Genomic DNA, 144,179 nt, shown 5'->3' on the forward strand with positions numbered 1-144,179 from the left:
CAGATTGTTCTCCAGAATGGTTGGATTCATTCACAATTCCACCAACAATGCATCAATGTCCAAGTGTTTCGGCATCCCCTCCAACATTCATCATTATTTTTTCCTGTCATCTTAACCAATCTTACAGGTGTGTAGTGATATCTCAGAGCTGTCTTAATTTGCATTTCTCTGATCAATAGTGATTTGGAACACTCTTTCATATGATTGGAAATAGTTTCAATTTCATCATCTGAGAATAGTCTGTTCATATCCTTTGACCATTTATCAATTGGAGAATGGCTTGATTTCTTATAAATTAGAGTCAATTCTCTATATATTTTGGAAATGAGGCCTTTATCAGAATCTTTAACTGTAAAAATGGTTTCCCAGTGTGTTGCTTCCCTTCTAATTTTGTTTGCATAAGTTTTGTTTGTACAAAGGCTTTTTAATTTGATATAATCAAAATTTTCTATTTTGTGATCAATAATGATCTCTAGTTCATCTTTGGTCACAAATTCCTTCTTCCTCCATGGATCTGAGAGATAAACTATCCTGTGTTCCTCTAATTTATTTATTATCTCTTTCTTTATGCCTAAATCATGGACCCATTTTGATTTTATCTTGGATATATGGTGTTAAGTGTGGATCCATGCCTAATTTCTGCCATACTCATTTCCAGTTTTCCTAGCAGTTTCTTTCAAATAATGCATTCTTATCCCAAAAGTTGGGATCTTTGGGTTTGTCAAACACTAGATTGCTATAGTTATTGACGATTTTGTCTTGTGAACCTAACCTATTCCACTGATCAACTAATCTATTTCTTAGCCAATACCAAATGGTTTTGGTGACTGCTGCTTTATAATATAGTTTTAGATCAGGTAAAGCTAGGCCACCATCATTTGATTTTTTTTCATTAATTTCCTTGAAATTCTTGACCTTTTGTTCTTCCATATGAATTTTGCTGTTATTTAGGTCATTAAATAGGTCATTAAAATAGTTTCTTTGGAGTCTGATTGGTATAGCACTAAATAAATAGATTAGTTTAGGGAGTATTTTCATCTTTATTATATTGGCTCAGCCTATCCAAAAGCACTTAATATTTTTCCAATTATTTAAATCTTACTTTATTTGTGTGGAAAGTGTTTTGTAATTTTGCTCATATAATTCCTGACTTTCCTTTGGTAGATAGATTCCCAAATATTTTATGCTATTGACAGTTATTTTGAATGGAATTTCTCTTTGTATCTCTTGCTGTAATCTCTTGCTGAGGATTTATGAGGATTTATTTTGTATCCTGCAACTTTGCTAAAATTATGAATTATTTCTAATAGCTTTTTAGTAGAATCTTTGGGGTTCTCTAAGTATACCATCATATCATCTGCAAAGAGTGATAGTTTGGTTTCCTCATTACCTGCTCTAATTCCTTTAATCTCTTTCTTGATTCTTATTGCTGAGGCCAGCATTTCTAATATAATATTGAACAATAATGGTGATAGTGGGCAACCTTGTTTTACTCCTGATCTTACTGAAAGGTTCCAGTTTTTCCCCATTGCATATGATGTTTACTGACGGTTTTAAATATATGCTCCTGACTATTTTAAGGAAAAGTTCATTTATTCCTATACTCTCAAGTGTTTTTATTAGGAATGGATGTTTGATTTTATCAAATGCTTTTTCTGCATCTATTGAGATGATCATATGTTTTTTGTTAATTTGGTTATTGATATAGTCAATTATACTAATAGTTTTCCTAATATTGAACCAGCCCTGAATTCTTGGTATAAATCCTACTTGGTCATAGTGTATTATGCTGGTGATGATTTTCTGTAATCTTTTTGCTAATATTTTATTTAAGATTTTAGCATCAATATTCATTAGAGAGATTGGTCTATAATTTTCTTTCTCTGTTTTCAATCTACCTGGTTTAGGTATCAATACCATGTCTGTGTCATAAAAGGAATTTGGTAGGACTCTTTCAATCCCTATTTTTTCAAATAGTTTATATAGCATTGGGGTTAATTGATCTTTAAATGTTTGGTAGAATTCACATATAAATCCATCTGGTCCTGGGGATTTTTTCTTAGGGAGTTGGTTAATAGCTTGTTCTATTTATTTTTCTAAAATGGGACTGTTTAGACTATTTATTTCTTCCTCTGTTAATCTGGGCAAGCTGTATTTTTGAAGGTATTCTTCCATTTCATTTAAATTATCCAATTTATTGGCATAATACTTGGGCAAAGTAGCTCCTAATTATTGTTCTAATTTCCTCTTCATTAGTGGCAAGTTCTCCCTTTTCATTTTTAAGACTAAATTTGATTTTTATTCTTTCCTTTTTTTAATCAGATTTACTAAGAGTTTGTCTATTTTGTTGGTTTTTTCATAGAACTAACTCTTAGTTTTATTAATTAATTCAATAGTTTTTACTTTCAGTTTATTGATCTCTCCTTTTATTTTTAGAATTTCAAGTTTAGTGTTTGACTGGGGATTTTTAATTTGTTCCTTTTCTAGCATTTTTAGTTGCAAGCCCAATTCATTGACCTTCTCTTTCTCTATTTTATGCAAGTAGGCCTCTAGAGATATGAAATTTCCCCTTATTCCCCCTTTGGCTGCATCCCACATATTTTGGTATATCAATGGGAGCAGAGGCTGCTTTCAAAAGCTCTCAACACAGGCATTGTAAAGCATTGACAACTGATCAGAATGAAATTATAGGGATCCTTTTGCGGGCACTGGTGCATAATTCTGTTTTGTTACCCATGGATGGCTATGAGTCTCAATCCCAAGATGAGAGGAAGCATTAGCATCTCAGAGATTATGGCCCCCAGGGAAGCAGGGTCCCTAGTTCAGAAAAAAGTACCAGCGGCTAGGAGAACACACACACACACACACACACACACACACACACATCCTGAAGTTTAGAACAGTGCTCCCTCCACTCTGGGAATAGAGCCTAGTTTTAATAGAAAGTTAAAAGTCAAGAAATTGCCTGGAAAAACGAACCACCACAACAAATCTTGGCCATAAAAGAAGATCAAAACACAAACTCAGAAAAAGAAAACAATGTTAAAACTCCTACATCTAAAGCCTAAAAGAAAATTGAATTGGTGAATCAATTTCAGGCTAAAAAAGAAGTCCTAGAAGAGCTCAAAAAGGATTTTAAAATTTAAATGAGATGGAGGAAAAAATTTTAAAAATTAAAGTGGGGAGGGGTTGGGGATTCAAGAAAATCATGAAAAAAAGAATTGGTGTTTTGGTAAAAGAGGCACAAAAAATTTTGATAAAATAACACCTTAAAGAAACAGAATAGGTCAAAACAGAAGAAACAGAAGGTCTTTAAAAGTACATATGGAAAAAGAGGCACAAAAATTTACTGAACAAAAGAACTATTTAAAAAACAGAATAGGACAAATGGGGGGAAAGTGGTGCAAAACCTCAATGAAGAAAATAATTCCTTAATGTGTGGGATAACTGAGTCAAGACACTCTTAAGGATGTGGCTTTGCCCTTGACTAGAAACTTTGCAATAACCAGTTAAGCTATAGCTAAAAAGCTGCAGGTGTTCAATTGTGTTGTTTGAACATTCCCTTCCAGTTTCCCACCACCTCTTAACTAGGATTTAAGTACTTCTTTTAAAAGTAATTTATTCTTTTGTTTCTAGGATAGATTTCCATGTTTAGAATATAAGCCTGGATTCTCCTAGACAATAGGAGAAAAAGTCAAGGTTGGGGAGGGGAGTGGAGCTTCTATTCTATTTAATCTTGTGTTTTGCAGTTTGTGCTTTGCACTCCTTCAACTGATAGCTGATGTTTAGGAGATGCCATTTCTCTCAAGATCATACTGAATCCTTTTTTGCTTTTTTGATTCTTAGAGTCTCTAATTGTTTGTGTGGTTCCTACTGTCCCACACACTTAAAAACTGGAATTGGGCAAGTGGTAGCTATTGACTCCATGACACAGGAAGAAGCAATAAAACAAAAATCAAAAGAATGAAATAATTTTTAAAATGTGAAATTTCTCATTGAAAAAGTTAACCTGAAAATCAAAGGGAGAATTTATGAATTATTACACTACTTGAAAGTCATGATCAGAAAATGACCCTAGATTTCATTTTCAAGAAATTATCAAAGAAAACTGCATTTATCTTCTAGAACCAAAGGGCAAAATAGAAATTGAAAAAAATACCAATCACCTCCTTAAAGAGATCCCAAAATGAAAATTCCCAGAAATACTATAGCCAAATTCCAGAAGTCCCAGGTCAAGGACAAAATATTGCAAACAGCCAGAAAGAAAAACAAAATCAAATCTCATAGAAAAGCAGTTAGGATACTGTGACACAAGATTTAGCAGTTTCTACAATAAAGAATTAAAAGGCTTGGAATTTTTATTCCAAGTATTTAAGAGGACAAAGAAATTAGGATTATAAGCAAGAATCATCCATTCAGTTAGAGTATAAATCTTTCAGGAGAGAAAAAAAAAGGATATTCAGTAAAATTGAGGACTTTCTTTTTTCCCCCCTTTTTTATTATTATAGCTTTTTATTGACAAAACATATGCATAGGTAATTTTTCAACACTGACCCTTGTAAACATTTCTGTTCCAATATTTCCCCTCCTTCCCTCCACCCCCTCCTCTATATGGCAGGCAGTCCCATACATGTTAAACATGTTAAAGCATATGTTAAATGCAATATAGGTGTACATATTTATATAGTTCTCTTGTTGCACAAGAAAAAATGGATTTAGAAAGGTAAAAAATAACCCAGGAAGAAAAACAAAAATTCAAGCAAACAACAACAGAAAGAGTACAAATGTTATGTTGTGGTCTACACTACTTTCCCAGTGTTCTTTCACTGGGTGTAGATGGTTCTGTTCATCACTGTTCAATTGGAACTGATTTGGATCCTCTTATTGACGAAGATTGCCCCTTCCATCAGAATTGATCCTCAGGTAGTATTGCTGTTGAAGTGTATAATGATCTCCTGATTATGTTCATTTCACTTAGCATCAGTCTCTCCAAACTTCTCTGTGTTCATCCTGCTGGTCATTTCTTACCAACAATAATATTCCATAACATTCATATACCATAATTTACTCAGCCATTCTCCATTTGATGGGCATTCATTCAGTTTCTTGCCACTACAAAGAGGGCGGCAACAAACAATTGAGGACTTTCAACCATTCCTGATGAAGAAACCAGAACTGAACAGAAAATTTTACTTTCAAATACAAGTCCCAAGAGAAAAATGAAAAGATAAAAAGGAAATTTAAATCATAAGAGATTCAATAAGTTTAAACTGTTTACATTCCTATAAAGAGACATATGGTCACAAAGCTATCTAAGATAGGATTTAAGCACAGATTTTCATATTCCAGTTCTCTATCTACTACATCATATCATGGAAGTAGAATCAAGGAAACCTGGAAACTGTTTGGAAAAGGTGAAGAGAAAAAAGAAATAGTTGGAGATAACTCCAAGATTACAAATATGCCTGATTTGAGTAATGGAATTGTCTTTAAAAGAAATAAAAAGTTTGGAGAGAGGGTCAAAATTTGTACAACTTAAAACCGAGGGGAGGAGATAAGTTCTGATTTTGGCATATTGAATTTGAGATACTTCTGAGACATTCAGAAGACATCTAGGAGACATCCAGAAGAAATAACCAATAAATATTCTATGATCCTTGATTAGAATTCAGGAGGGAGATTAAGGCTGAATATATTCATCTTGGAATCACCTTCCTAGAAAAGACATTTAAATACATGGTAACTAATGAAACATATGAGAGAACAAAGATTTAAAAGTTTCTTAACTTGAAATCCACAAACTTTAAAAAATTATTTGAAAACTATTCAAAATAATCTATTGCCTTTATAATCCTATCCATTTTGTTTTACATTTAAATATATTATTCTGAGAAAGTGTATATAAGTTTCACTACTGCAACAGGCCTACAATTCCAGTTGAGTATTGCTTCCTCAATAGGGCAAATCTTGGAGATATGCATATATTTGATTCAGTTTGATATTGTTGTTTTTGTTATTTTCCCCTACAAGGAGATGATGCATTTTTGCAGGTGAATCTCTTACACTCCTGTTCCTAACCTCAGTTTTTATGAGCAAGAATAAACATTTACAAAATGAACAGGACTGGGGATCCCATCTTGGGCCTAAAATTACATAAAGTTTTTTTAATAGGGACTGGGTCTACGAATTTGTTTTCCCTGGAAATGTGTTGGTAAGAGGAGTGACCTTGGATTATATATATAGCGAGAAATGATTTTAAAAAATCTTTTACATTTAGAACTCTGATTTTATCCATGCAAAGACCTTATGTAGAACTTTACCAATGCAAATCAACTATTCTTTTGAATGTTTCATCTTTGATAGATGACTGAATTGCTTTGAAAGGTTAAATGATCTTCCTAGTATCATAACACTAATAGATGTCCTCAGACATAGGACTTAAATGCAAGAATACCAGATTGGTTGCTCTATAGAGGATCCCATACTGTCTCTCAAATGATTTGGCCTACAACATGTTATTTCATCAAGACGATGGTTTCATTCATATTGGAAACTCTCAATGATATAAGGACATAGTTCCTACTATGTATCAAGCAAATAGTTGAATCCTTTTCTTATAAATATTATGCCATTTGATCTACTTTTGTCTATAAATATAGCTTGAATTCTGCTATATTATTCATAGTCATAGAGAATGTCTTAGGGCATTGAATAGTTAAATGATTTGCCCAGGATCACAAAGTCAGTTATAATTGGAAGCAGAACTTTACTACAGATCTTTCTGATCCTGTAGCCAGTTCTCTAGCCCCCATAAGATTTCCAACAACAACTAAGGCTTTAGTCATGTTTGACCCTTCATCACTTTATTTGAGATTTTCTTGACAAAGATACTGGAGTATTTGCCATTTCCTTTTCCAGCTTATGTTACAGACAAGGAAATTGAGGCAAACAGGGTTGTGTTTTTCCCAGGATCATACAACAATTAAGTGTCTTTGGTTAGATGTTAAATCATAAATATGAGCTTTCCTGACTCCAGGTCCAGCATTCTATCTACCATATCACAGACCTGCATTTTTGTTGTTCAGTCACGTCCCCTTCTTCATGAACCAATTTGGAATTTTCTTGTAAGATAGTGGAATAATTTGCCATTTCCTTCTCCAGTTCATTTTAAAGATGAGGAAACTCAGGCTGACAGGGTTGAATGACTTGCCCATGATCATTCAGATAATAAGAGTTTGATTTTAACTTTGGTCTTCCTAATCTAGACTCAGTGCTTTATCCACTGTACCATATTGAGTCTACTTTCAATCTCTCTGTATACTCAAGTAATTTAAAAGAAATGCTTTATAAAATGCTAGCACCAAAAATGCTACTGAAATATAAACATTTTGAAATTAATAATACCTATCTTAATGAAGCTCAAATAATTTTAAATGAACTTTTACATAGGTTTATTTCACAAAAGGTATTCCAGAATAGTATCTTACTATAGAGTACTATAGAGCCTGGCATTACAAAACTTAATAAGTATAGAAATATGTAAAAAGAAAAGTACTAGTATCCAAGCAAACCAAGATATTGGGATAGAGGTTAAAGTAAGATGTAAACAAAAGCAGATGGTGCCAGCTTATACTTATTCTCTAGAGAACTAATTGATTCATGTTTATTGTGTGGATTTATATCTTGGAAATAAGAAAATATTAAAAATCAATGCTTGATTTATTGATGTGTTGATTATTTTGACCTAAAAAGACAATAGACAAAATATTAACCATACAGATAAAACTTAACAGTGTTTCATACATATATATTTTTCCCAAAAGAATTTTCCCAAATTTCCCAAATTTGGGATTTCCCAAATCCCAAACATTTATTTGTACATCCCTGGAATCATTATTATTATCTTTAGGACAAAATTCATAGTTACAGTCCTAATCTCAAACAAACTTCTACTTTAAAATAATATAATTATATTATAATAAAGCCCTATATGTCATAAATATGTGTTATAACACTCCACAGATCAAATTTATAATCTCTTACTCTATAACATCATTCAGATAACAAAATTTCAGTTAAAGGGTCTTACATTGGGAAAGCTGTACAAGCATTAGAGGGAATCAATTAATAAGTACTTATAGTATCATTTTTTCTTTCTATACTCAAAGGAAATTGCTTGTAATTCTCTCAAAAGTCTAAGTTATTAAAGGGAAAATATAAGCAAGTTGCTTTGAACTCATTACAAGAAGACTAGTATCCTGAATTACAAATATCTTCCAGAACTCTAAGCTGACACTGACACTTATAAATAATATAATGTACCAAATAGACTTCTTGACCTTAAGTGGATTACAATGTAGCTGGTAAGATAAGACAAACATACATGAAAAAATGACAAATAATTCCAAATTATATGATCAAATGTTAAATTGGATGATATAGACTAAATTAGGGAAGATTCCAGAGGAGAAGAAAATCAGTGAATGCTAATACAGACTTGTTATAGGGGGTAGGATTCAAGCTGAATTTATAAAAATGAATATGATATGGATTGGGGTGTACTGGTAGAAAAGGGATTTTAGACAGAGAAATGGCAGGAGCAAAGTAGAGATAGGATGAACTTGTCTCCTATTTTTAAGGCAATGATAATATCCTCATTTGGATCCAGTCTCAATACTAACAGGGTATTAGGTTAAAGTTATAACATTCACAAAATGGTAACATTTATGAGTCCTAGTAGCAAAATTCAATTTTATTTACAAAGCAAAAACTTACACACGTGTGTGTGTTTGTGTGTGTGTGTGTGTGTGTGTGTGTGTGTGTATGATAACACAAGGTAAAAGGAAAGCCAGGATAGAAAATAACACTACATAAGTCATTTATTTTGCTTATAGCTCTTTTGAATTGTGTCTTGATCTTCCTTTTTGCCATAATAATTTTTATGGTCAGATTCCGTTGTTTGCTCATTTTTAACCCTATTTCTTGATTATGAACTTTATATTAAAGTTGGGTTCAATTCCCAACATTGAAGGGGGAGATGAATTGTCTTAAACTTTTTAAATTGCTATTTTCAGAGCTAATTCTGAGGGTTTAGCAATTTTCAGTGTTTCCAAGGTGTTATGATCTAGAGAGAGATAGAGTCATTGTTTTGCTATTCTTCATTCTTATTTTTACCTAGATAGGGTTCCTGATTCCTAGGGATTACAACTGATAATATTCCTTAGGGCACCTGTCCCCTTGGGACCAAAAACATCACTGTTCCTCAGGGGCCTTGATTTTTTAATAAAAAGAATGGTGCTGTTCCTCAGGGTCCTTGATCTCTTGTAACCAAAAGAGATACTATTCCTCAAGGTTTCCATTTCTTCTTGATCTAAAATGTTTTTTTTTTTTATATCCTTGAACTATGACCCAGAAATATATATAAGCGTCTTTATTACCAAATAGTATCTAGTCCTGCATTCAATGCTAGCACAGGTGTCCCCTGTAATTTATTTTTGACCAGTTACTAGGTTCCCTTACTATCTTGACCTTGAGCTATTTTTGTTACCCCTACCTAGTACAAACACGAGTGTTTTATCCATTTGGGCTTAGAGCCAGCCACTACTCCCAAGTCACAGATCTCTTGTTTCCTACTCCCTAACTTGTCTTGCACTTGAAGAATATCTCTCTTTGACTTTATATTGCCTCTAATACTCTGGAATTCAATTTGAGGCATTATTTTAAAGTTTAAATTTGGAAGGAAATTTCGGGAGAGTTTAGCTGAATGCTTTCTCTACTCCACCATCTTGACTTTGCCCCTACAAATCCCAAGCATTTGTTTTGATAACATTAATAACAATGAATAAATTTAATTTAAAAATACATATATATATAGAGAGAGACATAATATCAGTAAGTGCTATTCTATTAAGAGTACTATCACTTTCTTGACTTGAACAAAAAAAAAAATCCTTAACTAGTCTACTTTTCATTTGAAAAAGTTTAAATTTTATGAAGAAAAGTTTTCTCAAGAGATAAATTCTATCAAGGTATCATGAAAACAACAAAGATTTTTCCCCCAAGAGGAAAGAAAGCAGCTCTGGAAATCCAAGGATTTCTTTTCAAATAAATTAAGAGTTAATTTCTGTATTCTTTGTGGGTACTGCATGGTACCTTGATAGCTCAGTTTAAAATTGCTGATGTGAAGCACTATTACACCTTTAAAGAATTGGATTCACAGAATACAGAAGTCCTTTCTGTCTCTATCAAGCAATTGATCAGGCAATGGCAGTGTATCTCAAGACATAGATAATCTTTAAAAAGTTTGAAACTATGGGAAGGTCAGCACACTAACATATTGTTCTGGGCTTCCCAAAATCCCAGTCAAGTTTGAATAGTGTTGCATACTGCTACACTTCCCACTACACACAACATGCAAATACAAACATATATACCACTCTATCTAGAAATGATTGATCACATAAAAACAACCTTTCTTAACTTTGGTAAAACCCAAAGAGTATTAAGAGTAGGGACTGGATCTATGATTACATTATCATAGGGAACTTTCCAAGGTGCAGCAGCCTTTTCTACCATTGTAAGTTGGCATTTTTTAAAGAGGTTCTTAACCTAGGATCTGAAAATATAATTTTGTGTTATTTCACTTTTAATCACTGTAGTTCAATATAATTGTTTTCTTTTGTAATATTACTTATATGTGTATGTGTCTATATAAAGTTCCATGCCCTGAAAATAGCATTCTGAGGAGTCTATGATCCCAAAAATATGTAAAAACTCCTCTTATACCATTACTTAGTACACTAATAAATTAAAATCCTAGCCCTAGCCAATAAGAGTCAGAGGTGGGATTTGATCCTTTGTTTTCCTGCCTTCAGGGCTGGCTATCAACTTTAATACATGGTGACCCACTTGGTGAAATGTCATTCAATTCTGTTCAGTCATGTCCAAATTTTTGTGACCACATTTTTTCCCTTGGCAAAAATGCAGGCGTTATTTGTCATTTCCTTCTCTTGACCATTTTACAGATGAGGAAACTGAGGCAAGCAGGATTAAGCGACTTGTCCATGGTCACAGCTAGTACATATCTGAAGTCAGATTTGAACTCAGGAAGTTGAGTCTTCCTGCCTCTAAAGCTCATACTGTAACCACTTTATCACCTAGATAATCCTAGGAGAAACAATCGTCATTTAACTGCATAAATGGATTATATCATCCATAGAAAAATAAACACAGACAAAAAAAAAAAAAATTAGCCACATTCACACTTATGCAATGAATTGTAGCAAATGCAATTAACATGTTAAAGAGTTTGATGGAATAGTCTTAGAACCAGTTAAACAATGAACCTAAGTACTTGTAAATTACTTATTACTCTCATTTGTCACTGAAGCCTCACAAAATATCAAAACCAGATTTTTCCACATCAAAAGATCTATATGAGATTGATATTCCTAAACACATAATTTTTTAAAATTCAAAAAATCCAATATTGTCATTAGGTGAATTTTGGCACCTTTAAATCATTAGACTAGGAGAAAAACATTTATGGAATTAGAATTCAATAGAATAATTAAAGATAGAGGCACTCTGAACTCACTCAAATATTATAAGTTTCTAAATTTAAACTTGGACTTGAGAAATTCTGGCATGTCAGTTTCCATTTACCATTGATAGAAATATAATGTCTGTACTCCTGCTTATTTCCTTATTTTATTACACTGAAAATTCTGGACACTTATTTTAAAACAGTTATCTTTATTATACCAAAACATAAGTGTCAGATTAGTAAAAACAATAGTTTAAGTTTGTCAATGGAAAAAAATTGCAAGTTAGAAGCAGCATGTTATAAAAAGTGTAGTATAGTAGATAGGCTATATATGTGGAGTCAGGAAATCTGGATTCAAAGTCCACCAGTGGGTTTCTGGACAAGTCACTTAAATACCCTGTAACAGTTTCCTCAACTGTGAAATGAAGGAATTAGTCTAAATCCCTCTCAGGTTCCCTCCATGATTCAATATTAGATAGTATTGTGGCCTAAGAGTCAAAATGATCTGGGATAATATTCCACTTCTGGTATTGACTATTTTTGTGAACATGGGAAAATCATTTAAATTCATCAAACCCCATTTAATTCTCTGAAATTATAAATGATATATATTATGATCCATTTTGGTGCAGAGAGATCCTTGAACTAACCCAAAAGCTTACTAACAATCCAGAGCTTTAATAAAAATCTGGATGTTTTCCATCCCCAAATTAATACTGACCTTTCCAATGCTAAATATAAAAGAACCCTTTTAAAAATTCAACTGAGTATTCTTCACATTATCTTCTACTCAAAAGATTTACAGATGCAATATTAACATAATGTTTAGAACTATAATTGATTATAATAGTATTAATACCCAGTGAAGATGTACCAATTAAGATGGGAAAAAAAGGACATTTTAAATGTTGTCTATATATCAAATAAAGACATATTGCATAACAATCATTTTAATAATCTAAAATACACAATCTGGACATGTCCTATATTATATTTTTAGGAAAGGAATGAGTACTCTATCAGCTATATTTTAGAGTAAAGAGCATTTCCCAAACTAATTCTAACCACAAAGATGGAAAGTTGATCCACTTAACAGAATTTATAGGAAGAAAATGATTTTGTACAGCCTAGGCTGAGCCAAAAGGTAAAGAAGGCTAGGTCCCAACATGACTTGAGAGAGTCAAAGACAAGATTTACTCAACATCTTTGCAAACAAAATGGGTATTCTTAATAATTTGGCTTATTAGTAACATGAGAAAATATAAAGGTTTGGGACAAAGAATCACTCTGTGGGTGTGTATGTGTATGTGTGTGTATACATGTGTTTTTAATGTCTGCTTTGGTCAAATTCAGAGTACAGTCCCCTGAGTCTTTTCTCAGATCTTCATCAGTATTCTAGAAACAAGTGGTTCCTAGCATGTTCATAAAAAGCATGAAGAATTCCTTAGGAATGAGACTCCAATAAACAGCAAAGAAAAGGACTCAGGAAATTTTCCAGGCCTTTGCATGCAAGAACTGCTCTACAATAGCTGTGAGTTGAGAGAGTATTCTGACTATTCATATGTAAATCATATACCAAATGTCCATTCTCCCATCTCCCCTTCCCACTTTTCATCTTTCTCTTTTTAACCTTTTTCTTCAAATATAGAGATTAGAAATAATGGGTAGAGGCAGGGGTAAAGGGTTGTTTTGTTTTTAATAACTAACATATAAAGATCAGTCTACTGATCATAACAAATTTATACATAGAAAAAGGGTCCCTTAGTCTCTACAATCCTTAAAAAACAATGCCCAAAGCAGAAATGAATTGTAGATTCTAAGATATAATGGTAGAATAAAAGGCAAGACTCACTCAAATTGAATACCTGAATAAACAGTTTATATTTGCATACATTTCTCCTCTTTGAGCCATCTGTGAAAACCATGAAACCCTAAGAGCTTGGTTTCTAAAAACCTCTCTCATTGAAAGTTAAACCTCATGGAATTTCTACCCCACCTCAAACCCTCATTCCTATAACTAATCTGCAATGTGCAGAGTTGTAGACATTCCTTTGTGGGAAGCTGATGCTTCTTCTGAGGATAATGCTTCAACAATATTAGAAATCACTTTGATGATTCTAAAGAGGGTTAATGAAGATTCTAACCCATGAAGTTTGCATGTCCTTGAAAAAGCACATGATAGGAAAAAAATATAACTTTCTATACTCTCTAGGAAATGCGAGTTTTACAAAATTTCAAGTAATTTGCACTAGTATTTATGATAGACAAAATCATTTATAAATGATTTCCAAAGAACTTTCAGAAGTTGAGAGGTTAACATCAAGGATCATTTTATAAGTGAGAAAACCAAGGTCCTTAGAGGCTAAACTGATGTCACATGAGTAGCTGATCATCAATTTTTTTGATGCATCAAAGCATCAGCTGATCACAAGTTTTTCATATACATATTAATAGTTCATAATTCCATTCAATTTCATTCATTTAGTAAACATTTATTAAATGCCTATTGTATGCCTTGTGAAAAATATAAAATTGAGGTGAAAGGATGTCTCATGGAACTTGCTGTATATTTGAAGGATGAGATATGAATACAAGTAATTAATTTATAATATCATTGGAGGAATATAAAAACATATGATGCGAGGTCCAAATTATAAAAAAAAAATTATAAAAAGCACTATTAATCAGAAGAATCTGGAAAGCTTTTTGAAAGAACTGCATTTTAGCCGACATTAAAGGACAGGCAAGAACATTCCCAGCAATAGAGAATAGTATGACAAATGCTCAGAGATGAGAGAAAACAATATACTTTGGAGCAGAGAAGGGCAGAGTTGTCCAGTTTAAATGAACCACTGATGAAAAGTAAAGGAAAGATGAGGAAAAATCAGAAAAAAATAGAGTGATGTCAGACTATTAATTGCCTCAAAAACTGTGCAAAAGATAATTTGTTTACTCATGAGTAAATTTTGAGCAACTATAATATAATCTGATTTAAGCAAAATAAAGATAAATTGGACAGCAATGTGAACAATTATTTGGAGGGAAAAAAGAGAGGATATGAGAAGAGCTATCAAGTAATTATTGCAACAGAACAAAGAGGAATAATAAGGATCTAGAGCAGAGTGATGTCCTTGAGAATAGAGAAGAGAAAACCAATGTGAGAAATATGATCAACCAGACTTGTTAAAGTCAAGGTTACAATGGCAGAAGAGGTTTATGACAGTGTCACTGAAAGAAATAGCGACATTGGAACATGATGTATGTTTAGGAGAACAAGATGGCAAGCTTTGTTTTATACATACATACATATATGTATATATATATATATACACACATATATATATATATATATATGGAGAGAGAGAGAGAGAGAGAGAGAGAGAATATTAACTAACCATGGGATATATAGGCAAAATCATTTTAAAACAAGCAATATTCGCTTAAGAAGGAAGATATCAAATATATAAATAAAGATGGATATAGAAATAGATAGATTATAGGTAGTTAGATAGATGTCATCTGAATAAAGATAAGAATTGAAACTATAGGAGTAAATGAGAGTGTTAAAAATAATGTAGAAAGAAAAGGAAAGAAGACTAACAATAAATCCTTGGTAAACACTCACATTTTAAGCTTTAGAAAGAGGAACTGTGAAACAAGATGTTGAAGAAGTTGTTTGTTGATGGGTTATTCCAAGTGAAGGTCATAGCTTGGACTATGATCATTTTCCAAACACTTTATGTTATGAATGTAGATCATTAGACAAAACAATTTTCTAACTACAGTTATTTTCACAAAGAAATTGTTATAACATTCCAGGGCTGGGTAAAATAAGTTTGGTATAATTTGTAAATAGGTGCATTTGGAGAATGTTGCCAGTTTTTTTCCTTTTTCCTAAGGAAAGTTGAAGATTTATATTAAAATAAATAGAAGGACTGTGCGTAGTTAAGTTTGATTTCCCTTATAATTCAAAATTTGGAGAAAGAACTGAGAAATGTTCATGTATTCTGTAATATCAATAAAATGTAAACTACAGAAAATTTAAATGATTTCATTTCAGTATTTATGACTTAAATCCTTACAAATCCTATCTCAATGGTCCATTCTGACATGGAAGTGACTCTGAGTTCTTGAAGCCTATCACAGCAGACCATAAACTATGGCAGATTCTAGTATGCTGGAAAGGCTTCAAGTATAGTCCTGGCAACAATGATGTTGTTCAGTCTAGCTAAGTACAACCAGCCTAGCTAAGCATATAAAGACTCATCATCAGTTGGTTTGATGATTGGCAGTGAATTCTTTGGGTATGGCAAGACATGAAACAAAGAAAATTGCAAACTAAACCAGCAGTTCTATGTAGCCCCCTTCCACTACAGCACAGTGGAGGGAAATACTAAGAATAATAGATTTTAGACAGTCTATTAACATGAATTTATATATAAACATGAATACTGTTATTCTAAACATTAGCTCTTTGTCCAGAGAGTAAAGGAAAAAAAAAAACTAGTGGAGGAAATAAATTATATCAATCTTGACATTCTTACTATAATTAAAGAGATAGGGAACTGACCAACAATTTCATTAATATAGGGAACTGCTTGGTATGGAAACAGTCTTTTCCTATGCAGACCAGTGCCTCTTCTTCAAGTTGAAGTCTTAAAGAGTTGCCTAGAATATTTAAAGATTATAACATGCCCAGGGTCAATATGTATCAGGACTTAAATTCAGTTCTCTGAGACTTCAAGTCCAACTATCTGCTGTTAATATTTCTGCATCCTTGCATGCTATTTTTAAGTGCCTATAAAGATACAAGCACTAAGCCAGGTACTGGAGATGCAAATGCAAAGAATGAAATAATCTCTATTAACAATGAACTAATATTCTAATGGAGAAGCCAAGTATATATTACATTTCTTTCCATCACTTTGGATTATGTCAATAAAGTGTTTTAACAATAAAAAATACTTTTTTCTCTTCTATTTAAAAATTAGCAAAATAAAAGTTAGATGATTCTGTGCAGATTATTGTTTAAAAATTATATCAATAAATTCAATAACTCTGCTTTTCTTCATTATATTATTGTTGATTTTAGATAGTAGCTTTGTTCTCCAAATTGCATCATTTTTCTTAAAAATTTAAAGATGTATTAGTAATTAAAATTTCAATACGTACTTTATAATCACTTTCTATAGTGGACTTAACTAAAACTTAAACTCTTAATTTATTTGAACCCCTTGGAGAGCAGACTCTGTAAAAGTAAATAAATAACATATATGTATGTATATATATAAAATATGTGACTTTATATTTGCAAAGGATAGTGATGCTGATATAGGATTCAAGATTTAGGTATCATAGATTTAGAGGCAGAAACTTTCTTACAAATGAGGTAAATTTGGCCCAGAGAGGTTAAGTGACTTGCCCAATGTCATATGACTCCAAGATTGCCAAGGTGATAAGCATCAGAAAAGGGTTTTAAATTCAGATCCTCTGATTTCAGAACCATTCCCTCTCTGTACCATACTGTCTTAGTGGATGTTTGCATTTCATTTTCTTTCTTTTTAAAATTTATTTTAATTTATTGAATAAAACAAGAATTTCTATGACAGTACAATATAAAAAAAAATTACTGCATGTGAAACTACAAATTTACTATACACAATTTGCTATTCTTTTCAAATATACAGCAAAATTATCATGTAACTTTCTTTTTTTTCCTTGTTTTCTTTTCTTCTCTCCCTGTCCTAGTAATAGCCACCATTAGATATACATAGATATATATGTATTTATAAACACACACATGTAAATATGTATAAAATTATTCTTTACTTACTTCAATTTATCAGTTATTTCTATGGATGCAGATTAAATTTTTCTTCATATGTCCTTTATAGTTAATTTGGGTAATTATAATAAACAAAATAAGTTATTCAAAGTCATTCTTAAAATGATATTGTTGTTACTTTATGCATGCTTTTGTTCATTTAGCTTTTCATTATTTTGTGCAAATATTTTTGTGTTTTTCTAACATCACTGAGCACATTATTTCTTATAATAAAGTGTTACTCCAACACAGGCATGAACTATACTTATTCAGTTATTCCCCAATTGATGAGCATCCCTGCAATTCCAGTTCTTTACCATTATAAACATTTTAGAACATCTTTTTTTCTTTTTCTCTAATCATCTTTGAAACTAGACCCAGGAGTGATATTTCTAGGTCATAGGTTATAAGTAGTTTAATCATTCTTGGGGTATAATTCCACATTGTTCTCTAAAATAGTTGGATCAGTTTAAATTCCACCAATAATACATTAGCATTCTAATTTTTGCACAGATCCTCCAATTTTTTCCTTTTCCTTTTCAAGCATTTAAACCAACCTGATAGTTGTAAAATGATATCTCAAGATTGTTTTAATGTGCATTTGTCCAATCAATAATGATTTAGAATATTTTTCATATGACCATAATGGTTTTGATTTCTTCATTAGAAAACTGCCTATTCTTATTTTTGACAATTAATTGGTGAATGGCTCCTGTTCTTATAGATTTGACAAAGTTCATTTTATATTTTTGATATGAAATCTTTATATGATAAAGTGTCTATAAAACTGTTTTCCAATTCAGTGCTTCCCTTTTGTTCTTGTCTACATTTGTTTTATTTGTACAAACTTTTTTACTTTATTATCCATTTAAATTAAAGTGATCAATTTTACATCTGATTTTGCTTTCTATCTCTTGTTTATTTGTAAATTGTTCATCTGTCCATGAGTTTGATATGTTATATGTTCCATATTCCAATTTCCTTGTAATATTTCTTTTTATATCTAGGTCATATATCTATTTTGACCTTCCCCTGGTAAATGGTATAAAATATTGATTTATGCCCAGGTTTTTCCAGTATTCTCAGTATTTTTTCCCCAAATATTGAATTCTTCTTCCCAAATTCAATAAAAACTCAATAAGTTTCTACAAGTCTATAAGTTGCAAAGAGTATCAATCTACATAAGAAAGGGAGTTTTCTCATTTGGGAATTTCCTATAATAAGATTTAAACTCAACCAGGCTTGGGGTTTTGTTTTGATTTCTTTTGTTTGTCCTTTGAATTTCTAGAAGTAGGCAATGGAATCTCTACAAGATCCAGAATCAAGCAATGATCATCTTGGAGCCAGGATTCCAGGCCAGTTATATAGGCAGGCAACTTGTAGAGAAGTTGTGAGAAACTGTGTAAAATAAAACAGAGCTAAGGACAGTCCTCTGGTGTATGGTGCTTCCAAATTGATTCTGATATATTAATTTCTCTTTGGGTCTAGTTAATCAACCACTTTTAAATCCATTTGATTAATATCTTCCAATCTTGCATATACAATAGCAGAAAAAAATATTGCCAAATATTTTCTTAAAATCTCCAAACTCCACTTCCTAACCAAATACCTATCTTACATAATTTTACATTTCTTCCAAATCATATCTCTGGAATAATTCTTTTTGCAATATATTCCTAACTTTGTGATCAATCTTTGTCACAAAGTGATTGATCCCTTTTATATGCAGCTCCTTACTATCATTAAAGGTAGATCACTTTCTTCTAGCTGGGCATCCCAAAAGAGATTGTATTCAAATATTATATAAGTCGAAGGAAAGCAAAGAAACAAAATAGATCATGTTGACAATAATAAAAAAATTAAAGGAAATATTCATTTAAAAGACTCATGAGAAAATGAGACTTTCTTCAGAGAGAGAATTTAGAGCAAGATTGGAGAATTTACGTTACACACACACACACACACACACACACACACACAGAAAGAGAGACAGAGAGAGACAGAGACACACAGAGAGAGACAGAGACGGAGAGAGACAGAGAGAGAGAGAGACAGAGAGAGAGAGAGAGAGAGAAGCATATTGAAAGCAATGTTTTCTCTAACATCAAAAAGTTGAACACAAATGTTGCTACATGAACATGAAAAATACAGTTTTTTTTTTTACTTTTTATTAAAGTAACCACACAAGGAGTAAAACTTGAAATATTCCAAAGAAATCCAGGATTGCTCTTTCCCAGAAAACTGTTTTACCATTTAAAATCATCTGGATTTGGGGGGTTTTATGCACTATCCTTAGGTTTTCATTCTCAGTAACAAGGCAAGATAAAACTGTCATAGTATACAGTTTTTGTGGGACTGTATGTTACAACTAATCCAGAATAACATAACTGTTGGAGTCAGAATTTAGAAGGACAATATACTTTGTTCTTTTTTTCTCAGTCTATTTGTTTGTTTTATTAATTTAGGGTCCAAAAGAATATTTTGTACACAGATTTTTTTTTTCTTTTTTTGTTGAACGAAAGAAAGAATGAATGAATGATGAAAGGAAATACTGATGTTATGTCTAGACTATATGACAGTACTAAAATGAATGTAAAATAATCATAAGCCCTGTCTCACTACAGGTTGCCAGAATCTGGACTGAAAGATATCCTCTCTCCTACACCCTTTCTCCCTCCCCCATGCCCGAAGTTGTTTGGATGATAGAGAGTGTCTAAGTAGCAGTCTGCGTATTCTGTAGTGTCAGCTCTCCTGTCACCATTCTCAGAGTAGCACAGTACATTTTTCCTTTTTTTCTGATGTCCTGACTTTCTTCTTTTGAATTTAAGAGAGAGGAGAGGGATTTGGAAAACCTGTCTCTCTTGTCACTGGCTAGCTGAGCTGTCAATCGGCATCAGGAAGGCTAGGGAATACAAGAGCCAATTGAAACCACAGTGAAACCACGCAGATTGACTTCTGAGGAAATTGGGAATGCTGGTGTAAAGAAGCAAAATTTTTATGCCCCATGATTATTCCCCGAGTTTTCTTAATAAGAAATTGCTAAATACAGCCCTGCATGACAAGCTGATGAAGAGAGTAGGGTGTCTTACAAGCTGGGGATAGCATTGACCTCCTAGCTCCCAGAGTGGGCTATCATCACCACCCACAAGGAAGTAGAGGGCACACAGAAAGTAGGATGACCACTAGAGCTATAGAATGAGCCAAGAGCAGGTGGTAATAAATGACAGGAGATGAATAGTGGGCAAGCTTTAGCATACCAGACTGTTTGAAAGGAAATCAGGGATTGGAAAATACCTCTCCTGAGAATTTCCAAACCTTTAATAAAAAATCAAAGAGAAACCTTTCATAGCAGGCAGAGGCTGCGAGGCATACGATCATAAATCTAAAGGTATAGGGGGCATTAGAAGCCATCTAATCCAATCCCTTCCCATTACAGGTAAAGAAAATGAGTAACTTGCCTAGCATCACACTGTTAGTGTCTGAATCAAAACAGTTTTCCAGAGAGATAGAGATGGGGAAGTGCTGGATTTAGTAAAATTGTATCTGCCACTTACCACCTATGTGACCTTGATCAAATCATTTGATAACTTTTAATTTCCATTTCTTCATCAATTAAACTAGGGGGTTGGATTGGATAGCCTATGTGAGCACCCCTAATTCCCTATGACTCTGAGATTTCCAACTCCAAATCCAGTATCCTATCTACTGCATCATGCTTTCTCTCAAATATCTTCCATGACATATCTTTTTTAGGAGAAAGGAAAATATCTTTGGAACCTTTCACATGAAAAATTGGTTAAATGTTTCCCCTCCTTTGAGGGGAGGCAATAGCAAAATGGTAGAATAAAGGCAGGGATTCACCTGAACTCTCCTACAAATCTCTTTTAATAATGATTCTGAACAAATTCTAGAACAGCTGAATCCATAAAAAAGATAAAGTGAAACAATTTTCCAGCCCAAAATAATTTAGAAATTTGGCAGGAAAGGTCTGTTGCACTAGGTTGAGAGAAGAGCACAGTCCAATGGGTTATGTCTTATAGACTGGACCCCAGCAAATCAGGAGCAGAAGAATTCAGGGTGACTGAATTGGGGCAGTAGTAGCAGGTACTAGACTTCTCAATCCACAGACACTAAGAACAAGATAGAAGGGTCAGCAAGAAATGTCTGTCATACCTGGATGAAAGTGGACCATGGTCCACCCAGAGCATACCAGCACAGTCCCAGATCCAGCAGATCAGGACCAGGAGACACTGGATCAAGAGCAGCAGTTACTGCTTTCAGAGCTCTCATCCCACAGATGGTAAGTGGTCAGGAGACTATAGAGATCTCTTTGCTAGTACTGAGGCAGTATCCTTTTACTTTGCCCATTCACTGATCTGGGTCATAGTTTTGGATGACAGTCCCAGACATCAGCACATCAGATTTTGCAGCCAAAATGGAACAGGGACACTCTTCACATTTTCAAGACAGAAAAAAGTGCTTGTAGCTGCTCCCAGACCAGAGGGTAGATCAGGAGAAGAGTAAACACACCTCTCATTACATCATACCCCCTTGGAAAGAATTCAAAACTTACAGGTACCTGGAAGTATCTCTAAAAACAGCTGCATAAAACTCTTGAAGTTTTGGACAGTTCACCCTTAATCCTGGAAGTAGAGTTCTACTTTAACAAAGAATTAAAAGTCAAGTAATAATCTGGGGAAATTAGCAAATAAGAAAAAAAAATTCTGACTACAGAGTTATGTGGTGACAAGGAATATTAAAACATACACTTAAAAGAAGCAAACAAGATCAGAGTTACCACACCCACGCCTCCACGAAAAATATGAATTGATCTCAGTACATGGTAGAACTCAAAAATGATTTGCAAAATCAAGTAGAGAAGCAAAGGAAGAAAAATTGAGAAGAGAAATGAGTGATGAAAAAAAAGTCATGAAAAACAAGTTAACAGCTTAGTAAAGGAGACACAAAAGAAACTAAAGAAAATAACAGTTAAAAAACATACTAGTCAAATGTTTGGAAGTACAAAAAGCCAAAGAATAAAGGAAAGCCTTAAAATGCAAAATTGGAAAAATTGGTAAGAGAGACACAAAAATTGCTCAAAGGAAAAAAAAAACTCCTTGAAGAGTAGGATTGGCCAAATATGGGGGGAAATGGTACAAAAACATAATGAAGAAAATAATTCCTTCACAATTAGAATTGACAAATTGAAGTTAATGACTTTTTGAGAAATCAAGAAATAATAAAATAAAACCAAAAGAATGAAAAATAATATAAGACAATGTGAAATATTTCATTGGAAAAACAAGTGACCCATAAAATAGGTCCAGCAGAAAAAAAAATTTAATTATTGAACTAGCTGAATGCTATAATCAAAAAGTAAGTCTAGGCATCATCTTTCAAGGAACTGTTAAGGATATTCTAGACTATAGGACAAAGTGGAAGTTAAAGGAATCCATTGTTTGCCTCCAATAGAGATCCCACAATGAAAGCTCCCATGAATATTATAACCAAAGTCCAGAACTCCCTAGACAAGGAGAAAATATTGAAAGTATCCTGAAAGAAAAAATTCAGTTATCACAGAGTCACACTCAGTATAACACAAGATTTAGCAACTTCTATATAAAAAAAATTAGAGAATTTTCAATATGATATTCAGGAGAACAAATAAGCTAGGATTGCAACCAAGAATCACTTACCCAGCAAAACTAAGTAATCATTTAGGAGGAAAATGGATATTCAATGAAACAGAGGACCTTCAAGCATTCTTGATGAAAAGACCAGACTGAAAAGAACATGTGATTTTCAAATAGAACAATCAAAAGAAGTATAAAAAGGTAAACAGGAAAATGAAACCAAAAGGGACTTAATAAAGTTAATCTGTTTGCCTTTCTACATGGAAAGATGATACTTGTAACTCATAAGAACTTTTTCATTATTAGGAAAGTTAAAAGAAACATACAGAGAGAAAGAGCAGAGGTGTGAGTTGAATGTGAATGGGAAAAAATTATCTCAAAACAGACAAGAAAAATATCTTACAGTGGATGGGAAGAGGTGGAAGAAATGAATGAACCTTACTAACATCAAAATTGGCTCAAAGAGGAAATAGCATATACACTCAATTCAGTATAGAAATCTATTTTACCCTTTAAGAAGGAAAGTAGGAGGAAAAAGAAATACAAGAAGAAGATAAGATGAAGAGAAGAGTGGTGGAAGGAAAGGCACATTGAGGAGGGTATAATCAGAAGCAAAACACTTTTGAGGAGGGCTAAGGTAAAAGGAGAGAGAAGATAGGATAAATGGGGGAAATAGAATGGAGGGTAGTACAATTTTAAAAGTAACTAAAAAAAAATTGAGGTAAGTTTCTCTGATAAAGGCCTCATTTCTCAAACAGAGAGAAATTGAATCAAAGTTTAAAAAATAGAGCCATTCCCCAATTGATAAATGATTAAAAGATATTAACAGTTTTCAGATAAAGTAATCACAGCTATCTATAGCTATATGAAATAATGCTCTCACTATAAATTGGAGATATATAAATTAAAACAATCCTAATGTACTACCACATACCTATTAGATTAGCTAATAGAACAGAAAATGAAAGTGGCAAATGGTAAAAGGAATGTGGAAAAATGAAAATTTAATTTACTGTTTTTGGTGTTATGAACTGATTAAATCATTCTATAGAGCAATACCATGCATATTATGTAACCAAGAAATACCACTACTAAGTCTGTATCCCAAATATGATTTTTTAAAGAAAGGAAAAAAAGAAAAGGATCCATAAATACAAAAGTATTTATAACATTTTTTTTTCCTGAGGGTAAAGAATTGGAGATGTAGGAGATGCCAATTGAGGAATTTGTGGTATGTGATTATGAGGGACTACTATTGTACTATAAGAAATGATGAGCAGGAGATTCTCAGAAACACTTGTAAAGACTTTCATGAAATGATACAAAGTAAAATGTACTAGGTACAAAATAACAATAATATTTTAAGATGATAAGCTGTGAATGACTAAACTATTCCTGTCCATTCCTGTCATTCAAGGTAGAGGATACACTGGAAAATGCATTGTCTCTCAAATCAGAGCATTTGGATTACATTGTACCACAGTGTCTCCCAAATAAAAAGGTTTCAATCAAATAGCATCATTCACCAATGTGTTTTTTTTTTTTAAATTTCTACCTCTCCTAAACTTACTAATTCCACTGCTAAGCAAAATAGATATATTTTTCTTCTGAGTTAAAAGAAGCAATTTTCATGTTCACAAATATTTAAATATTTACTTAATATAATAGTTAACACATAAAGCATCATTTCCATCATCATGGAAACTGGGGTTAAAATACTTTGAAATGAGCATTCTAAATATTTTCAGTACTGTCCCTTTTAGAACAAGAATCCTCTAATAAAAATGCAGAGAGTATTCCTCAAAGACAAAGAAATCAGTCAACCAAACTACTGAGCTACTGCCACAACAATGGAAGGAACTGAAATTGAAAGACTATATATGTATCTATATCTGAATATAGCCTATAATGCTATGAAATAAAATAAAATAAAATGAATTTCTCTTCCCAGCATTAGATTATTTTAATGTCATTTTTTTTCTGTATAGAAGCTGACCACTATAGAAGCTCTTTAATAAGCATATGATAATCTGCCCAAGAAAGGACATTAAGAGCTATTCCTAAATGCAATTTATAGTCAATATTCCTTGGATTCCTTGGGTATGAGATCTTGCTCATATGGTGAGAAATAAAACAAATGCATGTTTCCTTAGGGAGGTTGCTTGTCTCAAACTAATTGCTTTGCCAAGTGTTTATGTTATTAGTATAAACAATTCTTGAATTGGCCATTTTTAGCTACCCTTAAACTTCTAGGTTTTTTTTTTTTTATCAACTGTTAAAAAGATAGTTGCCACCATCCTCGCCCCCCCCCCAAAAAAAAACTATTTATTTGAATTATATGCCAGAAACTGCATTAAATATAAATGAATGGCAATGAATGAAAAATGCATTTATTAAGTACTATACTCAAAAAAGTAGGCTAAGCAGTGGAGATACATATAAAGAATTCTTCAAGGAATTATCTGCATTTAAGGAACCCTCATTCCAACTGGAGCTAATAAAGGTATAAGAGATTTCAACAACCACAGGGAAGTATCCATTGTCCTCAAGGGTGAATGATGACAGATTCACAGGATCATAGAATTTTAGTGTGAGGGGGATCTCGTAGGTGTTCTGATTCCAACTAAATGTAAAGGAACTATCATATAAGCAGTCACTTTGAAAACCTTGAATTAGTGGTATCCCATCAAATTCCAAATTAATCCTTTCTACACCTAGATAACACTATCATAAGGAGGAGATATTCCTGAAATTAAGCCTAAATTTTGCTTTTTTTCCACCTTTGATCCATTGCTCCTGGCTTTACCCTTAGAAACAAATAGTTATTCTGTATGACTAGCTTTCAAACACTAAAAGACAGCTATCATGTTTTATACGCTGCTGTTTAGTCATTTCAGTTTAGTCATTAAAAACCTAAAAATTTCATAACTGACCCTTTGTGATCCCATTTAAGGCACAGTGGCATTTTCTCTCCAACTTATATTCTTGTAGATAATACAAGTTGAAATTAAATTAAAAGTAAATCATTCACCAAGACATTATGGTACTGTGTAATGGGCTGAGGCTTGAGTTGAGGCACTGAGGTCCCAAGCACATGAGGCTAAATAGTAATTGGACCATACTCTATTGATACATATGCTTGGAGAAAGAATGGCCCCGCCCACTCTTTGTGCAAGTCCTGATGTGTTGTATAGGAAATGACATTTTTAGTGGGTGGAGGCAGAGGAGGGGAAAAGGAAGCAGAAAGGGAGACTACTGGCTGGCATCTTGTCACAGCTGTTCGCATTGCTATCGTGACTGCCCTTCACCTCTGATCCCCCTCTGCTGTATGGCTTTCTGTCACAGCTGCCCATATTGCTATTGCAATCCTTCTTCACCTCTACTAAGAATAAAGATTGAAGATTTTTCCCTTAACCTGGATTCCTGACTCTGGCTGATTTTAAATACGCAGTCATCACATTTGGCACCCAAGCGTGGGAACCAAGGACCCTACTTTCACTGAAGAAGTCTCCAGTGACTAGGAACTTAGGTGAGTGTTGTAATAGACAAACAGGAAACTTATTTTCTTAAAGACTAAACTAGTAACCTTTTTTGGCTGAAATGGGACAGATGCTAGCTAAAAATTTTCCATCCCCCACTCCAACCCCCCCCCATCCCCACCTCCACCCAGGAGTGGAGCTATAGAAAGCATGCTTAAGCTGATAGAAGATCAAGGGCTACTTATAACTTGGGAACAGACAGCTACACTTCTTGGTACATTAAAACGCACCTCCCCTTGGTTCTTAGAGGAAGAGCAAATCTCTCCAGATAATTGGACATTAATTGGGCAACAGCTCTCCACATATTACAACGAAAACAGTCCTCATTCAATTTCCATCGAGGCATTCTAGTTATACAATATAATACAGTTGGCCTTAAGAAATCGGATAAGTTATAGAAGAAAAGGAAAAAACTCTAGGAATAGCCAAATGGGGAAGCCTGAGATAAAGAAGGAAGATAATGAACAGATTAATGACCATATCCTCACAGGGCATGGAGACTTAAGTGAGGCTCAATGGTGTGGTGAATCTAAGGCAGCTTCAGCCCCACCTAAGGAGCAGGTAATTGACTTTCCTCCATCAACTCCACCCTCCAGGATGGAGGAAGGAAGGGGGGGGGGGGGGAAGAGAGGCAGTGACAGCACCAGCACCTCCTCCCCAGCATCCAGACACTCCTATGACTAGATTCCAAAAGGGACTAATTAAGGCCAAAGCAGAAGGGAGAGATGTATTGGAATTTCAACATCACATTTTTTCCTGTAATTCAACAGTTTAATTCTTCAGGTCAAGAAAGTAGAAAATATACTCCTTTTGATATAGAAATCCTCAAAGACCTGAAAAAAGCTTGCACTCTTTATGGGGCTACATCAGCTTATGTTAAGATGTTATTACAGAATTTGGCTTTTGAAATCTTGACCCCTAATGACTGGAAATCTATAGCAAGGATATGCCTAGAACCTGGACAAAACTACTTGTGGCTTTCTGAATATAGTGAGCTCTGTAGGATACAAGCCCAACAAAATAGTCAAAGTGCAGTTCATGCTGCAATCACCTGTGACCTACTAATAGGTGTAGGTTCCTCTGCAGACATTGCAGTACAGATTAATTATTCTGTAGCAGCATATAAGCAAATTGCTGCTAATGGTATCAAAGCATGGGCTTCTCTCCACAATAAAGATGACAAGGGTGAGGCCTTCACAAAAATAACACAAGGGCCAAATGAACCCTTTGCTGACTTTGTGGAATGTTTGTAGACAGCTATCACAAGAACAAATGGGGAAAATGCAGTAAGAGACATTTTGATAAGGCAACTTGCTAAGGAAAATGCTAATGAGGTTTGCAGAAGAATTATATTAGGACTGCGTAAGGATGCTCCTTTAGAGGAGCTCATAAGATGCTATGGCATAGTGGGCACAAATGCTTATTATACCCAAACTATGTTGCATAGGAAAGACAGGGTCCTTCTTGGCAAAGGAATTCTAGAGAAACTTGTAGATGCTTTCAGTGTGGAAAAGTTGGATATTTGAGAGCTCATTGTAGCTATGGAGATAGAATGAGAAGACAGGGTGAAAGAATAAAACCCAAAACCCCATGTCCAAACTGTAACAGAGGCTTTCACTGGGCCTCTGAATGTAGATTGACCCAGAGAAATGAGAGGCAGGGCCCAGCTCCAAGGTATCAATCAAAAGATAGGTGGGGCATGATAGCAATTGAGGTTACACCCAGAGAGTCTTTAGAAATTCAGGATTCTGATGTCATCAACCAACAGAAAAGCCATCAGGATTACAGTTGGGGAGGTTAAGGCCTTTTAACACAACATGGCAGTGTCCAGTGCAAGCAGCTCCACTATCTTTAGATAATCACCAGGTGATGTGGAGAGATCCAGAAAGTGGTAAATAGAAGGGAATTGGATAAGCTAACTGCTTGGGGAAGAGGGTTTGCTTATATTTTTACAGGAGGAGAAGGAATCAGATGGGTGCCAACAAGCCGTATTTGCCTTGTCCATCACAGAGAGACAGAGTAGACCCTTGAAAGGAAGGAGAAGACCCAAAAAATATTGGGTGATTCTGTTGCTGATTGTGTGCTCACCATTGAAAGAACGTGGCAGTTATGGCATATAACTCATGGACATAGAAAATTGTTACACTTCAAAACCCTCAGGAGTCACTGGATTCTCTGAGATATGATAAAATTGTTGTAGGACTTGAAAACCCTCAGGAATCATTGGATTCTCTGAAACATAAGATTGTTGTAGGACTTGAAAACCTTCAGGAATCACTGGATTCATTGAGACATGAGACTTGAAAGCCCTCAGGAATCATTGGATTTTCTGAGAAATGATAAGACTGCTATAAGACTTCAAAATCTGCTGGAATCATTGGATTCCCTAACACATAAAAAGACTTTTGTAGGACTTCAAAAACTTGGGGGGAATCATTGGATTCCCTGATATGTGAAGCAATGAACAATAGATTGGTTTTGGACTATCTCTTGGCTGCTGAAGAAGGCGTATGTGTGACTGCTGTTTACATACTCTCCTCCTAGGACTTCTGGCAATCTTTTACAACACCATGCTGATTTATATTGTTTGTTATACCATTACTTGCGTGTACAATTCATGTTTGTTACACCACATCAAGCCTGCACTGACTGTGAGGAGAATTATCACTAGTAGGCTCTGTGTTACTGCTATGTGCTTGTGTAATACCTCCCATGCTGATGGGTTTGTGCATACCTGTTTCTAATATGACTCTTCAACCCAGAGACCTGCTAGCAACCCCCACTTCCCTTTGTTGCTTTTCATCTCCCTTCCTGAGATGTCAGGGAGGAATGATTATCTCCTTTTTAGTGCTTTCACCTCCCTTCCTGAGAAATCAGGGGGGTCATGATCATCTCCTTTTCGGTGCTTTCACCTCCTTTCCTGAGAAGTCAGGGAGAGGGTGATCACCTTCCCTTGGGGGCTCTGACCTCCCTGAGGAGTCAGGGATGGCATGACCACCTGTGTTCTAAAACAAAAGAAAGCAGGAGATGTAATGGGCTGAGATTTGAGTTGATGCACTGAGGTCCCAAGCACATGAGGCTAAATAGTAATTGGACCATACTCTATTAATATATATGCTTGGAGAAAGAATGGCCCCGCCCACTCTTTGTGCAAGTCCTGATGTGTTGTATAGGAAATGATGTTTTTGACGGGTGGAGGCAGGGGAGCAGAAAAGGAAGCAGAAAGGGAGACTGCTGGCTGTGTCTTGTCACAGCTGCTTGCATTGCTATCATGACCACCCTTCACCTCTGATCCCCCTCTGCTGTATGGCTTTCTGTCACAGCTGCCCATATTGCTATTGCAATCCTTCTTCACCTCTACTGAGAATAAAGATTGAAGAGTTTTCCCTTAATCTGGATTCCTGACTCTGGCTGATTAATATGCGGTCATCACAGTATTGAAGTCACAGGAATTGGATTAAAATTCTACCTCTGACACTTTTACAACCTGCATAACGCTGGGCAAGTTGTTTAACCTCCCTGAACTTCAGATTCCTTGTCTTTCAGATTAAGATGTTGGACAAGATAGGTTCTAATTTGGCTCTCCGTTGAGGGCTGAAGTCATGAGAAATTGAATTTTGCATTGATGGAAGGAGTACTCATAAAACAAAAGCATAGTATTTGGAAGTATTGGAAGATTTTAGAGACATTTTAAATCAGTTATAAATCTTCACTTGTAAGTCTTATGTAGCACCTTATGCTTGGCACTATACTATTTAATATTATCTTCAATGACTCATAAAAGAAAGCAAGACTTCTTTATCAAATTTACAGATTAATAAAGCTGTGAAGAACAGTTATAACATTGAATGACAGAATCATCATCAATAGAGCTCTCAAGGTATGAACATCTCCTTAAACACTCATCCTCCCCACCATTGCAATTCTAGGATATTTTTCACATAATTTGGCCCCAAAATAGAAGCCAGCTGCCTCATCGGTATTCAGCTAAAGATAAAACAAGTAAGTAGCAAGTGGTTAACCAACTTATCTCTTAGAGGCAATCCTTTTCCCAAGTTAGAGAACTGGCTGCTAAATTCACTTACCTGCCTTTTTCTGGCACTCCAGAATTTGTGCACCATGGAGATCTGGTATAACAAAAAAGCACAATCCAGAGTAAGATGTCTTATGTTTTCTTTCTAGCTCCAAGAAGAGTTTACCAGGCAAAAAAAAAAAAAAAAAAAAAAAAAGAGTTTACCAGACACTGAGATAATGGTAACTAAATTTCAACCATTTTTAAGATGGGGCTCAGACTGAACCCATTCCAGAGCAATTTTGCCCTTTAAAAACCTAAAAGATGCTGGACCCAAGATGGCAGAGAATAAACAGGTCTTTGTCTGAACTCTTGTTGCCATCCCTCAGATCAATACCAGATCGAGCCTTTGAATAAGTTTTGGAGTGACAGAACTCCCAAATATTTGGATTGTAACAAATTTCCAGCAGAAGATTATTTTTTGGAAGAACTTCAGAAAAAGTCTGTTTCAATCAGGCAGGAGATGCAAGGAGGAAGTGGGGGAGGGAGGGAGTGGTGACTAAGCCCAGGCACAGCACAGGGATGCAGGACAGTGTGACATCTTTGCACTGTCATCTGCAGAAAATGTTTGGGACAATCTCCCCATTGCTCTAAGAAGAGAACTCAAACTCTAAAAATTGAGCAAAAAAGCAAAAACAACTCTAGTGATAAATAGCTTTTATGGAAAAAGAACAGACCATAAACCCTGAAGACATTAAAGGTAAATCATCTCCAGATGAAGCTCCAAAGGGTTGATGAGTTTGTCGCCATATTGCAAGGCTCTCTTGGAAGAATTCAAAAGGGATTTTAAAAGAGAGTTAGAAGAAAAATGGAGAAAGGAAATGAGAACTTTGCTAGACAGTATGCAAAAGGAAACAAAGAAATTAGATGAAGAAAATTCATTAAAAATAGATTTAGTAAAATGGGAAAAGCAAATAAATCCTTACAAAATAGATTTGAAAAAGAAAACAATTGAAAAATTGTGAAATGGAAAAAAAATCAAATGAACAAAAGAACTCATTTAAAAGTTCAAATAGCCAAATGCAAAAGGAGATTTAAAAAAAAGCTAGCTGAAGAAAATAATTCACTAAAAATTAGAATTGAACAAATGGAAGTGAATGACTCAGGGAGACATCAAGAATCAGTCAAACAAAACCCAAAATAAAAAATGAAAAAAATAGAAGAAAATTTAAAATACCTCACTGGAAAAAACAACTGAACTGAAAAAATACATCCAGCAGATAATATCTGAGAATTATTGGACTACCTGAAAACCATGATGAACAAAAGATCCTAGACATCTTTCATAAAATCATCAAGGAAAACTGCCTCAATGTCCTAGAACCAGAGAGTAAAATAACAATTGGAAGAATTCACTGATCAAATCCTAAAAGAAACCACAAAATGAAAACTCCAAGGAATACTGTAGCTACATTTCAGAATTATCAGACCAAGGAGAAAAAATTGCAAGCAGTCAGAAAAAATAATTCAAATATTAAGGGCCACAATCAGGTTTATCTAGGACTTAACAGCTTCTACTTTAAAGGATAGAAAGGCCTGAAATCTGATATTCCAAAAGGCAACAGAATCTGGATTGAAGACAAGAATCAACTATCCAGCAAAATTAAGTATTATCTCTCAGGGGGAAAATTGTCATTCAATGAAATAGGTGAATTTCATTTTTTTCTGAAGAAAACACCAACACTGAAGAGAAAAATTTGATCTTTACAAAACATAAGAGGAGCATAAAAAAGTAAAAAGGAAAAAATGTTTCTTTCAAAAGTTGAAAAGCTTACATCTTTATATGAGAAGATGATATGTTTAACTGCTGAGAACTATATCTCTGTTATGAATATACTTTAAGGGTGAATGTATAATTTGATTTATTAGATGATATAAAAAAGAAACTAGAGGAGGAAAGGGTATTGTACTGAAAGAAGAGGAAAATTGAGGTAAAATGAAGTAAATTATATATATATATATATATATATATCAAAAAAGACCTATTACAATTGAGGGAATCCTGCATACCAAAAGAATCATATGAAGGATGCTTCCCATGATTCTACAAAAGATGACCCTATTTTCTAATACTTTTATTAAATTATAAAAAGTAGACATTTTACCCTCTCAGTAGTCCTTAGCACATTAAATATAAATAAATAATGAGATAGTGGGTTTTTTTTCCAAAATCATTGCCAAGAGAATATTTTCAAAAAGATGAGAATAGGATAACAATAATAGCTGATGCTTACATTCCACTTGAAAGTTTGCAAAGTATTTTACATGTATTATCTCAATAAATCCCATTAATGTAGCACTTCATAATTTACAAGAACTCTTGCCTACATTATTTCTTTTATCTTTGCAATGTGGTCACAAGGAAAGTAGTACAAGTATGATTATTCCAACTTTGTAGATGAACAAGTTAAGTCTAAGAAGATTTCTTTGACAATTTATAAGTGACAGAGCAGATACATCTTCAAATCCTCTAACTCAAAAATTCCATGCTCTTTTCACAATGCCATTGTATGAACAATAATGTTTTTTTATAGCGATTTGGAAGTATTTCCTTGGTGTGGTAGGAGGAAATGGACAAAACCATTGGAGCCCATGACACAAAAGTCTTGATGCAGTTTTAAGTTTTAAATGCTTAAGTAGCTCAAAACTGTACCAAGAATCTTGAACATCCTATATTTTCAGTGATCTCTTTTTACTGTAAGCATAATCCTCTACTTTTTTTCAGATAATTCCTTTTCATTCCTTGTATTTGTATCCCCTGATATAAGTTAAGTGCTGAATAAATGCTTATAATTAACTGATAAATATGATCAATGGTTAAATTCTTGGATTAATTTTACTGAATAATCCTTGCCTAGTATTGACAAATATTCCTATTTTGTACCTGTAAGTATTTGCTAAAATACAAGAAAAAGACAGGTCTCTAGTTACTTTATATAAGTAAAGTATAAGTAAAGTTATATAAATATAACTTTGTTGTGTTATTGTGTTCTTCCAAGGTGTTTCATTTCATTCCATGGCTAAATCCTCCCATATTTTTGTGCTTTGCTGATTCATTTAGTGAGCAATTAACAGGGAAATGAAATTATTAATTGATGTCTAATTTATTTTATTTATGAGTTTCAGTTAGTCAGTCATTCAGCTCTTCACTTCTATGTTTCCAGTAAGTTGCAAAGATGCTTTGATTTTCATACCATTAAAAAATATAGATGTTACTCAGTGATTCCAGATTTGCTTTGCAAGAGCTCAGAAAACATTGGTAAGAAATGATTATTCAAGTCTGCATGTGGTTGCACTAGATATATTTGTAAACTCCATTTCAAGATGCAAAACACAAAAGCAAAAAAAAAAAAGGAGAGTGGAAAAAAAAAACAGTCATTAATGGACTAGCACTATTTCAAGTGAATATATTTAAGATTATGAAGCAAACAAAGACATCTATTTGATGACCTGGAATAAGAGTAAAGAGCTCAGCTGAAGAAGTGTCTGTTTGATGGGGAAATGAATTGTTTGTAAATGGACTTTAAAAGCATTGGAATTATTTATGTATGAATTCCCTTTCTAGGGATTTTGTGAGTTATCACACTTCTTAGCAATAATCAGATAGTCCATAATTATCATGCTATCACCTCTTGATATGAAAAGAGCATTTTAGTTCTATCAGGGATGGTTAGTGTTTTGTTTTATAGACTAAACTTTTGTAAATTTGATTTTATAAAAGAAAACATTTTTAATTTAAATTTGAAAAAACAAACAACTTTCTGATATTAACAATTCACAATAATTTTAATATTTAAAATTCTGGAAGGTTTTGGTTTTAGTAGAGTTTCAAGAGTTAGTGATTTTGGGTGGAGTGGGGGACCATGTATAAATCTATTAAAGAAAAAAAAAAAAAACACAGCAAAGCTGATACTTTCCTTTGTGGTTCAAGTCATGAATATGAGATTACTGAAGCTATTATCAAATGCAAAAATCTAGATACTTTAAAACTTCCCCAGCATCTTTCCAAAAACAAAATTTACATATGGAGAAGAATGTATGGTCAAAGAACCTGAATTTGAATTCAGATTAGCTACTTTCTCTTGGTGTGACTTCAGAAAAGTCATTGAAGCTTTGATCCTCAGTTACTTCTGAACCTCAGTTTCTTCACAAGTAAAATGGGAGAAAGGGAATAAAAAACTCCATGATTTAGTTCAGCTCTTGATCATAGGGTGATTAAAAAGCCTTTTTAAACTGGAAAGTATTCCAAAAATCACATAATCCAATTCCATTATGCCATAGGTGATGAAACTAATAGAATAAGGCCTTTCCAAAGGGACATCAAAAATTGTAACCCTACTAATGGCTACAAAGTTGCATGGGATAGGAACTATGCTTTTTGTTTGTTGTTTTTTAATAGGGTGCAACTCTTTATGCCCTAATTTAAGGTTTGCTTGGCAAAGATGCCTGAGTGGTTTACTATTTCATTCTCCAGCTCATTTTACAGATGAAGAAACTGAGGCAAACAGGTTTAAGTGACTTGTTAAGGATCACACAGGTAGTATATGTCTAAAGCTGAATTTGAACTCAAAAATGAATCTTCCTGACTCTAAGCCTCACACATTAATCACTGTACCACCTAGCTGCCTTAGAACTTGTGACTGTATTGATATAATTAACTTCTGAAAAGGAAACTACCCCTACCCATATGGACCAACACCTTCTCTGAAACTTCACTTCTTACAGTTGCCTGGATCAATTAAAGATTCGATGTCTCACCTGGGACTCACCTGTGTGTCATAGGTAATCTTGAATTCAAGTCTTCCCAATTTCAAAGTCAGCTTGATATCCACTATTCCTTGGATTCTTCCTAAAGAACTGAATTGAATGATTAGTCACTTCTTTCTACATTCCCCACACCTTAGATATAATAGCTGATAAAGAAAACTTGCTAGCCTTAATTTTTTTATACCAGTGCCTAAAACAACAACACATATAACCAAATGAGACATGATTTATGTAACACTTTACAAACCTCAAATTATTATGTAAATGTTAGCTATTATCATAGAAATTTTCAATTATTTTCATAAAAGCTATTGTTATCAGATTGCACTAAAGCTTTGGGGAGCTCCTGCATAATACATGAAAACTATAATATCCCATGGCCTGGCATTGGAGAAAATTCTGTCATTAGGGGAGAACCAAAAAGAAAGAATTAAATTTAAAGAATACCAAAACTGATAATCTATGGACAAAAATAGAATCAATGTGGTATGTATGTATGAAGTCTGTTCCTGTCTTTGCTAGACCATAGTCTACCAGGCTGCATTAGTTTAAGGAATTTTGTTAGTTCTTTGAGGTCATTATGGTTCTTTTGGACACACAGTCATTGCCATTTACACTGTCATCTTTGGGTACTCAAAGAATTAATTTAGTCTTAACAAACCAGCTAACTTTCTTCCAAAGAGTAGCCTGCCCCTAGACAAAATCCATTTAATGTATGACATTTATTCTGTTGACTATTGTTTGATCTGATGATGATGATCATATAAGTAATAATGATATGATTAAGGACTACTTGCTTTAGGTTTTCTAAGGCATGCCCTCTCCTCCCATTCCTGCCCTTTTCAAAACACCCAACTTCGGGGGGACTGAATCAGGAGCAAGGGCAACCTGATAGAATTCAGATAAGCACTATTAAACTGGCTATCATAGCATCAATACTCCCACAAACACCAATAGGAGGATACAAGGGAAAGAGACAAAGATTAACATCTGTGGTACCAAATATAATTCCTTTCTGTCTGCTTTCCCTACATTTAATCTCCTTCTAACTGGGAAAAAAAAAATGTTTTCTCCACTGCTAACACCCTCTATTAACATTTTACCACATTCATTGGTGGGTCTCATTGTTAACAAAACTTCATACACCAGTTCTCTTCTACCTTATTAGATCCCTAGATAGCTCTCAGGATATACTTCAATAATGCACTATTGAATTTACTATGGTCTACTGCAGCTGCATAAAGAATTATGGAAGGAAATTTCCTGGGTACCTGTCCATGTCTTCACCCCCTAGTCCCAGAGTTCCTCTATCTCTGGATATGAATAAATTTCTGGTGAGTTTTCCAGCAGCATACGTGTAGATGACTGATAGCAATATCAATAGATAAGTAGTGATGTTTAGATAGAAAAGTATAAAATGTTTATATATTATAAATTTTTATTGTTTGTTATTGTTATTCAGGCTTTTCAGTTAAATCCAACCCTTCATAATTCCATTTGAGATTTTCTTGGCAAAGATACTAGAGTGGGTTGCATTTCCTTCTCCAGCTGATTTTACAGATGAGAAAACTGAAGTAAAAGGATTAAGTGATTTGTCCAGACTCATACTGCTAGTAAGTATCTGAAGCCAGATTGAACTGAGGAAGATGAGTTTTCCTGACACCTAATTATCCTATATAATGTTTATATACAGGCTCACATACACATTTATATATGCATTATGCATATATGTATATGTATGTACATGTGTTTATATGTTTACCTATATTATTAGGTAACATTGATATAATACTTATTATGTACCAGGCACTATGATAAATACTTTACAATTATTATCTCCTTTGATCCTCACAACAACTCTAGTAGGTTAATATTATTATTATTGCCATTTTACAGATGAGGAAACTGAAGCAAATAAAATTTGTTAAATGACTTGTCCAGTGTGAAATGGCTAGTAAGTATCTGAAGCTGGATTTGAATTCATGTCAAGTGACTCAGAACTAATGTTCTGCCACTATAATAGAATATATCAAACACCACCAGAAGTATCATTCCCTCTATTCTATCCCTACTTTATACTCCCTGGCTAATTACCTTTGTGATTTGATTTTTTTTTTTGACTCCAATTTCTATTTATCACCCAGATACCTGGACAGTACCTGAACCCTGATTACTAGTATGCAATTAGTTCATAGATCTATAATCCTTGACACTTTTCCCCATTCACAACCTCTATAGAGATCCTTTGCCATTGACTCTGACTCAGTTTTCTGGTTCCTGCTCCATACAAATTCTTGATCCTGCTGCTATGTCCACAGTCACAAATGCCATTCTGTAAGAACTGTCAGGTGGCTTAGGTTATTAATGTTTTTAAATGTATACAAAATGAGGGAAATGGTACAGTAACAGGCATATTCTATCTAGCTACATTAATTTGTTCTAGGAAAACATGACATTACGTAAAACATTACAAGGGATAATTAGTTTAATAGGAACAATATTTGCACATATATAATAAGCTATATAACAACAATAAGTAAATAGTGTGTTCAGAGGAATTAAGATCTGTCTTGGCAAAAATACTAGCCAAGTAATTCTCAACTCAAATTATTGGCCAAATTACAGCATAGCAGGGTTTTTTTGAATCTATAGCAATATTTTGTGGTTTCTCACTCTTATTCACCCCTTGTTTTCAATCTGCTGCTGAATCTTATTGTTTCTAACTCCATAATGTCTCTCACATATGTCCCCTTTTCTCCACCAACACAGACACCATCCCATTTCACGTCCTTATCATCACTCACATAGACTATTACAGTAGCCTCTTTCTTGACCTCCCTAACTCATATCCCTTCCTCACTTCAATGCTTCTTCCACAATCACAAACTGATTTTTCTGAGGTATAAGCCTGACCATACCATTCCCTTTCTCAAGAAAATGCCAATGGTTCCCTATTGCCTGTAAGATTAAATCTAAATGCCTGTATTGGACATTTAACTTGCTTCACAAACTAGCTCTAATCTACCTTTTCAACTTTTATATACATTCTTCTTCTTCACACTTCTTATGCTATCAAGTTGACTTTCCTATTCATTCTCATAATAGAGTTTAATTTCTCATCTACTTCCCTTTGCACTGGTTACCTCATCCAATACATGTGCACACACACACACATTTTCTAGAATATTTTACTTTGTTCTACATCCTCTACTGTCAACTCATTATAATTTACTTGTTCTTTCTCACATACATTTTATCTCCCATCTCAGCTTTTATAGGAATAGTTCCTTATATCTGGAATGAACTCCTTCAAGCCTTCCCCACCTCTTAGAATCACTAGTTTCCTTCCAGATGCAGATCATGTGTTGCTGCATATATAGAATACTTCCTGATGCCCCTAGCTGCTAATGCCATATGCCATCAAATTCTTAGAATCTATTTTGTTTCTTTGTTGTGTATTCCTCTATATTACTGTTTTGGTTCCCTCAACAGAAAAAGCTCCTTAAAGGGCAGACACTGTTTCATTCTTGTAACCATTATCTCTGGGGTCTAGCACACTGCTAATTGTTTAGCACCTGGTAGGGGCTCAAAAAGCACTTCTTGACTGATTATTTTTTTAAAAGTAAATTTTCACCAATGTATTTTGCCTTTAATAGTCTAAGGAGACAAACAGTTAAAAATAGAGACATTCTTTGAAATGGCATAGTAATAAAAGTAGTAAGAAAACATTTCCTCTACAAACCTGGGGCATAATCTCCTATTAATACATACACCATCAGTAGGAAAAGATTAGGTATAGAAAAAAAAAATAGAGAATACATATGGCCGGCTAATGTGTGTAGCCAGGACATATCCATGTGAAAGAATAGTCTGAAATTTCAGAACTACTGGGTTTTTTTTTTTTGTTTTTGTTTTTGTTTTTTTTTTTTTTTTTTGGTGTTTTAGTGGTACTCTAGCTAATCTCTAGTAGACAAATCTTCTCTACTTGATGCTACTCTCAACATCACTCCCTATGGATCCCTAGATTTTTTTTTTTAATTTTCATTCCCAAATATTCTCTCTTCCACTCTTTCCCCCACCCACTGAAAAGGCAAGAAGTATAATATACATTTCATGAAGTCATGCAAAATAGTAGCCTCGTTATGTCATGTTATGAAAGAAAAAAAGTAAGAAAAATAGGGGGTAGAGATGGCAGAGAGGATATACGTGTCTTTCTGAGCTCTCCTTATCCTCAAATTATTTTAACAAAATTCAGCCTCTGAATTAGTGCTTGACTATCAGAACACACGAATATTGGGAGCACAACACGTTACCAACTGAAAATAATCTTGAAATTCACCAGAAAAGGTCTATTTTGCTCACATGTGGGGATGGACCAGGGCTAGGCCAGGCGCAGACTCAGGCAGATAGGCAGTGAGAGAATGGAGAACAGCTCACGCTGAGCAGACCAGAGCAGGGCAGGGTGTGATCTCTGCTGGTGGAAAATCTGGGGGAAGAACTTTACCACAATGTGGGCTACTCTGCCCTGACAGCAAGCCAGTAGATCAGCATAACAGCTATAAACACAGAGGGTAAAGTCTATACCCCAAAACACTAGAGTCTCTCAAGACTTGGCTACACCCACCCAGCACTCAGAGTGACTTAGCATGATCTCAGCCCAGCTGCAGTTGATGTTCCCAGTGTAGACACTGCCTTTCCACTGCTGCTGATTTCAGCACAACTGCTAATCCAAGAATAGCCCCTTCACTGCCACTTCCTGTTGTCTGTAACGGTAGCTTGGAAATACCCCACTGTCCCCCATAAGCAGACCAATTTTTTTGTTTGTTTGTTTTTTAAAATGAGCATAACGGAAAAGTGGGCTTTAACTATAGATAGCTTCTATACTGAAAGAGAGAAGATTTCAAACCCTAAGGAGACTAAAAACAGTATGATTCTAGATGAAAATTCAAAGGTGGATATGATCTGGTCTCCATCACATAAGGCTCTCATGGAAAAAAAATTAAAATTTAAAAAGGATCTTAAAAGACAGCTAGAATTAAAATGGGGCAAGGAAAGGAAAGCTTTGCAAGAAGGTCAGAATAAGGTATATAATTCATTAAAAGAGAGAGTGGAAAAAGAAAACAACTCCCTGAAAAACAGAATTTGTGAAATGGAAAAAGTAAACAGTTCCCCGGAAAACAGAATTTGTGAATTGGAAAAAGAAAATAATTCCTAAAAAAACAATTGGTAAAATGGAAAATATTCCATAAAGCAAAACAACTCATTTAAAAACTTAATTAGACAAATAAAAAAAATAATAAAAAAGTAAATGAAGAAATCAATTCATTAAAAATCATAATTGAACAAATGGAAATGAATGAATCTAGGAGACACCAAGAATTAGTCAAGCAAAACCAAAAAAAAAGGGAAAAAATAGAAAAAATATTAAATACCTACTTGGGAAAATGACAGACATGGAAAATAGATCTAGGAGAGATAATCTAAGGATTATTGGACTTCCTGAAAATCATGATAAAAAAAAAAGCCTAGAAACTATTTTTCAGGACATCATCAAAAAGAACTGCCCAGATGTCATAAAATCAAAAGGTAAAATAGCCATTATTCTTTTCTTCTCCCACCTCATTGAAAAGTAGGAGGGGAAAAACAAAAAGGGAAGAGGTAGGTGAAATTGAAGGGAATACAGAAATAGTAAGGGAAAAGTTCAAGAAAAGGGGAATGACTTTAAGGGGGAGGGAGGGATTCTAAAGAGGAAGAGCTGCATGAGGCAAGTGGTGCTCATAAGTTTAACACTGGGGAAGGGGGGAAGGGGGGAAGGGAGAAAGGAAAAAGAAAAGATTAATTTGGGGCTAATAAGATGGCAGAAAATACAGAATTAGAGGTTCTAACCATAAATGTGAATGGGGTAAATTCCCCCACAAAGTGGAGGCAGATAGCAGATTAGATTAAAAGCCAGAATACTACAATATGTTGTTTACAGAAAACACACTTGAAGCAGGGTGAAACATACAGAGTAAAGGTAAAACACTGGAGCAGAAACTATTATGCTTCAGGTGAAGTCAAAAAAGCAGGGGTAGCCATTCTGATCTCAGATCAAGCAAAGGTGAAAATTGATCTAATTAATATGAATGGTTGGATCTCTACTCAGAGCTCATCAACTCTATCTATTTCTGGGAGTAGATAAGTTTTCATCATAAATCTTTTGAAATTGTCATGAATCACTGTTTTGTTCTCAGAGGCTGTCTTCCACAGGTGATTACAGTTATAATATTGCTCTTAATGTGTACAATGTGCTCCAACTTCTACTCAATTCACTTTGCATCAGCTCACACAAATATTTCCATTTTTTTTTCTGAAATACAATCCAATAGCATTCCATCACAATGATATGCCAATTGTTCAGCCACACTCCATTTGATGAGCATCATCTCACTTTTCAATTCTTTGACACCACAAAAGAGCAGTATCTCTACTGCACCTGTATCCCAAAGAGATAATTAAAAAGGAGAAAGGAGCCACATGTATAAAAATGTTTGTGGCAGCCCTTTATGTAGTGGCAATGAACTGGAAAATAACTGGATGCCCATCAGTTGGAGAATGGTTGAATAAGTTATGGTATATAAATGTTAAGGAATATCATTGTTCTATAAGAAATGATCAGCAGGATGATTTCAAAAAGATTTGAAGAGATTTACATGAACTAAGCTAAGTGAAATAAAAAAAACCAGGAGAATGTTGTACAGGATAACAACAAAGATTATGAGTGGTCAATTCTGATCTGCTTCTTTTCAACAGCAGGATAATTTAAGCCAGTTCCAGTGATCTTGTTTTTTTGTTTGTTTGTTTGTTTTTGTTTGTTTTTTTTTTTATGGTATTGTCCTTTTTATTCTTTTTTTAAAATTAATTAATTTTAAAAATATCTCAGGCAAAAAGGGGCTATAAGTGGAAAAAGCCACTTGTTTCAGCTGTCTTCTTGGCTATTGGACCAAATTGTTCTTATCCCCTCCTTCTGACTGGGGAAAGACTTCATATGCTTAAAGTTGACTTCCCTCTAACTCACTAATGGGTTTAAAATGTGTCAGCAGCTTTCAATCATTCTTATCTTGTCTACCAATATGGTTTGCCGGGATGTGGCTGCTGCTTGTCCTACAGCTTCTTGGAGTCACAGATGAGAGTTGGGTCACAGGTGAATACCAAAAGTGGAAAGCAGTCCTGAAAAGGGCTCAATAAGGAGTGTATGGGTATTTAGGAAGAACCAACATCCCTAGCATTCTAAGATTCACTTGAAAGAAAGCAGACGGATTATAAGGACTTAAAAAGGTGAATTTAATATAAGGATCTCAATTACTTTCATTTCTTCTTGGATCTTCTTTTTAAGAAGGAGTAATAACTCAGGAATATGGATGCATTTTTTTCTGCTATAAGAAGGAAGAGTATACTCAGTACATTACAAACCAATATTACCTAATGACCTGTGATTTATACCACATTTTGTCCAACATGGCATTTCATATACTTACTTCTATTTCCACACATGTGGTCTGATAAGACCATCATATAATATTTCGTTGTCATAAGGCATAGTAATCAAATCAAAGTCTATCACTTTATATAATGGTTTCCTGCTCCTGTGTGGATGTGGAGACCAAGCTGAAACATTTATCAAAATTAGCTGTCACACTGAGGCAGGAAATGTGCCTAGGGCGGTATTATTTCTACTAGAATGACTCTTTAGCTGCCATAGTTCTTACTGCAGTCCTCCTCTAATTTAATGGAACTGCAGTGTCATACTTCTTTGTTTATTGCAAACTTCTTAAAAGACATTGCTTTGTCTGAGATTATGTACTTTCCCAAAGTGCTTTGTGAGCTTTGCTTAATGCCAATTCATTCCAATTTTTTCCAGTTTAAATCAGTAAATAAATATCTGCAGGCTATTTAAATGTAATTTGTTACATGATCATTTTTTTTTTTTTTGGAGTGTATAGTGGCATGGTGAAGACAAGAGAACAGGTTGAGGAAGCTATTCAACAATGCCAAAAGTAAGTATGGATGCTTAATTGATATCATCCAGGCAAATTTATCACAAACTACAAAGAACTTTAACTGTTAAAAGAATAAAAATAATTATCTCTCTGTTTAACTATGCCTGTTAAAATAAGTTATGTGTAGTTAAGTACTACATGGTCTGATTTCAAATGTAAAATTGTACTCTGGCTCCAGAAATACATATATATGTGTGTGTGTGTGTGTGTGTGTGTGTGTGTGTGTGTTTGTGTGTATATTTCAGTGTATTACACATAGTGTGTATATTTCAATCAACAAACATTTCTTAAGCATATGCTATATGCTAGAGACTATGCTAAGTTCTAGAGGAGGAAAAAAGGCCAAAGACAACCTTTATCCTTAAGGTGCTTACAGTCTAATGGGGAGGCCAACAAAGATGAATAAACAAATGTACATACATATATATGTATATACTGATGTGTATATAAGTATGATAAATAGGAATAATTAACAGATGGAACCAGTAGAATTAAGAGGGGTTCAGAAAGATTTTTTGTAAAATTTTTGTATATGTAAAAACTAGATGACTTTTATAACATTCACATAATCACATTTATATAACATATTCTACATTTCTGTCACACATGCATATGTGTTCATGTATGCATATACATATGTATGCATGAAACAAAAATACATAAACAAGATATACATACATACATACATATGCATACATTTAAAATATGAATGTATATACACATTTGTTTCAGCTGTTACTATTGCAATGCTCAGTCCACTAAAACAAAGCTATTTTCATGTGCTTGCCAAAAGCAATATTGTCATTGCTTTCCTATGTGTATGAGATATAATAGAGGAGGGGAAAAGAGAGGATTGTCCACAAAGTTTCAGCTATGAGGCAACTTCAAAACAAAGGCAAGGAACAGTGATCAGTGTAGATCCAAGGGACACCAGTATTTAAAAATGAACCAAAACAAAGAAAAATATGTATTGAAGAAATGACAAGTCAAGTAAGAGTCTTCTTCACGAGGCTTGCTCTTCAGCCTTGTTTCTCCCTTCTACATATGATTAGCAAATAATCTGGAGTTCTTAGGACTAGTATAAACCAGCTAATAAATCAGCTGTGTCAAGAAATAATCAGAAGGTTGTATGGAAAGTCCCTGATAATAACAGAGAAATGAAGGAGGAAAAAACAATAAAGAGGAAATAAGGGTTCCAAGTTCACTAAGATAAAACATAGAATCTCTGGAAGTTGTGAGCATGAGAGTGGGAGGGTCACATGACTGACTTCTGAGGTAGAGGACAAACCTAATCTATGCTCCAGGTTCTCTTAGGTTGAATGATGTACTCTCATAAACTAACTTAGCTACTTGGGTTCAGGAAGAGTAGTGTCCATACTGTAATTGTTTTGATGTGTGTTTGTTGTTTTTATTTTCCTTAATAGTTTTTCCATGATTATAACTAGTAAAGAAGTATCTAATTAAACCCATTGTCACCCTTTGGGCCACTCCTGAAATTTACTATAGGCCTCTGGTTCAGCTTCTCATTAATAAAATTTTCTTAATGTCTTCTATCTATTTGACTGTTTTCCCTTCCTTCATTCTCCCGCAAGAAAAAGTAAGACTATTTCCCTGACAAAAGTGTTAAGAGTTTTGGAGTCAGATCCATTTTGTGACTGGCTCCATATTACCATGACACTATGATTGGAACCAGACAGATGGTTATGTGAGCAAAGAAAAAGGTATGGATGAGAGAGATTGTAAAGAGAGAAACAAGATTTGGCAAATGATTGGATGGGAACAAGAAGCCTGGGAAAAAAGGGAGAATTGGAAATCTGGGTAGTGTACTTGGCTGTAACAAGTATGTTACTATTAATATCATGCAGTAGTCTGCAGGCTAGTGGCTGAAATGGAGTTCCTTTATATAGGGTGGTAGGTAGAGGTGGGATAGTGAGAGAGAACAAACTTTTCCTTTTATAGTATTTTTATGCAAGTAAATTCTGATGGAAAATGTAAATCAAAGGCAACTTTGAGCAACTGAACCTAGAATAGTCAATGCCAAGTGGGAATGACTTCTTATATCTTTTCTCAATCCTTATCCCTTGCCTCTTTAAAAAGAAATTAATGTAAAGAGGAGATTTTTGCTATATATTTATTATGGAATGCTATTTTGATAGCGTTAATAAATCTGTTAAAAGTAGCAATTTTGAACTGATGTTTTGAATAGAGCAATGAACAGAATGATGACACTAGAGTCAAGATAAATTGGATTTCAAATCTTGTTTCAATCAGCTTACTAATCATTAGATTCTGGACAAATCACTTCTTTTCTGTTGGAGTTTGCTCATCTGTATAATGGGGATGATGATAGCACCTATCTTTCATGGTAATAAATGAGATATTTGTAAAGCCCTTTGCAAACCTTAAAGCAATAATTAAATGTTAATTAGTATTTTTATTGTCATTCATTATTATTATTACAAGATTATTCCTCTTGGAAAGGGACTCACATGTGCAAAAATAATTGTGACAGCCCTTTTTGTAGTGGCAAGAAATTGGAAACTGAATGGATGTCCATTAATTGGAGAATGACTGAATGAGTTATGATATATGAATGTTATGGAATATTATTATTCTATAAGAAATGACCAGCAGGATGATTTCAAAGAGACCTGGAGAGACTTACATGAACTACTGCTAAATGAAATGAGCAGAACCAGGAGATCATTGTACATGGAAAAAGCAAGATTATACAATGATCAATTCTGATGTACATGGTTTTCATCAACAATGAGGTGATTCAGACCAGTTTCATTGGTCTTATGATGAAGAAAGCCATCTGCATCCAAAGAGAGGACAATGGGAACTGAATGTGGATCACAACATAGTATTTTCACTCTTTTTGTTGTTGTTTGCTTGCATTTTATTTTTTTCTCATTTTTCCCCCTTTTTTATCTTATTTTTATCAGCACGACATTTGTGGAAATATATAGAGAGGAATTGCACATGTTTAACATATATTGGATCACTTGCTGACTGGGGAAGGGGTGAGGGAAAAGGAGGGAAAAATTAGAACCAAAGGGTTTTGTAAAGGTGAATGTTGAAAATTATCCCTGTATATATGTTGAAAATAAAAGGCCTTAATTAAACAAAAAAGATCACTCTTCTTGTCATTGTATTTTCAAATAAGGAAAAGACCTCTTTTTTTCTGAACTGAATGACCAAATTTAAATTTGAACAAGGGATACTAAATGAAGAAATATAGATAGAAAAAATGGTGTGTTCTACACTTAATTCATGGATTTGAAGGGTCTTTCATCAAGGACCATGTACTACTGACCTTGTGCCTCAGAATTTGTTAAGTGTAAACAAAAGGACAGAGTGTCTGTGAAATGAAAAGAAAAACAAAAATTCTCTCAAAGCACATGATTGCCTATTCATTTGCAGACTTCCACTTTGCACTGAAGTCATTTGGTTGAAATTAATTTAACCTTCCATCTGTGAAATTATTGTTTTCCGTGAGTTTGGTCACATGGCGATTAAGCAGTAGTTTTAGTTTCGTCATTTTCTTTATTACAGTTTAATGCCTATGTTTTATTATCTATGTAGAAAGTGGGGCTGAGGATTGTAACCACATTCATCAGATTTCCACTATAAGGAAGCAGTTAATGAGTTTCACATAAAATGCTACCTTGAGGAAATGTCACAATTAAAGGTGCATATCTATTCTGAATATGTAAAATACCATTCAATTGGGGAAAAAAAAGTACATTATCATTTCTTGAGCATGGTATTTAGGGTTCTTTATAGAACAAAAATCCCTGAATATAGGTCCTGTATTTACTGCCAGCACAGCATCATCAGACATCCTGACATCTATCTTCCCTAGATGGAAACCTACTTGTGAGTACAGCACCTTACATCTGCACCAACAGCTGCAGCCCTATAAGACTGTTTATCCACTCTCTCTCGATGCTATTTTCCCATATTCGATAGCATCAAGTTAAGAAGTTTTAAATGATTCATGTGTTCTCCCTCCCAGGCAGTTTACTTGCTAGGAAGCAGTTGTAAGTCAACTGGGGCAATTCCCTGCAACCCCTTCCTACTCTCCAAAGGAAAAAAAAATAAATTCCAAATAGAGCAGAGCAGCCCCGATGATGGCATTTTAAACAGACATAGGGCAGTATATCAATTTGATCTCCTGAAGCAGATGATATCCCAACCATTTATGTGGTGATAAAGGCTCCATTAAATAGCAGGACTGCTGATACTCTGTTACTGCTTCAGTATTTTGCCAGGTAGCAAAGCTTTATTCGATTCTGGCACAAACCTGCAGAAATAAGTTATATTTCAAGGCATAACCAGTTGCTTTCATATAATAATTATGGGAAATTCATGTGTTATTTGCACAGCATGCTTGAATATATCAAAAGATGAATTTGGTTCTTATTGGTACAAAGCTTTTAAAGATGGCTCTGAAGCTATTTCTTTTCCTTCTCTATTATTTGCATTCCATCTCCCAAACACCTTTGCATAGCATCTCAAAATTACAGAACTTCCCATAACATTTATCTTCTTTTACACAAATATTGATTTCTCCTACCTTCTCTTATTATGCTACCTCCCATTCTAGATCAGAAAGGAATTAAACTTATCCTTTCTCTTTTTGGACATCATCTAAACACAAGATCCTCCATTTTGATCATGTAAGAGAATCAAAGAAAATGGAAAGCTGGGCTGTATCTGGGATATATATGACTAGAAATATCTGTGATTTACTTTGTATGAAACCCTCCAAAATTTACTCCTTGTAAATGCAGATCATTAATAACAACAATGATGATAATAAATAATAGCTAGTATTTATACAGTTCTGTAAAGATTGCAATGCACTTTACAATAATTATCTCATCTGATTTTAATAGTTCTGGGAGCTAAGAGTTATTATTAACCCCATTTTATAATGAAGAAACTGAAACAGAGAGAAATCAAGTGACTTCCCTGACTCTTCCAAGTTCTCTAATCTAAAACAAAAACACCAATATTTATATAACATTGTCAGGTTTGTAAAATACTTTAGTCACTATTTCTTTTGAACTGCACAAAAACTCTCTGAGGCACTATTATTATCCCCATTTTACAGACGAGGAAATACACAGAAAGGTCAGGTGGTTAGATGCTTTGCACACAGACAACACGTATCAAAATTGAAATTTAAATCCAGGTCTTCGTGACTCCAGGTCCAGCACTATATCCACTATGGTCAGGCTAAGTGCAATTACTCCAATATACTTCCTAAGCCCTTGAAATAATTTAAAGAATTCCTGGAGAATTAAGGTAGCACACTGAGGATGATGAGTTAGGGATGGTAGCATCATTGCACTGGCCTGGTAGTCATCCCAAGTGAATTTACTGAACAGAATTAGTTATATTAAAGGGATTGAGCCCATGCTCTAGAGGTAGAAATAGAAGTCCCTCTTGAGTGAAATTTCCAGGGACAGAGTTAGTACTTTGTTAAATCAGGCCTCCCCTGACCTAAACACAACAAACACTGGTGTTGCCTCTCCTGGGGTAACTTAACCTACCCCCTCTTGGTTCTGTGAAATCCTTATATATGGTGTATTGAAAGCAGGAATGTCCCCCAGTGGAATTGAGCAAATTGAACTGAGCCAGACCTGAAGAAGAAGGGAAGGGGAGAGAAGAAAAATATTAATTGGGATGAGAGGAGGAATAAAAGCAAAAGAATAAAACCTATCTGATGATAGCATAATTTGAGAACTTATGTGGTATGGTTAAAAAAAAAAGAGTGGGCATAGGAGATAAAATGGAATAGTGGAAAGATCATGAATTCTAGAATCAGAGGGTCCTATCTTTGATTTTTCTTATTGTGTCGATATGACTTTACACAAAACCACTTATTTTCTTGAGTGTCAGTGTCCTCATTTATAAAATGAAGTGTTTGGATAAATTAGTCTCTGATGTCTGCCAAGATATACATTATCCTGAGGCGGGAAATCTTTGTTTTTTTTCTGTTTAGTTGGAATTTCCCAGTACAAGTCAAAAATTTTAGACATCAGTTTCCTAATATATAGAATAAAAAGAATATAGGATTGGAGAAAAAGATCTTATACATTGATCCCAACCCTCTCATTTTACAAATACTTAGTTAAATGACTTGCACAATGTCCTTTTGATTCCTTTTTCTATCACTGAACTATTAATGGTTTAAAAAAAGGATTTGAATGCTGAAGTATTCCTTTTAAATCATGCTGCCTCTAAGATAAGATCTCCAGAGTCTTATTTATCATTAACTTGCTGTAATTCTAATAACTTTTTAGAAGGAAGATAATTCTATGGGTCTCTGAAATTTGTAGCTAGGAAGAGTTTTGTGGAGCTTTCAAAAGTATGGGGCAGCTAGATGGAGCAGTAGATAGAATCAGCCCTGAAGTCAGGAGGACTTGAGTTCAAAACTGACCTTAATCACTTAACAATAACACTTCCTAGCTGTGTGACCCTAGGCAAGTCACTTAACCCAAATGCCTGGGGGGGGGGGGAGTACATTACTCATAGTCAGAGAAGTGGGAGAATTCTATTGTAGGACAAGGAGAAGGATGGGGAAAAGGGGGAAGAGAAAGAAGACAGCGTGGGAGGGAAAGGAACATATTCATCTGACTTCGACTTTTGGCATTCAATATTAAAGAGGTTTTTTTTTTTTTTCATTTTTTTCTCCTTTTATTGTTTTTTTTTTCCTTTTTTTATTTTAGTAGTATTTAATTTTTACAAATACATGCAAATATAATTTTCATCATTCACCTTTGCAAAACCTTGTGTTCTAAATTTTTCTTCCTTATTTAAAATATATTAAATCTAATGTAGGCCCCTCATTTTAAGTGTGTGTGTATGTGTTTTTTTTTTTTTGTTTGTTTTTTTTTTTAGCATCTTCAGTATATTCCTTGTAAAAACAAAATAGAATTGAATTATAATTTCAAATACATTCTGATATCCTCTTACAATTTTATGGGTGAATTCATCTTATTACAATCAAATTGTGATTATTGCATACTTCTTTCTATTATAGTCTTTTTTTTCTCTTTTTACTCTTACTCTTTACAAAGAAGAGAGGAGAAAGAGAACATCAAGACTAGTAATGTATAACTTAACTAGACATTTTTATTCCTTTTTCTATCATTCCTTTCATATTCTGAAATACTAAGATATAGTTCTTAGATATTCTTTCTAATATATCTTTTTATATTCAACCTTCTAAAAGTGGTTTATTTTGCTTTTTATTATTTTTTTCTACTCAAGCTTACTCTCCCCACCTGTTGAGTTTAATGTGTTTCTATATCAAGCTCATTTTCTGTCTATGAATGCATGTTCAATTTTCTTTTATTCAATTCAAATTAGCAAAATCAAACATTTGCATCACCTTTATATAATTTATGTAAAATGGTAAATTCTTCTCTACTTTTCCCTCACTTCTAAGCATTACATGACTTTTTAAATTCTCCCAATTGCTCAATTGCATTTCTTTTTCTTTTTCTTTTGACTTGTGTCTGCATTTTAAAATTTCTTCTCAGCTCTAGTTATTTCATCAAGAGTTCATAGAAGTACTGTATTCTTTTTAAGTTGTATTTTTCCCCATCAGGATAATATCCAATTTTTCAAAGTTATGTATTATTTGTTATGTCTTTCTCTTCTGCTTTTGTGAATAGAATATTCAAAGGTTGTTATAGGCTTTTCTTGTTTGTCTGCTTGTTTGTTTTATCCCTTCTTCAAAGAAGTTACTGATAAGTCATGTGTGATCTTGAGGTTAGTTCTTAGGAACCTGAACTCTTACTGTCTGTTTTCAGTTTTTGTAGTTAATTTAGAAGTCATGGATTTTGGCTATGACATTGTTGAATATTTGTGGGGTTTTTTTTTTTAAGAAGAAGTAATTATATTTTCACTTTGCCTTCTTTCTAAATCTGGGCAGTTTCTTGAACTATAGCATCTAGGCTTCAGAGAGATTATTTTTCAGACCAGTTTTTGTCATTGTGTATTTATATCCTTTTAAAATTAATTTTAGTATATTTTGTATTATTAATATATTGAGTTCTTTTCTTAATTCTATCTCTCAGGTCACCCATAAAAAGGTAACTTTTTCTACCTTGTATTTTAGACTATTTATTCTCTTTTCCTTCCCCCCAATCGCATTTCATTTATAATTTCATTTTTTATTTCTTGTTTCATTTCTTCCAGTCATTGTTGTGGGTCTATGCCAAGCAGTTTTGTTTTCCTTTGGGATTCTTCTTATAGCTATTTTGAGATTACTCATTTTTTTCTGTTTTTATCTCTTAGGCTTCTTTTAACTCAGTATATTTCTTCTTTGTAAGTTTTCTTCTGTTTGCTCATATTTATGACTTATGCCCTGACCAGTTACTCTAGCACTTAACAGAATTTAATAGTCCTTCTTTGCTCCTGTACTGTCTTAAATCTGTATTCTATTTCCATTCCAATTTGTTTGGAATGACTGGTATTAGACTCTATTTTTTGTCTCATTATCTAGCTTGTTTTTCAACTTCCTAATGTTCCCTTGCAGATTCTGGCCTCTGCTGAACTCTTATCAATGTACAATACCTAATTGAGAGTTGATTCTGCCCCAGCTATGCTCTTGCCATGCCACAGTGGAGTGTTGGAGACCCCACTTGTCTCAAGTGTCCTATAACACCTCCTGCCCCCACTAATATTGAATTGGTCCTGTCTCCTGCTTTAGCATCTAGTAATCTAAGAAGGTTCCAGCTGGCCTCTCTTTGCATACTTAGGCATGTTAGCTACCTGTCCACCTTCCATCTCCTTCCCTCTCTGGTTTCAACTCCTTAGAACAAGATACCACTCTCAGAATAAGACCATCACTTCTCATCTTGCTACCTTGCTTCCTACTCAAACTTTCACAGATGCCACTTCCCTTAGTCTCCTTTCCTCTGTTTGGAGGACTGGAGGATAGAATACCACACTCCTCTCAATGCCTTCATTTATAAAGGGCACAAACAGATCATACAGTATTGTACCAGCCATCTTACCTGATTTCAATTGCATGAAACAAGATGCTCCACCCAGGGATCATCCCTCTGTTCTATGCTACCCCTGTTTTCCTGCCTGTCTTTTGTTTTGTCTCCATTTTTCAATTAAGAGTTGAGGGAAACAGCCATTTTTTATTAATTGAATCTGTAGCATTTAGCACAATGCCTGACACATTGTATACATTTATTAATGTTTATTGAATTGTATATTGGATTAGATGATGATGATGATAGTGGGTAGTAGTGGCAGATCAGAATAGGGTCATTTCCATTAGAAAATTACAAAGTGGTTATTCTTAAGGAGACTGAACTTATTGATCAATACAGATTAAGTAAAGAAAGGATAGAATTGTTCAATACATCACTATGGAATTAAGAAAAAAAATGAAATAGCTCACAACTACTGAATACCTTGGTGGCGGTGGGGGTAGAATAGGTAATTAGAACTATACATGAAAAACTTACTGGGTTTTTATGGACTAATCTCAAAATATCCTGGAAAATTCAACAAAAAAAACTGGTCTGGATATGAACCATTATGACAAATGATACAGTTGTATGCTTTCACCTGGACACAACATATTAATTGCTGCCTGTTCTTCAGGGCAATGATTTCTATCTCCTTCACAAACACTTTCTATACCAATCCAACACTTAGTAATCTACCTTTCCTTCAAAATGTTATCTCATTCTCTGACTCTCATCATTTTATAATTTATTATGTTCTATATTGTGTTATTGCTATTGTTACTCATCCTGAACTTTTGAAGAAGACTATGACATCATTGGGTTATGTCTTGACTTGCTTGTGAATTGGATTTAAGTGAAGCAGAATAGCACAAAGTCATTAGTTTCCTTCTATCTTCCAGAGTCTTCAAAGTCTAAAGGCAAGACAAATGTCAAGACAACTAGTCAATACCCATGAAACAGTGGATGATGTTGGCATCTTCTATGTTTGACCAAGTACTAAGTACTCCATATCACCTGCTTCCACTAGTCTTTGTGACCGTGGAACAAACTGCTCTCATCTACCCATTCCACCAGTGAAAGGTTTTACATGCTTGTAGTAGACATCTCCCTGACTCAAAAACAAGTTTGAGGCTTCTCAATTATCCTCAGCCTGGATTGACCTGTCTGCTAAGACAATTTATCGGGGTGTGGTTGCTATATATGCTACAGCTTTTTGAAACTACAGGTGAGATGGAGACGCCAGAGATGGATGAGCAGCCCTGAAAAAGACATAATAAACATTCTCACTAGAAGTGCTAGTCCTCCCTGAATATCCCATACACCCCATATTGTGTCACAATGCTCATATGTGTTAGTCTCTCCAAAAAAATTTTAAGTTGAGAGAGAGAGAGAGAGAGAGAGAGAGAGAGAGAGAGAGAACAGTTTTTGGGTTTATTTTTTTAATATCTGCCACATTGTGTCTAAAGTATAAAATGTATTTTAGATGTTTAACAAATACTTGTGTTTATACTCTATGTTTATTTTCTTTTGTATATTTGATACATTATCTAATATATTTCTTTTGTTTCATATATGTATGTGTATTGTGTTTCTGTATTGTGTCTCCAAGTGTAGTTTGTAAACTTCTTGAGCATCAGGACCACACTATTTTTTTATTTCTTTTGGATCCCCTACAAATCCTTACTATAGTTCTACAGCAATAATCACTTAATTAATCTATATAATACTTACATTTAGATACTTCCCCACCACAAATATCTCATATTTTTATTAAAACTTTTTATTTACAAAACAGATGCCTGAGTAATTTTTAATACTGACCCTTGCAAAACTTTGTGTTCTTAATTTTCCCCTCCTTCCCCCTACCTCCTCCCCTAGATGACAGATAATCCAATACATGTTAAATATAACATATTCCTTAAAGCAAGAAAAAGTAAATATGACTGGTTCATTGTCTTTGACAACAAATCATAGTGCCTAAGTGAGTACAAATAAATAAATAAACATACACATACATATACACATACTTATATATACTTATAACTCCCTTGAACACCATGATTGGTTATAAAAGAAGAATGCAATACAAAAAAATCAGGAATCCAATCCTGTCCAGTTCAACAATAGAAGCACAACAAAAATTCCTTTTATGGCAAGCAAACTGGGAAGCTAAAAATAGGGAACAGAGGTAGGGAAGGAATGTGTCTTCACTAATGAATTGACTATGCTTTATGCAGCAACATGGATCTACTGCAAACATTTTACAGGGTTTTGAAGCTTTAATTACAAACTTGAAAATTAATGAAGGTTCAAACAAATCCTGGTACAATAATTAAAAGGTCTTTGAATGTAGTGGCATGGCTAATTGAGTCCTATTTTGGCCAGAGTATTGAGTGATGATCTCACTATTTTATTCTTCTATGTGAAGCATCCATTTCAGATCCATTGCAAAGGGGTCTTGAGATTTGCTAAGATTTCTATATAAGAAATTAATTAAGTTCATTGCATAACCATTCTCCTTTTGCAAGGAATATGCAAAATAATTTCCTCTTATCACATATATATGATAAGATATATATGTGAAATGGCAAAAGCTCTAAGTCTGGCATTAGGAGAGATGTGGATTCAAATTCCATATATTTACTAATTTCATGACTCTATGGAAATCATTTAACATTTCTGAGCCACTGTTTCCTCATTTGTAAAATGGAAATAATAGTACCAAACAAGAGCAATACACAGCCTTACAGAATTATCTAAATTCCTAAGAGGTTCATTGAGAGGGATTAATTGAGTTGTCCAGAGTAATAAAGCCAGTAATGGTCAGAGACAGGGTGTGAACCCAGGTGTCTTGGATCTGAGGCCAAATGTCCATCTACCACAACATTCCAAATATGAAAATTCTCTCATATTTTAAATATGAAAATATTCTTATCAAGAATTCCTTAATAAACTTCCATTAAATTAAGCAAGTTTTTAGTTCAAATGCACAAGTAAATAGAAAAAAAGTTTAAATCTCTGTCTTTAGAAGAGTTGATTGTCTGATTGAATTCTCTAAATTCAGCAGAAAATTTTGTCCTCATATACACAAAGCCCAGTAGTAAACTGTAAGACACTTAGGATAAGTCCAAAGAATAAACTTGAAGATAGAAGAATGAAAAGTGACTTTGCTAATTTGTTCCTAAATCCTGTATGGAATCTTATCTGATCCTCACAACAACCATGGATATATTATTCTCCCCATATTACAAATGAAGAAACCAAGGCAAATAGAAGTTGTGATTTTTCAGGCTCACACATCTAGTAAGTGTCTAAGATAATATTTGAACTCAGATCTTACTGACTCCAGTCCTAGCACTCTAGCCAGTTCACCATCAGTTACCTCAATTCAACACCATTCATTAAACACTCACTTATGAGCAGTGTACTATGTTAAGTAAGATTGTTTAATTCCTGATACTTGTCTTCACAGCATCTAGTACATACAGTGGTAAGGCCTTAGGAGAGATTGAAAAGAATCATATGGATTTTGCTATCTAGGAGTTTACATTTCACACTAAGAGATACAACAGAGACACAGAAAAATAAATATAAATACCAGATATGTGGCAAACTGAGATATCAGTCATACAGAACCAAATTACACTCCCAGCATGCTCATAAGGCTTTCTGCCTCACCATATTCATGGGTGAGGTTTCTTTAGTAGCTTATTCCTCTTCAGGGACATGGCTTTCCTTTTCCAAACAACTTATTCCCCATCCATTCATAGCAAGGCATGACTTGCTTTCAGAAACTAAAGATTCATTATAGAATGATTCCAGTCAAGCAAAAAGTGCAAATAATGTTTATAGTTTACTCCCTTAGCAGCCTAAGGTAGATACTTTCTTACTACTTTGTTTCACAGGAATAATCCAGTCTGGAATAACATTCTTTTTCACTCTCTAATAAACTGTTCTTTTGAATTAGGATATCCACTTGAACCCCTTTCCCCAGTCCCATTATAATGTTCAATTCAAATATAGGTTTGTGAAACCTCAGTACTTTAAATCTACTTCCTTCTGTTCTCAATCTCACTAGCATTCAGATCAACAGAATTGGCATAGATATGAATGACCATCTGTATTTTAATATGGTATCATAGTCTTACTGAAAAAAAAAAAAAAGCTATTTAATGCTGTTGACAAAAATAGGCCTTTTAAAAGTGGCCTCCTCAATCTACAGCTTCCAGAAAGAAAAGGTCACTAGCTCATACAGCAGCTCAAACCAGAACTCAGACCAAAAATGGCTTATATTTGCATTGTCCCCAACAATTTGCCATCTGTTCACCTTAGTGTCGACTTTGTCTTCCTTCCTGTATGCTTTTTTTTTTTGGAATACATATATATATATATGTGTGTGTGTGTGTGTGTGTGTGTGTGTGTGTGTGTGTATGTATGTATGTATGCACATACATGAAGCACAGAGTCTGGCTTTCATTTGAGAACAGGGTCAGTTACCTCCTAGGTACTAAGATCATGTATGAAATCCTCAGAATTTAAGGAAGATTGGAAAGACTCTCATGACAACCCCACTCTGCTTCCTCTGCTGCATTCAACACCTTTTAGTGGAGCTGAAAAAGATGGTTTACAAAAAAATAAGATAATTTGGGAAATCAGAGAAGACAGTTATGAGGGGTAAAGGGAATTTTGGGAAGGTTTCAGGAATGTAGTGGCACTTGCCAAGCCTTGAAAGTAAGATTTACGAAAGGTGAAAATTAGAAGCAAGTGTACTCCAGACATAGAGGATAGATGCTGAAGGACTCTTGATTCATATTGAGCTTGCAATACACTTAAATGTATAGGTCTTTGACAAGGAATTTGCATCTAACCATTTGTTCTTCATGCTGCATTTATGAAGTTGATTTTTTGAAGAATGTAGAATTTTATATTTATATCTAATGTAATTATATTTTATATTTAATCTTATATCAACTAATTTAACATATTGAAGTCTATTGAAATATTCTTGGATATTGGCTGTTAACCAAATGTTATCTGTAATAATAATTGCTAAAATTGACATAACACTTTAAAGTTTACGAAGGACTTCACATGTTATCTCATTTAATCTTCACAACAACCTTGGGATGTGATCTCATTTGTGGGAAGAAAATTAATACCTCACCCAGGTCACAAAACTATGTATTTGTGGCAAGATTTGAGCTCAAGTCTTCTTGATTGAGTTCTTCACTGTATCCATTAATAATAATAATAATAATTTATATTTATGTATCTCTTTAAGGTTTGCAAAGTGTTTATTATATATGATATCTTATCTAGCATATATATAGATGTCCTTATAACAACCCAAAGTAGATGTTATTTTCTGTAGCTGATTTATAGGTATAGAAACTGAGCTTTTAAAAGGTTGAAACAAGTGTCTGAGGCCAGGTTTGCATTCAAGGCTTCCTGACTCCTTGGCTAAAATCCTGTATCACCCAGCTCTCCACTTCTACATCACCTTGTAGTCCATTTTCATGTCACTTACAAAATTGAAGGTGTGACATATAAATATGCATCAAAAAATCAGTATTTAAAATAATAGCACAAGATCAGTCGCAGTTATACAGTAAATGATAAAAATATTTTAATGAAGAGGTGAAAAAATGTTGATGATGGAAACATATAAACAAATATATGAAGGATGAGATCCTCATATGTCCTGGAGAGTTACTGGGATTTTTGAAATAGGCAAAGGTGGATAAGGTTAACTCATAGACTTCACATAGGAAGTAAATTAAACCAAATTCTGAAAAAAGATTAAGAAGAAAGAACAAGGATATTCCAGATCTAGGGGAAGCAGAGAAGGAAGATATAAAGCAAACTAAGTAATCAGGTTTGCTTAATCAAATTAAAAAGTTTCCACTATCATGATGAAGCATTCTAAAAACAGAAGATTGAATATCAAGGAAGAAATAGATTAATGCAAATTACTAGTTCAAAGGTTTTCTGCCTTATGTTTGTATTTTTTTCTCCAAAATGTCAAAATTCTTTGAGGACAGGGACTCTTTCTGTCTTTTCTTTCTATCTCCAATGCTTAACACTGCACAGACACAATTTACAAAATACAATCTCTATTGTAAACAAGTTAATTAAGTAGTGCCGAGTTCTGGGCATAAAGATAGAAAGATTTGCTGAGTTCAATTCCTACCTCAGACATTTTCCTAGCTAAATGACCCTAAGTAAGTCATTTAGTCACTTACTCTTGTTTGCCTCAGTTTCCCCATCTATAAAATGATTTGAAAATAGTAAATTATTCTATTATCTTTGCCCCCCAAAAATGTATGTGTGTTGGGGGGCCACAAACAGATAAGACTCAAAGAACTGAAAAACAATATTTTAACAAGTTGTCAATCTAGTTCTGGAAATGAGATATCAATGTGTATAAATTAGAAAAGCCACTTGAATTGGAATCAAACATAAGTTCAAATCTAATATATACAAGTTGACTTGCACCAAGTCATCTAAAATCCTTGGGTTGTAATTTCTTCAAGGTTAAACTAGCTGGACTGAGCTCTGAGGTCTTTTATCAGTTCTCTATCCAATGTAAAAATTAAAATAATAAAACAGCTAAGTAATAGAACTATGCCATAAATTCCTTGAAGGTAGGAACCAGGTCATCTAAACTCTGTGTACAGGGCTCAGAGAAGCCCCTTGATAAATGTTTGTTGGATTGAAGAAAATATCCGAGATGTTTTATCATAAATGCTTAATCACAAATGTTATTGTTTAATTATTTCATCATGACCACCTCTTCATACTGTCCATATGATTTTCTTGGGAAAGATTACTGGAGTGGTTTGTCGCTTCCTTCTGCCGTGAATTAGGGCAAACAGGGTTAAGTGATTTGATCAAGATCATAAAGCTAATAAGTGTCTGAGGTCAGATTTGTACTCAGACTTCCTGAGTCCACACCCAGAATTTTATTCACTGAGTCACATACCTGCCTTATCATGAATATCATGTAGAATAACACCAGGGAAATGCACTGTGTTAAGATTGTTAAATATTTGCTACATTGAAGATATTAGGTCACTTTTCAAATTGCTTCTTTATAAAATTAAACTCCATTGAGAAAATATTACAAACATAGGAATTTAAAAGAAGGAACATGCAAAATCATCTTTAGAGGTAGCTCAGAGGTCATTGTGAGATCTGACATCCTTGTATTGACTAAGCAAGGTTCAGAGGGCCAACTTGCAATTTCAGTTCTATCAGACTACCATTTAATAATCTCCCAGTTCATCAGTCCAATAAATGAGTTCTTGTATGTAGATTTTCCTCCAAGAGCAGCATCTGAAACATGGTATTTTCTTTTAATAAGTAATACTGTTTTAATTTATTAACTCTTAGCATACTAGCACCATTTTAGCAATAATAGTGAGTGTCATAGAAGCACAATCAAAAAGGATATAACCAAGCAAAAATGCTCTTACAAAAGAAAGGAGCTGTTAGCCTAACATGACTGACAAATGGTTTATTTGTCAGGGTATAGAAAGGATTTTGAATCTGTCTTTTAGCTGAGAGCATAAACTTAGTTAGTGATACACTTTTTACTTTTCTCAGACATACTTCATCTGCCAAAGAAACTCTAAGAAACAAATTGTGAAATCTGATATAGGTTACATATGTCCAATCCTTTTAAACATGTTTCCATATTTGTCATGTTATGCAAGAGAAATCAAACCAAAAGAAAAAAAAAGATAAGAAACAAACAAAAAGGTGAAAATATTATGTTTTGATCTGGTTTAATCTCCAAAGTTCTCTCTGGATGTGATTGGTATTTTCCATCCCAAGTCTATTGGAATTGTCCAGAATTATTTTTTTTGCTTCCCTAATAGCACCTTCTCATACTAGAGATTCCTCCATCCTTATGATCTCCTATGCTTGGTGATTTCCCTAAAACTTCCATAGGAGGAAATCGGAGGCCATTCTTACTTTTAATACAAACTTAACTCTATTTCTTTGGACAACTTCTTACCTTCCTCCTCATTGTTGCCCATCTTAAATAGGTTACTTCTTGCCTCCTTTTTAGCTCCCTTTTATAACTTTACTTTTCTCATTATAATTTAGCATCTTGAGAGCAGAGATTGTCTTTCTTTTGCCTATACTTATATTACCAGCACTTAGCACAGTGCCTGATACATAATAAGAATTTAAAAGAATGTTCAATTTATCTTTAAGTGGTATAAGGGACAGTCTTAGGTCTACAAGCTGATCCTGTCTAAGATCTACCTATGTTTATTTATAGGAGTATGATTCTTTAACTCAATTCATGTTTTCAAAAATAGCTTGATTTTAAAAACTTCTCTCTATATTTGAACCATTTTACATTCATGGAGTCTAAACAGAAACAGACATCACATTCTGTATGTCTTATTTACCATCTTAGCCAATATAATCTAGAATCTAAGGTATTTGCTACATTTGTCTACTGTTTCATCATGTCACTGACTGTGACAATGTAATTACTTCATACTTTACTAATTCAAGAATCTGTAATTTCTTTGATGCAGGTATTCCTTCCACTGATATAAATTGTGCTTCCTTCTATACCTTTGTAAATGGTCTCCAAAAATTACAATGGGCAAATATTTCTTCATACTCTGGACAACATTGTTATAAATCTATGCGATTATGATTATGGTATATAATTATCCAAAATATTTCATCACTATAATAATAAGAATGAATAAAATTCATTTTAGGGACTAAATTATGTCATTTGGTTGCCTAAATTAGTAAATGAATTGAATAATAGCAAAATATTCATTTTATATTATGCTATGTCAACCAAATGAAAAGTGAGATGAATTATTTGGTTTATTTAATCATTGTAGGGAATCTATCCTTTTAATTTAAGATGAAAATGCATTACCAAGTCTAACTCATCAGTTTCCTAAAAACAGTGAGATTATTGAGAGGATACTAAACTCAAATGTTTAAGCAAGGGATTATGAGTGCAGACTTGTCATTAATTATTTAATAATTAACATATTTTATCTGTCTCAATCTGTAATATTGAAGTTAGAAGATTCTAATGATAACCTTGTCACTTACCAGTTTTGTCACCTTGGTCAAATATTCTAAACTCCTTAAGCCTTAGATTCTAAACTTATAAAAATGGTATAATAACACTTCCATTTCCTAAAAGGTTATTTTGGGACTCATATGGGGAAAAATGCATATGAAAGTGATTTATAAACAACATATTTTATAAATTTAAGAAATTGTTGTTGTTATTGTGTTGTTATTAATAAAATTAAGGCAACAGACTAGATGAGGACCCCAATTAGGCATATGTAGACCACAAATGGTTTCTAGATAGATTTCTAGAAGTCCCTGAACTTGTGGGGGGTGGGGGGGAATTGCAATTTTACTTTCAATGACTGTTATGGGCCAGACCTCTGTACTTAAAACAAGAATCCTTGCAAGGTGATAATTCAGTGGAATTGATGAGACAATGGTTACCTAGTTTAGCATGGTGATTAATAGTTCTCTAAATTCTGTATCATTGATTTAAACTTACAACAAATAATGGTTTTTGTAATATTCTTCTCTAAAATGTAATGTTCTCTGGGAACAGGTTTCTTGGGGGGTTTCTGGGAGCAGCCTTCCTTTCAGTTCAGTAAATCACAAGTGTAGCCAAGGATTAAAATCCAAAACCTTTATTGTCTCCTTCAAAGTCTTGCCTCCTTCACTTGGAGCTTGGCTAGTTTTTGTGGAGGCCTTCCAGATCTTGGTTTCAGTGTTCTTCACAGGACAGCCTGCCATCACTTCTCTGTCTTCCTTAGTTCTGCCCAACTGCCTTCTCTGGCTTCTGAATCTCTTGGACTAAATCCTGATTGAGGCTCCTAGCTTATATATGCTCTCTTAAAGGTGTGAATCTTGTAGAACTCTAGTAAGTACTAAGTACATGTACTGAACTAGAGAACTGTTAAGTACCATGCTAAATTAGATAACTGATTTAGTACCTTGTAAGAATCCTAACAGATTTCCTAGTGATATAATGATTGCTTTATATTCAAAATAAAGCATATAAAGCTGTGGCAAACTCAGCCAGAGTCAGAGCCAGAGAAGATAAGCAGACTGGAGGCAGGAGCTCACGCTCTCTGAGCCAAGGAGAGACAGATTCATTCCATCGTCCACCTTTGTGGAGCACAAGCCCAGGGACTCAGAGCCAGATTCATTCATCTTCATCTCACACTACCTTCGTGGCAGGGCTGTCCTCTTTAGCTTTTCCACTGAAACCAAGACTCCAGAAGGCTGGGCCCCAGGTAAAGAAACTAGATTGTGAAGGAGATAATAAAGTATTTGGACTGTAATACCTGGCTATTCTTGTAGTGATTACTCAACTGAAATAAAGGCTGATTTCAAGACCTCCAGAAAACCACCAAGAACATTACAACTGACCTTTAAGTAAAATTTAGCATTTTCTTCCATTATGAATGTAGACAATAAAGCATTTTTCAGAAAGGGAGCTCAAAGGCTTCACTGAATTAAAAAGGAATCTACAATAAACAAAAATGCTAATAACTACTATGTTAGATGATCTCTGAGATCCCTCACAACTATGATGATTTTCCATGATAATTACTATTTAAAACTGGAAGGGAGCTGAAACTCAACCCTTTTTATATGAAGACACATTGCCTCTAGAGAGCTCAACTTCATCAAAATTATACAGCCAATAAGTGCCAGAAACAGAATGTGAAACTAAGATTCCTGTCTCCATCACTCTATGCATTACAATGGGCTGTTTCTCAGATGATCCAAGAGTCTTGCAAGATGTCAACAGGCTAGAGAGATTTACCAAACCAACGAGAAATTAAGTTGGTCTAAATATAAAGTCCGTAGCTAAGTTTAAAGAATCAGCTACACAAGTACAGGTTGTGGCAATCTTAGGGTCATGGTTACAGCAATTAAGACTAGAGTTTACCCTCTTCTCTCTTTGCTTGGCCCCAATCAGTATTTTGTAACCCATTGTTCTTCTAGCTTTTAAACTACTCCTTCTTCACTTACTCTATTGGAGCTTCTAACTCTTTTCAAGTCCTCAACATGAATATTCCTTTGCCTAATGCAGAAATCTGTTTGTGTGGCTTCATATATATAAGGAGTGTCATATCTCTTGCCTTCTCAAAGGGAAGGGGAGAAAGAAAAAAAATTGGAACTGAAAATTTAAATGAATTTTTTTGTTAGGAACTAGACATATTTTTATTTAAAAAAAATGTCCTGACCTTCCTGTATATCATAGGATTACATAGAATTTATCACTGAAAGGTATTTCAGGAACCAACTCAGCAAACCTTCTTATTCCACAGATAAGGAAATTGAGACATGTAAAAGGTAAGAGACTTGTTAGAGATCACTCAAGAAGAAAACATCCTATTCAGGAGATGAATCTTGGCTCTCCAGCTACATTCAGTATTCTGACAGCTTCAGCACTCTCTTCCTTGGCAATCTCATTAGCTCACAAAGCTTCACATTCAATTTGAAGCAAAAGCCTCCAACATCTAGTTCTCTTGCTGATGGCTCTTCAGAGTTCTAGATTTGTATTTCCAAATGCCTATAGAAAGTATTTCAACCCAGCAATTTTATTGGGAACTTAAATCCAATATGTATAAAACAGAAAGTACCCTTCCTTTTAATCCTGACCCCTCTTCTACTTCATCATTTTTCTACCATTATTCATATTTGAAATTTTGATCTTATCTTTGACATTTCCTTATCTTTCCGCTTTCTTAAATCTCTTGTAGCATATGCAGTGGACACACCTTAATAACTATCTCAACAGATGGGCTAAATCAGATTGAAAGAAATCAAGGGACTTCAAACCTTTCAGCAAACTAGGCAGGTGTCTACCCCAACCATGTGAACATTTCTGGCAGAATGGACAGACAAGAGTAATTTGTTGCAATGGCCATGAAAACAGCTAAAGGACAAGCTATGGTGTCCTTAGAGTTTGGTCAGTTATTAAAGAAGCGAAGCCATCACTAGTCATTTTGCCTTGTCATTGGACGTTGAGTGACAATTCTGTGTAATTCTGCCTCACTTAAATCCTGTTCATATGCAAGTTAAGAAATCATTCCATGATGTCATTGGTCTTCAAAAAAAGAAAAAAGAAAGAATGAATGAACAACATCCTTTTACTTTCATATCCAATAGTTAACAAGACTAGGACAGCGATCTGGAATTATGCCCAAAAAGTTATCAAACTGTGCATACCCTTTGATCCAGCAGTGTTTCTATTGGGCTTATACCCCAAAGAGATACTAAAAAAGGGAAGGGGACCTGTATGTGCCAAAATGTTTGTAGCAGCCCTGTTTGTAGTGGCTAGAAACTGGAAAAATGAATGGATGCCCATCAATTGGAGAATGGCTGGGTAAATTGTGGTATATGAATGTTATGGAATATTATTGCTCTGTAAGGAATGACCAGCAGGATGAATACAGAGAGGCTTGGAGAGACCTACATGGACTGATGCTAAGTGAGATGAGCAGAACCAGGAGATCATTATACACTTCGACAACGATATTGTATGAGGATGTATTCTGATGGAAGTGGATTTCTCTGACAAAGAGACTTAACTGAGTTTCATTGGAGAAATGATGGACAGAAACAGCTACACCAAAAGAAGGAATACTGGGAAATGAATGTGAACTATTTGCATTTTTGATTTTCTTCCCGAGTTATTTTTACCTTCTGAATCCAATTCTCCCTGTGCAACAAGAGAACTGTTCAGTTCTGCAAATATGTATTGTATCTAGGATATACTGCAACATATTTAACATATATAGGACTGCTTGCCATCCTGGGGGGGGGGGGAGGAGGAAGGGAGGGGAAAAAACGAAACATAAGTGATTGCAAGGGATAATGTCGTGTAAAAATTATCCTGGCATGGATTCTGTCAATACAAAGTTATTATTAAATAAAATAAAATTTAAAAAAAAAAAAAAAAAAAAACCAAGACTAGGACAATGTAATCCTATAATGTATTCTACTATCTATCCCTCAACCATCATCCCAGTACAAGGTTTTTTTCCTATCTCAGCTGAACTCCTTTAAAAATAATATTAATATTTCATTTTTCTCAGTTTCATGTAAAACAATTCTTAACATTCTTTTTTTTTGTTTTAATTCTAAATTCTATTTCTTTTTTTCTCCCCTTCCCACTCCTAAGATGGTAGGCAACCTGATATATTTTATGGATATGCAATCATGTCAAATCTTTCCATGTTACTCTTTTTGTGGAAGGCAAGATAGAAAGACAGGAAGGAAGGAAGGAAGGAAGGAAGGAAGGAAGGAAGGAAGGAAGGAAGGAAGGAAGGAAGAATGGAGGGAAGGAGGGAAGGAGGGAAAGAAAGAAGAAAGAGAGAGAGAGAGAGAGAAATGAAGGGAAAAAGTAAGAAAACAAGAGTAAAAATTCTTATTCATTAATCCATACTAATCATTTCTTTCTCTGAAGGCAGATAGTATTTTTTATTATGAGGCCTTTGGCCTTCCTTTGGATCATTGCGTTGCTGAGTATAACTAAGTTATTCATAATTGATCATAGTACAATATTGTTATTACTGTGAACAATGTTAATCTGGTTCTATTCATTTCATTCCATATCAGTTTATATAACTCTTTCCTGTTGTTGTTTTTTTTTTTTCCTGAAATTATCCTGCTTGTTATTTCTTACAGCACAATAAAATATAATCACATACTACAACTTGTTCAGCCATTTTTCATTTGATGGGAATCCCCTCAGTTTTTAATTCTTAGCCACTATAAAAAAGGGCTGCTATAAATATCTTCATATAAATAGGTCCTTTTCTTTATTTATGATCTCTTTGGGACAAAGGACTAGTAATTGCATTGGTGAATCAAAGGGTATATACACTTTGATAACCCTTTGAGTTACCATTTCAAATTGCTCTCCAGTATGGTTGAATCAGTTCACAATTCCACCCACAATGCATTTGTCCCCAATTTTCCCACATCCCCTTCAATGTTTATAATTTTCCTTTTCTGTCATAATACGGGTTAGACTCTTGAAATAGGTTTCTAACTGCTCTTTCTTTTTTCTCCTTTCCCTCTCAATTTATTTAAGCTATATCTCCCACAAGGTCTACTAAAGTGGTCTACACACAATAGGTACTTAAGATTGTTCACTGAATCAAATCAAATGCTCAAAATATGAATCCAAATATATGGAAAATCAGTTATTTGAGAACAAGCATATAAAAATGAGTGTCTCCCTGTAGCCTACTCAATGTTTCACATCTTCCTTTTTGCCACTGAAAATGATGCCTATGGCAGAATTAATCACTGCTCATCCAGACATTTCCAGTCCAATTAGAACCCATTAAATTGCTCTCAGGCTCCAGTGCCTTTTTCAGAAATACATGAGTTTACATCTCATTCTTCTTTGTAATTAAATTAATTTAAGCTAAAAGTAAATTCTCTTCTTTGTAAATTGAAAAACACAACTTGCTTATACCAGTTCCCATTAAACAGGTGATTCTGGGTGACTTAACATCTCATATCACTGGTTCTCTCCAGAGCAATTTAACAAAAAGCCTGACAGGATGTAATAGATAAACTCCAACAGATAAAAATATATGTTTATATGTTGATTATGTATACACATATGTATATATTGTGTATATTTATAACAATATCTCAGTCTACATATATCTATATCTATATATGTATGTTTGTATCTTTTTAAAATTAGGATAATATTTGAAACCTAAAAATTAAAAAAAAAAGGTTTTTATGCTAACAAATTTGTGAACATTTGTTTTGCCTAATAAATTCCCTTATCATAGAATTACTACTTTATAGTTTTTGTTGTTTTGTTTTCTTTTTTTAATACAGAATTTTATAATTAGAGAGGAAACCCTAAATTCTGGACAAGATCAGGGCACTGGCCTCTTTTCACAAGATGGAAGATTTAAAGTACCCCAGAGATCATATGGTATAATGCCCCTCCTTTTGTAAATGATAAAACGGAGACTCAGATAAATTAGATGGCTTAACATCTATATAAATAGTAAACATAAGAAATATGACTATCCAATTTGAGTAGTTAGTGTATGCATAGGCTATACTTGGAAATATTCTGAATTATATTTCAGGTCAAATAGTTAAATAGTTAAAATCATGAACCATGATTTTAAAACTGGGAGGGGATTAGAAGTTATCTATTAATCATCTGGATGATTCTGGTATGCCTCATTTTCCACATCTCCAAAATGAAGCTATATTGAAGAGAGAAACTGGAGTAATGGACAGTAGTCTGAAAACTAGAAATTCTACACAAAGAGTAAACCACAGAAACACAAATATTACATATTAAAACACTCCCTTCCCCACAATGGGGGAGTACTGTTATAACATTCCTAACAAAGCCATGTTCTGCAAAAATCGATAATAGAAAGATTCTAAATGACAGTATGGCACTAGATTTGGAGTTAAAAAATCAAGATTCAAATCTCACTCAGCCATTTACTACTTGCATGAAGTTATTTAAGCAAGTAATTTTCCTTCTCTGAACTTCAGTTTTCTCATCTGTAAAAATAAGAGGATTGAACAAGAAGACTCTAAGGTTCATTCAAACTCAAAGACTATAATCTATGATCCCACTGTATAGAACTTTTGATATAATTTACATGGAAATATTATTGTTACTCATTAATTGCTATATTTCTTTCTCTGATAACTTCTTCAATAATTCTTAGTCTACCACAGTAATTGGGTTCTACTCCTGTCAACTCTATCAATAATAAAGTCTAGTTCAGGCAGCACTATTCTGGCTATGTTTCTGTCTACTACTAAAAAAAAAAAAAGTGTCACTGAATTGATATTTAAGCATTATAATTTTCAGTGAGTAATATGGAGGTTTATGTCTTCTGAACATTACTCATCAGACATTCCTAGCTTAAGCAGTTCACATGAATATATTAAAAAGATATTGCAAGTGTTCAAAAAGGAAAAATAAACACAAAACAATAAAACCTTTCCAAGGTCCCTTTTCAGCCTTAGATCCAAGCTAGCACAGATATATGCTTATGTGTACACATACATACACATCCCTAATTTTAGGTTAGGTTTCACTCTTTTTTCCAAGGCAATTGGAGTTAAGTGACTTGCTCAGGGTCACATGGCAAGGATGCGTTAAGTGTCCTAGATTCTACTCTTTTCATCTTCTCAAACCCATTAATGTTAACACCCCAATCTCTTTATTGGTCTGGAGCTCGTATTCACATCCTGCTCCATATCCAGGGATTCTCTACAATCTCTATTGCATCCAAGCCCAAACCTGTCCTTAAGGCTTTACTCTTTATTTAATTCTTGGGGAAGAAACAAAGCAATAAGTTGAAGGCATGCCGCCAGTTGGAAGGAGGTGGCAAATCAAGGGCTAACATACAATGGAAGAAAACATAGCAATTTAAATGTGTCTCACCAGTTCAACTTTAGTTCCCTACATTTTTCAGTATTTTTCTTGACTTAAAGGTCTGCTCACTTCCCAATTATTTATTGTTGTCTTATCTCCATGGAGAGCTGTGATAGATTTTTGCTTTTAAGATTTTTTTCCTCTTCCCTGAATTGTGGAATTATGTAGCAATTAAAAATGAAGCTAATTGTAAAGCAATTACTATTTTCTCAAGTTTAGCTATAATAAACAAATATATAATCCACACCAATTTTCAAAAATAAAATTAATAATAGCTGATATTTATATTTTGCTTTAAATTTTATAAAGCATTTTAAATGTATCATTTCATTTTAGCCTCACAACAGCTTTGTGAGATAGGAAAAAAAACAGATATTACTATATTCTTTATAGAGATCAGAAAGCCAAAGTTCAAAGGAATTAAATATTTCACCCACACTCACAGAGTTAGTAAATGTTGGAGCAAAATTTGAACCCAGTCTCTTTCGATCCTAAAACTAGTATTCAAAAAATTACCTGTTTCTTAAAGGAAATTGTGTGTGTGTGTGTGTGTGTGTGTGTGTATACATATATAATTGTGATGATATATAGATAGATACATATATACATACATACATGCATACATACATATATTAGGTGTTTGTGACTTGATTAGTGTGGAACTCCTTTCATCAACACAGATTATAAACTGGTCATCATTTAAAAGCTTATAAACCTGGCTGAGGGTCAAATAAATAAACTGATTTTTCTATGATTATATAATTATAAAGTATCAGAAACAGAAAACAAACTGTACCCTTACTGATTCCAAAACAATCATCACTCTATCCAATATGTTATACTGATTCTGGAATCTATGCATGTATGTATGTATACACAATACCCATACATATATGTACATATATGCATGTATGTATACAAATGTGTGTCTTATATGTGTGTATTTGAAAGAATCACTTATAATAAAATAATTAATGCTGGGAGAAACTGGGCCTTTAACCTGAATATCTGAAGTTGTTAACATGATTAAATCTTAACACTTGGCTGTTATAATTATTGTGCTCATATGGTGCTCTTCCTTGTGTCCTCTGAGATACTGTTTATATTTTACCCACTCACTGCTCCGGGTCAAGGGCTTATAAGTGCTGAAAAAAGCTGACCCATCAACTAACTAATTAATCTTTATAGCACCCTTAATTTTAAAATAGTACAATATTTATATTGACCTATCTATGGATGGTCTTTGTTATTTTCTACTCCTTTCTGAACCACCCCTTTTGGGAGAAAAAAGTATAAATAACTTGCTTGGTGCTCAATATAGAAAGGTGTGTTTTTCTCACATTCTCTCTTAGAAAAGGCAGAGCAGTGTGGCATAATTATGATTTAAGAGTCTGGCTTTCTTCACTACAGAGAAATGGCACCACTCCATTTTTCTGTCTCTGATGTTCCATCAGCTCTGTCCTTGTCTTCTCTACTTCTTATAAAATCACAACTTTTTATGTCAATTTGTTTTCTCAGAGTATGTGTGCATCATACTCCCATGCATGTAAATACATACAAACTTTTTAAATTGTCAACAGCCAGAGCACAAAAAGCACAGTCTTTTTTACTTTATATGTTTCATCTGCCAAACTTCAACATTAAATAAAAGATGTGTTATCACCATTGAAGATATTCTGAATTATTTGTGGTATATACCCTCCAAAACATTCTTAACAGCTCTACAAATCCTTGTCAATCACTTTGGTATACTGGATCTTCCTGGTTATTTAAACATAATTTTCTCAGTTCCTTGTTATCCTGTTTATTCATTACCTTCAATACTTTCTACTTAACTGCACATTTTCCATCATCTTAACATCAAAGTTACTTTCCATTTGGCTTATCTTCACATCCCTTCAATTACTAAAGTCACAACTAACAGTATTTACAAAATGTTCAAAATTCAAACTCTCTTGTCATTTTCTGAATCAAAACACATAGCTGAATGCTTTAAAGGAGATTTTTATTTTCTGTTCGTTTCCTCCAAAGCAGACCATTTCATAACTGCTAACAATAAATTACCACCTGTCTGAAGAAGTCATGTTGTTTGAAGGGTTTTTTGCTAAGATCAGCTCCTTAAATTCAAAGAAGAATTTAACAAGAAGTTTATTATTTTCAAGAGACAGAGTGTGTTGTTGGGTTGTTTCAATTACATCCAACTCTTCATGACTTTTGGGGGGGTTTTCTTGGCAAAGACAGAGTATTTTGCCATTTTCTTTTCATTTTACAGATGAGGAACTAGGTAAACAGGTTAAGTGACTTACTCAGGGTCACAGCTAGTAAGCATCTGGAGCCAGATTTGAATCCACGAAGATGAAGCTTTCTGATTCCAAGCTCAGTGCTCAATCTACATGTCCAATGTAGGTTAAACTATTTGTGTGATTTCATATGAATATTCCAAATGACATTATCACAAATTGTCTCAACTCTATAGTACCACTAAAAGAAATAGAAATGGAGCTAAGAAGGAACATGAAATCTAAAGAAATGAGACAGAGCACCAGGTATGTGATAAATAGTTTCTGAGAAAAGCTACTTCCCAATACTGTAGTGATTGGAGGAACAATCAATTCCAAGAGGTTGAACTCATAAGAAATGTTCTATATTATTCTCAAGCAAAATATTACAGTATTAGCCATAAGGAGATGGGACAAAAATTAGTCTGTTTTCTGCATATTGTGATAACAGCAATTTTTACTGTAGGCCAGAGGTTTATAACATTTTTGTAAGATATGATGGACTCCTTTACCAATCTGATGAACTCATCGACTCCTTCTTGGCTTAAAATTCATAAAATACAATAAATAGAAAATAAATATAAAGAAAATCATTTATATTGAAATAGTTATCAAAAAAAAAAAAAACTCATGAGCCCCAGGTTAAGAATTCTTACTCTCGGCACTCAGATTTCTGCTTATCTATTATTGCTGTTAAGTTGTGTCTGCATCTTTGTGACTTAATTTGGAGATTTCTTAGCAAAGAGACTGGAGTGGTTTGCCATTTCCTTCTCTAGCTCATTTTACAAATGAGGAAACTGAGGCAACAGAGTTAAGAGCCTTGCCTAGGGTCATGCAGCTATTAAGTTTCTGAGGTTGGATTTGAATTCATGAAAATGAATCTTCCTGACCTTAGGCCCAAAGTTCTCCACTGCACCATCTAGTTGCCCCCTTGCTTATCTATAAACTAAAGTTTCTTAAACTGTGGGTTGCAATCCCATATGAAGTATCATAATATTGTGGGGTGCAAAATTATGGTTTATTATAAATAAATGTTTGATTTGTATGTCTATTTTTATATACCTACATACCTGGAGTGGCATAAAAATTTCTCAGCTGAAAAGAAGTCATAAGAGAAAAAAAGTTTAAGAAGCCATGTGTATAGAGAGTCAAAATTGGGAAAAATAGATGTAGACAGTACCCTCAGCCCTACTAACCTGAAACCCAATAAAGACAATAAATCACAAGTCCTTATAAAAAAATGTTGTAAGAATATAAAATATACATGATGTTAAGTCAGGGAAGAACACTAAGAGATTATCATTTAGCCCCCAAGACCTTTCCCAGGCAAATGGGTTGCTATCTTGAGTCTAAAATGTCCCTAGGGAAAAAGATAAATAATCTCCTTTGGCTGCCCATCATAGTTTCCACATTACAAAGATAACTGTTCCCTAGAATTTTCTTATAAAACAAGTTCTTCTGACCTTGACAATAATATATCACATAGAAGACTTGACTCTCTGTGTGTCTCTGTCTCTCTGTCTGTCTCTGTCTGTCTCTCTCTTTCTCTCTTTCTCCCTCACTCCCCATATTTCACTGAAATTACACACACAGATTTTTCTTTGAAAGAGAACTATATTTACCAAACATACTAAAGTCTACATATTTGAGGGGGAAAAGGAGACTTTTAGCTTAAAAACTAACATGCAAAGATAATAATTATTCTAACTAAAAATCTATTGATAAACACAGGGAGGAGAGATACACTACATACTTGAATATATATGTATAGCAAGGTCCATTCTGACCACTTCCCATGGAACTAGGCACTCACTCAGATCATTTTTGTTGACACTTGTACTCTGGTCCATTGCTAATGGACATGTATGTACTCCTATGTGGCTTCCAATTAGTCCTTTGAACTGTAATAAGTGGGGTGGAAGACAATTGGTGACTTAGCAAGGGAAAGTAATACATACATGATAGGTTACAAATGGAACTGTGGAGAAATAATTTTTGTCTCTCCAGAACACATTTCTTGGGGAATAAGGCAACCTCTCCCTTGAATTTCCTGTAAGGGGCTGGGATAAGAGGTGCCAGAGGAGGGGAAATCTCTCTTCCTTCCTCTCCAAAGTAATAGCTACACTTAGACACATTAAGAATATGTACTTGACTAAGTGAACATGAAATTAAATCTCAATCTCTGGCTATCCAGCTTTATGGGTTTTTTTTTTTCCCCCTATCCTACTGCTGTCCCACAGATAATAAGATTCCTAAAAGAAGGACATTTCTACCTCTAGCAGCTTTCTTCTTGAATTTAAGAATTCTAGCACCATCATCAGATCACATACCAATTGCTCTGTGAATGGTATCCCCTACTATTACACTTTTTTCCATAAAAAAAATTACCTTTACCATAAAGATGAGTCATGCATATTTGATTGCAGAAAAACCTTGACTAAATTTCTCAGGCAGTAGAAATAGGTGAATATAACATATCTGCTAATCAAGTTAATAAACATTTATTAAGTACCAACTTTATGTCAAGCACTGGAGATACAAAGAAAAGCAAATAGCATTATCCCTTCTATATTGTGACTGAAACCCATTACCAAGTACTGTTTTGATATATTGTGGGTCAGCATCAGAGATTAAAGAAGAATTTCTTTTTTTGGAATTTTGTAGAAGCCACAAATGATACTTGAAGGCCAGCAAACAACATAGAGCCTATGATCAAATCTTTAACCTGAATTTTATGATAAATTACTATAAACATCCCATAAAAGAAAAAGAAAAAAATAAGATTTTTTCTTTGGTATGTTGGGAGAGCCAAAATATTTTAGAGAATTTTCCAAATGGGGAGGGATGGAGGCGTCATGTCCTTAATCCCACCCAACCCCAGTTTATCCTCTCTACCCCCCTACATCTGTTCCAGTGTGGAGAGGATAACTTTAAAAATCCCTGTTCTCTAAGACTTTATAATAGAAAAAGGAAGCCAGCTTCCTGACAGAAACCAAATACATCTTTCTCTTGCTAGCAGGTCTTCTTTAAGCATAAATGTGATTTTTCTTTTGTTTCTTCCTGCATTCTGTGTTTCTATCAGCCTGGTCTTTGGCCAAGATGAATGAAGACAAGAGTATTGCTGCACCCATTTTTCAAGGAAAGTTGTTTTTTATTCAATCTACTCTAACCATGTTCCAGGATGTCCTGAGATTTTTTCCACCTGTTTGTACACTCGCATTAATATCTCATTAAGCAGTTGTAATTCCACAAAGTATTAACTGGGCTATGTCAGGAACTGAGCAAGTAGAATGCCAACAATATCCTGAGTATTGTAGGTTAGAGTTTGGGTTTATATATTTAGAAAATAGGGTTTCAGATTGTTTGAAGAGATCTAGTTTTGCAATCTTATCTCTGGGCTTTACTAGCTTCTTAAGGATAATTACTCTGGTTTTTTTGTCATTGTATCACCAGCACCCAGCATAGTGCCTAATGCAAAGTAGATATGTAATAAATCTTTTATAAGTATGCTAAGAAGAGTACCTAAAATACTTATACTCTTTGGTCCAGAAATCCAAATGTTAGACATAATACCTCTAAAGAGATTAAAGATACAAAGGTCATATTTACAACGAAATATTCAGAGCTACTCTATAAAGTAGCAAAGACCTGGGAAGTAGTGGGGCAGAGTATATAGGCTTACCAATTTGGTAATGGCATAACAAATTATGGAATATACATATAATGGAATACCGCTTAGCTATAAAAAATAAATACAAAGAATTCAGAGAAGCACAAAAAGGCATAAACTGATGTAAAGTGAAATAGAACCAGAAAACAATATTTACAATGACTGCTACAAATCATACTGCATACTTGCATATTTGACATATAAGCATACTTGACAATCCAGCTACAATGGTTTCCTTGCTGATCTTCAGATATGGCACTCTAACCCTCAAACATTTGTACTGACTGTCATTTATACCCAGAATGCCCTCCATCTCTCCTCCTCTTAGTTCTCTAAGTTCCTTCAAGACCTAGTTCAAATTCTATATTCTGTGAGAGACTTTTTTCATCTTTGCAGGCAAATGTCTTCCCTGAGATTATCTTCTATATTCTCTGTGTATATATATATATGTATATATATGTATGTATGTAAGTGTGCATGTATGTTTTATATAACTTTTTGTGATCTTCCCCATTAAGACCTATTCTCACCAAGAGCAGAGGCTTTTTTTTTTTGTCTTTATTTTGTCTTTTAAATTGTCTATTCTGCAAGAAAAATCACTGAGGCTCTAAACCAATGGCATTTAATTAAAGGGTCCATGGTCTCCAATGAAATAGACTTTGGATCTTCCTCATAATCTGGGATGCCCCCTTTCTCCATGATTTTATTTTTAGATGGTTTGATACCTGAACACTGCAGAGGAACTACACAAAATACAGAATCTCTTTAGTTGATAAGTTTGGCTTTGAGAGGCAAAAATGAAATATCAGTCAAAAAAATGATGTGAGAAATGCTGAAAAGTTGGGTTTCCACACTGTTGTAAGGTAGTGTGGGATAGTTGGTACCACTGACCAAGAGGTTTTCAGAATGTGAGAGATTAAGAAAGATTAGGATTCACAGAACACATCAATAGAAGTCTTGAGCAAACAAGAAATTGGGGGGCTAGGAAGGCACAGGTGATGTCAGCCAATCAGAAAGAGTCTTGTGGTTTTGAGAAAACCACAAATTTAAGATAATAGCCCATGTAGCCCAAACTAGTTGGGGTCAATGACACGACCTGACCTAATCACTACTGCCCCTGCTTAACAGGCTAATTGAATATTAAACAACACACTCCAGAAGAGAAGTTTTTCACCATTTTTGAATGTGAGATGTATGGATGGGGGGGGGGACATGTTTTATACATATTAATGGGAAACATGTAATGGGCATATCAGAAAGATTGTAACCTGGATAAAATGGATCAATCCCTTCTCTGATGGGAGGAGCTGCATCATGTAAGCAAAAGTTGTAAAAAGTTTACACCAAAAGATAAACAGGTCCCCTGCTTCTGTGTCTAATGCTCCTTCTTCCTGAAGAGAACTGCCCCCCCCCCCATTTCTGGCCAGAAACATTAAGACGATTCCTTAAAATTCTTCTTTAATAAATTTTCCTTGATGTCTGAATTTCAGTGTCAAGAGTGTTATTTCTAACAAAGCAGGGGGGAGTCATAAATTGGGTGAAGCAGAGGGTATCTCCACTGACTAAGTAGTTACAAAATGGTCATAAAATGGTCACTTGCTCTTGTTGAACAAGAAAGAGTGATCCAGAGGTTCAAAAATAAGATGGGAGAATTTCCATGTAATTGAGTCACCTCTGCCACACTGGACTTGGTCACCATAACAAGGAAAAAATAAATATGGAGAGCATCTCTAGTTAGCTTCCTATGATTAAGCAAGAGAACTTGCAATCTGCAGCTCACAACTCTGGGGCCTAATATACAGAACTTATGATCACTATTCCTACAGAATCATATTAAACTGATTAATACCAATTGTAATAGAGTAGGAGTCCAAATGAATCATTTCTCACAATTCTCACTGCTTAGCACAGTGCTACACATAATAAACACAATAAATGCTTGTTAACAAATTATTAATTTTGTTAAACTTCTTGTTTTTTCTCACTTTTTATCATAAAGGATGTGTGTGTGTGTGTGTGTGTGTGTGTGTGTGTGTGTGTGTAGTAGAGATAAAGTAAAGAACTTTCAGCAGCTCAACTTCCAAGGACGTTTAACTTCTTCTTCTGTATTTTTAGTTTCTCTAAGTCTCTGTGACCTGCATGGGTATGTTGAGTGGTAGCCAATGTGTACTTAGATTTTAGACATATGTATTTAACCTCGAATGATGACATTTATCGCTGTTCAAGTTATCAACATCTCGACAATTAGTTGCCTGATGTATGGTTCCTCCCGGAACTAGGGAATCTGCTGTTTGGGGCACGAATAACATCCAATGGGAGGGGAGGGGAAGGCACCTATCTCTTAATGTTCTCTAACTCACGATGTAATCCTTTGTAACTAAAAACCTATAAAAACTGTATACCTTATCCCCTTCTTTAGCCCTTCTACTGTGAGCTCTCTCTCTTTCCCTCCTTGCGGTGGAATTGCTCCTTCTCATGAGAATTTATTAAATAAACAACTTTTCTGCTTTTTACTTCAAGAGGTCTCTGAGTAGTCATTTTTGAATAGGATTTTCTATTGTTCACAGATGGGTGGGGAAGGGAAGTGATATACTGATAAATGATGGTAATGTATTAACCAACCAATTAACAAGTATTTATGAAACAATTTCTATGTGCCAAGTACAATTCTAAGCAATGGTGATACAAATACAAAGTCTAAGATATTAATTGTAATAATTTAAATCTCTCTGAGTCTCAGTTTCCTTCTCAGTAAAATGGAAATAATAATGTTCGAATAACATACTTCACAGGATTGACATAAAGTGCTTTGTAAATCTTAAAGTGTTTAGTCAATGCAAGTTATTATTGATAGTTGCTCTCAATAGTTATCGCCCTCAATCTGAAAAATGAACTAGTAACGAATAGGAAATCACATCCAGACATGAAAACGTGTTTAAACAGTAAAATTATGGGGACTTCATGATAGAAAATGTGTGTGTGTGTGTGTGTGTGTGTGTGAACAGTGCAAAGATAATATGAATTTCTATTCCTTCTCTGCTATGGAAGATTTGGGTGACCTGGATGATCATCAGTCTTATTATCCTTATTAATGAGAAGACATAAGAATTTCCACATTTAGAACTAACTCAGTCTGACAGTCTGACAGTCTGACAGTCTTCTTTGGGGGAAAGAGAAGATCTGAGGCTAACAGAAATACACTTTGTTTTGGAAATCTTAGCATTCAAAATGATCCCCAAAACCTTAACTAAGGGAGAATCTGACCCTTTGGGAAGATATCTCTAGTCATTCTTGATATATAAATCAATAGTGATTCAGTTGTGAATAAAATAGAGCCATGCAGCAACCTTGACAAGATATCTGGGAAAGCCAATAGGATTTAAAGAGAATCATTTTGCCAGGTTTTTATGTAAAGTAATGCTAAAGTGAGTAATTTAAGCATCCATTTGGGTTTCTCTATGTTGGCAGAGGGACTCAAGCTGCTACTGGTTGGTTTATTTTGCAGTTTTCTCAGTTGAGTTGCAACCTGCCTAGAAGGAAAAATGTAGCGATTACTTATATTTCACCTGTGAGAGCTAAATAAATATTTACTTAAGTGGATTGTGGAAACAGTTCATCACATATAGATTTTTCTAAGATTTTCCAGTCTGGTTTCAATTTGGCTCATTGGAGCTCTCAGATCCTTATCCTTTATGTAAAATTATTATTGAATTGCAAAAAGGTGTAGAAGTAACCAAGCACCACAGCTTAGCTACTCAGGCAGTCCCAGCCAAACCACATTGTTTTCTCCACATTATCTTTTTAATTCTTTCCATTGGCCTATATATCCATGGGCAACCTCAATGCCAAGTTGCAGTTCTGTATCTCTTCTTCCTACTAAATTTTCACTTCCATAAGCCCTTCTGCTGTTAATTCTTTCTTCTTTCTTTTTCTGTCTTCGTGTATCCCAAATTTCTATTTTGGTCTCCATCTGGTTGTCTATATTTCTGTTTTTCTGTTTCTCTGCTTCTATCTCTGTGTTCCTCTTTCTCCTTTTGTTTCTCTTTGTCTCTCTATGTCTATCTCTCCTCCCTTTATCTTCCTCCCTTTCTGCCTGTGTGCATCTCTCTGTCTCTCTGTATGTGTCTCTTTTTGTCTCTCCATCTCTGTGTGTCTGCTTTTTTCTCTCTTTCTCATCCTGAGTTCATCTTTCATGCTATTTCTTAGGTTTAATTCAAAACATTTCTAATTTTCCATCTCCTGAGATTCCACTTACTCTTCTTTCCATAATCAGCTCTTGCAGGAAATAGTTCCTACATTACAGAAACTCCTTGAAATTTTGTGAATTTGAACATTTCTGAACCAGTATTAAAGGCCAAAATAAGCACAAATACTCATAAATGAAGGATATTTTTTTAAAATAATATTAATTCCCAAAACCTGTAAAGGTGGGGTGTTATTACTAGCATTAAAAGCCTTATATATCCTACTTCTTGCCTACATATATTATAGTCAGCCACTCTAATTATATAATTTACAATGTAAAATCATAGGTTTTACACAAAGAGAATACATTGTACTTTTATAATCTGTCTAATATATATAGCAAGGTATATCTTGACTATAATACACCATTTCTTTGATTTTCTTAAGTCAAGCATGACTGCTATGACTTAGTTCACTAGTAACTTCAACCAAACAATGAACAAACATTTTAAAGAACTAATTATATGCCAAATACAGTGGTGGGTACTGAAAATATAAATATAAAGAAGAAGAATGAACCCAAAATGGCACAGTAAAGATAAAAACCCATGTGAACTCTCAATATTTTCCTCCAAATAACTAAAATAATCTCTCAAATTAAATTCTAGAACTTAATAGCCCCCTCAAAAAAAGTTCAGGGTAAGATTTCTTAATTAAAGACAACTTAGGAGGCAGAAGAATAGATTGGTAAAAAGATCTATTCTGCAAGAAAATTATGAAAAGAGACAATATCTTGATAAAAGAGACACAAAAAATCCTGAAGTAATTAACATCTTAAAAAAAACTAGAATTGACTAAATGGAAAAAAAAATACAAATATTGGTTGAAGAAAAAAATTCTTAAATAGAAAAATTGACCAAATTGGTGGGGGTAGAAGGTAGAAAAGCTTACTGAAGAAAATAATTCCCTAAAAATTAGAATTGCCCAAGTGAAAGCCAGTGACACCCTGTTATATCAAGAAATAATAAAATGAAGTTTAAAATGAAAAAAATATAAGAAAATATAAACTATCTTATTGGGGAAAAAACTGACCTGCACAATAGCTTGAGGAATAATAATTTAAGAATTGTTAGACTACTAGAAAGCCACAATTTTACAAAAGGAGCCTTCATAGTATGCATCAAAAAATATAAAGAAATACGAGTCAGCATTTTAGAATCAGAGATTGGAAAAATCCACCAATCACCTCCTAAAAGAGATCCCAAAATAAAAACTTCCAAGAATATAATAGACAAATTCTAAGGTTTCTAAAGCAAGAAGAAAGTATTGCAAGTAGTCTGAAAGAAGTCATTTAAATATCATGAAGCTACAGTCAGAATTACATAAGATTTAACATCTTCCATATTGGGACATGGGACTTAGGATAAAGTTTAATCCTTCAGGAGGAAAAAAGGGATATTTAATGAAACAGAGGACTGCCAAGTATTTCTGATGAAAATACCAGTGTCAAATTGAAAATTTGACATTTAAACACAAGACACAAGAGAATATAAAAAGGTAACCATCCCCAGACTCTGACAACATAAATAAGCTAGTGAAAATTCACAAAAAAACTCAATTTCCAAGGAGTGCAGATGGCAAGAAAAAATATTCCTGAGCCAAGTCCTTGAACCTAGACAAAGCACATGAAACTCATGTGACAAGGAAAGAAGGGCCAGGTCACTCACAGCTTACAGAGGCAGTGTACCTCAGCTCTTGTAGTCCTGCCAGCCATCAGAACAAGTGCAATGTAATGTTGCATTATATTTTCATTGCACTTCATTTTGTTCACATCTGGCTATCTTAGACCGATGGGGTTATCCATTGTACTAAATCTGGCCTGCAACAATTATATTACAAAAGAGCTGTTTAAACAGCCTCATTGTAACATCATTGTGGTATTCTCTCCTAGGGCTAAATTTTAGCCAGAAATTCTCATTGAATGAAAAAGCCTACTGGGAGACAGAATGCTGATTGAACTGTATGCTTTATAATAACTATTATAATTTTACTGTCTTCCAAGTTAAGAGACAAGAAGAGAGATTTCTCAAAGCAGTTGTTAGAAATGCTTGCCCCTGTTTTATCACTCTTCCTTGAAAGGGACTATTGTGCTTCTCAGTGGAAGGACTACAATTGTAATAATATAGCTTTGAGTTTCTTAGCAGGCATCCTAGAATCAGGATCTAGATTATGACTATGGGGAAAAAAATCAAGCTGCCACTGAAAAAATTGAGAATCCTATCCTAGAATTTTGAAGCTTTTCAAAACAAATATAACCTACTTGAGAAAAGTAGGATGGTGTGGTAAGGAGGAAAGGGAGAGAGACAAAGACAGAGACAAAGAGCCTGCTTCAGAGTCAGAAAGACATGGATTTAAGTGTTTCTTCTCCCAAATATTATATGAATGACCCTGTAAAAGTCTTTTAACACCTTTGTAACCCCAAAAGTTCCCTTAGACCATAAGTTTGCAAAGCTAGTAATGATCAGCATAAATGAAAGGTGTTTTCTCACCAGGAGTTTCCTGTACTAGGGAAATTACAGTCTTGATCCAAAATAATAAATAACTATAAAGGTTCTATATAAAAAGACCCATAAAGGTTCCTTTGTGTTGTTGTGTTATTGGAGGAAGGGTGTCTTTGGTTTATTTTTGCACAATAATTGTTTAATTACACAATTATTTACTATTTAAATTTTAATTATTTACAATTAGACAATAATTATTTAAATTATTGAATATTTAGGACTGATTACAAAACCCTAATAATTTTCTACTCCAAGCCCTAATCTAAACTGGCAGGCTTAATTGAATAGAGAAACTCAGGATTCTTCCACAATGACCAGGTCAATACTGCCATTCTTTATGGTTTTTATGGATAAAAATAGACATTAAGCCTGTGAATTCATAACTATCAGGACCTCTCTGTGGGGAAAATCCTTTTCTTCTGCAATTTATGGTTTGAGAGAGATGCTTAGAGTTATGAGAAGTTAACTAATTTGCCTATAGTTATGGTTCATGGGAAAGAAACACTCAAAAAACCCTCCATTAGTCCAATTGTTCCCTATATGTAAGTAAACACTGTACTTTGAATATCATAATGACAATTGGAAAAGATAAAGGGCTACATTCTTAGTCAAAATAGCTAAGTTTGGACTAGAAATTTGAGTAAATTTAAAAGGTTGTCTTGTGTCAGACCTAGACCTTACCAATTCAGAATGGGAGGAGTCTTTTGTTATTTAGTCACTTTTAGTTTTGTCCTTACTCTTTGCTAACTCCATGAGGAGTTTTCTTAGCAAAGACACTGGAGTGGTTTGCTGTTTCCTTCTCAAGCTCATTTTACAGAGAAGGAAACTAAAACAAAGGGATTAAGCACCCTGCCCAGTTCGCAGAGTTAGTATCTGAGGCCAGATTTGAATTCAGGAAAATGAGTCTTCCTGCCTCCTGCTCCAGTATAAAAGACAGAAAAATCTTGTTTATACTCTATTTATTTATCCCCTAATACTTAAAACTGTGGATTCATTAGTAAACGTGCATTACAGGTTACAGAAGAAGGGGCTCCCTGTGTTAGCAGTCGCTAAAAACATTCACCTGAAAATAGCTCAGAAACATTTATTTCTGCCGGCTTTCTATGGGACCTAATCCTTCTTAGCTCCAATTTATCATGTGACCCTATCGAACTGAGGGCTTCTCCCTTGATTGCTAACCATCCCTTTTTTTTTTCCCTTTATCATTTTCAGACACTCTAAACTAAGTAGCTGAATAATTGACTCTTTATAATCGACTATAATGATTGGAATCATGCTTATATTATATTGAGATTTTCTCTTATCAGACCCATTTAGGCGAACACTTTTATTATTTTTTTATTTTTATTTTTATTTTATGAACAATACAAGGTCTTGATGGAGAAATCATCCTCCTATAAGTTCTGTTTTGAAAAATGAATGTATAAACCATCCTCACAAACCTCCTTTCCTCCCCTATTTTACATACCAAAGCCTTTCTTCAATATCTCCATTCTCTTTTGCTCCAATTTCTATTGAAAATGTAGTTCTCTATTTCTAGCCATATGAAAAGATGCTCCAAGTCATTATTAATCAGAGAAATGCAAATTAAGACAACTCTGACATACCACTACACACCTGTCAGATTGGCTAAGATGACAGGAAAAAATAATGATGAATGTTGCAGGGGATGCAGGAAAACAGGGACACTGATGCATTGTTGGTGGAATTGTGAACACATCCAGCCATTCTGGAGAGCAATTTAGAACTATGCTCAAAAAGTTATCAAACTGTGCATACCCTTTGATCCTGCAGTTTTACTTCTGGGCTTATATCCCAAAGAGATACTAAAGAAGGGAAAGGGGGCTGTAAGCGCAAGAATGTTTGTGTTTCTTTGTGGTGGCCAGAAACTGGAAACTGAGTAGATGCCCATCAATTGGAGAATGGCTGAATAAATTGTGATACATGAATATTATGGAATATTATTGTTCTGTAAGAAATGACCAACAGAACGATTTCAGAAAGGCCTGGAGAGACTGACATGAACTGATGCTGAGTGAAATGAGCAGGACCAGAAGATCATTATATACTCCAACAACAATACTATATGATGATCAGTTCTGAGGGGCATAGCCCTCTTCAGCAATGAGATGAACCAAATCAGTTCCAATGGAGCAATAATGAACTGAATCAGCTACACCCAGCGAAAGAACTCTGGGAGATGACTAAGAACCATTACATAGAATTCCCAATCCCTATATTTTTGTCTGCCTGCATTTTTTATTTCCTTCACAGGTTAATTGTACACTATTTCAGAGTCCGATTTTTTTTGTACAGCAAAATAACTGTTTGGACATGTATACTTCTTTTGTATTTAATTTATACTTTAACATATTTAACATGTGTTGGTTGGGGAAGGGGTAAGGGGAAAGAGGGGAAAAATTGGAACAAAAGGTTTGGCAATTGTCAATGCTAAAAAATTAGCCATGCAGATAACTTGTAAATAAAAAGCTATTAAAAAAAAAAAAGAAAAAGAAAAGGTAGTTTTCCTTTCAAGAGTAAGCCTTCCATTTCTTCTAGAAACTTTCCCCTTAGCCCTTTCTTATTTTTTCCTCATCTAAAATCTCTGGTTTCCTATAGATTACAACCTGGACTAGTGAATGTAGTGTTGGATCTGGAATCAGAAAAAATTGTGTTCAAATCTGAATTCTGATATACACTAATTGTATGATCATAGATGTCACTTAACCTGAGTCTCAGCATAGTAAAAATTTAAGACAGATAATCATTATTCTGAGGCTTAAATGGGAAAAAAAACATAAATGATGTGTTTTGTATATGTTAAAAACTATAAGAAAGTTATTATTCACTGACAAAAACATACGTAGGTCTCCATTTTCTAAATACCTTGTTTTGATATTGCCATTCATATAATCTATCATCTTATCTCTTTTCTCTCCCATATCCAGACTTCTAAAGAAGGGCTTACCTCAATTTTCTCACCATCCTCCATCACATTTTCAGTCACCTGCCATCTGGCTTCAAACTCCATTGAAAGTGCTGTCTTCAAGATTATTAATGATCCCTTAACTGTTAAATTTGAAAACCTCCACATATATAATTGACATCAAATTGCTTATAATTCTTGGGAGGAGGGAAGAAGAAATGGATAAAAATTGGAACTTTTTTAAAACTAATGATAAATTATCTTTGTGTGTATTGGAAAAAAATAAAATATTATTTTAAATAAATCCAATAGCCTCTTCTCATTCATTCTACACAGAAAGATCTGAGTGTAAACCTCATCTCAGACACACACTGTGTGCCCACAAGTCACTTACCCTCCCACAGACTCAATTTCTTCATGTATAAAATGAGAATAATAGTAATATATACTTCCAAGGGTTGCTGGAAAGATCAAATGAACTAAAACATTAAACCACTTTATAAAACTTAAATCATTGTAAAAGTGCTACCTACCAGTTATACAATTACTGTTGCCACCACTACAAACCTTTTTCCTGAACTTTCCTATCTTGGCTTCCATCACATTTTTTTCTTAGTTCTTCTAACTAATAACCATTTCTTCTTTGTATTCTTTTCTAAATCAATATCTCCCTTCTGTTCATTGTCTGGACAATCCTTGAGATTCTGTTCTAATTTTTTCTTCTTTTCTTTCTCTATGTCCTATTCTTTAAGAATTCCAGAGGTTTAACTATCACCTCCATCCAAGTGTTCATTACCAATTCCCTTCCACCAGTATATCCTATAGGTATCTCAAACTCGACATGTTCAAAACTGATCTCATATTTCCCAAACAAACTTGATATGATCTTTTCTTATTGAAGGTATTACTGCTCTTCCAGTATTAATTTCACATCTTTAGAGTCATCTTTCATTCCCCCCTTTTTTCATACTCTACATATCTAATTATTTACTAATGGCACTTGTCATTTCTACCTTAAAAACCTCTTAAATTTGTCCCCTTCTCTCTCTTCTCATGGTTTCTACATTATTTCAGATTCCCATCACTTTTCACTTTGATAACTGTAATAGATTCCTAATTAATCTATTTGCTTTGAAACATCCTCCATGTCACTGCTGAGTGGCTATGCTTAAAACATAGTTCTGACCATGACACTGCCCCTGGATGAAAAAAATTTCCAATGCCTCCCTATAAGGACCTAGGATAAAATAAAAAATGCACTTCCTGGGACATTAAGGACTCAATAATCTGACTCCCACCTTCCTTTCCAATCTTATTTTATGTTACTTATCTCACAGTCTCCATTTCAGTTCAACTGGGCTGCTTGCTTAAAACTGTGATATTTCATCCCTCACTTCAATGTCTTTGGTTAAGTGATTCCCCATAAATGGAATGTGATTTCTCTTCACCTTCACCTCATAGAACACTCAGCTTTCTTCAAAGACAAATTCAAGTGCCACCTTCTATAAAAAAGCTTTCTGAGATCTACCTCCTCTCCTTAAATTGTTAACAATTTCTCATTGAAATTACTTTGCTTTGTTTTGCATATATTTTATCTGTGTGCATATAGGAACCTCAGGTAGGAGAATCTTGAGGTCAGGGACTGGTTCATTTTTATGACTGTATGCTTGATGCCTGGCAGAACACTTAAATCACAACACAAATTTAAGAAAAATTTGTGCCACTTATTTAAATTGCATGAGATTTTTTTTCCATTTTAAATAATAAAATACCATATAAATTCCATTTATGTTTTTTGTTGTTGTTCAGTTGTTTTCATTTATATCGAGTGCTTGTTGACCTCATTTGGGGTTTTCTTGACAAAGATATTAGAATGATTTTCTATTTCTTTCACCAGCCCATTTTACAGATGAGGAAACTGGACAAAAGACTTATCCAGGGTCACACAACTAGTAACTATTTGCAATTGGCTTTTCCAACTCTAGCTCAGAACTCTCTCCATTGTACCACCTAGCTCTCCCTAATTCATTCATACCCCTAAACTTCATAAAAATCTTCTCATAAAAATCCCTAAATTCCAGTCTCCTTATAATTATATAAATGAGGAATTAAAACTTTTATTTAAAAAATTAATTTTATAATTTTATGTACATATATTCAAAAAATGTGATTCAAAATAAAACAAAAAATATGACTATCACTGAAATAGTCATGACTAAAGAACAATGATTATTAGGCCTTTAAATGTGGGAGGCTAATCACTTAAGGACAATTATTAAAAAAATTATCTTTAAAGATTTTATTTAAAAATTAACATTATCTAGACTTTCTTACAATAATTAAAGTTCATTTGTTAATGTTAACATTAGTTATAATGTAAACTTTAAGTGTAATATGGTATATAATTAATTTCACAGATTATACCCTAGTGAAAATATGTATATATATATATATATAGAGAGAGAGAGAGAGCAATATGAAAGAGACAAGTTTTTTTGTTTTTGTTTTTTTGTGTAAGGAGAATTTCATTGTCTTATCCTAGGGCCAGTAATGGAATACTCACATTCAGAGGATAAATAGTGGTCAGACAATCTAATTAAAAGAATTACATTATAATTTGCCCAGCTAATTTAATGAGTGATCTTGGAGAAATAATTTAAACATCTCTATACCTTTACTTCTCCATTCAGAACAATGAGCACAGTTAACACCGGTTATCTCCTTTACATGAATGAGGATTAAAAAGACAAATTGTTTGAACTTCTTTGAATTCATGCGAATAAAGGAGATGTATAAGTGTAAATTATAATCATTTCCACTCTCAATTCAAAATGTTGAAAAATGTTTATCTGCCCTGTAAGGGAAATCTAAACTATGACTCATAAGTGTTATTGGAGTATATTGCATATGCACATGCATGCATATGTATCTGTGTAAAGATTCATTTTTATGAATGTTTTTCACTATCAGATAGATTTACCATGTTTAAGAATCAAGCCAACCAACCAAACTAACAAATCAAACCAACCTAAGCCAAAACAAACAAAAAAAAAAAAAAAAAAACAGAAAATTGGGAATTTTTTTTTTTAAATCAACAATAAAAGGCCTCACTTTAAATTTGGGAGAGGATTAAATAATATTAGTGAAAATTAATGTTTCAGCTGAGGCTGAGTATATGCTATATCAACCCACTGGAAAAGGCATAGTATGGTAGAAAGACATCATTGATTTGATAAATCAGTTTTCAGTTCAAATTCAGTAGTGTAATAACAAAACATTGTTCATCATAGTTTTTTAAATCAATATTTCAATCTTAAGCATTATTAACTAGAAAATAACATTTTCCCCCATACCTTCTTATGCTGAGGACACTTTAAAACATTTTACAATTTTCAAAACTTTTTTTTTTTTTACATGTAAATGTACTAAAAAGATAAGGAAAATCCATTTTAAAGTCTTTAAAGTTGTAGCTATTATCTATAATTTAACATTTTAAACATTTTTATTGCTAACAAGATAACTTTGATTATAAAATTTCGCAGTCAATATTTTTTGTTGAAATGGCACTGATTGATTACAGTTCCCAATAAAACTGTAGGTAGAGGTTTGTTCTTATAGCAGAGGTGTCAAACACATAGCCCCTTGGGCCTCATGGAACTCACAATACTTTCAAATTTGGTATGAACCAGATTAAAATATAATTCAGAAATATTTAACAAAATAAATAAAATATAATAAAACAAAGATAACATCACATTTTAAATTAAGTCAACATGCTGGCTGACCGGATCCTTATGTAGAGATTAATGACATATTTTTATTTGAGTTGGACAACAGTGTCTTACAGTATTGCTCTTTATTTTGTTTCATTGATTAAATACTGTGCTTGATATGGTATGAGGCAGGATAATATAATAAATGACATTACTTTGTAGCCAACTGAATTAATCATAGAAAGTTTATCCCAACCAATACCCCTGAAGATAATCCTGTATACTTCAGGCACCATGTCAACATAGTCCTGAAAGCCTGGTTTTTATCTTAAGATACTAATCAACATTCAAGGTCTCCACAAAGAAGGCTTTGATCCAATACCTCCCTGGCACTTTGCAGGCCTCTGTTACCTCCTCCTTTTACGCTGTCACCTTTGCCTCCATCTCAAGGAAATTGTGTTCCACCTCTGGAAAAAGAAGAAGCCCATAAAATCACTAAGGTAGGTAAGTTTTTCAAAATTAGTAGTTGGATGGTGACAGGGTCAGTTCTACAGGAGGAAGGAAAGAAAGCATTCCATTTCTCATTATAGTCCACATAAGCTAGAAAGCATCCTCATTCTCCCTTCCCAGAGCTTGGGGGCTGGGAAGCTACATCTCTCATTCAAGTTCTAGTACCTACCTTAGGGTGAGTGAAATGATTCTTTAATGCTGCAACTTAAGCCTCCAGTGTATTTCCACCCAAGATATCATTAAGAATAATAATAAGAATCAATTTAGCCCGTCAGTCTTAAATGGCTTTTAGAAAGAGGTATTTACTAAGATGGTGCAGTAAGGACAGCTGGTATAAAAAATCTTCCCTGAGAATTTGTGACATTCTTTCCCTCAAATACATATACAGGCTAAGAAAAAGTGTTTTTAAACATAGAGAGCATATGGCAAAAAGGAAACACAGTTTCTGATTTCTGGAAGTCCTTTTCTCCTATTCATGAGGTACTAAGTTCCTCTTAAACATAATGAATATGTGTCCATTTATCCAGAGAAGACATTGCCACTAGCCATCCAAGTATACCTCTAGGGAAATGAAGAGAAGATGTAAACTAGTGTTGTCTCCATTCTGTGAGCCAATGTTGCTTTAAGGGTATGATGCTAGGACAGCAGTGGGAAAATGAGATTTCTTTTTTTTTTTTTAATTTTATTTTATTTAATAATAACTTTGTATTGACAGAATCCATGCCAGGATAATTTTTATACAACATTATCCCTTGCAATCACTTATGTTTCGTTTTTTCCCCTCCCTCCCTCCTCCCCCTCCCCAAGATGGCAAGCAGTCCTATATATGTTAAATATGTTGCAGTATATCCTAGATACAATACATATTTGCAGAACCGAACAGTTCTCCCGCTGCACAGGGAGAATTGGATTCAGAAGGTAAAAATAACTCGGGAAGAAAATCAAAAATGCAAATAGTTCACATTCATTTCCCAGTATTCCTTCTTTGGGTGTAGCTGTTTCTGTCCATCATTTATCCAATGAAACTCAGTTAAGTCTCTTTGTCAGAGAAATCCACTTCCATCAGAATGCATCCTCATACAATATCATTGTCGAAGTGTATAATGATCTCCTGGTTCTGCTCATCTCACTTAGCATCAGTCCATGTAGGCCTCTCCAAGCCTCTCTGTATTCATCCTGCTGGTCATTCCTTACAGAGCAATAATATTCCATAACATTCATATACTACAATTTACCCAGCCATTCTCCAATTGATGGGCATCCATTCGGGAAAATGAGATTTCCAAAACCTTCTGGATCCTTCAAAACTGAACTCCTTCTCTAGTCAAAAGCTAGAGCAGGGAAAAACATCTGACAAGGCTTCTCCCTTTCATCCCATCCTCAGAGATTTCCTTGTCAGGAGGATTCACCTAAAATTCCAGGTTTACTCCCAATTTCTGAATTCCTCTTTCTAACTAATTGAATGCTTCCATACATGATCCAGACATCATAGTGAAATCCTTTTGCCAATTGGAATAGTTTCACTTCACCAAATGCTTTTTTAAAAGTTTTCACACTTAGTCTAAGAGACTAAGATAGATTAGATTAATTAGTTGAGACATCTTACTACCAGAAGAGCCAAAATTTAAGTATGCCTTGAAAAACCAAGTTGCATCCATTGTCAGTGCATTTTTTATCCATAAGGCAAAGTAAATAGATATGGCAGAATTAAAAATTTGTTTCATAGTAAAATTATTCTAATATATGTTTATAATTATTCAAATTTAAAATGCACTTCCAGAGATTAAAGAAATGATATTAAAATTGCCCCAAAATATTGTGTCAGTTAACCTACCTCATCCTTCTAGGTATCAGGGTTAAAATGGAGTAGAGTGGTCTCTGCCCTAACTTGATATCACATTGAGTGCAAGCACTAGTGAAGCATGGAGATATTTGTTATAATTTAATACTATCAGACTAAATGGGTAACTGGGGAGAGATGATGATGATAATGAAATAGAAGAGTTCCCTTTTAAAAGGGTACTGGATCAGAGATGCTTTTTTCATTTAACTGATAGCTCTAAGATGGTTGAGAAATGAATGAATGTGCCTGGCTTTGCTAGACAGGAAAAAGGGTCTCAAAGATCTCATCACCTCCAAAATCCCTTACTTGTGACACTTCCTACACTGAAGTCAAGAAATACAAAAAAGAATAAACATTTCATTTAAGAGAAAGCTCCAGCAACATCAAAAGCTCTATCATTGTGTGATTGTCCCCTGCTTCCTGACATGCATCTTAGTAGCTTAGGTATGTGAGTTCGAATAGTTCCTGCTCTCTTCCTTTGAGTCAACTTCCTTTGGTTACTCTCTTATCTAAGAGCTTTCTCCTTTCTGGAACTTGAGAAGGTATTTCAGACACGGCCAAGGAAGAACCAAAACATAACAAATGGAGAATCATACAATTCTCCAAAGAGAGAAAGCTCTAAGGGCTCTCAGGACCTGCTCTAATACAGTTCTCATTTGAGAGATTTATCCTCTTTCCTTCCAATTTTTAACTTGTTCTGCATATAGAAGAAGCAAAATAAGGGCCCCCAAGATAAATTTATGCATGGTGGGAACATATGTGACATCCTTAACCAAAGATGCAAACTGGATAAGTTACTTAATCCTGTTTTCCTCAGTCTCATCTGTAAAAATAAGCTGGAGAAAGAAATGGCAAATGATTACAAAACCTTTGTCAAGAAAATCTCAAAAGAGATCACCAAGACTTAAACACAATCGAAAATGAATGAACATACACCTGTTAGAGTACTCTGTTTCTGGGAAGGACCTCTGTGTCTGGGAGCCAGGTCTACATTTAACTTCTCAATCTCTTGGTAATTTTCTCCCCATGAACTAAGAGCTGGATCTTTATATTCTTCCAACTCACATGTCTACTCCTAAGAATAACTGCTTTATACTCATGAATATTGAGTTGAGTTGGTTTTCCATGTTCTTCCTCAATCTGTGATGGGGTTAGCAGTAAAATTTCTGAGGTATCATAGCTAGAAATTTTTCCCTTTCATTGCTTTTCTGGACCTATTGAACTTTCAAGATATTCTGTCTTCCTGGAGTTGTGTCTAACTTCCATTTTCAGACTAGACATCTGTCAAAGTCAGCTATTTAGCACCCATGGAGAGCAGATATAGGTTCCACTTTGGTATATGGCTCTACATTTCCCTCAAAAAGGTTTTCCTCCCACAAGAGCTCACCCTCTGTGTCTTAAGCTTGTAAGGACTTGCTTCAAGTTTTCAGCATCATATTTTGTGAGAGAGATTAGTTTCCAATCCTCCCTTTCTGAGAAATTTTCTGTGACTTCCCTAACTAGTCCCTGCCAGCTTTGTAGAAACCAGGCAGAAGTGAATTCTGGTGGGAGTGAGAAGTGGGGGTATGCCTGGGGAAGGGAATGAGCATTTTTATAGTGTGTATTACCTGCCAGGAATTGTTTTTAGAACTTCACAAATAGTGTCTCTTTATCATTCTCACAACTATGCAAGGCAGGAGTTGTTATTATTCTCTTTTACACTTGAGGAAACTGAGGCAAATAGAGATTTACAAGGCTTGCCCAGCATCATTCACTAATATATCTGAAATAGGATTTGGACTCAGATCTTCCTGAAGTACATCACTCTATCCATTGTGCCACATAGCTCAAAAAGACCCAGGGAAATAACTAGAGGTCTAATGAGGAAGGAAATAGTGAATGTCCTGTCAGCTCTGCTATTGTCAAAGGTACAGCAGCTGTCCAGGTGGGTACCAGGAGCTCTCTTCAGTGGAACTAAGGTAGGAAAAAGAGTACAGTGATCACCTTGGGGTTTGGATTTCCTAGAGGAAAATAATTCATTATGGATTTTATACCTAATTGATTCAAGGCACTGTATATATTATTGAATGCCTCTTTTACTTTAGTCTCAGAATTTAGCATTGAAAAGAATCTTTTCACAAGTAGAAATCAATCTCACTGTGTGAGCTCTTGTGGCAGGTTATAGAGAGGATTCACCAACTCCAATAATTCAATGGACATTCTCAGGTCTAGCACTTTGCAGTATATAGCTCAAGTCCTACCCTCAGTCATGAGGGCTTCTGAAACATCCCTACCTTATCATGATCTCTGTCTTCTGCATTCTGATAGCATTAACTACATGTGTCATTCCTAAAATATACACAATATGCTGCCAGGAATTATTATTTAATTATTCAAACTGTTTTGGCTTGACAAATAGAAAGGTTCCCGAGGAAGGGAGGAAATTGCTTCTATGTCTGTTACAATGCAATATATGTTCAGGAAAGACGGGTTGAACAATTTAAGCAAATATGAAAGAGAGCTATTCAAAAGTAAGAAGAAAATTATAAAATAAATGAAAAAAGGCTTCAGGAAGTTGATCACAGTTGGGGGAAGTATAGCTATGTTCTGGAAAGCCAGCATGAACCAGGTAAATTTATAATCTAATGATAAATTGTTGGAAATATATTTCAAAGTGTTCTAGAGGTCCTTTTCATTAACATATATTAGTTAATTATTTAATTAATTCAACTTTTTTATACTTTTGGCTTTTTTGCTGAATAATATTTTATTTTTCTTAAAGAGATATAAAAATAACTTTTAACATTCTTTTTTTTTAATTTTGAGATCCACATTCTTCCCTTCCTCTCTCCCTGAGACAGTAAGCAATTTTATATGTTACTTATGTTCAATCAATCAAAATATATTTCCATATTAGCCATGTTTATGAAGGAAAGCACAGACCAAAAAAGAAAAATAAATAAATAAGGTTAAAAAAAAGTATGGTTTGATCTGCATTCAGCTTCCACCAGTTCTTCTCTAAAGGGTGAATAGCATTTTTTATCAAGGGTTCCTACACACTTCCTTGTAACATTGTATGACTGAAAATAGCTAAGTCATCCTCAGTTAATATTATAAAATATATTCTTATTAACATGTACAATAATCTCTAGTTCTGCTCATTTTACTTTATATCAGTTAAGTGTTTCCTTTTTTTCTGATATCTACTTGTTCATCATTTCTTATACCACAACAATATTCAGTTACAATCATATACCACAACTTGTTCAGTCATTCCCCAAATGATAAACATCCCCTCAATTTCCAATTCTTTGCTACCACAAAAAGAACTGCTTTAAATATTTTTATACAAATTGGTTCTTTTCTGTTTTAATTTTTAAATATCTTAAGGATACAGACCTAGTAGTGGTATTGAATTCTTCATACTTTTCAAACTGCTTTGCTTATCTAGCAGGAATCTAGAAATTAACTGTGGGGACAACTTAATTTAATAATGAAAAGTTTAAATTTAACTACTGATAACTACTCATTCACTTATCCTAACAAATCACCATTAATATCCTTAATATTCATCCATTCCATTTCATTTTAATTACTATTGCCATAGGACTGGCCCTCAAGATTGCTATTTATTTCCAGGAGCTTCCTACCAAGGCTTTCTTTGTTCACCTTCTCCTCTTTCAAAAATATCATTTATACAATCACCACTATAATGGAGTGATTTTAATTCTTCTGAACCCCATCATAATTTTTGGCTGATACAACCCTTCCACATGAAGGAAATATATGGAACAAATTACTTTGAGAAAATATAAAGCATGAAGGCACATTCTGTAGCTGCTTCAGGTCAGATAGCTCCCTTGTAGATTTGATTGACCATGGAGGCATTTTTAAAAGTCTATCACCTTCAGCTACTTCTTCTTCACCTCAGTTGCATTTGACAGAACTCAGTGACTTGTTTATGCTAGGCCAGACAATATTCTCATCTATTGTCTAGCCCAAGACAACTTAGGAGATCAGAAGTTCAGACTAAAACATGAGGTTGGAGGCTAGCCCTGAGTTCACATGGGGCCAACATAAATTGTAGGATTTGGTGGTGGCAGCAACAGCAGTAGTTTCAGAAGTTCTCAAGGAAGAGAGAGTAAGGGAATCAAGTAACTAGTCAGAAAAATAAATAGGGAACCCATATACCATAAGTAGATGTAGAAGCAAGCATTGTTTGGCAATCCCATTGTTTAAAATCACTTTTAGGCTGCAGTTCCAAGGTGAAGAGTGCTTGTAGTCTCAAGGCAACAGGGATCCAGAGAAGCCTTGTGACTAGAAAAGATCATGAGCCTTTCTGGAAAGGATCAGAGGACAGAACAGTACAATAATAACCACATCTTTCCTCAGATCACATCACTTTAGAAGCACTCAAAACTTCCAAGTCCCCAGAAGTAGTTCTGAGGCCAAGTGAAAGCACTTGAAGCTTTGGCCAATGTCTGCTCCCCCATCCCACCCCAATCATATCCCCAAAATAGAGCTTAACCTTGACATAAAGTCCAAAGTCAAGAAATAGATTAGAAAATGAACAAATCTCCAAAAAAAGAACCTGACCATAAAGACAGAATCACAGAAAAGAACAAGACATAACAGCAGAAGATACCCTCATAAAAAAAAAAAAAATGAGAATTGAATACAAATCCAACATGAATTCCTTAAAGAACTCTTTTAAAATAATTCTAAAATTTTAAAAATCATTTAATATTAGTAGAGGAAAAATTGGAAAAAAATAAATGAGTGGTAGAAGAAAATCATGAAAAAATTGCTTGATACAAGAGGCACAAAAATACTGAATAGTATATCGAAAAGTAGAATTGGTCAAATAGGAAAAGGGATACAAAACTTCACTGATTAAAATAACTCCTTAAAAAGGAATGTAAATGTAAAAAAAGGTTTTAAAAAGTTCACTTAAAAAATAATTTCTTTTAAATTCGAGTTGGCCAAGTGGAAGCTAATGAGCTCAGAAGACATCAAAAAAATAATAATAATAATAAAGCAAAATCAAAAGAAACAAATAGAAGAAAAACAAATTGGGGGAAAAACAGATTTAAAAATAGGTTAAGGAGAAATCATTTAGGAATTACTGAATTACCCAAAAGTCATGATCAAAAAAGTTGAAAGAACCCACCAATCTTCACCTGAAAGAAATCCCCAAATGAAAACTCAAATTTCTCCTATCAGAATTAGATAAATCTAATCATGGAATAAATAAGAAATAAGTTAAAATGTTGAATAGAATTTTCAAAAAAGTTAGATATGATAGACCCCTGAAAAAAATTGCATTGGAAGAGGAATATACTTTTTTTTCCACCTGTATGAGGGATCGTTACAAAAATTGACCATTTATTAAGGTATAAAAACCTGACAAATTAATGCAGAAAATTAGAATTATTAAATGTACCCTTTTCAGACCATAATGCAATAAAAAATTATATCCAATAAAAAACCATGGAATCATAAATTAAAAATTAATTGGAATCTGAGTAATCTATTCTTAAAGAATAAATGGAACAAAGAATAAATCTCACAAATAATCAATAATTTCATTTAAGAGAATAACAAAAATGAGGCAACATATCAAGATTTGTGGGACACAGCCAAAGTTTGCTGAAGAGAAAATTTATATCTCTTAAGAGCAAATCAATGAATTGAGTATGTCACTAACAATAACAAAACAATAAAAAGCTTAAAAAAAGAACAAATTAAAGATCCTCAACTAAACACCAAAACAAAAACCCTAAAAATCAAAGGAGAGTTTAATAAAATTGAAAGTTTAAAAAAGATATTGAACTAACTAATCTGGTTTTTTTGGAGGAAAAACAATAAAATAGACAAACCATTTGATTAATGAGAGAGACAGAGACAGAGGGGAAAAGAGAGGAAGGGAAGTAGGGAGGAAAGGATGGAAAAAAAGGTGGGAGAAAGGGAAGGAGAAGGAGAAAAAGAGGGAGGAGAAAGAGAGGGAGAGGGAGAGATTTAATATATGTTCATAGTTAACTTTTAAGGTCACTAAGCTAGGACTTCTCCTTTCTCTTTACTCATAATGCATAAATTAGTAAACTGCTAACAGATATTTTCTCAAAATGATAGTGAAAATCATTGGGGGTATTTTTCTGGTGATAAAACTCATTAGAAAGAGTTAACAAATAAGCAAGATTTAAAGAGACAAGAAAACTGTTGAGAGGAAGTGATCCCATTTTAACAAGCAGAGTAAGGTGGGGAAAGGGGGGGGGGGGAGTGGATAGCTAGAAAGGAGATAAAATTAACAGATTCTTGTGCAGCATTAAGTTTACAAATAGGTCATTTATTTAATGTGTCAATGAATCAGACTAGGCTCCAACTGCTCATAATTAAGTGCTTTTTGCCTACAGTTGGCTGGCCACTGGTATAGTATAAGTTAACTCCTGGTATCAAAAGTTCCAAGGTTTTAACTTGCCCCCAGGAAATTTCTACCTCTCATAATCCTTCAATTCCTTCTTCAAAATGGGAAACAAAAAACAAGAATTCTCATCATCCTTTTAAGGATGTGGGCTATATAGTGAATAAATATAAATAAATGCAAAGTGGATAAATTCAAGATAGGGGTAGCACTAGCGCCTGGAAGAAATAGAAAGCAAATAGAAAATGCTTCATGAGCTGCATTTTATCAGAAAAGAAAAATATTATAAATAGATATAAAAAAGAAATTTATCTCAGACAGGGGATAGTCATTATAAAGGTTCAGAATTGGAAGATGTTATACTATATAAGGAATAGAGAGAAGATTAGCCATCCTGGAACAGAGTGTGAAAGAAGTGATATACATTGAAAGTAGGGGAAATGATTTGGATTAGACATGAAGGGCTAAAACAGAGAAGTTTTATTTGAATTTAAAGGCAATAGGGAGCCACTAAAGTTGATTGAGTAGAGGAGTGACAAGATCAATTCGGAATTTAAGGCAAATCCCTTTATCAGTTATGTGGAGGATATACAGGAATGAGGAAAGCCTTGAGTCAGGGAGACTGGTTAGAATTCTGACCACTGCAATAATTTAGGAAATGGTTGATTAGGTTTGAATGAACTAAGGTGATGGCTATGTGAACAAATATGAGAGCTGTTGTAGAGAAAAAACAGTAATATTTGGAAACTTACTAGAAGTAAGGGAAGGTAGAATATAAAGTCTAATTGTCTTACCAAGACCTATAGGATATGGCTCAAGAAAATGTGAAAAACCAGAAAGGGCTTATATGGAGAAAGGTTTAGAAAGGTAGAAATGCTCAGAAAAATCTACTCTTCTTCCAGCAGGAATGGAGGTGTTGTCTACCCACATCCCCATTTCCTGAGCTCTTTACTTTTCCCTCATTCCAACAAATTTATTGCCCCTGCAAAGCCCTGTTCTCCCTCCCTCGTTGCAGGCCTTTTATGAAACAATAATAAGTGATATTTCTTTTTTGCATACTATTGTAATTTAATGCCTGTGCATCTCACCAAATATTTGGTCGCAGTTTCCCTTGGGTGTCACTTACCTGAAATTAAAGGGTTCATAAGATATATCAAACCATATGCTACCATCTGTGCCCATTAGACTCCAGAAACTTTCAGCATTTCAATTTTCCTTGTGATTGGTTTCAAACAAAGCTAAGAGTCTTAGGACCCTTGAAAGAATCTGCTGCCTAAGCAAACCCAAACCCATTTCTGAGTCCTAAAACAACAAACACTTGGCTAACTATTGCCACTAAAGTTCAAGTCAGTCCTGAAGAGTAATCATTACTGACAGCAGAATTATCCTCCTTCATAAAAAATAAGCAAGAGATGACTGGCACAAGCCAACTTAGTGCCTCTCTGGAGGCCTAAAAGAAATGTTTTCTCAAAATGGAGAAAACTGAATCATCTTAAGTCACTTATTTCTTAGTAACTATGTCTGATTTTGCCTAGGAAAAAAAAAAGGGGGGGGGAGATTAATACAAGACTATAAAATACCTTAACATGATTTTTTAAGAAATAAGGATTTTAGAATTTGAAAAGACAAAAACCAACAAAAATATCATAAAACATCAATCAATATATTTCCTCCAAGGACTAAGCCTTAATATTTACTAGTGGAGTCATTGGAATATTTGTATTTTATATAAAGTAATACACAGATCCAGTAAACCAGGAAGCTTAATCCTTTGATACTTACTGACTTGTTGATCCCAATCCTTTTACTGGGAGTGGCCCTAGATCCCAATACTAACAAATATTTATAGATTATAACACTTTTATATTGACAAAATAAGAGCAGGGTAGAATTGAAGCTGTGGGAAACTAGAAGACAGGATGAAAAGTGGAAGCAAGCTCTTGTTGGGAATGGGAGCAGCACCTGACAATCTGAGAATTCTTCCATAAAAGGTCAAAGACCAAGGCTATCAGGACTCAAATTCTCTCTCAAACTGGAGTTAACAAGGAAGATTCCTCTCTGGACCCACCTCCTTTGCACATATTGCCTCAGGTTGTATGTCTATCTGAGCTGATGGAATAGCTATGGGCTGGGAAGAGACTTCTATCTTTGACTTGAAAAGTGGGAATGGAAGTAGGCAAACTAAGGAAGGGAGAAAACACCTCCCTCCATCCCTGCTAGAGGAAAGGTAGATTTTCCTAAGGACATTTCTACCTTTATAAACCTGAGAATCTTTTCTTTCCCCCCCTCCACTGGCTTGTTTTACAAGCATTACCCAATTTGACTCCAGTGTGGTAGAATAAAGACAGGTTTTGGAATTAGAGAATATCGGGTTTAACCCTACCTTTTCTCATTTGTTTTCTTTTTGAGGTTGGGCTAGTCAAAAAACTAAAATCTGCCACAAGACAGCTAGGTGGAATGGTAGATAGACTGCCATGCCTGGAGTCAGGAAGACCTTAGTTCAAATGTGACCGCAAACATTTACTAGATACACTTAATCTCTGTTTTCTTCGTTTCTTCAGCTATAAAATAGGAAAAATAATTGTACCTACCTCACAGGTTATTGTGAAGATCAAATGAGATAATAATTATAAAATTCTTAGCACAGTGGCTGACACATAGTAAGTGCTACATAAATGTTAGTTATTATTATTTAAATGAAGGGGTCAGGCTACATGGCCTTTAAGATGCTTTTCTTGCTACATCTATTAACTATAGTTAACCATGGGGTTATAGCCTATGACTGCACACTTCCTGTCATGAATTGTCAGCATTTGGCAAGTCGAGGAATGTAGTAGATAGAAGCCACTTTGCTGGAAATGTAAAGAATAGCTAGTCTAGTGAAAAAAGTCAAGATTTAAAATCAAGCAACCTCAATCCAATCCCAACTGACTCTCATTTTCCTTCTCTGTGACTTAAGCTAAATCTTTAACCTCTTTGAACTCAGTTTCCTCATTTGTAAAAAATAGAATTGAGTCAATTTGTGAATGTGAGGTACACAAATGTAGTGAAATATTATTACCATATAAATGGCAACTATAAAGAAGCATGGGAAGACATGAACTGAAGCAAAGTGAAGTAAGCAAATTAGGAAAGCAATATGTCCAGAATGTAATAGAGCTATCTAATATAGATAGGGTTGAGTATATGGTATGTATAGATTTATGATGGAAGATCCTGGTCAAACCTAGCTCAGGGGAAACTGACATTCCATCTTGGTAGAGAATACAGAAAGTTAGCTTTACTACAAGTCACCTAGTAAGTGAGAAACAGGCAAGATTCACAACAGTCATGACTGGGAAATCATTTCTTTAATTCTCCTTTCTCCAGGATGACACGGATCAGATGACATCTATCTGTTATGCTTCAGCTGTTCTAATCTAATATTCATCTAGTCTAGGGATAAAATGAGCTTTTTTATTCCATCTTAAAAATTATTCCAACCTCCCCATCCCCTTTCTCTGCAGAATCACCATGGCAGCCCTGACTAAGTACCCTGAAAACTGGGGCACATTACAGTGGAACCTAGATCCGTGTTCTTTCTGCACATTCCCACTTCCACTTCGGCACCTCCAAATTCTCCAAAAATTTTCTGCTGACAGGTTCCAGCATTTGAGGGTGATGATGGGTTTTGTGTGTTTGAAAGCAATGCCATCACACACTATGTGAGCAATGAAGACCTTCGAGGTTCTACTCCAGAGGCAGCAGCCCAAATGATTTTTGCCGACAATGACTGTTCCTCTGGCCAGTACCTGCGTGCTCCCCACCCTTAACATCATGCATCACAGCAAGCAAGCCCCAGAGAATGTAAAAGAAGAAGTGAGATGAGTGTTGGGGATCATCCTTTCTGGTGAGGGAGCATATGACTGGATGACATCAGTTGTGTACACTTTTATAGCTGGCTAAGCAGGTCCCAGAGACAGCTTTCTGGCAGGCCTTTCCCAATACCAACTGCTGGGTTGCTCACCTGAATTCTCCTGCCTCAGTTCAGGGCTGTTTTGGGAAAAGTGAAGCTCTGTGAGAAGATTGCATAGTTTGATGCTAAAAAGTTTAAAGTTTACTGACAGGCAGCTTAAAAAGGAGACACTCCCCGAAAAGAGAAGAGACAACAAGAAGAGAAGTTGGAGTCCCAAGAAGAGTCGAAGGAAGAGAGGGTGACCGCAATCCCGCCCTGAGGAGTTGATGGTTGAATGCTAGCAGGTACTGGCTGCAGAGTCCAAGACAAAAGAACCCTTTGCGCACCTGCCCAAGAACGCCTTCATACTGGATGAATTTTTTAAAAAGTACTGCAACGAGAACACTCTTCAGGGAGCACTTCCACCTCGAAGGCTGGTCCCTATTGTACGCCGAGTACCGCTTCCCCAGGGAACTCAGCAAGATCTTCTTGAGTTGCAACCTCATCACTGGAATGTTCCAGCGCCTGGACAAGCTGAGGAAGAACTTTGCTCGTGTCATCCTTTTTGGTACCAACAAGAGCAGTTCCATTTCTGGAGTCCGGGGCCAGGAACTTAACCTCCTGCTCAATCCAGACTGACAGGTTGACTATGATTCCACTATATGGCATAAGCTGGACCCTGGCAGTAAAGACCCATGGCAGTAAGCTGAACTATGGACAATGATCAGACAGTAGTTCTGGAAAAGGACCTTCCAGCACGTGGGCAAATCCTTCAATTAGAGCAAGATCTTCAAGTGAACCTCCTCCCCTGCTACCGCAGTGCTGCCTGCTTCCTCCCCTCCGCTGCAGGAGGTGCAAATATTAAACAAAACTAAACATAACACACACACACACACACACACACACACACACAATTATTGATGATTTTTTATATCACTGTAGTTTTCCCCAATATATCTCCTTCTTTACCAAATGTCATCCCAAATAACAAATAGTATATTTAAGAAAAAGAAAAAAATCAGCATAACTGAACAAAACATCAAAAAAACTCTGAAAATACATCCAATGAGCAACAATTGTGGATCTCCCATCAATGTAAAGAAGTGGATTGGGAATGTCTTCTCACATCTTTCTTTTGAGCCATACTTATTCTTTTTATTCCTGTAACATTTTCTTTTGATTTTTTTGTATATGTAGTCATTCTTCCTGTTTACATTATTGCAATTATTGTGTACATGATACAGTGACCTTTTCAGGATTCAAAATAAAAGTCACATTCCTTCATTTCTCTAAAGCAAAGAGTAACAGTTTACTCTTGGCCTATCTAGCACTTTCCCCCCAAAAGTTGATTATAATTGAAACAATTTCAAATATCAAGCAAGCACATTTATCTGATCAAAACAGTAAATAGAAATTGAGGAAACTATACAGATTAAAGGAGTATTGGAAACTAAAATAAACTCTTTAATTTGAGAATGAAATAAAATCTCAACCATTCTGAGGGGAGAATTATCTTACTAGGGAAATTTGCTGTTACAAATTAACAGCAAATTATGAAAGCAATATGTCCAGAATGTGAGATAGCTATCTATTATAGATAGGGATGGCCAGTATGTGGTATGTATAGATGTATGATCTAAGATCTTGATCAAACCCAGCTCAAGGGAGACTGACATTCCATCTTGGTAGAGAATACAGAGGGTTAGCTGTACTCTATGTAGAGGCTAGGAATCAAGTAGTATAAAGGACTAGAGAGAAGTGGTGCTAGATTCTTCAGATGTCTATGACTCCAAAGAGATCTCCTGTCCACCATTCAAAAGTTTATGCCCAGCTTCTTGCTTAGTCAAACTCCTTTTAGCAGCCTCTCCATATACAGGCAGTGAAGTGGGCTCAGGCACCTCTCAGCTAATTGAGAGTCATGTCTCTGTCTCTGAACATAGTACACAGGTAACAAGGCTGTTTAGGGAACTTCTTCAAGCTGCTTTGGGGCAGAGATATTAAATGTTAGTTTCAAAGAAGAGATAAAAGAATATTTCCTTCCTTTCATTGTAGAAGTAGGAGTCCATAGATGAGGAACACTGCAAATAATGACAATATTCCTGAATGTTGGTAATTTTGCTGAATTGTTTTTGTTTTCATCTTTTTATTTACTGCTATAAAGAATGGCTCCTGGGGGAAGGAGGGAAAGGAAAGAATACTGTGGCAAATGAAGGTGATATAAAAACAAAAGATATTAATAAAATTGTGTTGTTATCTTTGTTTTAAATGAGGGCATTACACTAGATGACCTTCAGGATGCCTTACACATTTAAATCTTTGATCTAATGGTCTTCTCCCCTGCCATCACCATTTTTCCTGGTAATTTGCCAGCAATATTTTCCTGAAAATATTTCTCAATTACTGTCCCTTTTTCAGGCTCACAGATTCCTATTGCAACATCACTCCCTCCCACTAATTCAAGCACCCCTCTTCTTCACCCCCAGTGTAAACGTTAGGATTCAGACAACCAATCAAAATCACTAGCTTTGGGGGGATTCCTTCTGTTTACAAGATTAAATATCGTTTTGTGATGCTTTTTGGAAATGAGCACATTTGCTGTCATCATATTGCCTTTATTTTTTGTTTTATGCTAAAATTTCACTGTAACGTAAGATATTCAGCTATCTGGGCAGTCAATCAATAGTAAAAGTAAATGCAGTAAGTTTTAATTTGGCCTAATAGAAGAATCACAAATATACCCACTCCATTGGATGGTAGAATCTGATAATATCCCCTGCAGAATATGCTGTAGTAATTCAGCTATAAATTCTATTGACCAACAACTAGAAGGAACACAAATTATACTATTTTATGGTTGGTCCCATAACAGTCCATCTTTAATTCAATGTCTTTATTTTCTAATTTAAATAATTTGAGAAGTGGTTCCTCCAATAGAATCTAGCATAACCTTTTACATTGGTACTATTATAAATCTCTGTAGACTCACATTGTTATGCTGCCAAAAGTTCCCATTAAAGGGATAAAAACAGACATCAGTGAGTTGAGCTTATTAAAGTCTGTGTCGACCTGACCACTGTATAATTGGATGTGCCTGAAAGATTCTCTTGTTCTAATTTTCTGTGGTTCATCTATGAAACTTTGTAAGCAATGGGAAACATAGAAAGGAATATTTCCTCTGGGAGAAGCTGTGATCATTTGGAATCACAGAACCTTTGAGAAATATATAATTCTGTTTCACTTCTTCTAACATTTGGAGTCAAGAAGACCTGGATTCTCTAATATGGCCTCAGATACTTGCAAACTATGTGACCCAAGGCTTAACTTCTTAACCACTTAACCTATGTCTGTCTTGAGTTAATCACTTGAAAAATAGGCATAATAATATTTATCTTTTAAAGCTGGTTTAAGGATAAAATGAGATAATATTTGTAATATCCCTTGAAAATCTTAAAATACTATATAAATGCTAGTTGTTATTATTATCAATATTAGTTTTGGAATTAGAATCTGAGTCATAGCCCTGGACTATATAGAAAAAAAAAAAAACCTCCAGTGCCTCAACACTTATTTTTCTTACACACACAAACTATGTGTGTGTGTGTGTGTGTGTGTGTGTGTGTGTATGTGTGTGTGTGTAGTTTTGGAAGTATGATTCATCAGTTTGGTTTTCAATGGGTTTATTTTTCTCATTAAAATATTCAATTAAAATAATTTATTAAGCACTTGCAATATCTTCCTTAATGCCAGTAATTCCCTCTGGATTATCTCCAGTTTATCTTGTCTATATCTTGTTTGTACACATTGGTTTTCATGTTATCTCTCCCATTAAGATATAAGCTTCAAGATAGGAAAGACTCTTTTTTTGCTCTTTCTTTTTGTATCACCAGAGCTTAGCATAGTGCCTGTCACACATAGCAGGCACTTAACTAATCTTGTTGTTGACTAACTGTCTAGAAGCAGGATACTATGTCAGACACCATGGGGAATGCCAGGAAGATTCAGACATGATCTTTGCCTTTCCGTAATTTATAACTTCAAAGCAATGTTTCATTGTAATGATGTAGATAACTGAAAAATCACTTTGAGAGTTCAGAGGACAAAATCAGTTCCTGATAAAAACAATCAAAAAAAGTTTTATTGAGGTGACAACATTTAAGCTTAGCATGAAAGGACAGGTAGGAATAAAATGATTACCAAGTTACCTAAGACTTCAAAGTTGCCAACATTCTTTTAATTGCTCTATTTTCCTTCATATTTCTTGATCCTCTCTATTTCTGATCCTCATCTACTCTTATCCAGCTCCCTGCGAATACTCTGTTTATGGATCTTTATGTCATAGAGCTCTCCTGGTTTTCCATTTCCCTTCACATTCCCTAACTTCCAGCCAAATAGGATTATTCATTGTTTTCTCCAAACATGCTTTATATTTTCCTGCCTCCATAATTTGGGTCACATTTTTCTTTTTCTTTCTGCAAAGTATGCCTATTCTTCCTAGCTGTTATCAATCAACTGAAGCAAAGAGGTATGGGATATCATTAGGCCCACTATTCAAATGAGGAAACTGAGACAGTTAAGTGACTTGTCAAGGGAAAAATAGTTAGCAAGTATCTGAGCCCCGATTTGAAGCATTTATTGAATGCTTACTGGGCACTGTGTTAAGAAATGGGGATATAAAGATTAAGAATGAAACAAGACCTTACTACAAGAAGTTTATATTCTAATGGGAAGATAATATATATAGACATATAAGTATCTACATAATAATATACAACATGAACACAAGGCAATTGTGGAAGAGAAGGGTACTGGCAATGGAAGAATAAAGAGAGATTTCATGTCTTTAAATATGATGATATAAGAAGAGGCATTTAACCTATCTTCAAGAAAACCATATTTTAATAAGCAGATGTAAGGGATAAATGAATTTCAGGCATGTGGGACAGCTAGCTTAAATATAAAGGGATAGGAGATTGAATTTGGTTTTCTTGAAAATAGGTCTATAAACGCCTTGTGAATATTCCTATTCGGCTGGAAGTTAGGGAATATAAAAGGAAACAATGCGATTCTAGTTTGGTGACTGTGATGACTAGTAAATAGGCACAGATAGATATCTATTAGTAAATTTTCTGTGATTGTATGTCTGTGTTCATGGAAGAATGAGTTTTTGGGAAGACAGAAGGGATCATGATTGACCTTTTTTGAAAACAACATATGGAATAAATTAGAATGTGGCAAAAAATAGAAAAATCATCAGAAAGAATATGGTAATAATCTAGCACTAAATGAACAATAACAAATGCCAAATTGAAGGTAGTGACAGGAAGAATGGAGAAGAGGAAATAAATGAGTTATTTTTAATAGCAGACTATAATAGAGTGTTTTAAGTCACCAAAGCAATATATTGTCACTTGTGCCTCATAATAACCTTGTGACATATAGGTGTTACTGTTTTCAGTTTATATCTGTGGAAACTGAGTTTGTTTTTTTTTTTAATTATAACTTTTTATTTACAAAACATATACATGGGTAATTTTTCAACATTAACCCTTGCCTAACCTTCTGTTCCAACTTTTCCTCTCCTTCCCCTTACCTCTTCCCCTAGATGACTCCCTCCCAATACATGTTAAATATGTCAAAGTATATGTTAAATGTAATATATGCATACATATTTATACAGTTATCTTGCTGCACAAGAAAAATAGGATCTACAAAGAAAGAAAAAACCTGAGAAGGAAAACAAAAATGCAAGCAAACAATAACAGAAAGAGTGAAAATGCTATATTGTGGTCCACACTCATTTCCCATAGTTCTCTCTCTGGGTGTAGCTGATTCTCTTCATTATTAAACAATTGGAACTAGTTTGAATCATCTCATTGTTGAAGAGAGCCACATCATCAGAGGGAAACTGAGTTTTAAAGGCATAAAGTGACTTGCCAGTGCACCTGGTTAGTATCAGATACTTTATTTGGATCTTCATTTTTCTGAATCCAAATCCATTAGTCTATTCACTATATCAAACTGCTGTCTGAGAATAAATTTTTTTTAAATAAAATTTTATTTATAGCTTTTGTTTTAGACTGTGATGACCACATATTTAAAATCAGCCAGAGTCAGGAATTCAGGTTAAGGGAAAAATCTTCAATCTTTATTCTTTTTGAAGTGAAGGGGGATTGCCATAGCAATATGGGCAGCTGCGACAGGAAGCCAGCCAGCAGAGGTGAAGGGGGATTGCAGGTGAAGGGGGGTTGCAATAGCAATGGGAGCAGCTGTGTCAAGAAACCAGCCAGCAGTCTCTCTTTCCACTTCCCTTTCCACTCCCCTGCCTCCACCCACCAAAATCATCATTTCCTATACAACACATCAGGACTTGCACAAAGAGTGGGTGGGGGCCATTCTTTCTCCAAGCAAATATATTAATAGAATATGGTCCAATTACTATTTAGCCTCACGTGCTTGGGACCTCAGTACATCAACTCAAGCCTCAGCCCATTACATCAGGCAACCTACATTTCCTACCACTTGCTGTCCAAAAAAAAAAAAAAAAAAAAAAAAAAAAAAAAAAAAAACAAACAACTCACATGTGACAAAAGATTTTAGAAAGAAGAAGGGATGGGATGTTGATATAAATTAACCAACACATTGGGGGAAAAAAGTCTGAGATTATTCTGTATATGTATTGGTGTATATCACCACAACTCCCCAATCCCCAGACTTTCCAAAGAAGCAAGGAAGATGCCTTTTCATATGTTTTCTTCGAATTAAGCTTTGTTGTGATGACAGCATAGGATAGGTTTCATTGTTATCCTTTCTATTTACATTTCTGTGGTCATTACATATATGTGTGTGTATGTGTGTGTGTGTGTGTGTGTGTATGAAAGTTATTTCAGAGGTCAAAAATAGGATGATGCAATAGATTTAGAAGGTGAAGAAAAGAGAAGAATCAAAGAAACCACTGAGAATTTGATCACTGGTGAATAGGAGAATAGAGCTGTCATTTATAGCTATAGGGAACTTAGAAGACAGAACTGGTATATAGGGAAGGAAGGGGATAAATGATGGGTTCACTTTGGGGCATGTTGACTTTGAAGTGTTCATGGGTCTTTCATATACAGTATATATACATATCCATATATACTGAGAGAAAGAGAGAGAGAGAGAGAGAGAAAGAGAGAGGAGAGAGAGAGAGAGAACAGAGAGAGAGAGAGAGAACACACAGAGAGAGAGAGAGAGAGAGAGAGAGAGAGAGAGAGAGAGAGAGAGAGAGAGAGAGAAAGAGAGAGGAGAGAGAGAGAGAGAGAGAGCGCAGGATGTCAGTCTGGAGGTCAAAAGAGGTTGAAGCTTGAGTTATAGATTTGGGAGCAATCACTGAGAAGAAACTTCTCTTTTAATTTCAAGCTTAACAAAGCATTGGACCATTACTGAAGTAATATAAACACTGTAAATTCTCCAGTCCAATACTCTTCTGCAACACTAGATTTGCAAATCAATGAACTCTAATTTTCCCCTTCTAAGCCTGGGAAGATACCAGCTATTCATCTACCCAAGTGTAAGTATGAGTTTCATTTCTCTCCCTCCCACACCTCAACATACCACAGCTTACAAAATGAGCTGGCTACTTAAAAATGAAGAATGAGGGGCCAGAACACATGTATAAAATGTACAGAACTGATGTTTCTTGTCCCAAAGGTTCATGAGGGAGCTATCACATTCACCTTACTGTACATAATGGATCTATTTATTCTTCTTGTATTTAGCCCTTGACTATGTCAACTTTGGAGACTAAATAACCAAAGCACTAAACAATGAATGAATGACTCAATGAATGATAAAGTCATTATTAAGTGTCTATTATGTGTCAGGCAATGTGATTGAACAAGCTACAGGATAACAATGACAATGAGGAAAATGAAGACTGAATCTGAGAGCATCCTTCACAGGAAACATGCCAAGGGAAATTCAACTGATAAATTTGGGATTTATTTAGCACTTCTCAAGCAAAGAATACTACAAGTGTATTTACTAAAAGGGAAATGTGAGTTTACTACAGGTTAGTTCATCAAATGTAATGTGGGTCAAAATAATTTTTTTTAAATTAGGAAAAAAATGAATCATCCCTCAAAATGTGTTCGAAAGTTGAACAGGTCAAGAAAATTAGTCACATGATCGAAATCCAACTATAAGAGTGAATGTGCTTTTTCTTGTGGAAGCTAGGCACTGGGCATAATGAACAAAATATTAAACTTGGAGAAAAGAAAACAAGTTTGAATCAGATATTTAGTACACATTTGACCTTCGGCAAATCACTTAACCTCAACTGAAATGCATGTCTCATCATCTGTAAAATGGGAATGGTAGTATCTGTTTGCAAAACTTATTAAGAAGAAAAAAAAAAAGAGATACTGTATGTAAAGTGCTTTGCAAACCTTAAAGTATTGTATAAATGTAACTTCTTATTATATAGTAAATTACTTCTTTAAGTTCCAATTTTGGTCTACTTGTTTAACCAAAGTCCAGTAAAACAAAAGAATGCGGACAATCCATTTGCACTTTTTATGAAAGGACAAACCTACATTAAAAGGTTGTGGTATTTTTGTCTCACCTGATGTTATAATATGCAAAAGCAATCCCTTATCTGTTTTTTCTTCATTTCCTATTAGTATGTAAATGTAATCTATGAAAGTAGCTGCCTTTTTGAATTTCCTCTCATCTCTGAGATGCAAAGACTTTTTTTGTCCTTGTCTTTCTCCTAAAAAACAATAAAGATTCTCTGCAGGTCTTTGCCACATCTCCAGACTGATAACAGCAGCTTCTAACTGAGCCCTAAAGCACTGAACCTACATAAGACTCAATATAGGGAAAAAATGCTTGAGATTTATTTATGCATTAACTATTTAACATGCTATGGAGATCCACTGCTTCCAAAAAGTGACATAAGACAAAATGTTCCGTCCTCCTCTGCTGAACTAGTTTTAGTTACATACTTTTATTAAGGAGACTGTTTCTACTTTTAGGTCTGAATTAGAGAAGAATAAAGAGGTCTCATTTTATCAAAATGAAGTGGCACCTCAAATCATGATCTCTCCACTGTCTGTATGAAACAAACTCACAAAGCTATAAATTGTTAGAGCTAGAATGAATCAGAGCTTTCATCTAAGTTACATGCCCCTTTTTACATATGAGGGTGAGTTTAAGAGTTTTCAGACTTTGCAGGCTATGAAAGACCAGGAATGTGACTAGACAGATGGGAGAGATAATGACCTTGCTCAATGAGCATGACTTTGATGTATCTTCCCCACCCTCCTCACCTCCTACCATTCATCAGCATGGAATTGTAGAAGGGGTTTAGAACTACTAAGACTGAGGAACCCTAGAGCTATATTATAACTATTAAGCAAATAGTCTTTACATGGATAATCACTAAGGTCTCATCTGTCTTCTCTGAAAGCTATTTCAGAGATTAAAGTAGGTAGGTCTATAGAAAATTTGCCATAAACTAGAGTAAAATTATTCACAGAGACCCTAAGGTGAGCACGCTGTAATTTTTCCATTGACAGACAAGGGAGCCTATGGTTGCTCAGTACTTAGCTAGGAGTGTCTTTGTTTTGTTTCCCAAAGCACTTAGCATCTGGACCTGAGACTGTCCCATTGGCATTGAGATCTTTTTAGCCAAAATTCTGAATGAGACAAGTCCATAATCTGTGGAGTTCTTGTTCTTCTTTATAATAATAATATAGGATGATGGTTCTCTCTGGGTGAGAGGGTAGGTTTCTTGGGGAAGGTTTTTCTGGAGGCAGTCTTAGTTGCAGTTGAAAGTAATAATCACCCAAATGCAGCCAGTTGGTAAAAATACAAACGTTTATTTCTCCTTCCAAGTCTTGTCTCTTTCCTTGGGCCCGGATAGCTAGATTCTTAGAGGCCTATCTCTCTGCTTGGTTCCAAGAGCTCCCTCCAAATATCTCCAAATCCAAAGGTTTTGTCTTTCAGCCTCTGCCTCTGCTTTCTTCAGCCTCCAGCCAGCACAAAGATGGAATGAATGTCTTGTCTCCTTCACTTGGGGCTCGGCTAGCTTTCTGGTGGGTCTTTCAGCCTTCTGCCACCAGCCAGCCAAGTGGAAAATATTCTCATGAATCACTCTTTACTGGCTTATATATGACTTTTCTGAGAGAATGGGATGATGAGTTTTCTCCCATAGTGCTCTCTGGCCCTAAGAGCTTCAAGGGAGGTGTGAATTCAGATATCTCATACTAAACCCTGATATTTCCCAAACATGTGAACTCCAATGGGTAAAGGTGCAAACACAAGCATTGTATCAATTAGTTCTACTTAGTACCTTGTTTCAGGTTCTGGCCCAAAACATCTTCTTGTAAGAGCAGATCAATAATCTATCAACTCTAATGAGTTAGCAGTTTGTAAAGATTCTAACAATAATCTACAGATTAAATAATCTACCAGAAAAAGAAAGTTCCAAAGTTACATCCTATACCATGACACCTCTTGCTTTTCTACAAGAACTATTAAAATGTACTGCAAACTAAAGCCTTGAATTAAAAGAGTATTAAAGAAATCTCACAAAGAGATATTAGTGATAAATACTTCAGCTGAAATCAGAAGCCATTAACAGAATTTTTTTTTCATAATGGGAGAATTGGATGTGAGTTTAGTTTCCAAAATTAACAAAACTTAAATTAGAGAAATGCAGGGAAATGATACTTAAATAGGAGAGGTGAAATTAAAACCTGAGAAATAAAACCTAAAGGTGAAGGGAAGCAATAAATAAGAATAAGAAACTTGCTATTAGATCAAAAGGGATATATACATCAAATAAGATGACCACCAAGGGGAGATGTAATAAGGGGTGAAGACTCATGTGGGAAAATTAGGCATTCCAGATAGGCTATAATCTCTGTAGTATCCAGCCAATGGAGAAAATAGAAGGGATTTGAATTTGGGGGATAGGAAATAAAAAAAAATGTTTTTATACTTCAAAAGTATGATACTAGTTTAGACACTCTTGTTGCAAGAATATTTATGAGTCAATGAAGTTCTTGGCAAGGTGCTTGTTTCTCTCTAAACTATAATACAATTTTTTTTTCTTTTCCTGAGGCAATTGGGGTTCATGACTTGCCCAGTGTCACACCCCTAGGGGGTGTTATGTATCTGAGACCAGATTTGAACTCAAGTCCTCCTGATTTCAGGGCTGGTGTTATATCCAAACTAGCTGCCCCAAAGTGTTTGTTTCTTATACACAAGCCAAACCCTTGTGATGCTCTGCCAGGTGGCATTGATCAGAGACTCTATTCTGACTAATACTGTATGCATTGATGAGCAAGGGATTATGTGGGGATATTTTATCAGTACTTTTCTTATTCCTACTATTTCATTAAATTTCTTTTACTTGACATCTAGATCATATATTACAGTGTCAGACCAGGAAACAGGAAGACTTAGCTTCATGAGTTCAAATCTGTCCTCAGATATTTACTAGCCATATCAACCTGGGCAAATCATTTAGCTCCTTTGCCTTAGTTTCCTCATCTGAATAATGAGTTGGAGAAAAAATGGCAAACCATTTCAGAATCTTTGCCAAGAAAATGCCAAATACAGTCATGTATTGTCACATATGATTGAAAAACAACTGAAAAACAATTGAAATTTATCCTCTTTTTGACTTGTTGTCATTGTTGCTATTGCTATTGTTCATCTTTCATTTTCAAAGAGGACCAATGGCATTACCAAATATAAATTGAATTCAAGTGAGGCAGAACTGTGCAAAGTCATCAGTCTTCTTATCTTCTCCAGAAAGGACTCGTCTGAGTCCAGTGGCAACACAAAAACTGGCTGGTGATAGCCCAGCATGTAATGTATGAAATGTAATGAAAGGTCATACATTACCTTGGCCTTTCTAAATCAAGGATTTTTAGTAAGGAAAGGGGTTTTTAGCAATTAACAAGGCGAAAGACAAGTTCCCTAGAAGTAACTAGGAGGAAGATGCCATTAAGAGAAAGATGCCATGAGGTAGGAATATATCATTGACTGGCAGGCTAAATTCATAGAGAACTTTAACAGACTAATCCCAAAAGAGGTTAGCAGGGGGAAGGGAATTACATGGCAGGTAACCCTCAAAGAAATTTAGCACCCTAAAAGGAGTTAGCCAAGATCTACAGTATGAGCAGATCTTTTATAGGGGAAAATATAACCTCAAAGGTTTGACATCATAAATTGGCTTTTTGATTGCACACAGTAAAGGTGGAGTTTCTAAAGACTAGGGTGAGACAATAATCAAAATACCACATAAATAAAAGGTCTACTTAAGAAAAAAAGTCTCACTTTAAAAAAGGCTGCTTTAAAAAAAGGCTGAGATGATCTCATCTGTACCTACCCTGCTTACCTCTGGAGTATTGTAATCTTATCAGTTCTTTAGGATCTTTCTACTAAGACCCACCTGGCTACCTAGGACTTTATCATTAAGATTTCTTTATTTGGGAAACTCACCTGAAAGTTATGTGTATACTTTAGAACTACATATAAACAGATCCATTGAGCTGAAATGAATTGTCCCAAGATATAATATAAAATTAATGGCACAAAAGTTTGCCCTCATGTCTTGGACAAGCATTCTCTCATGTTGTTCTACCTTTGTTTGCCAAGAGTACTTTGTTTCTACCCCTCCCACCTTGGGTCTCTGACATATACAGACTTGACAAGCATATAAAGCTGTCAAATGCCAGGATAAGTTATATCTGCAATGTCTAATAAACTAGCAGGCTTTAACTGAAAAAGCATTTCATGAGCCTTTCCTCCTGAAAGTCTCTAAAGCCTGGCAATTAACAATTGTGTGTGGTAATTAATTTTTCTTTACTTCTCAGATACCCATGGAAGATTGTATTACTCAGGTTCAACAGATATGTACTTTGTACTTCATCTGGAGACCACAATAAACATACTCTCATTTGTCGTCTAATTTCACTGCCATGGAGGTTAATAGCTAAAAACTCTATATTATCCCAGCAAATTCTAAGACACCAAAAACAAACATACTATAGTTAATTAACATTTTTCTCTGCTCTTTCAGGGAGGTAGGGCAACCCAGCTTAAGACACTATGGTTGTTCCCTACAGTCACTTCTTCATTCAACAAATAGGTAAGAAAATTGAAAAACTACCATGGTTAACTACTTGTATTAGATTCTATGAGAGACATGATGATGAATAAGTCTTGGTTCTAGTCCACAAATATTAACAATGGAGTTGAGGAAGTCTGACTTTACACCTGAAAAGATAACTATGCGATATTATATATCTTATTATATCATAGTATAATTTGTTGTTCAATTATTTCAGTCCAATCTGATTCTTTTTTATTCTATTTGGGTTGGAGGAAACTGAGGCAAACAGGATTAAGTAACTTTGCCAGAGTCAAACTAATAAGTATCTGAGACAGAATTTTAACTGAAGTCTTCTTGAATTTATGCTTGGTGTTCTATCCACTGTATCATTTAGTTGTCCATTATTATAATTAGATATTAAATCTATAATACAGCACTTGCCAAATATCAACTGAATATGCCAATACTATAGGAATGAGATGACATGATTTGTCCCAAAGTACACATGTAGAGTTAGTGTCCCATGTGGGATAAAACATCGGCCTTGAGTCTCAGATAAGTGTTCTTTAATATTGTTGCAGAAAGAAATTAGACCTGTGGGGTTCACAAAAGACTTCTTAGATGAAGAAGCACATGGATTTAAATATGTAAAAATTTGGATGAAAAATTGAAGACAGAAATGAGCAAAACCAAGAGAACATTGTATATAAGAGCAGTAATGCTGTCTTAAGAATGACTTTGAGAGAATAAATCATTTTGTCTATCATAAAAATAAAGAACATATAAAGAGAAAGAACTGATAAATAGAAGTATACATAGAATAATTTTATATATCTATACATTCTTGTGTTTAATGGTAGCCATCTCCAGGGTGGGAAGTGGGGAAGAAGGGGAAAAAATTATGTAATAACTTTATTATATATTTTAAAACACTAGCAAAGTATACATAATATATTTAGGTTCTATATGCAATCATCTTTTATGTTATGTTATAGAAATGCTTGTTTTATTCCACAAATTAAAATTTTAAATTTTTTTGAAAAAAAAAAAACAAAAGAAAGGCTTTGTAGTAGAGTGAAACAGTTGATTTTAAATCTGAAGACCAGATTTCAAATACTAGTCCTGCTATTTTACTAGATATGTGACTTTGGGTAAGTAATTTTATCTCTCTAGGCTTCAGTATCTTTATAAAATGATCTCTGAGGTAGCTTCCAGATCTAAATATATGACCCTATGAGGTAGTACTGGGGATGTAAGTAGGATATGAAAAAGCAGAAAAGAAGAGGGAAGATAAATTAAATGGAAGACATGTTATGGGTCAAAGTACAGAAATGAGAATACATTTGATATGTTGGGGAGATGTCAGCATTTAGATGAGCTTGGTTGAAATGAAATCTTCACATTAACAGCAACAAGAGAGAAAATTAGAAAGATAAGCTTGGGCCTGATTATGAAAAGCAGAAAGAACAACAGCCAGATATGAAGGACCAACATTTATCCTATAGAACAGAGGAAATAGTTTTAAGTTTTTGAGAAAAGAAAGGATATAAAGGGAGCAATATATGATCAGTTTGGCACCAATATGCAGAATGAATCAAATAAAATACAGCCTGAAATCAAAAAGACTGGCTAGGAGGTTGTTGCTCTGAGCTAGGCAAAGGGTGATGAGATCCTAGATTTAAGAGGTGGGAGTGGGAATAGCAATGAAAGGAAAGATCTAGGAGACATTAGGAAGAAAGACTTTGCTAGACTTGATGACTTACTGGTGACTTTTATCCCAAAATATTTCCCTAGTTCCCTAGCCAAAAAAGTAAGTTGAAATCTTAAACAAAAAGGTTTGTCTTAAATTTCAGTGGGATTGCTTGTTAACAGCTTGGTTAATCTGCTAAACTTGTCTAGTTATTGGCTAAGTGGTACAATAAATAAGAGTGCTGGTCTGAAGACCTAGGTTAAAATTTAGTTTCAGACACTGTGTGATCCTGGGCAAGACAATTAGCCTTATTTGCTTCAGTTTCCTCATCTGTAAAGTGAGCTACAAAAGGAAATGGCAAACCATTTCATTATCTCTGCCAAGAAATCCTCAAATGGGGTAGCAAAAAATCGAATATGGCTGAAATGACAAAACAACAAAAATGAATGTTCCATCTTCCATGTGGAATTTTGAAAAAAGCATTGGATTTGGATCAAAAAGAGTACAAAGTCTACCTTTGTCATTATCCATGTGACATTGGGCAAGTCTCAGTTTCATCTCCTCTGCTCTAAGAATTGATTCAATAGCCTCTAAACCACAAATTTAGCCTCAAAATTTAATCCTATATTCCAGGATATTCCAGTTCTATGTATCCAGCATCTATAGATAAGAACTATTTCATGTATGCAATAATAAACCCTTTATACTGCTCTAGCATCCATACTTAACTGATTTTATCCTCACAACACTATTGGAAGAGAAATCTTCTGCTCCTCTCCATTTGATCACATAAAAAAAATGAAGTTCACAGAAATTGTAACTTTACAGAAAGGATTTGAAGCCATATCTTTTAACTCAAACACCAGTCTTCGGATGACAATAAAAAGTTCTCTGTTTTGTAAATGTAGTGTTTTATATAAATGCTTACTTATATAAATGTTTATTTAGGTAGTAGAATAACCACAAAAACTACAGATCAAAAAGAACAAATGGAAAGAAAGACAAGAATTAGATAAGGATGGAAGGAAAGAAAGGGGAGAGAAGAAAATGGAAACAGTCAAAGGAAGGTGTTGAAGTTGAGAGCACTGAGTTTCTTGGGAAGAAAACCATAATTTCTTAAAACTTTAGCTTAACTTCGCCTATATCCTGGACACCTCTGATAGTCTGTTAAAGCCTATGTAAACATAGGCTTTTCAAAACTGTTTGTAAAATATATATGATAAAAAATACAGTATTACCAAAAAGAGTAGTCATGGTGAAATATAATTATCAGAATATATAATTTTTAAAAGTTTGTAAACTTCTAATTAGGGAAACCTTGCTTTAGAGATTATCTAAGACAGATAGCAAGAACATTGACTCAGGAGAAACCCAGAGGACCTAGATTCAAATTCCACTTCTGACACTTAATACCTATCTGACACTGGGAAAATGAGTTCACTTTCCTGGGCTTGAGTTTCCTCAATTACGTAATGGGGCAGTTTGGACTAAATTGCCTCTAAAGTCCATTTCAATTCAAAAGCCATGATTCTATGGGGAAACTGAAGTGCCATGAAGATGGAAAATATTTGCCAGAGAAGAGGAAATTCCCAAAAATTGATTCAGGAACATCTGACATAAATATCCCAGATTTCATAAGAGTGGCTGCTATTAGGCTTACCCTCCAGTGTGTCAAAAAGAGTTAAGCAACTCCCAGGGCCTCCATTACCCAGAGTAAGGATCTCATCTGACCACAAGGCACAGTCAAGGTGCTCCAACAAATCATATAGGTCAAGAGCTCTTGTTAATTTGTTGGCTCTTACTAAATAAAGCATCCAGCTACTTTTCCATACTTGCTACCTAGAACTTATCTTAAGGTGTTGGGGCTGAGAGAAAGAGACTAGAAAATGTGTTAGGAAAAATAAACAACAAAAAAAGAATGCTAAGGAAGAAGGTCATGTTCCAGTATCCTATTTTCCATGCATAATGATGCAACAGAAAGGAGAGAAATGGGAAAATTAGGTTCTAAAGAATATGTAGAAATAGAATTAGGATAAATGAAACATTTTGGCCTTCTGTGGGAGTTAATCTTCCACAGAGATAGTGGGAATGTCCATTAAGTTCATCATTATAAACACTGTAACTGAGGTTAGCTATTCCCTGTAGACATGACCTAATAACAACCTAGAATGGATCTGCTTACAATCCTCTTTAACAAATATCCCACACCTGTTGCTATACAGAAACATCTCTGCCCTGTTGCTTGGTGGCCCTGGCAGAGAAGCATTTCTAAATTATTTTGTCACACTGTAATATAATCTTCCCTGATTATTATCTCAGGTGCCTTTCCTCCACCTCTATTCCCAATCTATCTTTGACAAAGGTTTCTACTTGACAGTAAGAAGGAAAATTAATATGAGAATAGACAGTTGTTTGGCAAACTTTTCTCATAATAATCTTGTGGACAGGATGAAGAGATATAAAGTAGAAGGTTATGCAATTGATAGGTTCATAAATGACTGACTAACAGGACCCAAAAGGTGGTGAATAATGGAAAGATAGCTTAAGAGGAGGTCTCTACAATAATGTTGCAGGGATTTGTCTTTAATCCATTTTTTAAAATAATTTTATCAATGACTTGAATAAAGACATAAGGCCTGCTCGACAAATTTACAACATAATATAAAATTGTGAGGAATTAGCAACTATTATGAACAACAGAATCAGGATACAAAAAGATCTTTCTTGACCAGCTGGAAAGATTGGCCAAATCTAATTGGATGAAATGGAGAAATATGAAGTCCCATCTTCAGTTAAGAAAAGCAGATACACAATGCAACATAATTAGAAAGAAATTCATTGTATATATTTAACCTATATCAGATTGCTTGCTGTCTTAGGAAAGAGGGAGGTAAAATGGGAGGGAGAAAAATCTAGAACACAAAGTCCTACAAAAATGAATGTTGAAAATTATCTTTACATGTATTTAAAAAATAAAATATTAGCAAAAATTTTAAGAAATTAAATTCACTAAAAGTATTCTGGGTATGTAAGGGAACTGGAAGCTTAATATAAGTCAATGGTATGACATGACAACAACAAATAACAACAATAATAATACAGTTTTCAGATACATTGATGGATGTATCATATACAGAAGGAACAAAGTTTTCTCTTCTTCCACTGTTCTCTTCCCTGCTTATAACATGTCAAATATTGTGTTCACTTCTGGACTTTACATTTTAGTAAATATATTGACTAGCAGATCAGAAGGATGTATCAGCAAGAATTTAATTTCTTAATGTTTATGATATAGCTTAGTAAATAAAGGACTAGTGCTGGAATTGTAGAGTTCAGGATTCAAATTTTTACCCCACTCCAACATGACCACACACATATCGACTTGTTAATCCTAAACAAGTCACGTAATATCTGAATTTTCCCCAGTCAGCTCTGTAACACTATAATTGGACAGAATATTCTGATCTTTATTGGTAAAAGTAGCTTCCTTGTAAGAAGTCCTTTTATCAATTAAATTCCAGGTCTGAAACCTCATTCTAAACCAAGATTACCTCCAAGACTATTTAATTGTGCCTCCCTAGGACACCAGAATAGACTTCAGTAGGATCTCCCAGATCTTCTACTGCTTCAAATGACATGTGAAGAAAGTGAAGAAGAGAAATACCCTCTTCTCCCACTGTAGGGGTCTTTCCCAAAAGCAGTTCTTGGTCTGAATGTACCTGAACTCTTGAACTCTTTCCCGAGCATAGCTATCTATAGCCCCCAGGGACATGGCCCATTTCCAGCTCAAAGAATCACATTGCCCCTTCTGATTCACTCAGAAAAAGTTGTTCACACTCTGTAAAGAGATCAACACAAATTCTTTGTTAACGCATTAACACCTCATGACTTCTGTTATCCATTCTGATTTCAGTGACTACATCAACTGTAGAGAAGGGAAGCTGGGAGGGGAAGGAGACAAATCTCCTCATCCTTTATATAATATTCTCTGATTCTTTTAGGTACTATTGGAACATTTGGTATACAAAAACCACTATAATTTCTTAGTGCCTAAGAGAGACACTAACTTCAAAAATGTTTGTCATTCCTTATACGTGGCTTGTTCAATGGGAGAATAATTCAACACTAATTTATTCAACTTAAATAGTTTGTTCAACACTAACTCACCAGCGTTGTTGTCTTCTGTATTCAGGGGACCAGAATGACATCACAAGACTGGGATCAATATGCAGTGGACCTGACTGTGGCTGAGCAGACCAATATGAGCTTAGAAAGCTCTGCCATAAGTCAGGCACAAAGAGACTACATGAACATTTGGAATATATACTCTATAGCAGGGTATAATGTAAAAGGACTCAGTCAGAAGATTAAGGTTGTTATTGAATCTCTCACTTAACAGTCACTGACTTTTAAGAAATTTCCTTCCCCTCCTGGGACCCAGTTTCTCCATATATCAAATGGATTAGATAAGATGACCTTTAAAGCCTCTCTTAGATCTAATATCTATGAGTCATTATCAGTTTGCATCTTAGAAGATGGGGACAATAGAATTTTAAGTAGATCAGGTAGAGAAAGGACATTAAGAAGCATTTCCCACACCATTGAAATCAAAGATCCAAGCAATAATAATTCCATCTAAACCTCTCCTGGTTAATAGGTACATTTGCTTTAAGAAGATTGTATATCCATGTAACAAGTGGTTTGATTAGGGATATAAATTGTCCCTTCAAAGCCCAAGATTGTAACATTCTATAGTTCTATGAGTGCTAGTGGGAAGACGAGGGATATGCAGAAGAGACAGGAAGAAAGTGTAGACAGTCCCTCTATTGGGTGGATGGGGAGAGGAGCAGGAGAGTCCAGGCAGCCTTGGAATAAGATGGGCATTGTAGGTACCTGAGAATGAGCTAGGAATAAGAAAAGGAAAAGAAGCTTCTGAAAAGAGTAGTCAAGTAAGGGCTCTGTTGTGATTTTTTGTTTGTTTGTTTGTTTAATCTGTAGATCATATCCATATGGAACATTCGGAAGCATGAGAGGCAGCATGGTAGGTACAGAAAGCCAAGTGTTAGAGTCAGGATACTCAGGTTCTGGTTGTGCTTATGATGTATAATGGCTATGTGACCTTGGACAAGGCACTTAAGTCTGTAATGCTCCAGTCGATTCCCTGAGACTAGAAGAGGCAGAACAATGGTAGTCGCATCCTAGGCAATGAAAGCACAGTTCTGAATTATAAAATGTTGGAAAGGGTCCTTAAGGGATCTTAAAGGAAATCTAGTTCAAACTGTCATTTTGCAGATTGGAAAACTGAGGCTCAGAAGAATGAAGTCACAGTTATCAAAGTCACAAAGCAGAATTAGAACTACAATAGTTTCATCTGACTAAACCATGAAGACTTCCCTTTATTTGTCTACAATCTATGAATGGAGGGCTAATATAGATAGGATTGTACATACATAGCATGAACAGATAGCTAATCTGGCATCTGGCCCATCACATCTCAAAATGAGAGTGCAATTTCCACCTTTGCAGAGAATAAGAGGAAGACTATGGTGACGCAGCTAGCATTCTAATGGGTGAAGGACAAGCAGCATGCAAGATTGCCATAGTTAGGAAATCTCTCTCTTAGTCACTACTCTACTTTCTTTGAGAGGAGCATTAGGATAGAATTATATCTGCCATATTTCACATATATAATAAAGAGCTTCAAAATAAAAGTCACTTTTCACTGATGAGAACTCTCAAGAGGCAGGTTACAGCTTACTCTCCTCAGCTTGGGTCTCTTAATGCTGATTACACAAAAAGTCATCAACTACTAGCAAATACTGTATCAAAGTAAAAATTAAGCAGAAATTACAAAAGCTATACACATTAGGATAAATAACAGAATAAACCCAAGTGAGTTTCACTTGGGAGCAAGATAAAACCTCAGTCTCACCAAAGAAAGATTTTAAGAGGGAGAATGTATTATTGAGCTCTAGGGGTTCAGGTGCTGAGGATCAAGAGAAGCACTGAGGGTCAGATTCTCTGAATGCCTGTGACTCACATCCAGCATCCAAAAGGTTTTTGTTATCTCTCTTGTCCTGGCTCTTTCTACTCCCTTTGGATTGTCTATCCCCACTCACAAATATAAAGCATTATCAGCTCAGAACTTCTCTGTGCTGATAATTGGCCTGTCAGACAATTAAGAATTACATTTATTCTTCAGTTGTGTCTAACTGTTCATGATCCCGTTTGGAGTTTCCTTACCAAAGACACCAGAGTGGTTTACCATGTCCTTCTCCAGTTCATTTCACTGGGGAGCAAAAACGTTAAGTTACTTGCCCAGAGTCACACAGCTAGGAAGTATCTGAGGCCAGATTTGAAGATGTCTTCGTGACTCCAGGCCCAGCACTGTATACACTGTGCCACCTAGATGCCCTAAGACCCATGTATTCCTCCCCATAAACTGCACTCACAATCATAGGGCTATCATTTAGGAAAAGTAGCCCTGATATGGGCAGAAGAGGGATTACATTTCCATCAAAATTTTATCCTAATAACAGATATTTAACAAAAGATATATTGCATCTAAACTTTGCATTATTAATGGATAGGGGTAAAATGTAAAACATATAAATATATTATAAAACAAGTTTGCAGGAGAAATAATTGATATATTTAGTATTTTCTAATATTGTTCACTTAATTTCATGATTTTGTTAACTTACTAACTTAAAATGATCATCTAAAAAAATAGATATGGCAAGTCTGCTATTTGTTAACAATTCAATTCAATAAACATTGAACAATTTCTATTAACAAATTCAGACCCTTCCATCAAGTTTCTTAAATCAAAAATAGAATTGTATTATGATATATTGCATATAATAACATATGAAAGTGTTAAAAAGAAAAGATCCAAAGTTATCTTTAAAAAATTAAGAGGAAAAATATTAAAAGGCCCTTTGATATGAAATTTGGGCAGCAGAAGGAAGAATCTAGTTGTAAGCATCCCTTCTTTTTACCTGGAATGGGTGACCTTTTCAGAGTCCTCTCTAAGTTAGGCAAAATCTCCTGATACTTGTGAACTAATACAACTATATTTTTATTCAGACTTTTGCCAGAGAAATTCAGACACAGGAGAGGACAGAGTTAATAGTGTATTTGACAAAATTCTTTTGCTGACAATGATCAATGGGTTATTTCGTGATTGTACGTTGATTCACATGGAGAGCTCAAAAAAAGGGGGGGATCAATAATAAAGTGATGGTGAAGATGCCAAAGGAAAAAGTGATTTATGGAATATATGGTGGAGGTGCAAATCTGCCACACATTATGAATGTTCTTCATTCTGTACCCTATCAATAAATATGCATCAGATAGAAACTAACATTCTCTGGGAACGTGGTCAGATCCAAGTAGAATCTCATCAGAGACCATGCTTCAAAGAACAGCTCCTCGTGTCCAGGAAAACAAGTTTAAATTCTCTTGTGTGAAGTGTCTGTAAGCAGTTTCCCTGTTGCATTATGCATGAATCTGACATCTTGTAATATGAACAGTGTTCTATTAGTGATTTCCAATTTTGCTTTACGTGGGGTGACTTAATGATGTTATTTAGGTTAGCATTTTATTTTGGCCATATAATATTCTTGCAACATTTACTCTTTTGCTACTTAATTATAGTCACAATGCAATGCCATAGTACAATATACAAGCATAAAAAGAAATAGCAGAGTGCCCTTAGGGAATTTGCATCTTTAAAACCAATTCCTCATTCCATTCTTCTGTTGTAATAATCCAGAATGTAACTATGAGTGTTAGGCATGGTCAAGCTCTCTTCAAACTAGAGAGTCGATGAGTATTTACTAAGTGAGCTGAAAATTGATAATAATCATTCACATTTCTGTGGGATTTTAAGCTTTACAAAGTATATTCCTCAAACTCTGTAAGCTATATAATGCAAGTAGTATTGCCATCTAACATATGAAAACAAAGGTTAACAAAGGTCAGTGAATTAACTAACCCAAACTCACATAATCGTTAAATAGCATGGCTAGAATTCATACCCAAGTCTCACTTTGCTAGCATTTTTTAAAATTATAGCATATTGCTTCCTGGAAATGCAATCTAGATATCACTGCACCAAAAAATTAATAAATATGAAGAATCCAGAGAAGCAGGAAAAGATAAAGGAAGCAGGAACAGGAGAATAATATATAGAATTTCTGCAGTAGCATCAATAAAAACAACACTAAAAAAAAGCCGAACTCTACTTAATGACAAATCCAATCTTGGTTATAAGATGCAGAACTACAGATATTGAATGTGGTAAACTCTGTTAAGGTTAGATCTTTATAGGTAAGTAAGTGGCCCTCAGGATCCCATTTATTCTACAATGTTTGTTCCTTTCAGGAATCTAATACATACTTGCTCATATGAAAGAACCATGCAAATGTAAATTTATCCAGTGTGAAATCCCTCTCCTTAATGACCTTTGCAATTATATGATTCTACCTATGTAATGTCTGGACTAGCTTTCTGGAGGACCTTGGATGGGCCTTGGTCTCAGGAGGATAGTTACCTCGAAAATGGACAGAAATAGAGTCTAAAATCTTTATTGTCTCCTTCACAGTGTGTTCATTCTGACTGACTGTGTCCCCAGTTCTCTCAACCCTTAAATACCCTATTATAATTACATCATTACATCATACTGATTATGTGTGAACTAGAGGACCATTACATCACTATCCTAAGTACTAAGTATATGTAAACTAGAGAACCATTATCTTATCAGTCACACTGAGTAAACACCTTGTTGTAAGTATCCTTGTTTCAAGTAGACTTCTCCAGAGTTCCCCAATATCTGTGGTCCTCTATATACTTACACTTTAAACAAGATGGAATGAAAGAGTTTATTAAATATTAAGAGAAATTCAAGCAACAATGACTTGATTAGGAATGTATTACAATAGATGATGGAAAAATACCTTGTAGGTAGTCTCTTAATTCACTAACCCAAAAAATCTACCATATATTCAGGTCCAGAAACTTTTTTAAAGATCCAAATGGAGTTATCTATACCCAACAGAGAAAAATTAAGGCTTGGTGGTTGAATGATGAAGGCTAGGTAGCAAATGAGGCAAAAGAATCTCTTCTTCTACCTAGTCTAAAAAAACAATTTTTTTAAATAAATAAATTTGGATGGGGAAGACCCTTAGGTTTTCTGGCCAAAGTAGAAATGATTGCTATCTACATTGAATCTGAGTTAATCAGGACCCAAACAATGACCAAATGGGACTTGGCCTGGGACCTATTAGTGGTCAATCAACAAGAATCAGAGTAGTTTTGATTTAAGGCATAGTCCTTAAGAAAGAAAGCCAACAAAAGTCAACATGTCTTGGGAGTATGGCCTCAATCAAAAAGACTTGTTAAAGACTTCAGTTTAAAAAGACTAAGGGTGTCCAGAGCCCTCCAATCATCCTCATCTATTTCTAGTCACTGGACCCAGATGACTCTGGAGGGGAAAAGGAGGAAGGCGACCTTACACAACTCTCCTTCACTTCAATCCAGCTTACCTGCATAACCCAGCTTCATCTCCCTGATGTCATGGTCCTCTGTGAGATCACAGGACAAACAATAACATTTAATATAGAAGAAGCCACATGGTAGAGTGAAAAGAGCATTCATCCTAGAGTCAGAGGATACAAGTTCAAATTTGCTCTGTTGCTTCCTCCCTATGCATCCTTTTGAGTCTCAACCTCCTAACCTGAGCAATAAGAATATTCATAAGAACATAGGTCTAGAATTGGAAGGTATTTAGAAAGCACACATTCCAATCCTTCATTTTACTGCTTGTGTCTTTGTTAATACTTTCCATGCTGTTAATCAGAATTAAAACTAGTATTAAGCCAACAGGATTTTGTCTCAGAGTGGGCACATGCTTCCTCCCTTGGAGAGCATATTTCTTCCCTATGGGGTCTGAGGCCCCATGTATTCCTTCTTGAAGTATTCCTATGATCAATGCCATTTAACCACAACCATGCTTTGACATTGCTTTGGCATCCCTCCCAGGAGCCATCTTCTTCTCCCCTTCACTGCCCATCCCCACCCAATCCTCACTGGGATTAGAGATGGACTCTCTAAGGGATGGATCATTCATTTTCTCAGCACTGCCTCTGCAGTCAGGTTATTCTTTATATTATCTCTTCCTCCATCTTTTTTTATTGGTACTGTTTTTGTACCAGATGAAAATATTTCTAGTTGAATTTCTGGTACTAACCATAAATCCTGGAAAGCTGCAACATGAACTAAGTGTTCATATCACATATATAAACTAATTTCCCTTTATATATACTTGGCACATATACTTAGAGCATAATGCTAATGAGAGTTGAGCTTGAAGCTCTGATACCCTTTTTAGCCCAATGCTTAAAGATGCTTTAATTCATTAAACAATACCAATAATACTATGGAAAGAACAAGAGAAGAGAAGAAAGGAGAAGAGAGGAGAGAAGAGGAGAGGAGAAGAGAGGGTGACAATACAATACAATAATTGCATTTTTAGTCTGTTATTTTATTCATATTATGTTAAGAATAAAGTGTGTCTTTAGCAAAATGCCATTAAACATAAAGCAAACACTGAAATAAAGTGTTTAGCAGATAGAAGCAGTTTCAAAATAAAGAATTCTGCCAAAGAATTCCTTCCCTAAGTTCCTACTGTTGTATAAAAATGACTTAAAATAGGCTATAAAAGACTACTTTGTCTTAAAACTTAACTATCAAGATTTTCCCCATGATAAGTAGTCTTTATGGAATAGAAAAAAACTGCTGTCTCTGTGTGGTCAAAAAGTGTGGTAGTTTTAACCAATTCAATAATCAATCCAGATGACCGCACAATCAATGTGACTAGAGCATTTCCTACTAGATCAAGGACAATAACCCCACCAAAGCCCAATGCATAGTTTTCTTCTGCCACAGTCCTCAAGGCTTCTTGCACAGGGTGTGTGACATAGGTGTGGCTTTATTCTTTTCTTCATGAAAGTTCCCTTAGTCACTTCATGTGTTTTAATTTCCTTTAAAGGATCTCTCCTATCATTTACTTAATGACAGGGGAAATGAATGTGACACAGAAGTTTTCTAAATGACAGAATGCTCAATGCATGCTATTTCATAAAGCTAATTTTGGATGAGACTGGAGTGATTTTTATTTCAACAAAAACCCTTAAGGGATATTGTGATGCAATTGTTTGCTGCCATTCACTCCTCTGGTTGGTTCTTCTTTGAATTTCTTACTTGTAGTCTGGGAAACATCAGCTTCACAATTCTGTCTCATTCCCACAGAGACAATATTGTCCTGGCCATCTTGTCACAGGCCTGAAAATCAAGTTTTTCTGCCTCTGATTTACTGACAGATCTGACTGTGGCCTATGGGGACAGCAACTATTCTCTCATTTATTTTCTTTGAGGGTCAAGTCATAAGTATTTACAGTGTTCAAGCTGTAACTTCTTCAAGAGTTGAAAAGATGAGTTCATTGGTATACATGTTCCCTTCACTAAAACAGATTATAATCTGCTTTACATATTCATAGATCATTTTAGAAATTGCTGAGGACAAAAATATATCACTTGGTGGTCAGGCTTCATGTAATGAATCTTCCTACATTTAAATAGGCCTGTATTTGAGTTCTTTCCAATTTTGTAGGGCAAGCCATCACTTATAATGTGTTGTTTTATCCTTCAAGAGCCCAGGATGACCAGCATACCACAATGATGTAATGAAATAGTATTTAAATAGAAGCAAATTCTAGCAAATATATAGATATATGCCAGATAAATAAACACATAAATACATATATATGTATGTACATATAGATATGTAAGCATAAGTGTGTATAAATAAAAAAATGAATATATATTCTCTACCTATTTTTAAAGAGGATAGGAACAGGTAAATAGGAATATTTCTAAGAGGAGTCAGGTCTACATTATAAACATTTTATAAGGACACTTTCTGATAAACAAATCATTAAAATATAACATAAACAAGAAAAATCATCTACATGAGCCCTTAAAATATTTGAATAGTTCCTAGTTAAAAATGAAAAATATAACAAAGGAAATTTAAGAGCAGATTTCTATTTATGAAACATGGTTCTCAAAATGTCAATTGAATAGATTTTTTTGGATTCAGAAAGAACTAGGTTTAGCTTCTTTTTTACTTTGTTTCCTTCACATAAGGCACTTTGGGTTCTACCTCTATAAATCAAGAAAAGAAATACCTAAAAGCCAAAAATATCATCCGTTCTGATACTTTTTATATAGAAGAGAGAACCAGCAGCATAGTTAAAATATGCATTTATGAAATATGTTTCTCTAAAGTTATATATAAATTGATTTTAATTAAATCATATTTTCCCATTGTTTATATATTATGGTTTCAGAGATTCTTATTTCTTCTGGATTATTTCAAATGACTATGATACTAACTCCCAAATTTTTTAAAGAATTATATTAAACATTCACAGAACAACTAATACTTATATGACAAAAATTATCTTCTAAAATCAACATGGATAATATCTAAATATCTTTTCATGAAACAAATATGGTCTTCATATACAAACAAGGATCAAAATAGAAAAAGATTATTATAGATAAATCTCATAAATGAATAGTAATATAAATGTTTTAAATAAAATTCTCACAAAGTAACTATAGAACATAATTCACTATGACTAAATTGGCTTTATATGAAGGATAAATAGTTCAATACTAGAGGAAAATTTTAAAAATTATTGATACAAACAACAAAGACAACAAAAACTATGACGATTTCTAGAGGTGTGGGAGAGACCCTGAACAAAATTCATTTAAAATCTCTAAAGAGCATAGATATGGAAGAACCTTTTTTATATATTCAAAAGCATATATTTAAAACCAAGAACTAGCATTGTTTGCAATGGGAAAATATTAGAAACTTTCCTAATAAAAACAGAAATAAATTAAGAATGGCTTGATACTACCCTATTTTTGATATAGTTCTAGAAATACTACTTATAGCAATTAGGGAAAAGAATTTGTGGGAAAAGGATTGCATGGATTCACCATCAGTGTATCTGAAAAAGTGATACAATCATTCTGTAATTCAACTTAGAATTATGCAACAAAAAGGAATAAACTATCCATATATTTTGTCTCAATAATCCCACTATTGAGATATGCCCCCAAGAAAGCAAAAGAAAGAAAAAAAATACTAATGTAATGAATTATTACCTACATTGAGAAATTATGAATAAGAAGAATTGTAAAAAGGGAAAATTTGTATGAATTGAAGCAGAGCAAAATAAGGAGAACCACAAGAAAAATAGGCCCACTGACTACAATAATGTAGATGAAAAACATTCTTAAAAGGTAATGGGACTTCAAGCACAGAATAGACAAATCAATGAATAGTAAAGGGACAGCAGACCATGGGGGTTGGAGGAGTGAAGAAAGACAAAATATACCTTCTCTCACTCACAGTTAAAGGCTCTACTTGGAAAATTTATTATATATATTATTAGACAAGTTTCTCATATCAATGTTTTTGCTTAATTGTTTTTGTTACAAGAAAAGATTTTCCAAAGATCCCAACTTTTGGGATAAGAATTCATTATTTGACAAAAACTGTTGAGAAAACTGGAAATTAGTATGGCAGAAATTAGGAATGGACCCACACTTAACACCATATATCAAGATAAGATCAAAATGGGTCCATGATTTAGGCATAAAGAATGAGATCATAAATAAATTAGAGGAACATAGGATAGTTTACCTCTCAGACTTGTGGAGGAGAAAGGAATTTGTAAGCAAAGAAGAACATTATTGATCACAAAATAGAAAATTTTGATTACATCAGATTAAAGGGCCTTTGTACAAACAAAACTAATTCAAACAAAATTAGAAGGGAAGCAACAAACTGGGAAAACATTTTTACAGTCAAAGGTTCTGATAAAGTCCTTACTTCCAAAATACATAGAGAATTGACTGTAATTTATAAGAAATCAAGCCATTCTCCAATTGATAAATGGCCAAAGGATATTAACAGACAATTTTCAGATGATAAAATTGAAATTATTTCCACTCATATGAAAGTGTTCCAAATCACTATTAATCAGAGAAATGCAAATTAAGACAACTCTGAGATACTACTACATACCTGTCAGATTGGCTAAGATGACAGGAAAAAATAGTGATGAATGTTGGAGGGGATGCAGGAAAACTGGGACACTGATGCATTGTTGGTGGAGTTGTGAGTGAATCCAACCATTCTGGAGAGCAATCTGGAATTATGCCCCAAAAGTTATCAAACTGTGCATATCCTTTGATCCAGCAGTGCTACTACTGGGCTTATACCCCAAAGAGATACTAAAGAAGGGAAAGGGACCTGTATGTGCCAAAATGTTTGTGGCAGCCCTGTTTGTAGTGGCTAGAAACTGGAAATTGAATGGATGCCCATCAATTGGAGAATGGCTGGGTAAATTGTGTTGTATGAATGTTATGGAATATTATTGTTCTGTAAGAAATAATCAGCAGGATGAATACAGAGAGGCTTGGAGAGACTTATATGAACTGATGGTAAGTGAAATGAGCAGAACCAGGAAATCATTATACACTTCAACAACGAGGATGTATTCTGATGGAAATGAGTATCTTCAACAAAGATAAGACCTAATTTCAGTTCCAATTGATCAATGATGGATAGAAGCAGCTACAACCAGAGAAGGAACACTGGGAAATTAGTGTAAACTGTTTGCATTTTTGTTTTTCTCCCCAGGTTATTTTTACCTTCTGAATCCAATTCTCCCTGTGCAACAAGAGAACTGCTCGGTTCTGCACACATATATTGTATCTAGGATATACTATAACATATTTAACATGTATAAGTTTGTTTGCCATTTAGAGGAGGGGGTGGAAGGAGGGAAGGGAAAAATTGGAACAGAAGTGAGTGCAAGGAATAATGTAAAAAATTACCCATGCATATGAACTGTCAATAAAAAGTTATAATTTAAAAAGAAACAGGAGCAAAATGGAAAACAATCCTTTCAAAGAGATTACATTCTAAAATGGTGAAACAAGAAGTTCATATGCAAGGATTCACACACACATATACATACACACATATGTATGTGTATATGAACATTAAGCAAACATCTCAAAGCATTAGGAAAGTTCCATCTTTTAAAGTCCTCTCTCCGTAATGAAAAACTGTAAAGCAAAAAGTCTTTTGGTTTCATGAATACCCTCTATAATTAAACTATTAATCTTATCATAAGCTCTTATACCACTTTGAAGGTATATATATATATAATTTGCTGTTGAGTTGTTTAAGGTCTTTTTTTTTCCCAGAAAGTAGGCTTTCTTCTAAGATTATGATTTTTGCCTGCCATTGAACTACCAAATGTGGGTCTAGTAAGCTGTTTTGTTTTGTTTTGTTTTTTTTGACATGATTTTGAGATTGGTCCTTACCTGAATGGAAGAAATGTACTAAATCATGACTAAAAGTCTTTTCTTATTATCATTCTTTGGAGGGATTTCTCATTAACTCCATTACCATCCTTTGGCCAAAAATCAATCTATATTGCATGGAATATGAAGAGGAGATTATACATGACCATTGACAATTTTTCACTGACTTAGGTAGCAGGATTCAGGAGGAATCAAAAACAGGTCATCCTAATTTTCAGATTAGAAATCCTATTTATGAAAATCATTTTATTTGTTCTTCCTGTTAAAAACTTTGAGATAGGTAGTCAAATATTATTATTCAATTTTATAAATAAGCAAATAAGTTCAGAGATGTTAAATGAATTTGCCAGTTCAAATAGGTAGTAAATAGTACTTCACATTCTAGCTGAAATCTCCATTTCTTGACTTTTCACATAACTCCCTCTCATGAACTCTACAGTCCAGTAAAAAAAAAAAAAAAAACCATTTACAGCCTTCACCACCCAAATTCCAACTCATATTTCAGCATTGACTGTTCCCCATCCTTAGCATGTCTTCTCTCCTCAACTCTACCTACTGGAATGCCTATCTTTATTTAAGGTTCAATTTAAGAACCAGCTTTTCATTGAAGTATTTTTGATTCTTTCCCCTCTCTCAGCTGCTATCAACTCCTTCCACCATATTATTTTCTATTTACTTTGTATTTATTTCATCTGCATGCTATCTTCACATACATACACACAAAGTTATATAAACTTCTTGAGGGCAGAATCTGCTTTCATTTTTTTTTTTCATCTTAGATCCCTAGAGTACAACATAATGTCTGGTACAAAACAAACACTTAATAAATGCTTGTGAATTAGATTGGATTAAATTGAATTGAACTAAGTTAGTCCTGGATAAAGCATTTTACCTTTTTGGGCCCTAGGTTTTACTTCTATAAAATTAATGGGTTGAATTGTATGATTTCTAAAATTCTTCTTCTTCTAGTATTGTATATCAGTACAATCTCTTAATTATATAATATGTTATTCAATTAGAGACACTAGTTTGCATTTCCAATCTCAAAATTCTCATGGAATGATGCAAATAACTTAATAAAGGAACAATTAATATAAGAGAATGACAATTATCTAAATAATTATCCCCATAAAAGTAATGTTTTATCATAAGAAAATGGACAAAAAACAAAGTAAGCTCATTAAATTTTCTGAACAATTTTTGACTGATATTGGAGATAAGATGAAAGAGCCCTCATAAGTGGGCTCAGCAATTCTGAGAATGATATGGAAGTAAAATCCAAATACTTGGATTGAAAATGCCATCTCCTCCCATAAGAAAAATAAATAAATTTGGGAAACCTTAATAATACTTTTATAGAGCAGACTCTGAACTTATTCTCTCAATCCCCACTCACATAGGCAGTCTGAATTCCTTGAGAATGGATATGTTATCTCTCAAAACTCTTGGGTTAGTTCTGAGAGACTAGAGAATATCATTCAATTATAGGACAGGAGCCCTTGCTGATGTTCACTTCATGATTAATATCAAAAAGTCAACAAGACTCAATAAGCTTTTAAATGTGAGTCTATACTGTGGTTGTATGCTTGTTACAAAACTACTCTTTCCAAAGACTACTTCAAATGTACTACTGTCTCAACTGCATGTGCAGAATCTAAAGTGTATTCATGCTTAGAGAACATAGCAAAACTCACTCATAGCTCTTTGCAGTCTTAGAGATGGTATAACTTTCCTTCAAAACTCACTGTAGAGCTTTAAATTTGCATTTCTAATGCATCTAAAGATTAGATCTAATCTTTCTTTCAATGCCAACATTCTATCAGATTTTCTAGGATGTAATCTCTTTTAACCAAGGGGAGGGGAAGGTATAGAACAAAGTTGAAGCAGAGGCCAGGGTTTTTCTTTTCTATTCACTCTTTCTCTAATACATTTCTTCTCAGTTTAGCTGGAAGAGTCTACCATGATGCTTAGAAATTCTAATTTCTCTGTTCTGAACTGGCTCATAATTTTATATACAACCAACAGTGCATGATCAATTTTCCTTAACCTATATGAATATTTTTTCCTGAATAACATCAGTCCACTTCATCCAATGGCTTTCAAAGACATCCAGATGATAAAGGGCTTTTCCCACATTTAGCCTAAAGTCTATGATTGATTGATTTAGAAGAGAAGTATTTTCAATGGATTAAGGTATTACAATACAGTATCCTGACATTGACTTTGAGGTATCAACTCACAACTATCAGATTGGCTTATATGACAAAAGGGAAAAGTGATAAATATTGGAGAGAAAGTGGGAAAATTGGTGGAGTTATGAATTGATTCTAGAGAACAATTTGGAATTATGTCTTAGGGAAAGCAAACTCTGCATCCTTTGATCCAACAAGATCACTACAAGATCTATATCCCAAAAAGATCATTAAAAGGGGAGAATGACCTACATGTGGAAAAATATTTATAGCAGCCCTTTTCATGATGATAAAATATTAGAATTTGAGAGATGCCCATCAATTAAATAAGCTGTGGTATGTAAATGTAATGGAATACTATTTTATAATAAGAAATGATGAAAAGATAGAATTCAGAAAAACCTGGAAAGGCTTGTATGAACTGATAAAAAGTGAAATCATTAGCACCAGGAAAACATTGTACATAGCTTCAGCAACTATGAGTAAGGCAGCTCTTCTCAGTTATATGATGAACCAAGAGAACAACAAAGGACTTACAAAGGAAAATACTATTCACATAGAGAAAATGTACTAGTAGATTCTTGAATGCAGATTGAAGTTTTTTTTTCCCATTTACTTTATTCTATCTCATTTTTTTCCCTTTGAACTATTTCTTCTTTTATTACTGTGACTAATATAAAATATGTTTTACATGGTAGCATATATATAAATCAAATCAAACCTCTTACTCTCTTTGGAAGAAGGTCTGGGGGATGTGGTAGAGAAAATTTTGAAGTTCAACATCTTATAAAAATACCAAATACCATAACAAAATGAGGTCAAAATGGGTACATGATTTTGGCATAAAGAGAGATAGTATAAATAAATTAGTAAGTAAATAAGTAATTTAGAAGAGCAAGGTATAATTTACCTATCAGATCTTTGGAGAAGAAAGGAATTTATAACCAAAGAAGAACTAGAGAGCATTATTAAATGTAAAATGGATAATTTTGATTGCATTAAATGAAAAAGGGTTTGCACAGACAAAGTCAATGCAACCAAGATTATAAGGGAAGCAGAAAGCAGGGGGAAAATTTTACAGACAGTGGTTCAGATAATGGTCTCATTTCTAAAATATATAGAGAACTTTATAAAATTTATACAAATTTATAAATTTTAAAATTTTATTAAATTTATAGTTTATTTATAAATTTTATAAATTTACATATGTTTTATATAAATTTATGTCATAAATTTATATAAATACAAGTTTATAAATTACAAAAATTTATAAAAACACAAGTCATTCATCCATTGACAAATGGTCAAAGGATATGAACATACAATTCTCAGATGATGAAATTAAAACCATCTATAGTCATATGAAAAAATGCTCTAAATCACTACTGAATAGAGAAATGCAAATTAAAACTGCTCTTAGGTGACATCTCATACCTATCATATTGACTAAGATGAAAGGTAAAGATAATGATAAATATGGAAGGAGATGTGGGAAAACTGCTACATTAATACATTAATGGAATTATGAAATTATCCAACCATTCTAGAGAGCAATTTGGAACTATGCCAAAGGGCTATAAAACTGCATACTCTTTGATACAGGAGTCTCACTACTATATCTGTCTCCCAAAAAAAAATCATAAAAGAGGGAAAAGGAGTAAAAATGTTTGTAGCAGCTGTTTTTCTAGTGGCAAGGAATTGAAAAATGAGTAGATGCCTATCAGTTGGGAAATGGCTGATTAAGTTGTAGTATATGAAAGTAATGGGATATTATTGTTCTATAAGAAATGATGGACAAACATGTTTTAGAAAAGCTTGGAAAGATTTATATGAACTGATGCTGAAAGAAGAAAGCAGAATCAGGAAAACACTGTGCACAGCAATAGCAAGATGATGTTACTCTATTAGACTTGGCTCTTCTCAGCAATTTAGTGATCCAAGCAATTCCAATAAACTTTGCCATCTGCACCCAGGAAAAAAAAAGAATGCTAAAAATTTCCTTGACATGTAATTGAGGAAAAAAAATACTAATAAAACATAAAGATAAAATGTAGATTACTCAGGTTGGCATTTAAAGTCCTAGACAATTTGTTGTCAATTACTTTGCAGATGAATTTCATATTTCAGTCTTCATTCTCTCTTCCTGCCAGCCAAATTGACCTGTTTGCTATTCTTTTAATTTGGTGGTATCCCTGAGCTTTTTCAAAGGCAGAGCTGCATGCTGGAATGTTCTTCCTTCTTACATCACCCTCTGAGAATTCTTCATTTTTTTCAATGCTCAATTGTGATACCACCTGCTATAGACAGTATTTACCCTCTCTCAAGCTATCCTATATTTACTCAACATCCTGTTTTCCCACTTCCCAGTAGAATGAAAGCAGTTTTAATGCAAGAATTATTTTCCATTTTATCTTTTAAACCTAATATTTGCTCAATAAATGTTAATTGGGTGAATAAATAAACACAGCCAGATTTTTTTCTTGGAGGCACAGGTCTAACTTATGTACTCTATAAGTAGCTGCAGTCAATAAATACTTGTTGATTAAACAAAGTATTAATTAAGTCTATCTCATAAAGATCACCTGTAATAGAGAGAAAAGTTATTTCTGAGAGGCATCAGATTGTAATAGAAAGAACATTGTTCTTACAATAGAAGGTGTCTAGGCATCTGGCTATTACTGTGGATAGAGCATTAAGCCTAAGGTCAGAAACACCCAAGTTCAAATTCTGCTTTGGAATAGAAGGTTTACATCAGTTTTAGTTTAGACATTACCAATTCTTTGTATTGCCTGACTCTATGAGTCTTGATATCCCATTTATGAAGTGGGGATCACAATATTTGCACTACCTTCCTCACAGAGTTGCTATGAGCAAAGTTCTTTTTGAAGCCCTAATTTATATAAATTATATGCAAATTTATAAAAGAGAATATGAGCTATTGTTATTGAAAAATGTTGGCTTAAAATTGAATGAATGATTCTAAGGATTTAGCAGTCTGGAAGTACAGATGCAGAAACACAATTGATTGGGGTTCACTAGAAAATATACAATTTTTTTGGTTGTACCAGCCATTGTTTCTGATAGTGTTATGCTTCCATGGATCTGGGAAAACAGTCAAATATGATACAATGTCTGGTGGTCATACTGGTTTTATTATTCCATAACTATGTCATGTGAGTTTGACAATGAAAGTTCACTTTCTAGTAGAAGAGATATGAAGTACAACCACTCTAATTGCATGGATCAAATGGATTTTAGAGCTTATAACTAAGAAAAAAAGTCTCCTTGGTGACCAGTCACATCCCCTAAAGCTGACAAATCACTTTACTCTTAGCAATCAGCATTTCCCACACCTCACCCATTAGTAAGTGACAGCTATAAGGGATACTGAAAGCTGTAGCTAACAAACGAGAACCAACACCATGTAATTTAAATGCTGACAGTTCCTAGGTAACATCGATTAATAAATGAACCCTTTTGAGCTAGTGAAATGGTATACAGCTGTTAGTGTCACAGTCTAATTTCCTGCCACCTGGATTTGTTGGGCTTTAAGACCTAGGATTGTTATTGACTCAGGCTCGGTTGTTAGAAAAGTTATTTAAATTATGCCTCCATTTTGTCATCTTTTAAATGGGTTAACAACTTCCTTAACTTACCTTTGATGAGCCTCATCAGGATGTATTTATGCCCATCACATTCTTTATGCTTTTTGGAAACAGGATCCAATAAGTAAAAATAGTAAGATGTTAATCATAAAATTAGCTCTGGATTTTTTTTTCCTTCCTTTAAGTTTTTTCATCAAATCACATACAAAATTAATCCTTGGCCACTCATTTTTATATAATGTCTTTTGGATTTTTTTGTCCAGGAAGTTTGTTATACTTTATAACTAATTATATGTAAGTATTTATGATAGAATAAATTATTTTTCTATATAATGTAGAATTAGCTCAAATAATTGGTACAAATGGATAACTTACCCGAGATCAGAGTAATGATCATTGGTTTCTTTTGTAATCCTATTAATTTTACATTATACATCTCCACAACATTATTCTGAGAGTACCATAAGTTTCACTAGACTGCCAAGGGGCCCAAAACACAACAAACTTGGCTGGTTGATCAACCCAGATTTGGAAACTCCTTTCATTGATACTGCTCAGTCACTACACAATTAAGTAAAGCTGAAAATGGAAACTGGGTCTGGGATCAGGAAATCTTAGTTCAAATCACTTCCTAGTTGTGTCAACTTTAGTAAATCACTTAACTGCAATCTCAATTTCTTCACCTGTAAAATGAAAATAGTAAGAGCACCTACCTTGCACAGATGTGATAACTTGGCACATAGTAGGCATTTAATAAATATTTGTTCCCTTCCCCTTCATCTGCAATCTTAGAGATCTTAAAGAATTGTATAGGGCACTGAGGTGAAATGGCTTTCTCATGATCTTACAGTTAATAGTGTCAGAGGAAGAATATAAACTCAGATATTCCTGTCTCCATGGCTGGCTTTCTATCTATTATATCACTCCTCCTTCTCATCATGGAAGTACCATTGTTAAAATAAGCTGATAGAGCCAGTACATCTGTGCAGTAGAAGCTGTGAGTATGAAAGGCAATATAGAAGATAACATGAATGGGGCATCCTGAACCAGAGTACTGGAATAAAATTAAAACTCCTCATTGTGCTAAAGTATCCTCTAGAGAATTCTATGAGATAGGATGAATTGACATCATCTCCATTCAGGAGTCTACATACATTGGACAGAAGGCAGGATTACAGGTAGTTCTGGAAGTGACCTTGACTTTGAAGACACCTAGCTTTTCTGTAGGCTGATATATCAGACAAGCTCCTTGACCTTGTAAGCAATGAGATTTTGAATTAATCTCCTGTGTAAGGGAGGGAAGCCTTTGTTCCTTGGAATATTCTAAATGAGGCTGTACAAAGAGAGTTCTGTCTTGGAATCACACTGAATTGCATTAAAGGGCATATTGTAGGGAACAATCTGGGGATGATCCCCAGAGTGAAGAACTGGATGACCTGTAAGTTCTTTATTCTTGCAAATTTTAACAAAATAAAACCCTATTGGTTTCAGGCAACCAGCTCCCTGAGGAATAAGGGGATAGAAATACAACAGGTGGCTTGGCTGACTCTCTCAAACAGATGTAAAAGTGATGTGCCAACATCTCTGAATGCCGCCAACCTTACCCGGATGCTACCCCCACCTCATCCCATCCTGTACTTTTTGGCCATGTACCTGATAAGTGAAATGATTAAACAGCACTTATGCTTGGATTTATTTAAGGGCTAAATATAGAGCTGGGAAGGAATAAAGATTAGGTATTTTTTAAAGTCTCTTAACTATCTTCCATGCTATATCCTATTTCGAATATACTTATAGTGTGTGCTAAAGGTTGGCATGAGGATCCAGCTGCTCGGAAGTAAAGATGACTCCAAAAATGAAAATTAAGATAATTATTATAAAAATACATTACTATTTTAGTTTGGAAAATAAGACTCTCTAGTTCAATACCTTTATTTTACAAATGTAGAAACTGAAGCCCAGGGACATTAAGAAAATGGAGCAGAATATCACAGAAAATTAATACTGGTGATTGATGCAAAGACATTGCATTCTTTACATTTATCACTTTAAATGATATATTTAAGAGATAAAAAGTCCATTTTATTGGTGAGAAACGTGAAACTATAAGGTGAGACGATCAGTAAAATCACAGCACTATGTCAATTGTAGATGATAAATTTGGGGATAAATGAGTTTGTATTATACCCATTTCTTTCTAAGGTCATAGTTGGACTATATATTTGAGCTACTCGAGGGATTTAGCCAATATTTAATGTAGCCAATATTTAAATCCCTACCATTTCACCTGAATCCCTAAAGTCTTTAGACAATTTCAACATTCCCTAGCTATGCTCTCTACACATATTCTTCCTTTAATTCATCAGCCCTTACTCATAAACACACTCAAGAACAGTCTTAGAGAAAGATTGCCTCATATATGTTTCCTCCAGTCTCTTTTCTAGAACTTCCCCCCCGCCCCTGCCAATATTTCCTCCAGTTACATAGGACTCATGCTACTCTTCAGCTACTTCAGATTCTTCAACTTTGATGCTTCTTCAAGGTTTCCCTCTTCCCAAATAGTGATTCAACTCTATTTTTTTTTTCTTCCCCTCTATCAAAATCCACATTTTGGGCATCTCATTCTGTAGGGAGCTGCTGTTATATTAGAAGTTATGAATAAATTCCCTCTATAGTTTAACAAGTCTAACATGCCTTACCTCTCTTAGAAATATTTACAATTTTTATTGCTCCTTTTTACAAAGTAATTTATATAAAAATTTCTGTTGATGGAATTTTAAAAATTTGTAAGATTTTGTTATTACTACCCCCATAAAATGTGTTGAATTTGTGTACTTATACATATAAAGAAATTACAGTACATTAGCTAGTGTCAAAAAATAACAAAGTTAAAACAGTCATTAGAAAGATACTTTGCTAAGAACTCAGTTCTCTTTAATAAGCCCTGTGACTTTGAGCAAATAAACCAGGTAGTCACTCTGAGCCTCAGTTTTTCTTTCAAATTGGAGACAATAATACTGCCTCACCTAACTGACATCATTTGTGGAAGGATAAAATGAGGTAATGTTTATAAAAATTATTTTATGCTCTTATTCACACTATAATAATTAAGACACTATTGTTGTCATTGTCATTTTTGCTCAGTGATGATAGTAATGGCTGTGATTGCTGTTGCTGTTTGTTTTTCCCATGGTCCCTAGAAAACTGGATTTAATATTAAGCTCTATCTATGCAGAACAAAGTGAAGGAAAAATTGAGCAATTTTCTGGGTAATTTGGTCATGTGGTCAGTACCATATATCATTCAGAGAAAAACATCTAGCCTGAATGATAGGAAGATATTGTCCTTTTTGATCAAATTAACTGGGCACGTGACTGTCTTCTCTCAAACAAAGTTGAAAAAAGTAAAATAAATTATATTACCTTTAGTATTCTGTGCTGAGGTATTGAGAATTATTGATTTGATCAAACTACAATATGGCCTAACAACTATTGCTTAATTAAGTATATGTGTGTCCCAAGTACCTTGATACTTCAGGATTTCCATGAATCTATAATCTCTTCAAATATGGAGTCTTTCCAATGGTGGACATCATAATCTATTCATGTTTTCTCAATTTCATGTAATTGTTGTCCTTATCTTCTTACAAATCCTCCATAGGAAGGAGGAAAGGGAAAATCTACCTGTCATAATAAAAGTCTTCCTCAAAATATTACTAGAGTGACACTAGGCCCCAGAGTTCAGCTGCCTTTTGTCTCTACTCTCCCTGTCATATATTTCTCTGATGACAATTTTATACTCCTTCTCCTGTGTAGCTCTTTAGGAGAAATAGGCTTTCACTATACCTACTATACATCTTTCTATTATCTTGTGGGTGACTGATAATTTTATTCTTTGGAAAATGTAGCATGTCATGATTTTTATCCATATTGAATAATCAGGATATGATTGTCAAAAATGCTTGGGCTTTTATTTCTTTATTTCATTTGGGCCATTAAAAGCAACAAATGCAATATAGCATATTCTTTTCCTCTTATTCAGCTTCAGTGTTAGTCCCTGCTAGATAGATAGATAGATAGATAGATAGATAGATAGATAGATAGATAATATAGGCATATATATATGTATATATATATATATATATATATCCTATTATTCAGTCATTTTGTACTTATAACCAACTTTTCATGACCTTGTTTAGGGTTCTTTTGGCAGAGATACTGGAATAGTTTACCAGTTCCTTTTCCAACTCATTTTATAGATGAGTAACTGAGGCAAGCAGGGTTAAGTGACTTTCCTGTGTCATCTAGCTGGGAAGTATCTGAAAATAGATTTGAATTCACAAGGAGGAGTTTTCCTGACTCCATGCCTGGCACTCTATCTATCCACTGTGCCATTGAGCTGCCCCTGCATTTGTACATGCATATGTAATTGTATATATTCACAGATATGCACATATCTTTTATTTGTGTATGTGTGTGTGTATATATTCACACACACATATATATATATGTATACGTACATATGTACACACACATATACACTGATAGAATGTCTGCCCAACTATAAATCAAAGTACTTTTTTTTCCCCTTGTGGATATATGTTCTCTATAGTCTAAACAAAAAAAGGGGGGGGGCTATAGAAATAAGCATGGAAACTAATCACCTCAGAAATATAGTATTAAAGCTCAAAATGACCTTTGAAGACTTAGTTCAGCTTTTTCATTTTATAAAGAAACTGAAGTTCAGAGGGATAAAGTGACCTTTGCTCAAAGTCACACAGATAGTAAGTCATAGAGCCCAAATTTAAATTGAAGTCTTATGAGATATATTACAGACTTTCTCAGCTGTACCATGTTCTTTGAATAGTTTTTGTTTGATTTGTATACAGATCAAACTCTTTCAAAGATTATTATTCTCATTTAGCTGGTTCTAAAAAGTCCCAGGAATTGATGTAATGTGCACAAATCTGGAACATCTGGAACGCTTCTGCCTTTGGCAAGCTCACTGGTTTATACCTCCTTTGATATTAATAAATAGGAAGATATTGAACAAAGTTGCTGTATCTTTCAAGAAGTCTTTTATGGTCTTCACATTTGTATGATAGATGCATGCTTAGGAGTGGGGGAAGCCTTTAAGATTGAATTTAGCTCAATCAAATCAAATATGGGTCTATGTTATACTCAACAAACAATAAGCATCAATGAGTCCTTAGATTCTCTATGCCTTTCAGTAAGTTGTATAACTATAAAGATGTAATCTGCTATAAAATATTATTTAAGAAATTTTTCCTTTTGCTTTCTCATAGGAGTATATCCTCAATATATGTTTAGATTATTTTCATAAAAACTTTGTAGATAGTAAGGAAATAGAAAATTAGCTACCACTATTTTTCCTATCTTTATATTTCTCGAACAATAGAAAACATATTTTCAGGAATGTGCTTTCCCCCCAACTATTTCATATCATCCTGTCTTTCCAATATCCTGAGTATTGATCCCCCAACACTTTCAAAATTGTGTGGGCCCTATTATAAAGCTCATTTGGGTGTTCTTTGTCTAAAAATTCAACTCTTTGCATCTTTGGTTCTTTTATCTTTTTTTTTTTAAATGGGCTATTTTCACTTCCTCATGCAGCACATTGGAGATTGTGACATTAACGTCTGAATATGGTGATTTCATTGTCACTGATGGACAATTTCTTATAGAACTCTTGACCAAACTTTTCCATTTTTGGTCTATTGTCCTCATACTTTTGCTATAAAGCATTTTTTAAATGCCTTTAGCAACAATGAGAAGAAAAAGAAAAAAACAGATGTGCATTTTTGGGATATTAGATTTTCTTTTTGCTTCTCCATTCTCTTATTCCAACAAGAAGTGTTATTGTTTTACATTTCTGAAAAAAATTTACGCAGTATCATTCAAAAGAATTTCCAAGATTTTCTTGCAGAATAAGAGAAATTCAGATATTTACTAAGTTTGTATCGACCCAGTAAATGTAAGTCAGAAAACTAAAAGCATTTAATAATGTTTACACTGGAAATGTTTCAGATTCTCTTTGAAAATATGCTGACTTCTGAAATGTGTTTGTCTTGTACTGGTAAATAGAAATCCTGTGTAACCAGATATCTCTGCTTAGACTAAAGTTTGCTTTGTTTTAATCAAATCTGATTTATCAGTTCACTTCAATGAAGTCCTTGTTTCACTGGAGAATCATCCAATCTATTCTTTTCAGCACTGGAACATATGGTATCCCACCAAACTCTATGATGAAAAAAATAGAACTCTCAAATAAATGTGATGAATCTATATAATCACAACACAGCAAAAAAAGTAACAGTTGAAGTTGTCTTTCTCAAAAAGGAGTTTAACAATACTAAAAGCATCAGGATTCAAATGATAATGTCTAATACTGGCTCTTGAAAATTGATAATGAAACACTTTCCTCTTGGTAAAGAGGTGATAGAATATGGGTGTAGATTACTCTGCTTGCTTTTAGTTTCAGTTCCAAGTTTTTTAGTTACTGTTGCTCTGTCGGTTTGTTTAATTTAATTGTGTAGTGTTTGCTGTTGTTTGGTGATAGTAGTTGTTTAAGAAAGGACCTCAAACATCCCTGGGTTACTTTTTAAGATTATAAATTTCAGAACAGTTCATGATTTGCCTCAATGAAAGAAGCCTCTTGAGCGGGAAGCTTTCTATACCAAATAAATCATGTCTTATCCCTTCCTCCCCCAAAGAAGCTTCTCTTGGGATGGGGTGGGTATTAGGAAGTGAAAATGTTGCAAACACACTATCAATAAAACATTTTAAAAATGAAAGTTAAATAAGAGTTGATTCTGAGTTGAATTTCCTATATAATCTCCCTTTTCTGGGTTTTCATAAACACTTCTGTTCTCTTCTTATCTCATGCTGCTTGTTTCCAGTCTTCTTCACCTGACACAGTCACCAAGAGGAGTATCCCTGACTTCTCTCTTTTTTTCTTTTTTTATCATACCTTTTTATTGACAGAACATATACATGGGTGATTTTTACAACATTGTTCCTTGCACTCTGTTCCAACTTTTCTCTTCCCTCCCTGCACCCTCTCCCCTAGATAGCAGGCAGTCTCGTACATGTTAAACATGTTAAAGTATATCTTTTTTTTTTTTTTTCAGGAACTTTCTTTTTTTTT

The 144,179-nt window shown here is 34.4% G+C and overlaps 1 pseudogene; it reads left to right on the top strand.

Annotated features, from left to right (window-relative positions):
- Nucleotides 1–21,559: 21,559 nt before the first annotated feature.
- LOC127557190 (elongation factor 1-gamma-like) lies at nt 21,560–101,732 on the top strand (annotated as a pseudogene).
- Nucleotides 101,733–144,179: the final 42,447 nt, after the last annotated feature.

This window comes from Antechinus flavipes, chromosome 3 (genome assembly GCF_016432865.1).
Source record: "Antechinus flavipes isolate AdamAnt ecotype Samford, QLD, Australia chromosome 3, AdamAnt_v2, whole genome shotgun sequence".
NCBI lineage: Eukaryota > Metazoa > Chordata > Mammalia > Dasyuromorphia > Dasyuridae > Antechinus > Antechinus flavipes.